The sequence below is a fragment of the Meles meles genome, chromosome 7, assembly GCF_922984935.1.
Source record: "Meles meles chromosome 7, mMelMel3.1 paternal haplotype, whole genome shotgun sequence".
Taxonomy (NCBI): Eukaryota; Metazoa; Chordata; class Mammalia; order Carnivora; family Mustelidae; genus Meles; species Meles meles.
The window spans coordinates 25,258,849-25,403,027 of record NC_060072.1 but is presented as its reverse complement, the minus strand read 5'-3'; the positions used below and the strand labels follow the sequence as shown (position 1 = coordinate 25,403,027).

Genomic DNA, 144,179 nt, shown 5'->3' with positions numbered 1-144,179 from the left:
TTTTACTAAGTCTTTGAAATCTGGTGTGTAGTTTACTACAGTGAAGTTCAAGAGTCCATAACCACAGGTGTCTGGTGGCTGCCGTGCTGGACAGCACAGCGCTTTATAATTGGTACCTCTAAGGTTGGTGGTACAAACACCTTCGCAACCATACGCAGTGGTCCTGGACACAAAATGCAGCCCATATACTTGCACACAAATAAAGTAACTATATATATGAACCAATAAAATCTAGCACAGAGGTTACAGACTGGCAGCTCAGAAGTGTTTGGTTTAGTCCTACCAGAGTCTGAATTAATTGCCAACTTTGAAATACCAGGGTATTTCATCAACAAAATCCGGCTTTTTAGAAAATCATAACATATAGCAGGCTCAGACCCACATTCCCATGTGGCAACAATGTTCTGGCCCTCAGTAAAGCCTGTCTCCTTTGCAGGACGGCACACTTTCCAGCTCACCGAAGTTCCCACTGATAGGCTCACTCTTACATTTTCTGAATTTCTGATTCTTGATCTGACAGAAATACACATTAACCTATTAACAAAGGTAATTCTACAGAGTGAGACTGAGGAGAAGGAGACTTTCACTTTGAACACTGTATATCTTCCTATTTAAAAAATATTTTTATATTAAACACAAAATGCTTTCTAATAGTAATTTTTTTTCACTTTATTTTATTTTTTTATTCGTTTATTTGTTTATTTACAGCATAACAGTGTTCATTGTTTTGGCATCACACCCAGTGCTAATAGTAATTTTTAACAATTACTGTTTAAAGCAACTGCTTGGGACGCCTGGGTGGCTCAGTCAGTTAAGCATCTGACTCTTTTTTTTTTTTTTAAAGATTTTATTTATTTATTTGACAGATAGAGATCACAAGTAGGGAGAGAGGCAGGCAGAGAGAGAGAGAGAGAGGAGGAAGCAGGCTCCCCGCCAAGCAGAGAGCCCGATGCAGGGCTCGATCCCAGGACTCTGGGATCATGACCTGAGCTGAAGGCAGAGGCTTTAACCCACTGAGCCACCCAGGCGCCCCAGCATCTGACTCTTGATCTCAGCTCAGGTTGTGATCTCAGGGTCATGAGTTCAAGCCCCACGTTGGGCTCCATGCTGGGTGTGAAGCCTATTTAAAAAAAAAATAGGGGAGGCGCCTGGGTGGCTCAGTGGGTTAAAGCCTCTGCCTTCAGCTCAGGTCATGATCCCTGGGATCGAGCCCACATCGGGCTCTCTGCTCAGCGGGGAGCCTGCTTCCTCCTCTCTCTCTGCCTGCCTCTCTGCCTACTTGTGATCTCTGTCTGTCAAATAAATAAAAAAATCTTTAAAAAAAAATAGGGTATCTGGGTGGCTTAGTTGGTTGGGCATATGACTTTGGCTCAGGTCATGATCCCAGAGTCCTGGGATCAAGTCCTATATGGGGCTCCCTGCTTGGTGGGGAGTCTGCTTCCCCCTCTGCCTGCAGCGCCCCCTGCTGGTGCTCTCTCGCTGCCTCTCTCATTCTCTCAAATACATATTTTTAAAAAAATAATAAAGAGAAAAAAAGAAAGAAAGTAAGTAACTGCGACTTAGCAAAGGTAAATACATTAAGAAGGAACTAAGTGAAGTAGGGACACCTGGGTGGCCCAGTCAGTTAAGTGTCTGTCTCTTGGTTTCAGCTCAGGTAGTGATCTCATGGGTTATGGGATGGAACCGGGGTTGAGCCCTGAGTCAAGACCCATGTGGAGCCCTGGATAGAGCCCCAAGTCAGACCCTGAGTGGAGTACCATACTCAGCACGGATTTTGGTTCTCTCCTTCTCCCTCTCCCTCTGCTCCTCCCCTCTGGTCCTGCACACACTCTCTCTCTCTCTCAAATAAATAAATAAACAAACAAATAAATAAAATCTTGAAAAAAAAGAAAGAACCAAATAAAGTAAAAAACTGAAATAAAGATTTACAGATGAATTGGTTAGTGTAGACAGTCAAACTGAATAGTTCAGTGCTCTCAGGGATGCCTTGGTGACTCGGTTAATTGTCTGCCTTGGGCTCAGGTCATGATCCTGGGGTTCTGGGATTAAGTCCCACATCAGGCTCCTTGCTCAGTGGGGAGTCTCTTCTCCCTCTGCCTGCTACGCCCCCTGTTTGTGTTCTCTCTTCTCCTCTCTGACAAACAAATAAAATCTTATATAATAATAATAATAATAATAATAACGGTGGTGATGATAATAATAAGTATTATTATTATTATTATTATTATTATTCAGTCCTCTCAATCCTCTCTTCTCCAACAGTCTATTTTAGAAGCTCAAAGTAAATTATTGGTTTGGCATAAGAAATAGACATAAGAATGATGAATTGTAAAGTAATACCCAAACGTCAACTGGATCATCAAGTTTTCCCTTTGAAGGCCACATCCATTCCCTTATGATGTTTCCCTTTTTGCTGATCACCATGCCACCATCTCGATTAAACATCATTGATATTATTCGGCTACAAAAAATACAGAAATATGACTTATTTAGAACAAGAAAAATTCATGGACTCATTGATTTGACTGAGGCAATGGAAGTTACTAGGTCATAACCTTTCAGGACTCCTTCCCATCGTATGCTTGAAGGATGGTTGCCTTGCCTCTGACTGAATATTTTCCTTGAAGGGAAGTTTGATATATATCTGTTTAACTGATCAAGATTCCCCTTTCTGAGACATACCCCCTCCTATTTTAGCACGTCCCCATCCATACAGTCATAGGAAAGGGCTCTGTCGGCCATGATTATTGTATCATGTTGGCTAGAGTCCAGAGTGGTGTGAATGAGACTAGAGTGACAGGCAGGCAGGGGCCAGATGTGCAGGGCTTTTGATGCTGTACCAAGCTTTTTATTTAAGAGCAAAAAGTCATAGAATGGGTTTCATAACAGAGCAAAGAGGGGACATGATCAAACAGATTAGTAAGGAACCAAAGTGCTAGAAATGAGTTCAGAGGTCAGAGAGACAATGGCAGCTTGGACTGGGGAAGGGATGAGAGGGATGAAAGATACATATGTGGATTCAAGAACCATACAGATTTGGAAAGATGGGATTTGGATGAGGAAGAACAGGAGGTGTCCATTTTATCTTTCCTATACTTTATATGTCTATCAGTGCAGCCTAGCATTTTATTAGCTTTTCTAGATCAGTAGCATCTCACTATGAGTTCATATCTAAATTATATTTGTATATTCTCTCTTCTCAGCACAGCACCTGGCAGAGAAGGAGCTTAAAGTCTGAACTGCCCTGATGAAATGGACTCAATTTAACAAATACATATTGGGTAATTATTGGATGCAAGATACTACTTAGGCACTGTTAGGCACTGAAGGATGCCCCAAGTGAGGTGCTCTCTCTATTCTCAGGGCATTTTCAGTCTTGTGACTTTAATAGTCACTGGGAACCTACTATGTGTCAAGCCTTAAATATCTGCTTTTAATAGGCAGGGTTTAATGGTTACAAACATCATAGAGCCAGATGGTTAATGGTGTTGAACCTGGCTCTCTCATGTCTTAACTGTGTAAACTTGGATATATTTCTTAACCTTTTTGTGGCTTGGTATCTTTGTCTTAAAATTGACTATAACAACAGCATCTACTTCACAGAGCTGTTGTAAGAACTAAATGAATTACTTAATGTGAAGCGCTTTCAACTTTGTTCTCTAAAACAAAGTTATGCACCTTGTAATGCAGGGACCTTGTAAGTTCTCCAGAAGTGTTGGCTTGTATTATTAAGTCCTCACAATTCCAGCTATAGGTACTGAGTCCCATTTTCCAGATGAGGAAACAGAGGCTGGGGAAAGCTGGTTAATAGAACACCTGCAGCCTAATGTAAAGTTCAATAGGGGAGTTCACCATCTAATAAAAGAATAAGAGTAGTTCACAGTATAAAAGGGGTGCTTTTGAGTTAATTGGGAAGCCTGCAGTCTAACAGATGGGCAAGAGGAGCAAAGTGACCAACCCAGTAAAAAAATCAGAGACAGAAGTTCCACTCCTTGGACATGTGGATTGTGTTCCTTTCCCAAACAGCTTACCTTTTCACTCACCCTGGGCAGTCCAGCTGTCAGCTATTCTCACTCCTTGGAGGAGCCTCAGGGAGGACCCGAATGGTCCACCCCTGCACAGCAGTGGGAGCTGTTTCCCAAAAGGCACTGTGGTACCCTACACACTGGATCCTGGCAATAAGAGTCCCAGGCCACACCCCCCTTTAATTCATCTTCCTGCTTTTTCGGTTTGCTGAGTCTTCTCACCAAAACATCCTTTTGGTGGGACAAAAGATGCGCAAGAGGAGGATTAGTTTAAAAGATCCTTAATAATTAAATAACAAAGTCCCTTGGAAGACAGCTTTTTTTTGTTTTTGTTTTTGTTTTTGGCCTTGTCTTTCAGAAGCTTTAGTTCTGAAGCAGGCAGCATCCTCTTCCAAGGGGAAGAGGTCTATGGGGCCCAGGATGAAATTGCACAGGGGCAGGACTCAGCCCTAAGGTTTAGTGTTTTGGGCTTCTGGGAAGCTCCCAAAATATCAACAGCAGATGGTGTTGTATTCATTTGCTTAGTTACTGTCAGCAATGAAGACAGGAAGAAGATGAGGAAGGCAACCACTCCAGAGCAGCAAGTAGGGGGAAATCACCTCCTGTTTATGAATGTAATTCTCATCTTGGATATTAAATTGTATGTAACAAATAATCAAGGGGACAATTTCCCAGTATAATTTTAAATTTAATTTATTTTAAACTTAATATTATTTAAATGACAAGGGGAATTTAAAAGTATTTCATAATTTTTGCAAACAAAGAATACCACATTTAGGGGCTCCTGGGTGGCTCAGAGTCCTGGGATCGAGCCCCGCTTCGGGCTCTCTGCTCAGCGGAGAGCCTGCTTCCCCCTCTCTCTCTGCCTGCCTCTCTGCCTACTTGTGATCTCTGTCTGTTAAATAAATAACTAAAATCTTAAAAAAAAAAAAGAATACCACATTTAGGTCCAATTTTGTTGAAGAAAAAAGGGAAATAACGACATCTACTTTAATGATGCAATATAGGACAGCAAATTAAATATTAATATTTTGAGTTCTTTCTTTTATATATAACAGCTTTATCAAAATATAAATCACATGTCATACTATTCACTATTTAAAATGTACAATTCAGTGATTTCTAGTATATTTGCAAAATTGTACAGTTATTACCACAATCAGTATTTTCACCACCCTCAAAAGAAAACCACATGCCCATTAGCAATAACTCTCCATTCTTTCCTCCCCTAGTACCCCGGCAGCCACTAATCTATTTTCTGTCTATATAGATTTGTCTATTCGGGACATTTCATACAAAAGGAATCATTCAATATGTGGTCTTTGAAACTGGTTTCTTTCACTTAACATAATGCATTCAAGGTTAGCCCATGTTGTACCTGTATCAGTACTTCATTTTGTTTTATGGCTGAATAGTACTCCATTGTATGGATAGACTACATTTATTTATCAGTTATTTGTCAACTGAGCTGTCTTTTGGGGGATGTGTTAACGGTGTTGAAATGGAGCACCTGCCTTCAGCTCAGGTCATGACCCTGGAGTCCCAGGGTCCAGTCCCGCATGGGGCTCCCTGCTGAGCGTGAGTCTGCTACTCCCTGTCTCCCCTCTCATGCTCTCTTTCTCAGTCTTTATTTAAATAAATAAATAAATAAATAAATAAAATCTTTTAAAAAAAAGAATGAAATTCAAATGGGCCTGACACATAGTAAGTGCTCAATAAATATTAGCTAGTCATGAACTAAATCCAAGTTTAGAGGAGAATCAATCAGTATCCTTGCATAAGAGTATATACAAGAATGAAAATGCTGATCCAACTTTAGAAGAACATGGATTCTAAGCTGTTCTTTCAATAGCGAGGATAATTGTGTAATATTACCCATGGTCTAGGTCAGGAACAAGCAAACGTCAAATTATAGGCCAAATTTGGCTTCGCCTGTTTTTGTAAAAATGTTATCAGAACACAGCCATGACCACATGTTTATGTGTTGGCTCTGGCTGCTTTCATGCTACAATGGCAGAGTTGAATAGTTGCCATAGAGACTGGATGGCCTGTAAAACTGTAAGATTTACTATCCAGCCCTTTATAGAAAAGCTTTGCCAGTCCCTGGTCTAGATATTCTCTCTCCTTCCCTCCACTAAATATCACATCTTTGGAAATCCTGCTGCTGCCATGCACCTTCCCACCGGATCAGACCCTTAGAGATTGTTGACCTAAATCAAGTTCTATGTGCTCCACTGGTGGTTGCCTATCCAGCATCCATTCCCTTCCCTTTCTTTCCTTCCATCTTTCCTTCCCTCTTTTTTTTTTTTTAATTGTCCTCTTGTGCCTTTAAGAGCCTTTCCTCCTTTCAAAGAAATTGCTGTTCATTTGTCTCTTCACCCTTCACTGGTCCCCATTTACAGGGGGAGATGCTGAGTATCTAAGCTCATAAGCACATGGTGTTCCCTTGAGAGCTGTTTTTAATTCTGGGATAGGCCTATGACCAAATTGATCTAAAGAGATGAAAGAAAGGACATATAGTTTATTCTAGTAAAAACAAACAAAGAAGTTTTTAACTTTTTCCTGCTAGACATATAAAAGAGCATATAACTAGTGTCACTGGTAGCCACCAGGGGAACCACCTTGGAAGAAAGGATGCCAAGGATAACTGAGTGGAGAAATGAAAAGAATGTAGATCCTTCATGACATCACTAAATCACAAATTATACTGCATCTAGAACCTCTCCTCTCCAAAATTGGAATTTTCTGTTATCTGCTATAGTAAAGCATCCTAATTCTACTTTCAGAAAGGAAAAAAAACCAAACCTCTAACTGCTACAACCTTTTTATTACAATTTCTATGGCTGGTTCTTATAGAACTCCATCTGTCTAGCCTCCCCACTACCTCTTTCCAACAGCTTGATATAAATATTTCCCAGAACCCTTTTCACTCACTATTCAATCATTCAACAAACATTTATTAAGCACTCACTATATACTAGACACATACTAAGTGTTTGGCAGCAAGGCAGTGAACAAGGTAAAAATGGTCTCTCCCATCATGGAGCTCATATTCTAGTTACCAGTAAGTTACCCAGTAAGTGAACATTTAATTTCAGATCGTGATTAGTGCTAAGAAGCAATAAAGTCATCACTAGAACAAAGGAAAAGAAAGACAGGCCTTCTTAAAATGGATGGCCATTAGAAACCTCTTTTGGAAAAATTCCTTAAAAAGTTAAAAATCTAGTAACCATATAACGCAGCAATTTCATTCTTAGGTATCTACTGAAGAGCAGTGAAAACATGTCCACACAAAAATTTGTATATGAATGTTCATGGTAGTATTATTCATCATAGCTCCCAAAATGGAAACAACACAAATATTTGCCAGCTGATGAATAGAGAAATGGAAGGTGGTATATCCATACAATGGAATATAATTTTCGCTCTAAGAAGGAATGAAGTACTGATTCATGCTACACCATGGGTGAACCTTGAAAGCCTAATGCTGAATTTAAAAAGCCAGTCACAAAAGACCACATATTGTTTGATTTCATTTATATGAAATGTCCAGAATAGACAAATCTATAGAGGCAGAAGGTAGATTAATGGTTGCCTAGGGTTAGAGGTGAGAGTATTGAACAGTGACTGGATGCTAAATGGTATAAGTTTTCTTCTCAGGGTGATGAAAATGTTCTAACATTAGATAATGGTGATGGTTGCAAAACTCTGTAAATATACTAAAAACCACTGAGTTGTACACAATAAATGGATGGGTTTTATGAAATGCAATTTTTTCTCAATAAAACTATCTAAAACAAAAAGGAAAAAGATTTCTCCTAGGAGGTGACATTTAAATTGAGACCTGAAAGATTAGAAACCCATCTTGCAAGAAGTTGGGACAAGAGCTTTCAGTTACAAGGAACAAAGACTATGAAAGCCATGAAAAGACACAGAAGTTTAGTAAACAAAGAGGGTGAGTGATAGGAGATGAGGTTGGAAAGGGGCCAGAGTGGGAAAGATCTTCTGAAATTTTCAAAGTCACCAAGTTCCATTTTGATACAAATTCTCTTTGGACAATAAAATCCACATGGAAGTCTGCATGAAATATTTAATAGTGAAACCCATTGATAAGGCAGCAAGTGGAGAGCTGTTAATTCCAATGCTAGTGCTGCAAAACACCTTATGAAGAAAAGAAGCATCAAGTTTCAAAAGGGAAAAGCGTTTAAACAACACTGAGCCTATAACTGGGAAATTCCATTAAATTACTTCCACTATTGTCATAAATATCAATTTCTAAGAGATATTCACAGACATTCTAGCGAGCACAAGAAGAATTCACACCTCCAGACAGTTCAGAATGTGGGGATCCAAAAGAATACCAAACAGGAAAAGAAATCCCAACGCAATATAAATACAGTTTTCACAGTTTCTGAACTTTGTGAGCGGTTACAGGCGGCATACTTGAAACCGGAAACAAAAGGACATGACCAGTCCAGGTTGGACCAACACAGAATGTAGGAAGGAATCAGAGGATGACACAGAATTCCAAGTGAGACTATAAGAACGTCTGGACCAAAACCAGGAGAAAGAAGATAATTAAGCCTTGCAAATTTTCATGAAAACTCTTGAGAGGAGGGATTGGTGGCTAACAGATGAATATGGTTAAGTGATCATCTTATGTATTCATGGTTCTCAAATTCTACTACACAAGATTGATCAAAATAGAATCAGCGGTGGAGAGAGGCAGAGAGAGAGAGACAAGAGAGAAGTCACAAATTAGATTCAGGTGTTGTCCTTGTGATCAATTACAACAATGGCCACAATATTTTGCAGCTTCTTCCAAGAAAATTAGAAGTCTCTTTCTTCACTTCTTGAATCTAAGTTTGGTCTCATGAGTCATTAGCAAACATGATACTAGAAAGGCTTGAAAAGTGTGTATGCACTGAGATTTGTCTTAACTCTTGATGTTTTGGAACCCAGGCACCCTGTAAAGAAGCCTGAGCTTAGCCTGCTAGATACTGGAGACACACAACCCAGTTTCGGTGTTGGTCCAACCTATTACTAGATACATCTAGCCCAAAGCCCATGCTCTTTACCACATGATTATGTTTATGATTATTAGTACTCTTTTTTTTTTTTTAAAGAGAGGGATAGAGAGGGGGGGTGTTGAGGGGCAGAGAAAGAGAGAGAGAGAATCTTAAGCAGGCTCTATGCCCAAGGCACAGCCCAATGTGGGGCTTGATCTCACTGAGCTACCGAGGCACCCCTGATTATTACTACTCTTATCAGTGTTCATATGTTGTGTTCTCAGCCCTAAACCTCTCTCTCAATGTGTTAAGGGCCGGAAAGGGGAAAAAAAGCATTGGCATCACAGTCTGAAAACTGATTCCAATGTTTCCCATGGTAGCCTGGGAAAAGGTATCTGGTTTCTCTGAGCTTCAGTTTGCCTTAGCTGGGAATTTCACCTAATCAAGAGGGTTCCTGGGAAAATTAAATAACATGAAAAAGTAATATACACTACTTCTCACATAACGTGATATACATTTAGCAGTCAATGAGGGTGAGATGTTTTAACTGAGATCTCCAGAAACAGTTTCCAGATAATCTAACTTTAACAAGCCCCAGACAACTTGAGTGAAAATACATTTGTTCTTCATGAAAGCAATTGTTACTTTTCCACTTTGTGGTGTCACAGAACAAAATGTGCAATTAAAATGCCATAATACTATGTAGGGTTTCTTAATCTTTCTTTTGAAACTATTGAGAAGCTAGGGTTGGGAGGGGGAAGATTTTTTTAAAGTATGTGCTTTCTCAGCCTTTGAAATGCTTCCAGATTCTGTCATCATCTTTTCATCTCAACATCAAAGTTGGGAAAGGCTTCCCACTCTGAGGGCAGGTATTTACATGCCACTCACCAAGGCACTTGGCTGCCCCATTAATCTGTCTCTTTCTACTTGCATCTTGAGAATTAGGTATTAGTTTTAAAAAAAAAAAATTTTTTTTTTTAGCTTTTTGCCGACCTGTACTCTTTTTGCTGGTAAACTTCTGACATATTCGACAGGTGATGTGGCTCATAACCGCCAGGTAAGGGGCTTCCCCAGGAGCACAGCCATCATATATGAAATGCTTAAGATGGCAGAAACATATAAAAAGCACATTTATGAACTTGCTTTCCAGATGACCTAACTTTCAATTTCCATCATCTTGAAATCAAGAGAAGTAAAAATACAAAGGATGGGATATATGCAATTGGGGCTCATTCAAAAAATTCAAATTCAGCAAATCTGGAGGGTGAGTTTACTGACATGGTGCCTTAGTTCACTGAAAGCTGTCTTCTGAATAGTCTATAATGTCAATCTCTTCCTAAAGCTTCAAGGGTCAGAAAATGTTGGGTTTTTTAAAGCCCACATCTTATGCTCTTCTTTTATGTGCGGAATTTATGTATTTAAGGTGACTTTGGTCCAAATTTTCTATCTGTGCTGCTGCAAATATGAATCACCACCTAAACTGAAATTAAGTACATGGAAGAGGAGCAGGCAGAGGTATGAGAGTAAGTAACATTTCAAATAAAGGTAAGTATAGAGGGACAGTAATTATGGTGAGTTGCCATAGTGTCCCCCCAAAATTCACATTCACCTTGAACCTCAGAATGTCACTTTATTTGGAAATAGGGCATCTGTAAATGTACTTAAGATTTCAAGATGATTTAGAATGGGTCCTAAATCCAATGGCTTGTGTCCTTATAAGAAGAGGAGAGGTCATAGTGAAAAGGCAATATGAAGATGGAGGGAGAGATTGGAGTGGTGTGTCTATAAGCCAAGGAGCACCAAGCATTGCCGGCAACCACCAGAAACCAGGAGAGCTGCATGGTATGGATTCAGAAGGAATCAACCCTGCCAATACCTTGACTTTTGGCCTCCTAAACTCCAGAGAATAATTTTTTGTTATTTTAAATTACCCAGTTTATGGCAATTTGTAATGGCAGCCCCAGGCAAGCAACAAGAAATTAATAACCGCTGTAGGTGGTCTTGAAGAGACCTGCAGCTTCTGCTACCTGAACTTGGTTGGCTGTGGCATTTTGACCTTGTCACCTGATTCCTTCAGCCCACCTTTGAGCTCACCCTGATCTGTGCTGACACCTAATGCCATACCTTATCCTCTTTCTCCTGAGCTTCTGAAATATGAGATGGAGAGGGATTAGAGTTGGGGAAAACTGCAGGGTATAGTGGAAAGCAGGAAGAGCTGTGGCTCAGGCACCAGGTTCAGGGATACCACTGGGATAAGAAGTTGAGATCAAGATCCTCATGGGCAATTTCCAAGGACAAAGAGAAACCCCAGGATTACAGAGTACAATATAGGTCTTCCTGGTCAGACCCCATTCTTAGGCTATGTTGTATCTCTACACTTAACCATCTCTGGCTTTACAAAGAAACATTAGCTATGGTACATTTCCTAAAGCAGTATAGAGACATAACACTTTAAAACACCAACTTTGACGATCCCTAAGATGGCATCTCTCAGTGTTGTTCTTGTCTATGCACTGTTGCACGTACAAACATTCTCAGCCTTGGTTTTCTCAAAACTCCCCACTCCACACACCCTTTGCTCCCTCTTCTTGCCACTCATCATCACTGTTTCATGAATTTTTCAGATCTTATTTATCTACCTATTTCCATATCCATCCATCCATCCATCCATCCATCCATCCATCCATCCATCTCTTTTTTTTAAAAAACACTTTGAGGGGTGCCTGTGTGGGTCAGTTGGTTAGGTGTCTGTCTTCAGCTCAGGTTGTGATTCCAGGGTTCTGAGATCAAGTCCTGTATTGGGCTTGCTGCTCCTTGGGGAGCCTGCTTATCCCTCTGCCTCTGCCTCTCCTTCTTTTCCTCATGAATAAAAAAATTAAATATTTTTTAAAAAATAAAAATAAACTTAAAAACACTTTGAGGTATGAATGACATACAAAAAGCTGAACATATTTAATATATACATAAATATATACATATTAATATATACAACTTAATGATTTGGGAGATAACTATACATCCATGAAACCATCACCACATTCTATGCCATAAACATATCCATCCACCACATGGATTCAGTTTCAATGAGCTGAAGAAATGAGAAGGCTCAATATGGGGCTCAATCCTGGGACCCTGAGATCATGACCTGAGCTAAAGGCAGATGCTCAACCAACTGAGCCACCCAAGAGCCCCTATGTCGCTTTCTAAATACAGCCTTTCAGTTTTCCTGTAACACATCTCTTGACAAACAGGAACTTTATGTTACTCTCTATTCTGAGTGTCTGACATGTGATAGATGCTCAATAAACATTTAGTAAAGGAATGAAGCAAGGAGAAATACATAAATCAATGAATGAGACATCGCTTCTCGGCCTTTTGGCTAAGATCAAGTGTAGTATCAATGAATGAGACATACGGTAGCAATGGTGTGGCTTACCAAAATGTGAGGCAGTAAAGTAACCTCACCTACTCTTCCTTGATCCCTCTCCCATCTCCTCACTCTACTCCCAGGACAACTTGTCCAGATTGTTAGCTAAGTGCTTGAAAATGCAAATGTTAGCTGGTTGGGCATATAGCTATAAAGAGTTGAACTTCTCTTTCATAAGAAAATGGAAAGATGGGCGCCTGGGTGGCTCAGTGGGTTAAGCCGCTGCTTTCGGCTCAGGTCATGATCTCAGGGTCCTGGGATCGAGTCCCGCATCAGGCTCTCTGCTCAGCAGCAAGCCTACTTCCCTCTCTCTCTCTCTCTGCCTGCCTCTCTGTCTACTTGTGATCTCTCTCTGTCACATAAATAAATAAAATCTTTAAAAAAAAATGGAGCAAATTTCCTAATCAGTTTAAACAAAAGAGCCAAAACAAACCCATGGTTACAAGACAGAGTGGAGAACAAGATTCAGAGGAGACAGGGTATGAAAGTCAGAGAAGACCGCAAGATCATAACCCCTAAGAATTTGGCAGCAATCCTGAAGAGGATGTGAGGCTTTCCAAGGGCATGGGATGGCATGCTGCCAGTGTGATCTTGTTCTTCAGAGGGCAGGAAGGCCAGCTGACACCAGGCTCACCAAACAACAGTCTTCCTGTGCTACTTCCCAGCAATTTGTACTCTTGGGGCCTTGCCTTCCTATAGGGCCACGTGCTCTTGAGAGCCACGGCGTCACCGCGTGGATGGCACAGCAGGATGCTGGGACACCTGTGGTCCTCTGACATGTTGCAACCAGCCAGTCTCTTCCTGGAGCTGCTGTGACCACATGTATGTGTTTCATTTTCCTTACCTGCTTTCCCAGTTAGACTGATCATTTAAAAGATTACTTTCCTGTTCTTCCCTCTGTTGGGATTTAGCTGTAGCTCTATTCCTTAGCTTACCCACAAGTTCTAGTTTGCCTGGCATCTCACATACCTATTAGGAAAAGAAATGCTACCACGTCCAGAAGGTGTGAAGGTTCCAAGGATAACTTGATTTGGCAAGTCACTGAATATGTTGGTGTACATTCCACCCCCAGGGAGGGAAGAATAGCTTTGGCAGACAGCTAGACGGCCAGAAGGATAGATAAAATCCAGGTTAAGGAACAGATACTGATGAGAAAAAACAACGATGGTAATATTCTTATAATTATTCTTACTTGGAATGATGTCAACTCACATACAATTTAATTTTTTTTAATTAGCTCTTTACAAATAAGCTAACAGAAGTCCAGAGAGGGAGACTCACTTTCCTGTGTTCACTGAGGATAATAATGGCAGTGCCAGGCCAGCAACTGGGTTCCCTGATTCTCACTTGCATGCTCTTCCCATATGTCCACATTACGTGGACCCTCATTTTATTTATTTATTAGTTTCAGGTATAGAATTTAGTAATTCAACACTTACATACAACACCCAGTGCTCATCACAAGTGCCCTCCTTAATCCCCATCACCTATTTAATCTCCCCAGCCTCCCAGTCACACCCACCTCCCCTCTGATAGCCATCAGCTCTTGGCACCCTCATTTTAGTCCCAAATTCTTTGAAACCAGTTTTGTGAATAATAAAAGGAAAGTCTGGTTAGACTGGTCCTATTAGTAGAAGAGTGACTGGAAACCAAAGTTGCCCATTGCTACCCAGTATGGCCCTACAGCATGCAGCAGGAGGACTGTGTCTCCCTGCCAACATCTACGGACAGATGAGGGCAGAGGAGGGCTGAGGGATAACTAAGGATATGTGAAGAAGTTCACAAAATCTAGCTGTACCAACCTCCTGAGGTCTTCTTCATTTGGGACTTGTAGGAAGTCTCTTTTCTTTCCAAGGTAGGTCCTCTTGACGCTAAATCCCCATGAGGTTCTCTTTACTAATCAGGAAAATGAAGGCGAACTCATTTTCTTAGAACCATGTGAGCCCTTAGATGCTTAACAGAAATATCAGCTACAACCTGAGGTTCTCTTAAATAGAAGTAAGAGTTGCAAATTGGAGAATTTCCCCAACCTCTTTCTTGCTTTGACCTGTCTTGTCCCCCCCACGCGGGAACATGGACCCTGGGAGAAAAAGAATGAATAAGGCGCCAGACTTCCTTTTCCAATGCGATTTTCTGATCAAACAGAAATGTCCTACCTATCAGTCCCTTCCATCATGCCTGACTTCCTCCATCCTCCTTTCCTTTTGGGATTTCAAAAGGATATTAGGTCAGAGAAGAACCATCTACCAGTGCGTAATGGAACTTCTTCATCTCTGGGTCAGCCTCTTGGACCACTGGCATCTCAGTCTTCCTCTTGAGCAGCTCCAGCCAGAAACATTGAGAAACTTGGGGGTTGTTGCTCATCTTCACCACGCATTTAGGATCATTATAGTAGAGCAAGGTAAGTTGTTTGTTGAATCCCTCTTTTTTAAGCTTTGCTTCTTCTGCTTTTCTGTTCAAAAGAAAAAAATTAAATGGGGTACCTGGGTGGTTCAGTTGGCTGAGTGTCCGACTGATTTCAGGTCAGATCAGGATCTCAGGGTCCTGAGATCCAGCCCGTGGGGGCTCTATACTCAGCAGAAAGTCTGCTTCTCTCTCTCTCTCTTTCTCTCCCCCTCTGCCCTTCCCCAGCTCATGCTCTTGCTTTCTCTCTAAAATAAATAAATGAATCTTAAAAAAAAAAAAAATTCAAGAATCTTAAAAAAATTTTCAAGAAATTCAAGCTATTTCTTGGTCTTATCAATGGCTAGAGGGTGGGTAATGGCTGTTCCAGCCTCTGATTTTACTGCTAATCTAAAGGCTTCCTTAGATCTGGACAGACAGATTTGGAAATCCTTAGCAAGTGTTCATTGAGTACCTACCGTTTTTAAACAGTTATTGAGCACCTGTTGTGTGTGAAGCACTATACTAGAGGCTGCAGCAAATGCAGGACCAGTACATAGCACTGTCCCCACAGGAGTGGCAGCCTGGGCAAGAATTGAGGGGAACACTGGTGCTACCTCATTGAAAATAGAGCTACCCTATGACTCAGCAATCGTGCTACTGGGTATTTACCCTGAAGACACAAAGTAGTGATCCAAAGGGGCACGTGCACCCGAATGTTTATAGCAGTAATGTCCACAATAGCCAAACTATGGAAAGAACCTAGATGTCCATCAATAGAAGAAGGGATAAAGAAGATGTGGTATATATATATATACAATGGAATACTATGTAGCCAGCAAAAGAAATGAAATCTTGCCATTTGCAACAACATGGATGGAACTAGAGGGTATGATGCTGAGCAAAATAAGTCAGTCAGAGAAAGACAATTATCATATGATCTCCCTGGTATGAAGAATTTGAGAGGCAATGTCAGGGGTTTGGAGGGTAGGGAAGGAAAAAATGAAACAAGATGGGATCAGGAGGGAGACAAATTATAAGAGACTCTTTTTTTAAATAATTTTTTTACTTTTTTATAAACATATAATGTATTATTAGCCCCAGGGGTACAGGTCTGTGAATCTCCAGGTTTACAAACTTCACAGCAGTCACCATAGCACATACCCTTCCCAATATCCATAACCCCACCACCCTCTCCGTACCCCCCTCCCCCCAGCAACCCCCAGTTTGTTTTGTGAGATTAACCTGAAGAGACTCTTAATCTCACAAAACAAACTGAGGGTTGCCAGGGGAGGGGTGTAGGGAGAGGGTGGTGGGGTTATGGACATTGGGGAGGGTATGTTCTATGGTGAGTGCTATGAAGTATGTAAACCTGGTGATTCACAGACCTGTACCCCTGGGGCTAATAGTACATTATATATTAACAAAAAATAAAAAAATTTTTTAAAGTACACAAAATACTAAACTCCTCTGAGTATTGGTTTTTTTTCCCCATCTGTAAAATGGGGATAACAATACCTCACAGAAATATAGGGAATCTCTGGTTAATTAATGCACACAGACCTCTAGGTACAGACCTCAGTATTTAGCATGCCTTCTAAATATACTAGGTAGGGGCGCCTGGGTGGCTCAGTGGGTTAAAGCCTCTGCCTTTCGCTCAGGTCATGATCCCAGGGTCCTGGGATCAAGCCCCGCATCGGGCTCTCTGCTTGGCGGGGAGCCTGCTTCCTCCTCTCTCTCTCTCTGCCTACCTCTCTCCCTACTTGTGATCTCTATCTGTCAAAAAAAAAATAAAATTAAAATTAAAAAAAATATATACTAGGTATCTTTGTTACAATTCAGTGAGGAACATACACATACATGTTCATTAATAATAAGGTGGTAGAGGGAAAGGGTAAGTGAATATGAAACTCCCTATATGCTACAATTTAGACAGACAAGACCCTGAAATTAAGGTAGTCCCCTTGGAACATTCATTGACCCATTCATAAATATTCACTAAGTATCTTCCATAGGCAAAATTCATACACTCCTATGAGATAGGTGCTATTCATCCCCATTCTAAAGAGAGCCCGAGTTTTGTATTTACATGGTAAAACCAGGATGCAATGCCATGCATATCAACTCCAAACACTCTACTCTCTTCACTTCAGGAGATTTTCCCCCATATTCCTAATGTTGGGTGCTACAGGAGCTGTGGGCATAGGATAAAATGAGACCCACCAGGGCTCTGTATCTGAGGGTCAGCGCATGAAGCAGACCTTCCTACTTCTCGCCCAGCTTCCTGCCCCCAACACACACACACACACACACACACACACACACAGGTATGCAAACACGTATACACTCACATGCTCATACAAACACACACAGGGAGACACACATGTGCACATACACTTGTGCACCCAAGCATGCCAAGTAGGAGCTGTTGGCAACATGGCATTAGAACAAGGCTCCAGGGTCAGGCTAGAAAAGCAGAGGTCATATACTAGAGATATTCTTGACTGTCTTGGAGCCCAACACCACCTGTTTAACATCCATACGGACTAGCTGGCTTTGCCTCTACTGCATGGTCCTGGCTAGCAGAAGTGGGCTGCAGGACTTCTGGGTTCTTTTTTTTTTTTTTTTTTTCCCTTTTTATTTATTTTTTCAGTGTAACAGTATTCATTCTTTTTGCACAACACCCAGTGCTCCATGCAAAACGTGCCCTCCCCATCACCCACCACCTGTTCCCCCAACCTCCCACCCCTGACCCTTCAAAACCCTCAGGTTGTTTTTCAGAGTCCATAGTCTCTTATGGTTCGCCTCCCCTCCCCAATGTCCATAGCCCGCTCCCCCTCTCCCAATCCCACCTCCCCCCAGCAACCCCCAGTTTGTTTTGTGAGATTAAGAGTCATTTATGGTTTGTCTCCCTCCCAATCCCATCTTGTTTCATTTATTCTTCTCCTATCCCCCTACCCCCCCATGTTGCTTCTCCATGTCCTCATATCAGGGAGATCATATGATAGTTGTCTTTCTCCGATTGACTTATTTCACTAAGCATGATACGCTCTAGTTCCATCCACGTCGTCGCAAATGGCAAGATTTCATTTCTTTTGATGGCTGCATAGTATTCCATTGTGTATATATACCACATCTTCTTGATCCATTCATCTGTTGATGGACATCTAGGTTCTTTCCATAGTCTGGCTATTGTAGACATTGCTGCTATAAACATTCGGGTACACGTGCCCCTTCGGATCACTATGTTTGTATCTTTAGGGTAAATACCCAGTAGTGCAATTGCTGGGTCATAGGGTAGTTCTATTTTCAACCAAGTTGAAATCAAAAAAGCTATTAATGAGGTGCAATCAAAAATGGAGGCTCTCACTGCTAGGATCAATGAGTCAGAAGAAAGAATTAGTGATATAGAAGACCAAATGACAGAGAATAAGGAAGCCGAGCAAAAGAGGGACAAACAGCTACTGGACCATGAGGGGAGAATTCGAGAGATAAGTGACACCATAAGACGAAACAACATTAGAATAATTGGGATTCCAGAAGAAGAAGAAACAGAGAGGGGAGCAGAGGGTCTATTGGAGAGAATCATTGGAGAGAATTTCCCTAATATGGCAAAGGGAACAAGCATTAAAATCCAGGAGATGCAGAGAACCCCCCTCAAAGTCAACAAGAATAGGTCCACACCCCGTCACCTAATAGTAAAATTTACAAGTCTTAGTGACAAAGAGAAAATCCTGAAAGCAGCCCGAGAAAAGAAATCAGTAACATACAATGGTAAAGGACTTCTGGGTTCTTAAGACAGAATGTGGGGATGGAATTGGGCACATTCATGACCAACACTGAAGAATAATCAGAAACGTCAGGACTCTAACTAGAGGAAGTGGGAGCTACCTTCTCAGAGAAGAGTTAGCAGTTTGGGCATTTTCAAATGGATATAGAGTGGAACACAAAACCAATAAATGAACCTCATAAGCAATGTAAAAAGAGTATCTAAGGCTGCCCTCAGCAAGTCCCTTCAGATTCAGAGCATATTCAAACAGGAATCCTCAATGGTCTTCATTTTAAGGTACACTTGAAAATTTCTAAAATTGGGGCACCTTGGTAGCTCAGTTGGTTAAGTGTTTGCCATGATCCCACGGTCCTGGGATGGAGCCCCACAACAGGCTCCTTGCTCAACCAGGGAGTCTGCTTCTCCCTCTTCCTCTGCTTCTTCCCCTGCTTGTGCTCTTTCTCCCTCTCTCTCAAATAAATAAAATCTTAAAAAAAAAAAAAAAGAAAGAAGGAAAGAAAAAATTTCTAAAATTGAGCTGGCATATCTCAATAAGGGTCTCAGAGTGTTTGGAAAAATTGGTTTGTGTGTGCATGTATGTATACACATGTATGCATTTATTGGTTGAGGATGGGATTTGGGGTTTGCGAAGAGCTGTGCTGAAAGGAAAATTTTTAAAGAATTAAAAATAAGTAATTGGATAGGGTGCTTGGCTGGCTCAGTCAGTAGAGCATGCAACTCTTGATCTCAAGGGTCATGAGTTCAAGCCCTATGATGGGCATAGAGTTTACTTAAAAAAAAAATAAGTAATTGGACAAAACTGGAGGTATTGCAATTCCAGATTACAAATTATATTACAAAATAACATTGACCTTTTCACAGAGCTAGAACAAATAATCTTAAAAATTGTATAGAACCACAAAAGACCCTGAACAGCCAGAAGAATGCTGAGAAAGAAAACCAAAGCTGGTAGCATCACAATGCTGGACCTCAAGCTATATTACAAAGCTGTAATCATCAAGACAGTATGGTACGGGCAAGAACAGACACATAATCAATGGAACAGAATAGAGAACTCAGAAACGGACCCTCGACTCTATGGTCAACTAATCTTCAACAAAGCTGGAAAGAATATCCAATGTAAAAAGGACAGTCTCTTCAACAAATGGTGCTGGGAAAACTGGACAGCCACATGCAGAAGAATGAAACTAGACCATTTCCTTAACCACACATAAAAATAAACTCAAAACGGATGAAAGAACGAACTGTGAAACAGGAATCCATTAAAATCCTAGAGAATGCAGCAACCTCTTTGACCACAACTGTAACAACTTCTTACTGGACATGTCTCCAAAGGCAAGAGAAGCAATAGCAAAAATGAACTTACTAGGACTACATCAAAATAAAAAGCTTCCGCACAGCAAAGAAAACAATAAACAAAACTAAAAGGCAACCTACGGAATTGGAGATGTTTGCAAATGTCTTATCAGATAAAGAGCTGGTACCTAAGATCTATAAAGAACTTATCAAAGTCAACAGCCAAAGAAAAAATAATCTAGTCAAGAAATGGACAGAAGAGGGGTGCCTGGGTGGCTCAGTGGGTTAAGCCTATGTCTTTGGCTCATGTCATGATCTCAGATCAAACCCTGCATCAGGCTCTCTGCTCAGCAGGGAGCCTGCTTTCCCCTCTTTCTGCCTGCCTCTCTGCCTACTTGTGATCTCTCTTTCTCTGTCAAATAAATAAATAAAATCTTTTAAAAAATAACTAACAGCTACAACAAAGTATTTTTTAAAAAGAGAGAAATGGACAGAAGATATGAACAGACGTTTGTCCAAAGAAGACATCTAATTGGCCAACAGACACATGAAAAAATGTTCAACATCCCTTGGCATCAGGGAAATACAAATAAAAACCACAGTGAGATACCACCTCATACCAGTCAGAATGGCTAAAATTGACAAGTTGAAATGACAGATGTGGGGAAAGGGGAATCTTTTTACACTGTTGGTAGGAATACAAGATGGTATAGCCACTCTGGAAAACAGTATAGGGGTTCCTTAAGAAGTTAAAAATAGGCTATCCTATGACCCAGCAATTGCACTACTAGGCGTTTATCCCAAAGATAAAGTGTAATGATCCGAAGGAACACGTGCACCCCCAAAGTTTATAGCAGCAATGTCCACAACAGCCAAACTGTGGAAAGAGATAAGATGCCCATCAACAGATGAATGGATAAAAAAGAAGTGGTACATATATAAAATGGAATATTACTCAGCCATCAGAATGGATGAATACTTACTATTTACATAGACGTGAATGGAACTGGAGGGTATTATGTTGAGCAAAATAAGTCAATGAGAGAAGAACAATTATCATATGGTTTCACTCATATGTAGAATATGAGAAACAGTGCAGAGGATCATAGTGGAAGGGATGGAAAACTAAATGGGAAGTAATCAGAGAGGGAGACAAACCATGAGAGAATCTTAACTATAGGAAACAAACTGAGGGCTGCTGGAGGGGAGCTGGGCGGGGGAGGAGTAATTGGGTGATAAGCAATAAAGAGGGCACGTGGTATGATGAACACAGGGTATTACATACAACTGATGAATTAGTGAACTCTACATCTGAAACTAATGATGCACTATCTGTTGGCTAATTGAATTTAAGTAAAGAAAAACAAAGCAGGGTGGGAGGTTGGGGTAACCAGGTGGTGGGTAATAGGGAGGGCACGTATTGCATGGAGCACTGGGTGTGGTGCAAAAACAATGAATACTGTTACACTGAAAAGAAATTAAAAAAAAAAAAAACAAAGCAGCACTGATTAAAACAGTATGGTACTGGCATAAAAATACTCACATAGATCAATGAAATCGAACAGAAAACCCAGAAATACACCCACAATTATATGGTCAATTAATCTTCGACACAGGAGGAGTTAATATACAAAGAGAAAAATTCTCTTCAACAAATGGTGTTGGCAAAACTGGCCAGCAACATGCAAAAGAATGAAACTGGATCACTTTCATATATCATACAACAAAATAAACCCAAAATGGATTAAAGGCTTAAATGTGATACCTGGAACCATAAAAATCCTTGAAGAGAGCATAGGCAGTAATGTCACTAACATTGGCTGTAGCAACATTTTTCTAGCTATGCCTCCTGACACAAGAGAAATAAAAGCAAAAATAAACTATTGGGACTACTTCAAAATAAAAAGCTTCTGCCCAGCAAAGGAAACAATAAATAAAACTAAAAGACAATCTATGGAATGAGAGGAGATATTTCCAAATGACATATCTGATAAAGGGTTAGTATCCAAAATATATAAGGAACTGATAAAATCAATACCCCAAAAAAACAAATAATTTAATTTAAAAATGGGCAGAAGACATGAACAGACATTTCTCCAAAGAAGTCACTGCAGATGGCAAACAGACACGGAAAAGGCTCAATATCATTCATCAGCAGCAAAATGCAAATCAAAACTACCATGAGGTATCACCTTGTACCTGTCTGAATGGCTAAAATCAAAAACACAAGAAACAGCATGTGTTGACAAGGATATGGAGGAAAAGGAACCCTCAGCTCTGTAGGTGGGAATGGGAACTACTGCAGTTACTGTGGAAAACAGTATGGAGCGTCCTCAAAAAATTAAAACTAGAATCACTCTACGATCCAGGAACTGCATGACTGAGTATTTACCCCCTCACGAAATATGAAAATACTAATTCAAAGAAATACCTGCACCCCTATGTTTATTGCAGCATTATCTACAATAGCCAAATTATGTAAGCACCCCATGTCCATTGATAGATGAATGGGTAAGGAATATGTGGTATATACACAATGGAATATTATTCATTCATAAAAAAGAATGAAATCTGTCTTGCAACAACATGGATAGAGTTAGAGAGTATAATGCTAACCAAAATAAATCAGAGGGACAAATGCCATATGATTTCATCCATATGTAGAACTTAAGAAACAAAACAAATGAAAGAAAGGGAAAAAAGAAAGATAGAGACAAACCAAAAAACAGACTATTTTTTTTAAAGATTCTATTTATTCGACAGAGATCACAAAGGCAGAGAGGCAGGCAGAGAGAGAGGAAGGGAAGCAGGCTCCCCGCTGAGCAGAGAGCCCAATACGGGGCTCGATGTGGGGCTTGATGCGGGGCTCGATGCGGGGCTTGATCCCAGGACCTTGAGATCATGACCTGAGCCGAAGGCAGAGGCTTTAACCCACTGAGCCACCCAGGTGACACCAAAAAATGGACTCTTAACTATAAAGAACAAACTGACAGTTACCAGAGGGGAGGTAGGTGGAGGGATGGGTGAAGTAGCGGATAGGAGGATTAAAGAGTATACTTAGGATGATGGGGAAAAAAATTAATTGGAAATAACAGAGATGATTAATGAAGAGGGAGAGGTATAATAGCCACACTGATGTGAGTGGGGGAGTGCTGGGGGTGGGAGTCCCTAGCAATCAGAAAGGATGACTGGCCCCTCTCAGAGAAGCAGGAGGGGGAACTTCTCAGCAAGTCCTATGGAAAAGGAACCAGACCCAGGAGGGTGGGCAAGGGCCAGATCTGCCACTCAGAAATGGAAATGCTTGATTAAAACAACTGGTTTTTCTTGCTGTTTGCTTCTTCTTTTGTTTTCCTCCTCCTTCCTTTCTTTGTCACATTCTCATTAAAAACGTATCCCACTGTCAGAAGTAGGCTAAATTTTTGAATAATGTGACAAAAAAGTAAGCACTTATAAATTGCTACTCTTCCCTACACCAGAACACACATATGCCACTCCATTTATAAGCATCAAAGCCTAACAACACACATTTATAGACCAATTGGAAACCTGAGTCTAATGATCATTCACCAAGTCCACATCTTGGCCCTTTCAGTCAATGCCTAGACATGATTCTACTTTTCTGTGACTCTCTACTAATGGACCTTTTGGATTATTCTTAAGAAAGGTTAAGTATGCCTCTAAGGTGTACATAACTATAATCATTGAGAGAGAGAGAGAGAGAGAGAGAGAGAGAAGGGATGTTCCCCTTCCTTACCTGCAAGGCAAAAAATCAAGATACAAAACCTGTAAGGCAAAAAACCCCAAGGCAAAATCTCCTACCTTATATGAATGCCACAAATATTCAAGAGTAGACGACTATAATTCAGGGAAGTTCTTCATAACTCCTTTAAAAGTGGTGAGTGCTTCCTTTTCTAACCCTTTAATAAGTCCCTAGGAATTGTATCATGATATCACAATAAAGACTAATCAGCCTCTCTGCCAACAAAAGGCTGCCATTCTCTGCCTTTTCTCAAGGAACTGGCAGTGGCAGAGGTTTTGCTCTCTTCCTGCCTGAGGACCAGAAGTTGACCTCTGGATTCTCCAGTAGGTGATAATTACCACCAAACTGATTAGTTCAGCAAAGGAGCCCTAATACTTGCATAAAAAGTTTCTTGGGAGTTTTGGGTCATTCCTAGGAAAAGTCATTGCTAGGGCTTACAAAAGAATCCTTCACTAAGTCAGAAGTTACCCAATTATCCCAGCCCTCTGGCATCTGGACCACTTTGAGAGACAGGCTGGAATAGAAAGGGAACGTCATCTCAAGTCAAAACTGCCTAAGAATTTAAGCTAAATTCAATATAGTGGGGACTTTCAATAAACATAAGAAGTGAAGGATGCTTGGACATTGGACAATATCCAATTCCATTTTACAGATGAGGAAGCCAAAGTACAGAAAAGGGAACTGATAAATGCTAAACAACTGTTACTGTTTATCAAGCATTCACTATTGTCTACAGATTGTGCTAAATTATTTAACTGAATGATTTCATGTAATGCTTTCAATAACCCTATGGGGTGCATTCTAGTAGTACCTCCATTTTTTATGAGGAAAGTAAGGCTGTGAGAAGCAGAATGAGTACCCCAAATTACACGGCTGGCAAACGGGAGCATGAGATTTGTGTGAACTCCAAAGCTTGAGTTCTACACCTTTATAGACATTGCTTCTTGTACCCCAGGTCACACAACAAGAAATGGCAGGGACAGTGTTGGGAGCAAGCCTGGGATTCCCAGTCTAATGCTTTTGCACCACCATGTCCTAACAGTAAACACGAATAAAATCATAAGACTAGACCTTCACCAGTTACAGCCCAGAGACCTGATTCAGGCCCAGTCAAAAGGTCTGGGTAAACACTGTCTGGAGGATGTGCTCTGCTCTAAGGGGTGCCGTGGGATCTGGTCTGGGATGGGAGGGTTCACTGTGTTTGTGAGACTAGACTTCCTGTGATAAGAAAAGAGCGTATGTTGGGGCGCCTGGGTGGCTCAGTGGGTTAAGCCGCTGCCTTCGGCTCAGGTCATGATCTCAGGGTCCTGGGATCGAGTCCCGCATCGGGCTCTCTGCTCAGCGGGGAGCCTGCTTCCCTCTCTCTCTCTCTCTGCCTGCCTCTCTATCTACTTGTGAGCTCTCTCTGTCAAATAAATAAATAAATAAAATATTTAAAAAAAAAAAAAAGAAAAGAGCGTATGTTTCACTGTGTACCTGCCAATGGAGTAAGAGAAGATTCTGCTCTAATTTCCCTTGGTCTGACTTGATATTAAACTTCTATAATTTTCTGTGTGGAGCAAATGTGATAGAAATTTGTCAGGGTGCAAAAGACAATAGTTCTGATTTGTCTAAAATTGCATTTCAGGGGTGCCTGGGTGACTCAGTGGGTTAAGCCTCTGCCTTCAGCTCAGGTCATGATCTCAGGGTTCTGGGATTGAACCCCCCATCAGGCTCTCTGCTCAGCAGGAAACCTGCTTCCCCCCACCCCCCGCCTGCCTCTCTGCCTACTTGTAATCTCTCTGTCAAATAAATAAATAAATAAATAATCTTTATAAAATTTCATTTCATCCAGGAAGCATTTTTCCAATCTACATGCTATCTCTCACCCTGGAACCAAGGGATGTTAAGGTTTGGCTGATTTTCTTGCAGAGATGCTTTGTAATGCACACATGTAAAATTTTACATGTGTTCTTTTTAAAGCTTGGATTCTGTATATGATAAATCCCTTGGGAATGAATTCTAGAAATTCTCATTGTTAAAAAACCACTCCCTTGACAAAGTTTATTACTATGGGTCACGTATAACAGCATCATACTCATCCCTGGTGCTGTGTGCCAGCTAAACTCACCTCCTCCATCTATTCTGCCAAGCCATCTCTTCTTGGTTCTAACCCTACTTGTTTTAAGAAACCACTTCTGACAGTACCGGTTTATTATTAAAAAAATGCTTTGTGCTTGCTTGGTGCTTTAGTCTCTGCAAAGTACGTTTATATATACTGAGTCACAAGAACCTGCTATGGTAAGCAGAAGACGTGTTATTATACCTAAATGAATAAAGGAGCAGAGGTTCGGGAAGTTCAAGTGACTTACACAAGATCCCATGCCATTGACTAATGAACCTAGATGTTCTGACTCCATTCTTTATTTCAGCTTTTGCTTTAGTCTTTATTTTTTTAGAGCAGTATTAGGTTCACAGCAAAACTGAGTGGAAAGTACAGATAGTTCTCATATACTCCCTGCAAGTTTTTTTTTCCCCATTAAAATACACCGCCTGCTCCACATCACTTGAAGTCTTTTTAAACTTGAAAAACTAATTCTAAATTTACCTGAAAGAATAAATTGGTGAGGGGCGCCTGGGTGGCTCAGTGGGTTAAGCCGCTGCCTTCGGCTTAGGTCATGATCTCAGGGTCCTGGGATCGAGTCCCGCATAGGGCTCTCTGCTCAGCGGGGAGCCTGCTTCCCTCTCTCTCTCTCTGCCTGCCTCTCTGTCTACTTGTGATCTCTCTCTGTCAAATAAATAAATAAAATCTTAAAAAAAAAAAAGAATAAATTGATGAAATTGTTTAAGCTGCTTTTGATGTAGAAAGAATCTACACAAAACAAACACTCAATAAATGTTAGCTATTATTATTAGCACTCAATAAATACTAGCTATTATTATTATTGGCATGGGAGAAATCAAGCTAGAAACTTCATACTACACACAAAAATTTCCAACTAAATGGAGAAAAAAGAAATTAAAAATAGAGTAGGTTTATCTAATTTTAGCATGAGGAAAGATTTTTCCAGTAATAAAAACAAGGGCGAGAAATCTTAAAACAAAACATTGATCATTGTACAATAATAAAAGTTAGTTTAAATAATAAGCATAGGTGGGATTTTTTTGGTTTTTTTGTTTGCTTGTTTTTTGAGGGGGAGAGAGAGAGAGAGCGCGCACAGGAGTGGGGAGAGGCAGAAGGCAAGAGACGATCTTATTTAAGCAAGCTCCACACCCAGTGAGGGCTCGATGTGGGGCTCAACTTCACAAACGTGACATCATGACCTGAGCCAAAATCAAGAGACAGACGTTCAACCAACTGAGCCAGCCAGGTGCCCTTAAGCATAGCTGTTTTACAATAATAATTGTAATATGATGTTTAAGTTTAGATACTAAATTTATCAGTATACTAAATTTATTAATTTGAATTTAAAAATTCCTGGTGATTCAACCAATAAAGAGTGATTTCTAGTGAAACTATGCTTAAAATTTTAAATAATTTTTCAATTTTTTAAAAAATTTCAAAAAAATTGAAAAATAAAAAATAAAAATTTCACTGGAGGGGCACCTGGGTAGCTCGGTTGGTTAAGAATCTGCCTTTGGCTTGGGTCATGATCCCCAGGGTCCTGGGATCAAGACCCCATATCAGGCTCCCTGCTCAGTGGAGAGCCTGCTTCTCCCTGTCCCTATGCTATTCCCCTTGCTTGTCCTCTCTCTCTCTCTCACTCCCTCTCTCTCTCTCAAACAAATTAATAAAATATTTTTAAAAATTTCACTAGAAATTATTCATTGATTAAATCACCAGGAATTTTCAGCACAAGATCTAAAATCTCAACCAAGCCTGGGCTCTGGGCCTGCTCGGCCTTTTCCAGTCCTTAAAGGGCCTTAAAGAGAGAGACGTCATTAAAGAGACAGAGTCAGATGATTGTAGACCCTTCTTTCCCAGTCCTTGCACATGCTGCTCAATTCTTGTCCAGAGCAATAAAGGCCAGGATTTTAGAAAAATCTAATAAAGAATTTCACATTACATTAGAAGATCTCTCTTAACAACTTAGATTTATCAACAGTATTAAAATTTGTTTGCTTCTGATCTAAAAATTTCTAATTTTCCAATTTACTTTTTTTGTGTATATGTAATTTTATTTTGTTTTATTTTATGTATGTTTTAAAGTTTATTATTATTATCATTTTAAATAATCTCTCTATCCAACATGGGGCTTGAACCAACGACCCCAAGATCAAGACTCACACACTCTTCTGACTGAGCCAGGCAGGTATTTCTGTGTGTATGTAATTTTAAATACTTTTTTTAAAAGATTTTATTTATTTATAAGAGACCTGAGCAAGGGACAAGGAAGAGGGAGAGAGAGAAGCAGATTCCCCACTAAGCAGGGAGCCTGACATCCCAGGACCATCCCAGGACCCCGGGATCATGACCTGAGCTGAAAGCAGACACTTAACCACTTAACTGACTGAACCACTCAGGCGTCCCTTAAATAAGTATTTTAAATACTAAGCATCTATCACATTTGAAAGGCACTCCACAGAGCATTAAGTGGTTATTTTCACACCGAAGGCCAGGTGGAAAACGAGTGAAAACAAAGCATGAGTGAAAGTGGGTGCACTTTGGAGTCAGATGGAGCTGGGTTTTACTCCTGGCTCTGCGTTTTTCTAGCTGTGTAACTTGCAACAAATTGCCACACTTCATGGCACATTAATTTCCTTACCTGTAAAATGGAGATAATTGCCTTTCTCTCATGGGGTTGTTCTGAGCAGTATAGATAAACAGAGCATCAGCTCCACTGTCTGGCCACAGAGCAAGAATTTTGTCAATGCTTGCTCTGGTTCTTATCACTTCCTAATTGTTTGATTTGTCCTCTGTTGATTAACTTACCACGTTAACTTGCCAAGATGGTTAGTTTCCCATTTAAGGTGACAAGTTTCTTAGACACAGGGACCAGTCTCCTATTTCCTTAGAAAGTGCTTTCCCTACAGCTAGTACTCCGTTCCTTGACTTTTCTCCTCTCTCTTCTGCAGTTTTCACACAGGATCCTGTACTGGTCACCTGACAAGGCTGAGTGATAAAGTTGTGTACTACAGAGTGACTTATTTCTATGAGTTATTAGGAAAAGAAGGGTTGTGTGTGCATGTGTGTATGTTTTTTTTTTTCGTATTACAGATACAAGGCAAAATGATAGAGTGACTTGCCCAGGGTCCCACAGGCTCTGCATCTCTTCTTGCCTATCTACCCATTATGTGCCTCAAAAAAGTATGATTCTAAAGACTGCAGGGGTACCTGGGTGGCTCAGTTGGTTAAGCATAGCAGGGGTACCTGGGTGCCTCAGTTGGTTAAGCATCCAACTCTTGGTTTCTGTTCAGGTTGTGAGATCCAGCCCTGAGTGGGCTCTGGGCGCATCAGGGAGTCTGCTTAGGATTCTCTCCCTCTACCCCAACCCCTGGGTGTGTGTGTGTGTGCTCTCTCTTGTTCTAGCTCTAAAATAACATATAAATCCTTAAAAAATAAAGATTGCAGAAGGCTCCTTACATTTGAATGGTGGCTTCTTGTAGTCTCTTCACAGCAGTACTGAGGACTGTCTTCCATTTCAGAATTTCCAACTTTGAGTCAGGATGTTGAAAGATCCAACCTTAAAACAACAATGCATGCATTAACTCAAAGGGATATTTAAAAATTTACCCAAACTCAGTACTCACTATATAAATCCTGCTCAGCCATCCGTCTACCTAGGCCTACTTGAAAAAGGAACCAAAATCCAGGGGTACCTGGATGGCTCAGTCGGATGAGCGACCGGCTCTTGGTTTCAGCTCAGGTCAAGATCTCAGGGTCGTGGGGTCAAGCTCCGGGGTCCAGCTCCACACAGGGAGTCTGCTTGAGAGTCTCCCGCTCCCCCCCACCCCCCACCCTTGTGCTCTTGAGTGCAGGCATTCTCTCTCTCTCAAATAAATAAAACCTTAAAAAAAAAAAAGAACTCAAATCCATTCATATTAAAGTATAAGCAATCAGCTTAAGAATTACTTCTCCTCAAGAGATTTGCACTAAAATGGCTTCAAAACTATAACCCAGAGGAATTAAATCCCTATGATGACTTCTGAAGTGTTCAAATCCCTACACACCCTGTGGACCTATAGATGGGATTCTTCAGCACCCCCCAGAATCGAGATCCCATCTCTCAAGAGAGAGAGCGTTTTATTGGTAGTCAGCACACTTGGGATGTATTCCTGAGTCTCCTTCATGGACACTGGAGGAAAAGAAGCACTTTCTTTCTAGGTATGGGGCATGTGAATTTAGGGCTGGCAGTGACTATCTCCTTCACTGTGTGAACCAAGCCTAACTGTAGAATGCAGCCAAGCAGAGATGGACAGGAAAGCGCCTCTGCAAGCGTTGAGTCCCACATCCTGCCTTGGACCTTTGCTCCTGCAGTTCTCCTTTACTCTTTTGAGCTGCCCCCAGTCTACTAGCAAAGAATTTTCCTGTTGCTTAAGTTAGTGTGACTTGGGCTCTTATCATCTACAGCTTAAAGATTCCTGACTAACATAATCACATTCAGGTTCATCATACTGGATCATGAGAATCATGCTAACTCTAGATTAGAAGGACTGAACAAACTCCATCCCAGTTTCCTTAGGGTTAAATAATGTAATTGCAGCTTCTTGATTTGGGATTCTAATCCTGCCCCTTAATGCTTAAGGCCTTGCTTCTTACTCACAGACTATTTGCTTGCCATTCAATTGCCTCCTGAGGGATTTCCTGTTATTGACTTTACCCACCTACTTGGATTCCTTGACATTTTCATGCTGAACGCTCAGGATAGCTTATGATTTATTTCGTTCCTATTTGCTGTTTCATTCCTATTTCCTATTCCTATTTCCTTACTTACTGGGCTTGTTCTTAGCATATGCATATTTCCTCAATATCTATCCCACTCCAGTTGATCCCAGTCTTAAATTTGAATGCTTAATACATCAGATTCAGAAACATATGTAGGGTATCGGGAGGTATGTGAAGGACACCTGACTCCTAAAGCACATTCTCTAAAAGCAAAAACTTTCAAAGTTCTTAGGTTATAATGAAAGTTCTTAGGTTATGATGAAAAGGTTATGAAAAGCAAATCTATGAGACCCAGGGCAGCCAGTCCCAACTCCTACTCACTCCCTGAGCCACACGAAGTTGGCTATATTATGTCTGTATTTCAAGAGATGACAAGGTTTCCTTTTCCCAATAATCTATATCCAATCCCTTTTACAATGTCATTCAGGGATAGACTGTATTCTTTCTAGATTTGTGTACCCATGATCTTCCTTGAGAAATCTCCTTTATAACACTTAAACAATTTAAAAACCAAAGAAGTTTTGGGGCATCTGGGTGGCTCAGTCCTTAAATTTCTGCCTTCAGCTCAAGTCATGATCTCAGGGTCCTGGGATCAAGTCCCGCTTTGGGCTCCCTGCTCAGTGAGGAGCCTGCTTCTCTCTCTCCCACTCCCCCTGCTTGTGTTCCCTCGTTCACTCTCTCTCTGTCAAATAAATAAATAAAATCTTTTTTAAAAAATAAAGAAAGAAAGAAAGAAAGAATGAACAGAGAAGCTTTGGTTTCTAGTCCAGGTTGGTATGTTTTTGTGATGGAAGGCCCTGGGTGAACAGGCAAGTCATTATTAACGAAGTTGGTTTCTCAGAACCAAGAAGAAAAAAATTCCCAGGGCACCAGAGTGGGGAATCATGGAGCACTGGTTTAGAGGGGATGAATTTGGAAACTTTGACTAGGAAACCATGAACTTAAAAGCCTGGCTTTGCTTGAGATTGTACTAAGAGGATGACTAGGAGAAGGTTTCCAAATTCAGGGAAATGTAAGTGATTCTCACTCTGGCTGCTCATCAGAGTTGACCCTAATTTGGATGGGTAAAGGGATCTTACCATTTTCTAAACACATCTTGGATAACAGCGAGAAGTGGATGACAACAGGTAAATTGTTATCCTGGGGTATGTGGGCATTTTGGTTTTGGTCGACAAGAGCTAGGAAAAAAGGAAGGAGAAGGAAGATGAGGGGGGAGAGGAGAAAGAGAAGAGAAAGTGAGTATTTTGCTAGATCATCATCAACACAAAAAACAGTTGTCAACATTTTAATATTCTTACCAGGGCATTGGCAAAATTTTTCATAAGAACCCATAATGACCCATGAAATATTTCCATTTGCTCTGGAAATGAAACAGCTTTTTTTAATTTTTAAATTTTTTTATGAAACAGCTTTTTAACTTGAAAATTCCTCTATATAATTTCTTGATTTACTAAAAGATTGTATTATTGCTTTTGTTCTAAGAATAACCATGACTAATATTTATTGAGTACTTACTATATGCCAGCCAGTATGCTAAGCACATTACAGGCATTATGTAATTTATTTCTCTCAACAAAGTTCCACCATTAATCTTATCATTTTACAGATGAAGATTTCAAGTAAGTCTAGAATGAGACCTAGAAAATTTTCTAGGATTTGTTCTAACAAGTTCCTAGTGATGTTGATGCACTGGTTCAGGGACCACACTTTGAGAATCACTAACACAGAGCCTTTCAATCTCTTGATTAACAGCAATACTTGTCCTTAAAAAGTAAAAATGATATTGCTAGATTATCTTGTTAAAGCAAATGTACTGGGCTCCAGGAACCATCAGGAGCCTATAATAATACCTATATACTGAAGGGTTACTCTGAGGATCATATGAAAGAATGGAGATGATGATAATAATAATAATAATAGCAACAACAACAAGAAGCACATAAGTAGTGTCTACCACTGGGTGATGAGTGGAAGTGTTGAATCACACACTATACTGTATGGCTAAAACTAACACGACACTGTCCCTTAATTGGAATTTAAATAAAAACTTTAAATAATAAGTAGGGTCTACTATACTTTGATACTTTTCCAAGTGCTTTAGTGTTAACTTATTTAATATTCAGAACCACTCTGGAAGGAGGTACAATTTGCAGTACGATGTCACAGATAACGAAACTGAGGCAAAGAAGGGTTATGAAATATGCTCAAAATTATATAAGTAGTAAGTGCAATAGCCAGGATTTTGACCCAGGAATCCTAAGAGCAAAGGCTTAGTCACTACAGTAGGTTACTTCTCTATCTCAGAGGGACCTTGTAGAGATAGCTGCCACTACTATTTATTCTCATTGTCAAAATATTTATCACTATTTTAACAGCAGAATGAGAGTTAGGGATAAAGTAGCAGAAAGGACACTATTACTGGGAGTTAAAAGACCAGGATTGGGGTCATAGCTCTATCAGAAACTCTGACTTTAGGTAAGTTACTTGATGCTTTGTCATCTTTGTTTTCTCCATAGTGAAACAGAATCCTACTAGCTACCTCACATGGATATCTGGACAACTAAGTTAGATAATGGCTAGAAGATCCCTATGATCTGTAAAGTATTATAAATGAATATGAATTTCATATTTAAAATATCATTCTTTTGCTACATTGAATTCTGTTTATATATATTCAACACAATAGGAGTGAAAGTGAGAAATCGTAAAGTCCTGAATATAAAGCTACATTCTGGGGATAAAAGTGGGATCTACAGTACTCTCCACAATGTAGTGCTAAGCTCTGCTGTGGTTCCTCATCCTTTTTATTTATTTTATTTTTATTTTTATTTTTTTTTTAAGATTTTATTTATTTATTTGACAGACAGAGATCACAAGTAGGCAGAGAGGCAGGCAGAGAGAGGAAGGAAAGCAGGCTCCCTGCTGAGCAGAGAGCCCGATGCGGGGCTCGATCCCAGGACCCTGGGATCATGACCTGAGCCAAAGGCAGTGGCTTAACCCACTGAGCCACCCAGGTGCCCCTCCTCATCCTTTTTAAATCATGTGTCTGTGCCAGTCACCCATATTTCTCTATCAAGTTTTCTGTAATCACTATCAGCAAAAATTTCAGATCCTTAAGGCTTTATTATTATTAACAGTCTCGTGTATACTACTTGCAAATGTCCGCCCCCCCAACTGCTTTTTTTTTTTTTTTTGGTATTGTGGATATGTAACACAAAATTTATCATTTAACCACTAAAATATTTTTATTGTGGTTAAATTTGCAAAACATAAAATTTACCATTTTAACCATTTTTAAGTGTATGGTTTTGTAGCGTTAGGTTCCTCAATGAAACTCTGTACCCATTTAACAACTCCCTATCCTTCCCTCCCCCCAGGCCCATAGAGACATTCTACTTTCTGTCTCTATGTATTTGATTACTTTAGGTACCTCATGTAAGTAGAGTCATACTTTATTTGTCCTTTTGTTTCTGGCTTATTTCACTTAGCATGGTGTCTTTAAGTTTCATCCACATTACTACCTGTATCAGAATGTCATTCCTTTTTAAGGCTGAATAATATTCCATTGTATGTACATACCATAATTTGTTTATCCATACACTTGTTAATGGACATTTGGGTTGTTCCCACCTTTTGGCTATTGTGAATAATTTTGCTATGAGTATTGGTATACAAACATCTGTTTGAGTGCCTGCTTCCAATTGCCTCTAGTTGAAGATAACTTCATCCAGCCATCAGATAAGTTTTAAGTTTTTCAAATACAATGTCTGACACAAAATTAAAAATAATCATATTCACAGGGAGTCAAGAGAACATGAATGAGAACAAGCAGACACAAAAGGAAAACCGAGAAATAAATTCACATAAATATGCCCATCTGATTTTTGAGAAAAATATAAACAGGATAGTGTCTTGGAAAACAGTTTGAACGTTTCATATAAAGGTAATCATGGGGGCACCCAGGTAGCTCAGTCGGTTAACTGTCTGCCTTCGGCTCAGGTCATGATCCCAGGGACCTGGAATCAAGCCCCACACTGGGCTTCCTGCTCAGTGGGGAGCCTTCTTCTCCCTCTCCCTTTGCCACTCCCCCTGAGTGTGCTCTCTGTCTGTCTGTGTCTCTCTGTGTCAAATGGATAAATAAAATCTTTAAAAAAAAAAATAAAAACAGGGGTGCCTCAGTGGCTCAGTCATTAAGCGTTTGCCTTCAGCTCAGGTCATGATCCTAAGGTCCTGGGGTCCAGCCCCAAGTCAGGTTCCCTGCTCAGCTGGGAGCCTGCTTCTCTCTCTACCATTCCCCCTGCTTATGTTCCCTCTCTTGCTATCTCTCTCTCTCTGTCAAATAAATAAATAAAATCTTTTTAAAAATAAAAATAAAATAATAAAAATAAAAGCAAACACGCAATTGCCACATAGCCCAGTAATTGAACTTTTTGCAATTTATCAAAGAAAAATCAAAACTTACATTTACACAATTCCTATACATGAGTGTTTTAGCAGCTTTCATAATAGCCCCAAACTGGAAAAAACCCAAACTACCCACATGTCCATCAAGGACTGATTAAACAAACTGGTACATTCATACCATAGAATACTGCGGAGCAATAAAAAGGAACAAACTACTGATATATATCACCTGGGTGTATCTCCAGAGCATTAAGCTGACTGAAAAAAGGCAATCACCAAAATTATACATCGTATGATTCCATTTATGTAATATTCTTGAAATGACAAAAATATAGAAATGCAAAACACATAGGTTAAAGAGGGGGTGGAGAAAGTGGGTATGGCTTCAGGACATGAATGATTCCTACCTTGACAAAAATGTTTTGAATCTTAACTGTATCAATGTCAATATCCTGGTTGTGATACTGAACTAGAGTTTTACAAGATGTTGCCATATGGAGAAAATGGATAAAGGGGATATGGGATCTCTCTTTATGTGGGTCTGTAATCATCTTAAAATAAAATGTTAATTTAATTGGGTGCCTGGGTGGCACAGTCCATTAGGCATCCGACCCTTGGTTTTGGCTCAGGTTGTGATCTCAGGGTTGTGATTTAGGGGTTGTAAGATGTAAGAGTTCTGCGTTGGGCTCTGTGCTGAGCACCAAGTCTTCTTGGGTTTCTCTCTCCCTCTCCCTTTGCCCCTCCCCAACCCTCTCTCTCTCTCAAAAACAAAACAAAACAAAACAAAAAAAAAACAAACAAAAAAAACCACAACTCTTAAAAAAAGTTAATTTAAAAAGTCATGTATGTGGCTAGCATCATATTTCTGTTAGACCCTGTACAGTAAAAGAATTTGTAGGATCCCTTGAGGCAGAGAGTTCATGTCACATGAAGTATAATAGATGCTTTCAGTGAAAGCACTATAAATTTTTATATCTTTTTCCTGACACTAATACTTACTAAAATTACTTCACTAATACTTCCTAAAATTGTTAACACAAACCAAATATCACTAATATAATGTTTTGTCAATTTCTCACTCAGTGCTATTTTTATTCTTTTTCTTTTAAACTTAGAGGATTAATTTATAAAACTAACTAATAACTTCTACTTACCAGATGAAACATCATGGTCTTTTTTTGCTTTCACAAGATGTTTTTCCTTATGATATTCCTTTCTTGAAAAGCTGCTGGTTTGGGTCACGGCATTGGGATCTCTTTGCAAGGCAGTGTTTTTCTTCAACCCTGAACTTTTGGATGCACACTGAGAAGCACCTTCAATAAGATCATGCCAACTGTAATTCATAAGATTTACAATTCCCTCAGGGTAAGTAATGTGATCCTCAGCATACTTCTGCAGTATCTCCCCAAGTTCATGCAGTATTTCAGAAGCAATGAGTTTATATTCCTCAAATAGATCCTTTTGCAGGTGTATTTTGGATAACGGGGGAGAAAACTGGGCAACAGTAGGAGTTGTTGAGATGTCAAATGAGTAGAACACATCTTGCTCCTCAGCTTCAGCTACTGTAGGTAGTCTTGCTTCCTTTAGTTCTTTAAAAATTATACTCTTTGTATGGCTGTAAAAAACATGTATGTGCCATAAAGGTATTTTATCTTCTTTAACCTGGTAGTTCAACTTCTAGAAATCCATCTTAAAATGTATATACCTTAAAAGTTGTACAACATCTGTGAATAAAATTGCTAGCTGTAACACTTTTTGAAATTAGAAAAAATTGAAAGAAATCGAATGACTCATAAGGATATAGCTAAATAAATAATGTCATACTCATACAATGAGCAGCATGAAAAATTGCTTGGAAAATTGCTCTTAATAATTTGGGAAAATGCTTATGTTATAATATATAAAGACTATACACAATTGTATATGTGGGGTGTCTTCAAATGTATAATATACATATATCATATATCTGGTAGTACAGAGACTAAGCAAATATCCTCCAAAAGTAAATTATCAGATTGTGGAAGTCATTTTTTATTGTATTTTTCAGTACTTTTCTTTCTTTCTTCCGTTCTTTCCCCTTTCTTTTTTTCTCTTTCTCTTTCTTTCTTTCGTCAGTTCCACGCCTACTTGAACTCACAACCCCAAGAGACTCACATGCAAGAGGCAGCATGCACTACCTCTGAGCCAGCGAGGCACTGTTCTAACTTTTCTTCAATGAATATGGATTATGTTTATACACAGAAGATAAAAACATACGTGTGTGTTGCTTATTCATTACTATTTTTTTTAAAGATTTTTTATTTTATTTATTTGACAGAGAGAGATCACAAGTAGACAGAGAGGCAGGCAGAGAGAGAGAGAGAGAGGGAAGCAGGCTCCCCGCTGAGCAGAGAACCCGATGCGGGACTCGATCCCAGGACCCCGAGACCACGACCCAAGCCGAAGGCAGCGGCCCAACCCACTGAGCCACCCAGGCGCCCCTATTCATTATAAGACAAGACAGAGGCCATTTCTTCCAGAAAGCCTTCCCTGAATTTCTCAGGTTAGTCTACAAACATGTGTTGTGTTCCCTTAGTCTATCTTACATATCCCATCAGATGTAACTATGTTATACTGAAACTCCAAAGTAGCAACAGAAATGGATCCACAAAGGGACTAGGTGTGTCAGATAATGAAATTTTCAGCCATGTTTATGAAACAACTGTGTATAACATGTTTAAAAGTTAAAAGTGTTCTTCCCCTTTTGGTAGTAGCATCTAGGTAATTTAAAGTAACCTCTTAGAGACAACTAGAAAAGCTGAATAAAATTAAAAAAAAAATCTTAAAGGCTACAGACATCTAACAAAAGAGTGATAGTCATCACTCAGATATTACTATCAATATCTGGAAGATGGAATACAAAGAGATAAACCCCATATTTTCCCTCCTTGTGGAAGGTCAGGGGTGGGGAAGGAAAACTTACTAGTTCTAGAGGAGGCATCTGAGAGACTTAAAGAGTGGTCAGGGCTTTTGATAGCTTTGTAGTAGCTAAGAGTTCAAAATTTGGAGACTAGGGCCCTACATGGCAGGGTTACTGGTTGAAACCCAAAAGGCTGTGTACTAGGAGTAAGGGTTATCCAGAAGTACACCTAGACCAGCTCATTATAACACAGTTTCAAATTATCTCACTTCTTGACATTGAATTAAGGCCACCTCAAAGTGTTCTAACCACGAGCCTCTGACAGAAACAAATGTAAATCTCCTCCAGTGGAAGCTAACTTCATCCTAGCCCTCAAATTATTTTTAAAAATAATTTTCAAATACAATATGTGACACAAAGGGTTTAAAAAAAACAAGATTGACAAGGAGTCAGGAGAACATGAATGAGAGCCAGCAGAAACAGCAATTAATAAAATAGAACCATAAGGAGATACAGAGTTTAAAATAACTCTGCTTACTATGACCAAGGAAATTGAGAACTTCTGCAAAAAACCGAAAACTACATGCACACACCCACATACATGCACACATATAAATAGTGCATATCTGAAAAAGAATCATATAGAAATTATAAAGCTGAAAAATATGATAACCCAAATAAAGAACTCTGTAGATGGGTTTAACAGCATATTAGACACAAAGCTGAAGGGCAAATTAGTTATAAGAAAGAGAAGTCAGAAGAAAATCTTTACAAATGAAGTATGGAAAGATAAAATTGAGCAGAACTAAGATTATAAAATACCTATTTATTTAGTCATCAAACTTTACTATTAATTTAAAAAATAAAAGGAGATGGGGTGCTTGGGTGGCTCTGCTGGTTGAGTGCTGACTCTGGATTTCAGCTCAGATCATGACCTTGGTGTCTTGTCATGGAACTGAGCCCCATATCAGGCTTTGCGCTCAGCAGGGAGCCTGCTTGGGGTTCCCTCTCTCCCTCACTCTCTGCTCCTCCCACTACTTGGGCTCTCTCTCAAATCAATATATCTTAAAAAAAAAAAAAAAGATAACATGGAGGAGGATCCTTTTGGCAAATTAAAGTGTGTATTATTTATTATTTATTATTTGACCTACATCATGAATTTACACACATACACACACACGTACATACACACACATAGATGTTGGATATATATGTACATATATATATAATTTTACATACAGGTTTTTAAAAGACAGAAATCTTATTTTAATAATCTTCATTAACGATTATAATAATCACATTGTAAATGTGTTTATCACTTTATAGTTAAAGTAGTTTCACATATACGATTTTATTCAACTCTCAAAATAACTCTATTAGATAGGTATTACATTATTTTTGTTGCATAGTATTCTATGTATACAATTGTAAAATTATGAACTATTTATTAAATACTAACTTATTGATCTAAAAATTTCAATTATAGGTGGTTGATATTGGACTAAGTAGTTCAACAACAGGGAGGTAAATCTTTTTTTTTTTTTAAGATTTTATTTATTTATTTGACAGAGAGATAGAAAGCACAAGTAGGCAGAGCAGCAGGCAGAGGAAGAGGGAAAAGCATACTTCACAACAAGTAGGGAGCCCGAAGTGGGACTCAATCCCAGGACACTGAGATCATGACTTGAGTCGAAGGCAGACACTTAAGACGGAGCCACCCAGGCACCCTGGGAGGTAAATCTTTTATCTCTCTTATTCCTGAAGAGGAATAAGGACTTTTCAACAAAACTAAATTAAAAAAAAATATTTAATATCTTAGTGAGGAGCATTCATCTGGGCCTCTTCAATTTCTTTTGTATATTCTGGACTATTAAATATAAAAAACCCCAGTACTGGGGTTGTCAAATGAATCCAGGAAAATGCCAGCCTAAGCAATATTTCTTGTGACAGTGAACAACTTTCTGAAAATCCTGTGAACTAGGTAGATCTAGGCCAGAATTCACCAGCAAATAGCCATGGAGCAGGATGGGGCAGGATTCAGAGACATATTTTCTTTGGCTTGTCTGGTGAAGTGTGCATGTCATTTTAAAACTTGGATTAGTTGCCAGTATCTGAGGACCAGAAGTACTCTGTGAAAATCCTCATTCCAAATTTCTCTTAAAAATGGAAAGAACAGGAGTTTCGGTAGGGGGAGGAATCAAGATGGCAGAGAAGTAGCAGGCTGAGACAACATCGGTGGCAGGAGATCAGCTAGATAGCTTATCAAACCATTCCGAACACCTACAAATCCAACAGGAGATTGAAGAGAAGAAGAGAAGCAATTCTAGAAACAGAAAATCGACGACTTTCTGAAAGGTAGGACCAGCAGAGAAATGAATCCAAAGCAACAGGAAGATAGATCGCGGGGGTAGGGGGCCGATTCCCGGCAAGTGGCGGAACAACGGAGCACAAAATCAGAACTTTTAAAAGTCTGCTCCACTGAGGGACATTACTCCAGACGTTAAGCCGGGGTGAAGCCCACACGTGAACAGCATGGCCTCAGGTCCCATGGGGTCATAGAAGGATCGGGGCTGAGTGTCGCAGAGCTCACAGGTATTAGGTTAAAGCCTCTGCCTTTGGCTCAGGTCATGATCCCAGGGTCCTGGGACTGAGCCCCAAATCGGGGTTGTCTGCTCAGCAGCGAGGCTGTTTCCGCCTCTTTCTCTACCTACTTGTGATCTCTATCTGTCAAATAAATAAATTAAAAAAAATATGCTGTCTCATAAACATGTCTCAAAAATATGAACCCATTTTAGACCCAAAGACACCTACAGATTTAAAGTGAGGGGCTGGAAGACCATTTACCATGCTAATGGACATCAAAAGATGTGGTGGGGTGGCAATCCTTATATCAGATCAATTAGATTTTAAGCCAAAGACTATAATAAGAGATGAGGAAGGACACTATATCATACTCAAAGGGTGTATCCAACAAGAAGATCTAACAATTTTAAATATCTATGCCCCTAACATGGGAACAGCCAACTATATAAACCAATTAATAACAAAATCAAAGAAACACATTGACCATAATTCAATAATAGTAGGGGACTTTAACACTCCCCTCACTGAAATGGACAGATCATCCAAGCAAAAGATCAACAAGGAAATAAAGGCCTTAAATGACACACTGGACCAGATGGATATCACAGATATATTCAGAACATTCCATCCCAAACAACAGAATACACATTCTTCTCTAGTGCACATGGAACATTCTCCAGAATAGATCACATCCTGGGTCCTAAATCAGGTCTCAATCAGTATCAAAAGATTGGGATCGTTCCCTGCATATTTTCAGACCACAATGCTCTGAAGCTAGAACTCAATCCCAAGAGGAAATTTGGAAAGAACCCAAATACATGGAGACTAAAGAGCATCCTTCTAAAGAATGAATGGGTCAACCAGGAAATTAAAGAAGAATTGTAAAAATTCATGGAAACAAATGATAATGAAAACATAACAGTTCAAAATCTGTGGGACACAGCAAAGACAGTCCTGAGAGGAAAATATATAGCGATACAAGCCTTTCTCAAGAAACAAGAAAGGTCTCAAATATACAACCTAACTCTACACCTAAAGGAGCTGGAGAAAGAACAACAAAGAAAGCCTAAACCCAGCAGGAGAAGTCTAAATCTAAGTCCACTAAGCCACCCAGGCGCCCCCGAAGGCAGATGCTTAACTGACTGAGCCACCCAGGCACCCTTCATTTGGTTTTCTAAATACCACTTTTTCTATGTTCTCCTCCCTCACTGGATATTACTTCTCTAACTCTTGCTGGTTTCTTGTCAACTTTGCCCTCTCACACCTCTCTTCTTCTCTCTACCTATATTTCCCATGTAATCTTACCCAACTGAAAGGCTTTAAAAATCATATAGACCTTGACAACTTGCAAATGTATATATCCAGCTCTGACCTCCAGACTTGGGTACCCAACTTCCTACATAACACATCTAATAGGCATCTCAAGCTCAACTTAGCCAACATGTTTAAAAATGAACTCCTGGTTTTTCCCACCAAACCTGTTCTTCCCTTAGTTTTTACTTACTTCAATAAATAGCAGTTGAATTCTTCCAACTACTCAGGCCAGGAGTTATCTTTGGAAATCTTTATACTCTCTTCCTCTCATTCCATAACAAACCCAGTCATCTCTACCTTAACCTATATCCAGAATGCAACCTCATTGTCCTTCTTTCACAGCTATCTAGATAGCCCCTAGATAGTTGATATAATAAAATCCAGGAGTATAATCAAGCACATTTTCTGGACACTGTTACACAGAATGCACAGAGAAGAAGACACAGTCCTTCCTTTTTTGGGACCTTAAAACCTATAATCTGATTACTATCTTTATTCCTTCATTCAACAAAAACTGATTTCACTACACTATCGGAGGCATGAATAAAAGTTGAGTTCTGCTTTGAAATGTTCTCTAAACCAGTTACTCAAAGATTTCTAAGACAGCTACCTGAGTTATTACAATTTAAAAGTGTTTTATTCCATCAAGTCAATGTGGTAAAACATGTCAATACTCAATGGAATTTCACCTAAATAAAGTTTTTTTAAAATGGTAAACAATGGACACTGGGGAGGGTATGTGCTATGGTGAGCGCTGTAAATTGTATAAAACTGATGAATCACAGACCTACACCCCTGAAACAAATAATACACTATAAGTTAATAATAAATAAACAACTAAATAAATAAAATGGTAAACAGCACTACAGAGCCATTTGCATTTTTCTTCTAAAGAATAATACCATTCACATCATTTGAAAAATAATACTAGTTTCCTAACTAAGTATTTAATGTAAAATAAAATGGAATTTTTTTAAAAATAAAAAGGTATTTTAACTGGCATAAGAATTCTAAATGTAGGGGTACCGGGGTGGCTCAGTAGGTGGAGTGTCTGCCTTTGGCTCAGGTCATGATCTCAGGGCCCTGGAATTGAGTCCTGTATGCTGCTCCCTGCTCAGCGGGGAGCCTGCTTCTCCCTCTCCCTCTGCCTCTCCCTCCCTGCTCCTGCTCACACTCTCTCTCAAATAAATTAATAAAATCTTAAAAAAAAAAATTCTAAGGGCTCCTGGGTGGCTCAGTGGGTTAAGCCACTGCCTTCAGCTTAGGTCATGATCTCAGGGTCCTGGGAGAGCCCCACATCGGGCTCTCTGCTCAGCGAGGAGCCTGCTTCCCCCCTCTCTCTGCCTACTTGTGATCTCCCTCTTTGTCAAATAAATAAATAAAATCTTTAAAAAAAATTCTAAATGTAGATCTTAAATCTTTGATCTCCAGGCATTGTTTATATTTTCATTGATATTTAAAAGACAGAAGACCCATTTTTGAAAACTTTAAATATATATTATAATAATAACTCATTAAATTTCTATATCTCTTTCTGGCTTTCAAAGTTGCTTTCATAAGCATAATTTTACCAAACTCTAATACTAACCCTATGAGTCAACTATTGTGCTATCTTCATTTTAAGGTATTTTCCTTGAAACATCCTGTAAATATGGATTCATGATTGTCAGATTGGCCTACTGCTCAAATAAAATGATAAAAGCTCTACTTATTACAATAATAATATTAATAGGGTGCCTGGATGGCTCAGTGGGTTAAGCCACTGCCTTCAGCTCAGGTCATGATCTCAGGGGCTGGGATCAAGTCCCGCATCAGGCTCTCTGCTCTGCAGGGAGCCTGCTTCCTCTTCCTCCTCTCTCTCTCTCTGCCTGCCTTACTGCCTGCTTGTGATCTCTGTCTGTCAAATAAATAAAATCTTAAAATAATAATAATAATAAACAATATTAATACAATATTATATTACTAATGTAATCATATGTGATTATATTGTTATATATTATATATAATATTACTAATATATTAATATTAATGAGAAAGCCGGGAAGCCAATAAAGCCCTAGATAAACAGACCTACCTATTGCCCATATGACAACCTAAACTCCTTTACTGAGTGCCAATTATAAGCCAAGCACTGTGAATGCAAAATAACCAAGTTACGTTGAATTGCTTTTCAAGCAGAAAGAGTTGGAAATGAAGAAATGATAGACTTCTGAAAAGAGCAGCAACTTGCAGCGGTCTTGAGAAGTTATAGCAGGCTCGAAACAAACAAACAAATTAGTGTACATCAGGGTTTCTCAACTGACATTTTGGACTAGATAATTCTCTGTTGTGGTGGCTGTCCTGTGCATTGTAGGATGTTTAGCAGCATCCCTGGTCTCCACCCACTAGATAACAACAGCACCACGCCCCTAGACAGGACAACCTCAAGTACCTTCAGATATGGCCAATGTCCCTTACCGGGCAAAATCACCACTGCTCGAGAACTTACTGGTATAACTGACAACTTTAAACGCTATACAATCTTGAGACATATGTTCTTTTTTTTTTTTTTTTTTAATTTATCAGATGGGGATCACAAGTAGGCAGAGAGGCAGGTGGGGGGGGGCAGAAGTAGGCTCCCTGCCGAGCAGAGAGCCCGATGCGGGGCTCGATCCCAGGACCCTGGGACCATGACCTTCCCCACCTCACCAACCCCCCTCCCTTAGCTCTGGGAAGCTCTTTCCCTCTCTCCCTCTCTCTCTCCAATAAAAATAGATAAATAATTTTTTTCCCTTATAGACCTGACACTCTCATGAGGAGATGGGGGCAAATGACATAGGAATGACATTTAGAATGTTAAAAAGTGGTAACTGCAAGAGGGCAGTTAGGAAGAGGGATAGAGAATGCCAAGGTGGGGAAAGATAGAAATTTGAAATAGGAATATCAGGAAAATCTCAAAAAAGTGATATTTAAGCAAAGACTTAAAAGGAACAGAAAGGGGGTGCTTGGGTGGCTCAGTGGGTTAAAGCCTCTGCCTTCAGCTCAGGTCATGATCCCAGGATTCTGGGATCAAGCCCTGCATCGGGCTCTCTGCTTGGCAGGAAGCCTGCTTCCTCCTCTCTCTCTCTCTGCCTGCCTCTCTGCCTACTTGTGATCTCTATCTGTCAAATAAATAAATAAATAATCTTAAAAAAAAAAAAAAAAAAAAAGGAACAGAAAGTAAACAATGCAGAAAGCAAAGGGGCTGGGTTTGTTGTAGAATAACCAAAAACGCCAAACCAGGGTGGCTGGTCAGCTATGACAAATTATGCTTCAATTAACCACTGATCTGGCTAGAATAAAGTTTTCTGATTGGCTTCATGGTCAGCTTTGAAACGGAAAATATGCTGATATAGTTTCTTGAGGATTGGGGAACAGGGTAGGGAAGCACTGGTCCTGAGCGCCTTATAACTTTCTGAAAATGTAAAGTAATTCCAGATATTTTACCTATCAGTAGCTCCTGAGGTGTGTCTCAAATAGAGGAAATGGTCTTCACACTCTCTCTTTTTCCATTTTTTTCTTTTTGGTTTCATCTAAAATGAAAGCAAATTTTCTGATTAAAACACAGAAAAATATTGGCCCAGAGTGAATTATTTTTAGAAAAGTAAATTATAGGGGGCATCTGGGTGGCTCAGTCTGTTAAATGTCTGCCTTCAGCTCAGGTCACGATTTCTGGGTCCTGGGATCCAGCCCCACATCAGGCTTCCGGCTCAGCAGGGAGTCTGCTTCTCTCTCTCTCTCCTTCTGCCCCTCCGTTTGGCTCATTCTCTCTCTCTCTTTCTCTCAAATAAATAAATAAAATATAAAAAGAGAGAGAGGGAGATATGGTGCCTGGGTGGCTCAGTTGTTAATCATCTGCCTTCTGCTCAGGTCATGATCCCCAGATCCTGGGATCGAGCCCTGTGTCAGGCTCCCTGCTTGGTGGGAAGCCTGCTTCTCCCTCTCCCACTCTCCCTGCTTATGTTCCCTCTCTAACTGTCTCTCTCTCTCTCAATCCCTGTTAATTTAATAAATAAAAAAAATCTTTTTTTTTTAAAAAGAGAGAGAGACGTCAATTATAATTTGCTGAGACTGAGATGTATTGTTACCTGATCAAAGAAATAGGTGGGCTCAATGTCCAAAGATTTAACTTCAGTCACGTCTCCCATTCTGCTATGAGACCTAAGAAGGAGAAATTAGAACTCTGACAAGTTATCATGTTTGTGGGTGATATTTCAAAGTACTTCATAGTTTTAAAGTTTAGATATTTTATTTTCAATGAAATATTTCAATGAAATATTTAAAAATTTTGGGATGGGGGAATGCAACTCTTCCTTTATCTACAGCTTCACCTCATGGGCTATCAGCTCAACATAGTTGCAATCAGAAGGGTCACATGCTATGGGCAAATAAGCAGTAGCATGTCACTGCCAAGTTTCTCAACCTTGGCACCACTGACATTTTGAACCTGATGATTCTTTGTGGTAAGAAGCTACCTTATGTCTTGTAGGATGTTTAGCAGCATCTCTGGTCTCTACCTACCAGACGCCAGTAGCACACCTTTTTACCCAGTGCTGACAAAAAAATGTGTCTCCTGACATTGCCAAATATCTCTTGGAAATCAAAACTGCCCCTGGTTGAGAATGACTATGCCAATGCAATGACCAAGAAAAAAGGTTTGATGTGGAAGGAACTAGTGAAGATAAGTAACACTGCTGATGACAGGGCCATTAACAGCGATGCCACTCAAAATGTGGTCCCTGGACAAGGGGCCTCAGCATCACCTGGGACCTTATTATAAATGCAAATCCACACTCAAACTTAATGTATACTGTGTCAGAATCCCTAGGGGTGGCATCCAAGAGTCTGTGGTTGAACAAGCCCTCCAGGTGATTCCGAAAAATGCCCAAGTTTGGGAAGCAGGTGACCCATTTTACCAAGCGGGCTGTGAAAACCACAGCCAGTCATGACTGGAGGAGAAAGTCTGGGGCTAGCTAACCCAAAGTTAACAGGTCTACTGGATTTTCAATGGTAAGATGGATGAGCACACAGTGGAGGACCCGGTAGCAGCCACAACATTAATGGACTGGGAAATGTGAGGGATTGGGGATTGTTAGCTATTACTATTATTATTAAAGAAAATGTCCAGAGGCCCAGGTTGGACTAGCCCTTCCTTAAAGAGAAGTTGTAGAATCCCTTTAAAATTAAGATTGGAGGGAAAAAAAAACTCTTATCTAGCTAAACATCTGCATCTCACTGTCCTGCCAGAGTAGCTGAAGATTCTGCTTTGAGTAAATTCAGTATCTCAAAAATCCTTGGTTAAAATGTAAAAATATAGGCATTTACATTGTAACACGTTACATACATTCATGAAAAACCTCATGTTCTGCAATATTGTGCACTAAAAATAATAGGGTTTATGGGAAAAATAAGATAGGGCACACCACTTAAAATCTATGATACTTTGGAACCAGAGCAAAAAACAAAACAAAACAAAACAAAAAAACACATGCCAATAATTGGCACCTCAGGAGAAACTTAAACAGCCCAGGCAGGCACTTACAGCTAGATGCTGCTTTGGATATTAAAACAGCAACAACAACACATACACACACACACACACAAAAGGAGGGGTGCCTGGGTGGCTCAACGGGTTATGCATCTGCCTTCAGCTCAGGTCATGATCCCAGGCTCAGCGGGGAGTCCACTTCTCCCTCTCCCTCTGCCTCTTCCCCTGCTTGTGCATTCTCTGCCTCTCTTTCTCTCTTAAATGAACAAAACGAAACAAAAAAAAAACCAAAACCAAAAAACCCCCTAAGAGTAGAAATGCAAACTTACAGGTACTGAAATAATGTGGATGAAGTAGAGCTCCTTGCCAGTGGGGTTGCATTAAAGTGGGCACAGAAAGAAGTGAAACTTCAATATTGTTAAGGTGGGAATACTCTGGAGATCATCTACAGATTCAGTGTAATCTCTTTCAAAGTTCCAAAGGTCCTTTTCACAGAACTGACATGCTAACATTTCTAATATTCATATGGCAATTCAAGAATCTAGAATAGCCAAAATAATCTTGAGAAAAGAACAAAGTTGGAGGACTCACACCTCCCAGTTTCAAAACTTACAAAAGCTACGGTAATCAAAAGAGGTACTGGCATGAATATAGATATATAGATCAATGAATTAGAGTTGAGTCTAGAAATGAAACCTCATATTTATGGTTAATTAAGTTTTGGCAAGGGTGCCACACAATTCAATGAAAGAAAAAATAGTCTTTTCAATACATGGTAACGAGGCAACTGGGTATCTACATGTAAAAGAATAAAATCAGACCCCTACTACACAGTGTATACAAAAAATCAATTCAAAATGGGTCACGGAATGGAAAAAACATTTGCAAATCATATATGTAATAAGGGTCTAGTATTCAGAATACATAAAGAACTCTTAAACTCAACAATAAAAAGAGAAAAGATGACTGACTCAATTTAAAAATGGCCAAAGATTTGGATAGACATTTCTCCAAAGAACATATGCAAATGGCCAATAACACATAAAAAGATGTTCAACATCATTAGTAATTAGCTAACTGCCAAAACCAAAATGAGATACCACTTTATACCTATTAGGATGACTATAATTTTTTTAAAAGATTTTATTTAGTTATTTGATAGACAGAGATCACAAGTAGGCAGAGAGGCAGGCAGAGAGGAGGAAGCAGGCTCCCTGCTGAGCAGAGAACCCGATGCGATGTGGGGCTCAATCCCAGGACGCTGGGATCATGACCTGAGCCAAAGGCAGAGGCTTTAACCCACTGAGCCACCCAGGCGTCCCTAGGATGACTATAATTTTTAAAAAGACAATAGTAAGTGATGGCAAGGATATGGAGAAATTAGAAAGCTCATACACTGCCGGTAGGACTGTACAATGGTACAGTTGCCTTTGAAAGCAGTCACTGAAATGTTAAACATAGAATTATCCCATAAGACTCAGACTCAGCAGCTGCATTCCTAGATACAGATCCAAGAGAAATGAAAATATATTATGTCCACATCAAAACTTACAATGTTCAGAGTAGCATTATTCACAATAGCCAAAAAATAGAAATAACCCAAATGTCTATCAATTGATGCATTAAAAATATTCTATAATTAGACAGTGGTAATGATTATACAGTTGTCATATATTAAAAACCTCAGAACTATACCCTTAAAATGCTTAATTTTCTTTAAAAAGGAGTGCCCAAAAGCCTCAACCAGTTCCAGCTTCTACCCCTAACAACCTAGAGATGTCAAATTCCAAAGATTATGTCAAATTCCAAAGATCACGTCCTCACAAATATCTAAGTGCCTTAAAAAGTACCAACCTTCTGTCCCACCAGCTTCTGCAATTTTCAGACCCAAAGAATATTAGAGATCTGTTGGTTCTGACTCCAAATTAACCTTATACAAGAGTTCCATTCAGAACTTCAAGACCAGCTGATTCCATTCATGTCTTTTATCTTAGTCATCCTCAGTCACTGGAAACATTAAACTTGCAATTTCTGGATTAAGAGAGCCAACTGAGCACCAAGTCCTCTACATTCTGGAATTTGTATAAGTTAAGATTTCTTTATTTTTAATTACCAGAAATTTAACAACACAGAAATATAATATCTTACATATTTGAAGGTAGAGTAACTCGTCTAGGGCTTTCCAATACAGTAGCTGAATAACATCACAAAGGGTTCAGCACCATCCCATCTTTCTGTTGCGTGTTCTTCAGATTTCATCCCCCAGGATCATTTTCAGATTTGAAAAAACCTAAAAGAAGAAAAGGGACTGTTTTTTCTTTTTTTTTTTTTTTTAAACTTAGGAAATCTTTCCCAGAAGTTTTCAAAGGCTTTTTAAAAATTATTTATTTAGTTACTATATAATTATATTAAAATTTTTTTGAGTATAGCTGACACACAGTGTTACATTAGTTCTAGGTGTACAACATAGTGATTCAACTTCTCTACACATTATGCCTTGCTCACCACAAGTGTAGTTACCATCTGTCACCATACAATGCTATTACAATATCACTGACTATATTCCCCATGCCGTAACTTTTATTTAAAAAAATTTTTTAAAGATCTAATCTTTATATAATCTTTACACCCAATGTGGAGCTTGAATTTACAATCCCGAGAACAAGAGTCACACGCTCCAGCAACCAAGCCAGCTAGGTGCCCCTGTACCGTTTATTTCCATGACTTACTCATTCCATAACTAGAAACTTGTATCCCCTACTCCTCTTCATCTACTTTGGCCATTCCTTCCCCCTGCCTTCCCTCAGCAACCTTCAGTTTGTTCTCTTTGTTTATTCATTTGTTTTATTATTTGTTTTTTAAAGTCTACATGAGTGAAATCATATGGTATTTCTTTTTCTCAGTCTGAATTATTTCATCTAGCATTATATCTTCTAGGTCCATCCATGTTATTGCAAATGGCAAGATTTCATGCTTTTTATGGCTGCATATTATTCTACCTGTGTGCATGTGTGTGTGTGTTCATATGCATATGTATTAATGGACACTTAGATTGTTTCTGTATCTTGGTTATTTTAAATAATACTGTAATAAACATAATGGTGTATATATCTTTTTAAATTAGTATTTTCATTTTCTTTGGGTAAATACCTAGTAGTAGAATTATTGGATCATATGGTATTTCTATTTTTAATTTTTTGAGGAACCTCTATACTGTTTCCCACAATGGTTGTATCAGTTTACATTCCTGATGACAGTGCATAAGAGTTCTTTTTTCTCTACATCCTCATCAACACTTATTATTTCTTGTGTTTTTTTATTTTAGTCATTCTGATAGGTGTGATACTTCATTGTGGTTTTGATTTGCATTTGCCTGATGATTAGTGATGTTAAGCATCTTTTTATGTGTCTGTCGGTCATCTGTATGTCTTCTTTGGAAAAATGTCTATTCAGGTCCTCTGCCTATTTCTTAATCACATTGTTTTTTGGGTGTTGAGTTGTATAAGTTTTTTATATATTTTGGACTTTAACCCCTGATTAAATACATTTTTTACAAGTATCTTCTACCACTCAATGATTTTTCTTCATGTCTCATTGACCAAAATCGCAACACATCTTTCCTAAACAAATCACTGGGAATTATTGAAATTGTTGTGTATTAGCTCAGCCCAACCAGGATGTACCCTTGAAGATATATTCATCTGGTGAGGCACATGGTTAGGCAGAGAAGAGTGGACAAGTGAACTAAGGCAGGATTATGTTAGCAAGGGAAAAACTAAAATGAATTCTGGGTAGGCTTCTAACAGTGTCCCTTACAGGCATCTAATGTCTACTGGCTTTCCATCCATTCACATTAAAGCAAAACTTCCTAATGGACAAAGCCTTCCCCACAAACACAGACAGCAGAGTTCTTCCACTGCATCATTGTAAAATATGAACAGGCAAGCAACACCATCAGTCATTTAAGGAAAATGTGCAATGTGGAAGTGAAAGATCATAATAAATTATTCTACTTTCAATCATGATATAGTAACTGACAATAGACACAAGACCTTCCACCATAAACAATTATCAAACTGGGCAAAATAAGTAACTGTTTTTAGATATTCATCCATAGGAAATATATAACTGTTATCCCTAACCAAAGACAAACAAATGACAAAGCTTCATGCTTATAGTGGCTTTTTGCCAGAGGGGCACTTTCCACGGGGAAAGGCCAAATAAACTATGGTATCTGCACCAAGGAGATGGAGGTATCAGATATCAGTGAGAAGGCAGCTGCACTGAGAAGTCTGCACAGGAAAAGACTCCACAAAAAAAAAAAAAAAAAAAAAAAGAACTATTAGGAAGAGAACAACCATGGAGAAGCTATGGGCTGAGAAATGATCAGAGGTTCAACAGGGATGGGAGATACCGGTGTTTCATCCAACCACACTGGAAAGATCTAATTACCCCAGAAATTTAGTAGACACCCCAGAAAGGCCAGGTTTTATGAATAGGGTTAATCTAGCAATACAGTAGCACTATTCAAGAGAACTATAATGAAAGAAATGTTATTTAAAAATTTCTAGTAACCTCTTGGAAAAAAAAAGTAAAAATAAACAGACAAAATTAATGTTAATAAAATATTTTATTTTACCCAAAATATCTAAAAAGTTACCATTTCAACATGTAACAAAGGAGATTATTTTTTCCAACATAGAAGGCTTTTAAAAAATTTTATTTTTTAAGTAATCTCTACACCCAATGTGGGGCTGAAACTCAGAACCCAAGATCAAGAGTTACACTCTCTACCAATTGAGCCAGCCAGGAACCCCATCAACTTGAAGATTATTGAGTTCACAGTCTCTTTTTCATACTGTCTTTGAAATTCAGTGTTCTTTTTTTTTTTTTTTAAGATTTTATTTATTTATTTGACAGAGAGATCACAAGTAGGCAGAGAGAGAGAGAGAGAGAGAGAGAGAGACAGAGAGAGAAGACGACTCCCCGCTGAGCAGAGAGCCTGATGCAGGCTCCATCCTAAGACCCTAAGATCATGACCTAGGCCAAAGGCAGAGGCTTAACTCATTGAGCCACCGAAATTCAGTGTTCATTTTACACTTAAAACACACTTCAATTTGGACTAGTCGCATTTCAATTATTTAACAGCCATACATGGTTAGTGGATTTCATATTAAAGAGTCACTCAGAAGAATTGGAAAATATGACTTTTAGACAGGAGAATAAGTTGTAAACACAGAAATGAGAGAGATGATGAAAATAGGGGATGAGAACCTGAAAGCAGCTATTATGTATTTAAATATTAATAGGAAAACATAAATGTAATAACAAATAGAAAATCTTAACAAAGAAATGGACACTATGAAAAAGAGCAAAATGGAAATTCTAGAACTGAAAAATATAGTATCTGAAATGAAAATTAACTGGATAGTTTTAACAGGAATTAGACATCATAAAATAAATGATAAGTGACCTTGAAAGCAAAGCAATGGAAACCATCCAAACTGAAGCAAAAGGAAAAAAATAAAAATAAAAAACAAAGCAAAGTCAATCAAACCTCAGTAACTGTAAGACAACAATATCAAGTTGTCTGATGCGATGTCTGGTGAGGTCCAGCTTCCTGGTTCATAGGTGCCTGAATCCTCATATGTGGAAAAGGCAAGGGATCTTTTAGGAGCGTCTTTTGTAAAAATACGTAAGGGCTCTCTTCTCATGACCTAAGCACCACCGGGAAGCTCCACCTTCAAATACCATCAGATTGGGGTTAGTTTTCAACATATGAATTTTGGGCAGATACATTCAATCTATGGCATCATATAAACAAAAAAATCTGCGGGGTCCTCCATAATTTTTCAAGTGTGAAAATTTCCTGAGACCAGAAGTTTCAGAACCCGTCTAATCCTTCTCCATATTACAACCTCACTCACAATATATTCTGAGTTCAACTCAGCCTACCTCAACCTTTAACATCAAAATAACCCTCAACTTTTTTTTTTTTTAAGGTAGGGTCCATGCAGGGCATGAACTCATGCCCCTGAGATCAAGAGCTGAGCTGAGATCAAGAGTTGGGTGCTTAACCAACTAAGCCACCTAGGGACCCCAACCCTCATTATCTAATAAGCAGCGGGGAAACAGGAGAGATGGGAAGAGGGAGCCTATGAATGGTACTGTTATTTGTCTCAAGTGTTTCACGCTGTTCTTATCTTTCTTTTATGAACTCTTAATATTGATTCCTATGTGTCCCTGACTAATAAACACTCGAAGCTTCCATGTGGGTAATGATACTCCTGACATGTTGGCCATAGGAATATTGCTTGCAACCATAAATGTCTTCCCCAAAGTCCACAGCCTTAATATACGGATACTACATAGAGAGTATGGGGAAGGTAAAAAAGTCCTATTATTGAGTATCTAACTATCCTCCAGTTACAAAAATATAATGTGTTGAAAAATAAAAGGTAACTTAGGATATTGTTGGACAGAAATAAAGTAGGGAAAGGATTATAGAAAAGCATGTGGCAAAAGAGCCACTTTTGGGGTGCCTTGGCAGTTCAGTCTATTAAGCATCTGACTCTGGATTTTAGCTCAGGTCATGATCTCAGGGTTGTGAGATCGAGCCCCACACTGGGCTCTGCACTGGACATGGAGCCTGTTTAAGATTCTCTCTCTCCCTTTCCTTCTGCCCCCGGCCCCCTGCCTATCTTCAAAAAAAAAAAAAAAAAAAAAAGCCCCATTTAATTTCAAGAAAGGCTCTCTCCAGGTGAACCAAAGCGGGGAACACTGCAAGAGTCATTGATAAAATTGGTTTGGGATAAAAGATCTTTTGCCTCTCGAGCTGGTATTCAGGATAGTTCACTCCAGCCTCTTGTGAGGATCCCTTCTTGGTGCTTTCCAATAGAATTGCTCTCACTAAAGTTATCAGTAGCCTCCTGATGGCCTAAATCAATGGCCTATCAGCAGCTGATAGAATTGACCAAAACTTTGTTCTGTAAAACTTTCTTCTCTCCTTATTTCCATGTGACTATTCTCTAAAGCATTTTCTCCTTCTTGTCCTATTATTCCTCTGTTTTCTTAACAAAATTCCCACTCTCATCATAAGCAAACCAAATCCCTGAACGTTAGTGTCCTTCTGGATCGTGTTGTTTTGGGCCCTTTTCTTTTCTCCCTGAACTACAGCATTCACAGCCTTCTACCATACCCAAGTCCTAATAACTCACATGTCTGTATCTTTGGACCCATATTTCTAACTGTCTACTAGATATCTTTGCCTGGATGCCCTGCAGACATCTCAAACTTAAAATGTCCAAACTTTATCTTCCCCTCAAACTCCTACAAAACTTAATCCTCCTCCTTTAGTCCCTATCTCAGGGAGTGGTACCACTATCCACCCAGGAACCCAAGCCAGAAACCTGGGTGTCATCCTCAACTCCTACTTCTCCACATTTAATGGACCACTAAGTTTTAATTCTATGTTAAAAATGTTTCTGCCATCCAACCTCTCCTCTCTATCCCTCCAACATAGAAGTTCTGATCATTACTGGTATCAATACTAACATCTTAGCAAGTCTCCCCTACTGTGAGGCTCTGTCATTTCCAATTCTTTTTAGACTAGAGGCCAGCGGACTTAAAGATTTCACTGTTCAGAAAGGTTTAAAAAAGTGCTCGCTTCAGCAGCACATATACTAAAATTGGATACAGAGAAGATTAGCATGGCCCCTGCGCAGAAAGGTTTAAAAAATGGTTTTGATAATTGACAAAGTTTGGCTTTTTAAAAAAAATTTTGTCAGGTCACAAAACCCAACATCATCTATTCTATACCTTCATAATAATTTTAAACAACTACTGGACTTCAAAAAATAGAAAGTACCACACTTTGATAGAAAACAGTTCTTTAAATATTTTGACTTTTAAAATAAAAGTGTACTGGATAAGAACCACTGCTCTAGAATTTAAACTGCCGTCACAGTAATCTATAGCTAGCGTGAAAATCTCTGTATTATATAAACATTTAAATTTATCCATATAATCTACATGCATATCCTTTTACTGGCTTTTAATGGCTACATAGTATTCATTGTGTTGAGATATTACTGGCATGTCTATTAGCCTTCCATTTTAAGCATTTTTAAAAATAATAAACTTTAAACATCCCTGTCACATATCATCTCCAGGCCTTATATAATAAAAACCATCCTCTTTAGGGTAACATAAGACGTTCTTTATAATCATCTATACATTTTTAAAAAAAGATTTATTTATTTGAGAAAGAAAGAGCACACAGTGGGGAGGAGCAGAGGGAGAGGGACAAGGAGACTCCCTACTGAGTGGGGAGTCCAACCCGGGGCTCAATACTAGGACCACAGCATCAGACCTGAGCAAAAGGCAGATGCTTAACTGACTAGGCCACTCAGGCACCCCATATAGCATTTTCTAAACCATAAAGATATGAAAAAAATATCCTTACTCTTAACGTTCAGCAATCAAGGGCACCAGGGTGGCTCAGGGGGTTAAGCCTCTGCCTTTGGCTCAAGTCATGATCACAGGGTCCTGGGATATCCCAGGGTCCAGGGGTAGAGCCCCGCATCGGGGCTCTCTGCTTAGCAGGGAGCCTGCTTCCCCCTCCCTCTCTGCCTGCCTCTCTGCCTACTTGTGATCTCTCTCTGTCAAATAAATAAATAAAATCTTAAAAAAAAATTAAGCAATCAAGTTTTCCCAATTTTTTCTTAACACATTTCTTGCTAACTGATTGCCGAAGGTCAATAATACATAAGTGTACCTTAGGATATTTAGGCCATGAAATGATCCACACGAAAGTAAAATTTTCAAGAGCATGGCTTACTAATAGTAATGTTAACGAACACTTACCACTGTTGTGTAAGATAGTGTGCTATCATAGGTGCTTTCTCTCCATATTGAAATTTAACTTCCAGGGGTGCCTGGGTGGCTCAGTGGGTTAAAGCCTCTGCCTTCAGCTCAGGTCATGATCCCAGAATCCTGGGATCAAGCCCCGCATCGGGCTCTCTGCTTGCCAGGGAGTCTGCTTCCTCCTCTCTCTCTGTCTGCCTCTCTGCCTGCTTGTGATCTCTGTCTGTCAAATAAATAAAATCTTTAAAAAAAAAAAAAAAAGAAATTTAACTTCCATATCCTTTGTGGTACTATTTTTATACCCATTTTAGAAATAAGGAAATAGAAATAATAGAAAGAACTAACAGTAATGTTAGTTAATACAAAGAAGGAAACAGAAATTGGGAGAAATCACGTGACTTGTTCAAAGTCATACCACTAGCAAGTACTTCAAAATAAAAAAATAAGGCTGGGGCTAAAAATGTTCATTTTTAGGATCCAGATTTTCTCAGCAAAAAATTAAATTTTTGGACAATATAATAACTGTCATATTATATCAGGGCACCTGATGGATTAGTCAGTAGAGCATGTGACTCTTGATCTTGGGATTGTGAGTTCAAGCTCCACATTGGGTATAGAGATTACTTAAAAATAAAATATTTTTTTTTTAAGATTTTATTTATTTATATGACAGAGAGAGATCACAAGTGGACAGAGAGGCAGGCAGAGAGAGAGAGAGAGGGAAGCAGGCCCCTGCTGAGCAGAGAGCCCGATGCGGGACTCCATCCCAGGACTCTGAGATCATGACCTGAGCCGAAGGCAGCGGCTTAATCCACTGAGCCACCCAGGCGCCCTAAAAATAAAATATTTTAAAAATGTTTTATTGGGGCGCCTGGGTGGCTCAGTGGATTAAGCCGCTGCCTTCGGCTCAGGTCATGATCTCAGGGTCCTGGGATCGAGCCCCGCATCAGGCTCTCTGCTCCACAGGGAGCCTGCTTCCTCCTCTCTCTCTGCCTGCCTCTCTGCCTGCTTGTGATCTCTCTCTCCGTCAAATAAATAAATAAAATCTTTAAAAAAAAATGTTTTATTATAATTCATTGACTTTATAATTGGAAAAATACTTCCCTAAGGAAAATAATGTTTTCGTCTGCTAATCTAGCTAACCATCTGAGAAAAAAATTACTTCATGTAGTTTCCTGGAAAAAATATAGGCTATGCTGGTATTTACTTTTTTTTTTTACTTAGACTCTTAGTTCCCTTAGATTCTTTGGTTTTCAACATTTTTCATTCCTTTGCCCTATTGAATTTCCTCTTGTAGAGGAAACCAAATGAGGAAAATAAGAAGTGTCATTTTAAGTACTTATGTTACCTCAAACACTGGAGTGTCCTGGAAAATAATCATCCAGTAAATATCCACTACCATACTGTTAAGATATGCACTGTTTTTATACTAAAAGTTTTATTTTCTTGCATCTTTTTCAAGAAAGGGGAAGTAGAGTACAATCTCTTTGCAACAAAGAAACTGTTTTATCATTTCATTCTAGCATTTTTCTTTTACTGAAAAAATATTATTTTGACATTGATAATTCTGTAGATCAACCTACACCTCCAGCATCCCTTTGTGAAAATTCATTTATCAATGCTACCGTTCTGTTTCTGTTTTCCAGGACCCTGTGTCTCCCGGACAGGGTCTGAGATAGTAGCCATAGTCCAAGTGTTCCCAGAATTTAGAGAGGAACTGGGAGTTTTACAACAAGCTTTGAAGGCATTTTTGATGTGGGATATTTTACTGTTAAGGATGTTCAAAAGCTTCTGGCAGTAACTTTGAGCCTGGAAAGGGTGAGAGCTTTGATTTCTCCTGAGCTTGAGGAGCCACATTCTTGCCCCTAGTCTGAAGATCTTTCCGACTCTTAAAATCTCTCAGCTTTGTGATGGACTAGCTCAGAATAGGAAATAATTAATATATGACTTAAGGAAAGTATTACCATCTTATGTTATTCATATTTATTTACATGTCTGTCTCACTGAATCTGAAGTTTCTTGAAGGTACAGAGTTGTGCCATTCATTTTTTAATCATCAAGAAAAATTACTTCGAGTCTACAATCAATCAATATTTACTGATTTGAAATTTCAATTGGGAAGGCAGAATACCGAATTATTAAACTTTTGGTGCCTGATGACCTGGGATTAGATTCTGCTACTCACTTGCTGTATGATCTGATGCAAGTTCACAAAACTCTCTAAATTCCTCAACTCAAAAATGGATAAAATGAAATAAAGGACTTGGAGCTTTTAAAGTTCTATTTATATAATGAATATTTCCTGAGCTCAGACTAAGCTCTAGGGTGCTGGTAATAGAGTACAAAATACGCAGGGCTCCTGTTCTTACGGAGCTCAGGTAGTTGGGGAGACAGGCATAATACAATTTATCGAACAGATTACATTACAGATTGCCATGAAAAAAGGTTAAAACTTCAAGAAGGGGTTGTAAAAGGAGATTTAGATTGCTGAGTAAGGAGTCTCAGAGCGAGTGCCATTTAAGCGGATATTTGAAGGATGAGGAGATTCTTTATTTCCTCACCTCCTTCTTGCTCCTCAGCTCTCGAGTCCGGCTTCCACCTTTCTACCTAAGTAGTTCTTGCTAAAGTTACTATATACAACGGACCTTTTTCAGTCCTCTTACTTGACCTCCCAGCAGCACTCTGCAGTTAATCACTCCCTCCGTCTTCAGACGCGGTCTTCCCTTGCCTTTTCTAATAATAAACCCGTCCTGCCTGCCTCTTCAGTCTCTCCTGCAGATTTATCTCCTTAAGTGCCTGGACAGCCTCGCCGTGAACCGTAATTGTGAAAAACAACGCAATCCTTTTGAGTCATAAAAAAGGTGTACAAGCAAATACATTTTTGCGGGGCTTCTCTTCGCTTCCGGTACGCTTCATATTACCACGAATATAAAACTTTAACGTTCCAGCAGAGAAGCCCTTCCCTCTTGCGCGCTGGACCCGGCCACAAGGCAAGAACAGGCATTCAACTTGACCCAACGCCGACACATTTGCCGGGGAAACACCCAAGGCGCGGGACAAAAAAGGGCTTTCGGTCCAGCTCTGGCAGCGTTACAGAAACTACACCTGAGCCATTCTTCAAAGTGTAGTCCGGCGCTCTTTCGCGCGCGATCAGCGCAGATGAGTCCTCCGACATCCCAGCATTCCCTGCTCCCCAACCATCGAGAGCAGCTTCCGGCGTCGCTGGTGTGGGTGGGTGAAGAAGGAGCGGGCCTTCGCCGCTCTGTCTCACTCTCTCGCGCGCTCTCTCGGGCAATATGGCGGGCGTGGAGGAGGCAGCGTCCTCCGGGAGCCACCTGAATGGCGACTTGGATCCAGACGACAGAGAAGAAGGAGCTGCCTCTACAGCTGAGGAAGCAGCCAAGAAAAAAAGACGGAAGAAGAAGAAGAGTAAAGGGGCTGCCACAGGTAAAGGGAGTTTTATGTGTTCCCAATCGCCGCCGGGGATGGTCGAACGGCTCGGCCCAGGCCCGGCGGGGGTGACAGAAACTGGGGACTCGAACACTGCCCTGGACTAATTCCCAGGACAGCGCGTGTGTCAAAACCAGGTTACAGATTTCTAGTGGGGGGAAAAGGCAACTTCTCTTTCTGTGGAACTAGGGAGCTGTTGGAGTGGGGTGAATAGGGTGCCTCAGCTGGTCGTGAGGTAGTTCTGGGGTTGCTGGGCCAGAGCCCTTAGACGTGCCAGAACTCAGCTCCCACACATAGTGCAGCGGACTCGAAGCTGCGCACAGGGCTCAGTCCTGTCACCCTTCTGGCGTTTTGCCCTCCTCAGAAATCTAGTTCTGACCCCACACTGTCGCCTCTTTGCTGAAGGTATCTGGAACATACTTTCAAGGATGGGGGTGGAGTGGGCAAGTCTCAGTGCCCTGGCCGCACCTCCCCCCACCTCCCGGGTTTACAGAGGGATTTTTGTTGCCGGCTGCGCTTTTGAGGTGTGTGTATATGTGTGTATGCCCACGCGGTCATGTCACCGAGTAGTAACTGCAGAATATGTGGTAGTGTTGCGAATTTTCACCTGCCTAAACCATAGCATCGTCAAGCTGGGCTTTTAGGCCTGAATTGTGATGCCATTTGCAGGTAGTTCGGATAGAATATTCTGTAGATTGGAATGGAACGTCTCTAAATCCACTGGTAAGGCAAGGAAAACACCTGAAAGTTTACACTTGGATTACATTATGCGTTAGGAACTTAAATGTTTTCTTTTAAGAAGTCAGTGTTTTTTGTTGTATGTGGCCCTTCGTTTTAGGAAAACAGTGTTTGTACCTGTTTTTAAAATCAGCCACACGAAAATTGAGAGACAAATGGAGAGGACATAAGTGATGAAGGTGAAGATGAGAGAGGTTGGGAAGGGTTAATATGTATCTTTCTGAAATTTTTATTAAATGGAAGTTGAAAAGGGAAAGTTGTGGGTGCTGGGACCCTTCTAGAGAAAATTTAATCCCAGGACATAGTCTGGTGGCTGTTCCTGGCTTTCACATGAAATCTGAACTCTTCAGTTTTTCCATTCAGATGCCCCTAATATTTAGCAGTTTTATCTCTCCACATGAATCCGCTACAGTAGCCAGAATATCACTTCAGTGTGTGCTAACTCATAATACTATTTTGTTCTACACACATCTATTGCTACTACAAGCTAGATTATATTCACTTGGGTGAAGGGGGAGGCTGGTCTTGTGCTTAGCTATACAAGAATTTTGTTTTTTAGTAATGGAATTATTTCGATTTATTTTGATTTTACCTAGCCTAGCTTGATGACTTATTTCTCATGAAAACTTGAAGTTCCCAGTGTTCCGCAGAAATCCTCCTCTAAGACCTTCAGCATTTATTACCTATTTCAAGTACCTGTTTTTTAATAAAGTGTTTTTTGTAGTAGTCTAATTGTTAAATACTTTTAACAATTGGATAGGGACCAACTCACATTTTTGTTTATCCTTTAGTTGCTAGCACAGAGAAAGTGTAATAGATATTTTGTTGAATGGACAAAGCTACTTAGATGTGGGGGTTTTGTCATTAAGTGAATTCTGTAATGTTCACAATAATGTTTCTGTGTTTGTTTCCCAAATACTTACCAGGCAGGAAAGGACTTGTGTGTTCTCCAGGATCCTTAGAACATATTCTGATTGGAAACTATCTTTTTTAGATTTGATTTATGTTATATTTGATCAGCAGGGCAACAGGAACCTGATAAAGAATCAGGAGCCTCAGTCGATGAGGTAGCAAGACAACTGGAAAGACAAGCATTGGAAGAGAAAGATGATGACGATGAAGGTAAATGGTAAATTTGATATTTGTGGTTGGAAAAGCAAGAAGATACGACATTCTTTAAGCAAAATATATTTGTCCATATGGTTTATGGTTCTCTGATGTTTTAATTAATTAACATTAAAGCCTCAATGTCACAGATAAAAAGGGAAAGGTATTAATAATTCTTAAAAAGTTGGGTAAGTTGAATGAGTTCTCCAATTACACAGATCTCAACTTTTTAAAAATGTACTTGGCAAAATGCCAAGTAGGGGGCATTAAGATTATATTGAAGGACTGCTGGGGGACACGGGTGGCTCAGTCAGTTAAGTGTCTGCCTTTGGCGAGGATCGTGATCCTAGGGTCCTGTGATCTAGCCCCACGTCCATCTACTCCCTGCTCAGCGGGGAGCCTACTTCTCCTGCTCCCTGTGCCACTCCCCCTACTTGTGCTCTCTCACTTTCACTCTCTCAAATAAAGAAAGAAACAAAATCTTTAAAAAAAAGAAGAGGTGGGGCGCCTGGGTGGCTCAGTGGGTTAAAGCCTCTGCCTTCGGCTCAGGTCATGATCTCAAGGTCCTGGGATTGAGCCCCACATCGGGCTCTCTGCTCAGCAGGGAGCCTGCTTCCCCCCTCTCTCTGCCTGCCTCTCTGCCTACTTGTGACCTCTGTCTGTCAAATAAATAAATAAAATCTTTTAAAAAATAAAATAAGTAAATAAATAAATAAAAGAAGAGGAAATTGAAGGACTGTTTAACATTTATTGAACAACTAATATGTACAGGGCGCTGTCCTCGGATACTTTCACCTGTGTTCTCATTTTCCTTTTCAAAACCTAGCAAAGTAGGTACTCTTCTCAGCAAGTGATAGTTATTATGTCATTTGCCCAGTGTGACACAACTGCTATGTGTAGAGTGAGTCAAGGTTTTGAACCTAGAACATGATTTCAAGTCTGTTCCTTTCACTCTGTATGAAAGCCCCCTCACTTTATTCTCAAGGAGTATATTGGAGTCCTTCTGAACTGTATTATAAATTCCCTGACCCCTAGCCACTTATAGTATGTTGGTCCTCTAAGATTTCTTAAAGATAGTAATTCTTGAAATTCTAGAAATTGATACTATCAGTAAGACAGTGGAGGTAATATTTGTTAATTATTCTACAGCCTCTTTAGGTAGAAGGGGAGATGGAGCTTTCCCATTCTCAATTATCTACTGTTGTGACCTACTGCTCTTCCTTAAGCATTGTCATCTTGGGCTTGCGTCTTCCAAACCTTAGCCGAAAATACCTGCTGTACTTTGTCATGTTAGGATAATGCAGAGTAGTTATTTCTCCTTCAGAAACATAAGCTCTCTGCATTCAAGGAGCTTAGAGTCAAAATTTGGTGGAAAAGGTGTCAAGGTTCAAGAGAATAGTTAGCTTTTCCTTAAGCAGACCCCTTGTCCATTTTACCTTGGTTTGTGTTTCAATTTATGAACATATTTTGAGCTCTTAGCAAGAAAGGGGCTTGTAATTTCAAGGTTATAAAATAGATTGCTGTAGACCTACTGTGTAGAGTATCACAGTGTTAATCTTGAAGAGCGTCCTTGTTCCATTGCTTTTCTACAGTCTCTTGACATTGAAGGAGAAACTTTTGTCAGATTGGAAATCGTCATTTTAACGTCGTTTTGAAGATGATTTTAGAATTACTGGTTTTCTCCAGTACTAATTCGCTTCAAATATCAGTATCAATCAGTACTACTAATCTGTTGCGAGAGTTCTTTAAGATGGAAAGTTAGTATTTCAGAATCTTTGTTTTAAAACAAAACAAAGAGGGGCTAGGTGGAATTGCAGGCTGAATGCTGAAGGAAGGCTCTTTGGAAGGAATGGGACTTGTATAATGCCAAACAGAAGAGATCACTTTGGGGCAGGACAATGCTGAGAATGGATTCAAAGTGTATTGAATAGTGCATACTGGCCATATGAGATGATTTGTTGAGGGAGCCTTGGAGCATTTTTAAAAGAAAGTTATAGGGGTGCCTGGCTGGCTCAGTTGGTAGAGCATGTGACTCTTGGTCTCAGGGTCAGGAGTTCATGCCCTACATTGGGCATAAAGTTTACTTAAAAAATAATGTTTAAAAAAGAGAAAGAAGAATGTTGTAAAAAATAGTTTAGTCCTCATATATATGCAGTGTTGTTAGAAAAAAGGAAACATCCAGGAAAGGCTTGGAGATCATTTTGGAGGGCATTTAACAGCCCAGGCATGTGGTAATGATTATATTGGTGGGAAGGCAGCTGGGTGACTCGGTTAAGCTTCCAGCTCTTGATTTCAGCTCAGATCATGATCTCAGCATCCTGAGATTGAGCCCCATTTCAGGCTTTGCCTCTCCCTCCCCCAACTCTTGTGCATGCCTGCACTCGCGCTCTCGCTCGCTCTCTCTCTCTCTCTGAAGTAAATAAATATCTTTAAATGGGCGGGCATAAATGAAAATGGAAGGGAAGAGTTCAGTGGCATAGTGGTTGTGGAAGCAGAATTCAGAGGACTTTTAAAAGACTTTGAATCAGGGGCACCGGGTGACTCAGTGGGTTAAAGCCGCTGCCTTCGGCTCAGGTCGTGATCCCAGGGTCCTGGGATCAAGTCTTTGTTGGGCTCTCTGCCCAGCAGGGAGCCTGCTTCCCCCCCTCCCCTTTCTGCTTGCCTCTCTGCCTACTTGTGATCTCTGTCTGTCAAATAAAAAAATCTTAAAAAAAAAAAAAAGACTTTAAATCAGGGGAGAAGGAAGAGGGGCAGGGACTCTATAGAGGTTTGAATTGGTGACAGAATATTGGTGCCGTTCACTGAAATTGTGAAGTAGGGAGAGTGGGTTAAGAGAGTGGGGGTGGGGGGTGTAGGCTAAAAAGAAAGTATTGAGTTAATTTTAGATGTGTTTAATTTGAAACTGGAGTATTGGTATGAAAAGTTAATCCTGTGGGCATTTGGCAATGTGCTAGAAGTAATTCAGTGAAGTTTTAAGTCAGATTTATTAAGGTACATATATTGCCCAAGACCATATCCACTATTTTCAAAAAATAAACTTTATGTTTTAGAACAGTTTTGCTTAGGTTCTCAGCAATATTAAGCAAAAGGTGCAGAGATTTCCCATATACTCCCTACCACCACACATGCAAAGCCTCTCCCATTTTCAACATCCCCCACTGGAGTGGTGCATTTGTGACAATGGATGAACCTACATTGACACATCATCATTACGCCAAGTCCATCGTTTATATAGGTTTACTCATGATACTGTATATTCTGTATATCACCCTTTATAAGTCTATAGTTTGATAAGTTTTTACAAACATGCATTTGTGTAACCACAACCAAGATACAGACCCATTTTCATTTAACATTTCCATCTCCACAAAAAAGTTCCCTTTCACCCTTCTGTAGTCCATTCTCTTGCTCCACCCCCGGTCCCTCACAACTATTGCTACATTTTCTGTTATGTAGTTTTTTCTACAATGTCCTATAAATGGAATTATTATAGCGTGCGGCTTTTTTTTGGCTTGTTTGCCTTTGCGTGATACTTTTGAGAGTCATCCAGTTGCATATGCATCAGTAATAATTCATTACATTTTATTGCAAGTAGTATTCTAGATTTGTTTATTCACTTACTAGTTGATGGATATTCAGGTTGTCTCTGGTTTTTGTGTTATGAATAAAGACAACATTTGCATACAAGTCTTTGTGTGGACATAGGTTTTCATTTCTCCTGGGTGGGTACCTAGGAGTAGGATTGCTGGTCATTTGGAAGTCTATGTTTAATCTTACTAGAAACTATCAAACTGTTGTTCAAAGTAGCTTTATCATTTTGCTTTCCTGTCCACACTGGTTGAGAATTCCCAGTCCTTTATATCTCTTAAGCACTTGGTATTGTTAATTTTTTTTTTTAAGATTTTATTTATTTATTTGACAGAGATCACAAGTAGGCAGAGAGGCTGGCAGGGCGGGGGGTGCAGGGGGAGCAGGCTCCCCGCTGAGCAGAGAGCCCGAAGGGCTTGATCCCAGGACCCTGAGATCATGACTTGAGCTGAAGGCAGAGGCTTTAACTCACTGAGCCACCCAGGCACCCCAGTATTGTTAATTTTTAAATTATCTTTTCTAACAGGTGTGTGGTGGTATGTCATTGTGGTTTTAATTTGCATTTCCCTAATGACTGATGATGTTGAACCTCTTCTCATGTTTTTGCCTTCCGTATTTCTTTAGTGAAATATTTGTTCATATCTTTTGTCCATTTTTCAGTTATTTGTTGTCATATTGAATTGTAGTGTTTCTTTATTCTTGATAAAAGTTCTTTATCTGATATGTTTTATCAATATTTTCTTTCATGCTGGTATTGTTTGCAGCAGAAAATATTTTAATTTTGATGAAGTTGCATTCATTTTATTTCTTCATGGGCCATGTTTTTTGTGTGTTATCCAAAAAGTTAAATAATTGCTCTCTGTAGGGTTATGAAGATATTTTTCTTGTATTCTCTTCAAGCAATTTTATATGTCCATTTAGAGTTAATTTTTGTACATAGTGCAAGGTAAGAATTGAGATTCTTTTTTTCTTGCTTATAGATTTCCAATTTTTATTCAACAGATATTAACTAAATTGGGTATAGGGCTAATACAGAAATAAATATGAACAGCTTCTGCCTGTTAAGAATATCCTGGGATGCTGTGAAAGAAAGACTTATAAAAACATGAATTGTGGCATGGTATAATGCATGGGAGGTTAAGCATATATAGTTCGTATTTGGATCCAGGCTTTACTACTATCTTGGCACAAGAGTTCAATAAAGAGTGGCTGTTATCCTATACTGAATGCAGACCTTGAACACTGGATAAAGTAACTAGCCTCAGAAGGATGACTGAGTATTGAAGGAAGAGCTTCATCTTACCTCATTTTAAAGATGAAAAGACTATGTAGAGAGAGGCTAAATAATTTTGCCCATAGTCACACAGCTGGCAGGATTTAGTAAGCATTTAAATTGATTAGGGGCACCTGGGTCGCTAAGTGTCTGCCTTTGGTTCAGATTATGAACTCAGAGTCCTGGGATTGAGCCCTGCATCGGGCTCCCTACTCAGTGAGGAGTCCGTTTCGCCCTCTGCCTGCCGCTCCCCCTGCTTGTGTTCTCTCTCTGTCTCTCTGTCAAATAAACAAAATCTTTAAAAAAAAAAAAAAGAAAGAAAGAAAAAAACTAGTTATACTTTTTTTTTAAGTTTTTTTTTTTTTAAGATTTTATTTATTTATTTGATAGAGATCACAAGTAGGCAGAGAGAGAGGAGGAAGCAGGCTCCCTGCTGAGCAGAGAGCCTGATGCGGGGCTCGATCCCAGGACCCTGAGATCATGACCTGAGCTGAAGGCAGAGGCTTAACCCACTGAGCCACTCAGGTGCCCCCTGATTTTATTTACTTATTTGAGAGAGGGCGCTTGCACTCATGTGCACAAGGGTGGGATGGGGGGGCAGAGGGAGAGGAAAAGGAGACTCCCTGCTGAGCAGGGAGCCTGATGTGGGGCTCAGTCCCAGGGCCCTGAGTTCATAACCTGAACCAAAGGCAAATACTTAACTAGCTGAGTCACCCAGGGACCCCTAAAACTGGTTATATATCCTGAAGCATTTGTTTTAGGTTGAGTCTAGTGTATGTAGCAGTATTCTAGGCATTGAATATTCTTCCAGAATAAAGACTATCTCGATTGCTTTTCTGTCCTTATTACCTGGCACTTAAGAATTCAGTAAACATTTATTGAATGAAGGTTATTTTATTTTATTTTATTTATTTATTTTTAAGATTTTATTTATTTATTTGACAGACAGAGATCACAAGTAGGCAGAGAGGGGGGGAAAGCAGTCTTCCTGCTGAACAGAGAGCCCGATGTGGGGCTTGATCCCAGGACCCTGAGGTCACGACCTGAGCCAAAGGCAGAGGCTTAACCCACTAAGCTACCCAGGTGCCCCAAATGAATGAAGGTTATTTTAAAATTGTAGTGTAGAATATGTGAATTAGGTTATATGACGCATGAGGAAATTGAAAGTTGTGTTTTGGGCTTTTGAATCTAGAAACCAATAATGAGTAAGTCAGCCATATTTGTGTTTCTGCTGTGTTCCTATGTTTCCTGTACCCAGTTCCATAAGACTGACCATAAATTGCAACTGTGGGTTATCTGGCTGGCTCAGTTGATAGAGCATGCAACTCTTATATCAGGATTGTGAGTTCAACTCCACATTGGATGTAGAGATTACTTAAAAATAAAAAAAAAAAGATCTTAAAAAAAAAAAAAAGGGTGCCTGGGTAGCACAGTGGGTTGAGTTACTAGCTGTTGATTTTGGCTCAGGTCAAAATCTTAGGGTCGGAAGATGGAGCTCTGCATTGGGCTCTGTGCTGAATGTGGAACCTGCTTGGGATTCTCTCCCTCTCTCTCAAAATAATAATAATAATAATAATAAAAGAAATTGCAATTTCATAAGTAAGAAATTGTCAAATATTGGCAGTTTCCTATCAGTCCATTAAAGCCCTATCTCATGTTACCTCCGCTTTGCTAAATTGCTGTTTCCTATTTATCATTTAGGTGAAAAAAACCAGGATAAAATAAACTAAAAGAACATTTGTTGAGTAGAGTATTTATCACATGCTTAGTTAGCTCTGCATCTTAATTTAGGAAATGGTATGTAATCTTTTAAGGAGCTCACAGACAAGTAGGGGTCATAATAAGCCCCTGATCATTTTTCAAAAAGAAAAAAGGTTGCAGTTTTGTGTGATAATTATAATAGAATATAGTGGTGAGAAGATTTCTTTTATGGCTCCTGTTTATCTGGGAGTAAAAAGGGAGGAGCTCTTTGAGCAGAAAATGTAAGCAGTCATTTGACATTGTTTTATAGGTATGGATTTCATGATTTAAAATTGCTGATGCTAGCCATGAGTTACTGGCACGATATGAAACATTTAAAAGGCTATATGGTGAATATACTATTAAAAACTGTCAACTTCTAATTGTCTGCCACAGCTTCCTATTCATCCTTATTTCATAGCAGTATGATTTGTGGATAGGTTGGTGTGCTTCATGATGAAATTTATTGAGCAGTGTTTTTAAAAATTCAGACACTTCAGTGTTTTGATACCTTTATTTAAAATGTTTTAAGTCACTATTAATCATGGCCATAATACCATTCTTGATCTTTTCTCCAAGTTTAGGAGTATGGTATGGACTTCATAAAAGATAGTTATAAAAACTGCCGGGGGGTGGGGGTGCCTGGGTGGCTCAGTGGGTTAAAGTCTCTGCCTTTGGCTCAGGTCATGGTCCCAGGGTCCTGGGATCGAGCCCCTCATCCGGCTCTCTGCTCAGCAGGGAGCCTGCTTCCCTCTCTTTCTGCCTGCCTCTCTGACTACTTGTGATCTCAGTCAAATAAATAAAAAAATCTTAAAAAAAAAAACAACTGATAGGGGCACCTGGGTGGCTCAGTCAGTTAAGCATCTGACTTCGGTTCAGGTCATGGTCTCAGGGTCCTGGAATGGATCCCCATGTCTGGCTCCATGCTCAGTGAGGAGTCTGCTTGTCCTTCACCCTCTGGGGGTGAATCCTTAAAAAAAACCCTGACAGGCAGATACTGGCTGTTTTGGATGCTCTTTTTTCAACTTTGGCTTGAATTCATGATCCTGAGATCAAGAGTTGGACACTTAACCGATTGAGTCACCCAGGTGCCCCTTGCAAGCAATTTTTTGAAATAGTTCTTAATAATCCCCATTTTGGGGCATCAGGTTCTTTTTGAGAATCTGAGAACTATGAGCCTAGGAAAAGTATATATGCCCTCTGATTTTTTCATATAATTTGATCCAGATGGAGAACTCTTTTTCTCTAATAGTAACTATGCAGGAAAAGGTATTTTAAAATATGACACCCCAAATACTCCTCCCTGGATTAGTATCAGGTGACATATTCTTGCTCTGGTTCTGCCATTTACTAATTGGGATTGTCTTGGACGTGTCCCTTAAACATTCCTTGTTTTACCTCATAAAATTGATCTGAGAATCACAGGAGGTCATGAAATACAAGTGTTGAACCACAAAGTGTATGTAAGCAAACTAGTATTATTTTAGGTAAAGTCACACAGTCATTATTATTGGTATTAAACTAACACTAGGTCTTCTTCCTAGCTTTTGAAAAAGACTGTTAATGCACTTTTTATTCTTAAGAGTATCTTATTCAAAGTTCTTTAATTAGAGTAAGTCAAGTAAAGTTTCCTTAGTGCTTTTGGTTACACAAGTCAAATTCTTTTTTTTTTTTTTTAAATATTTTATTTATTTATTTGACAGAGAGAGAGAGATGACAAGTAGGCAGAGAGGCAGGCAGAGAGAGAGGGAGAAACAGGCTCCCCACTGAGCAGAGACCCCGATGTGGGGCTCGATCCCAGGACCCTGAGATCATAACCTGAGCCGAAGGCAGAGGCTTAAACCACTGAGCCACCCAGGCGCCCCCACAAGTCAAATTCTTATACATTAGCAGTATTGAAAAGTCTTCTCTAAGAATATTGGGTCAGTTTTATTATATCTTGTTTAAGATACTTTGTGTGTGCGTACTTGTCTGCTTGTGCTTGCTTTGTTCCTCTGCTTATGAGGTTTAAATAAATATGTACTGAAATGCTTTTTTCCTAGATGGAGATGGGGATGGAGATGGAGCAGCTGGAAAGAAGAAGAAAAAGAAGAAGAAGAAGAGAGGACGTTAGTGTCTTAAGTTGATCTTACCTGACAAATAAAAAGTGTCTATTAACCAGCAGGTTTGAATAGGTTTGAAGTTGCATAAGATCCCATTGTGTGTCAAGGAAATAAATCTAGGCTTATTTTAGAGGTAGAATTTAGTGAACCTCAGAACTGTTTTTTCATTTAACAATCTGTTGGCATTTTCTTTATCTTATTCCCTTATTGAGCTAAGGGATGTTAATAATAAGTTGATTGCATTTTACTGCAATTTAGGAATGAATTTATAATTTAAAACTTGAATAATACAAGTAACAATTCTGTCAGGGATGAATAAAGTCATACTACTGTGCATAATAGGATAAACATAGTTTGCAGTTCACCTGCCAGCTTTGAAATTATGAGATTCTTGATAAATATTTAATGAAGAGTACCATTATTTAAAATTTGTGCATATCGTTGAATTTTATTAATAACATTGTACTGTTTTGTATTCACTTAAAATATGATCCTGCTTGTGTTTTATTTCTATAAATGACAAACCAAACCTCTTCAGGGACTTGATATTCTTTTAGAGAGACCAAGGGGAGATTGTGTAGTCTTGGGGAATAAAGGTTGGGTTGAGAATCAGAACAAGTTCTAATCTTGGGTGCCTTTTGGGGTATAGGGACCACTGAGTATCTGGTTATACCTTCCTTTAAATCTTTCAGGCTAAAATTTTATGAATCAGAATATTGGAGACTTGACTCATTTTTATATCTATGTTAAGAGAAATACTTAAATGTTTTTTAAGAAAGCTTTTGGCTCTACCAGGAATTTTCCAGATGTGTCACCAGATGAGGATGGGATAGCCTTCTTTTTATTCAGGCATCTATTTTCAGATCCTTTTAGTCATAGGATGTCAGTCCTGTCCCTAGCATAGTCTGTACTTGATGAGCACGTGTTACCCGTGTTTTAGGAATCTTCCAGGGATTGTAATATCATATTCCTTCCATTCAAAAATTGTTAAAAGTGTGCTCGTGAGACATGGTATTACCTGAGAATGGCTTGAGAGAGAACTATTTCTCCCAATACTCTTATATTACTCCCTAATGAAGGTAAATAAGGGGCTATTTTGTATTTGCTCTTGGTAAAATTCTTCCACTGACAGATGTTTTAGTATGAAGCCATCATTTTTTATTGTGCTTCCTCTGAGGATGTTGAATTTACTTTTCATTTTATTTATGAGTACTCTCAAGAGACAGTCTTTTGTCTGGTCTTGGTATCAAGAATAATTGTGCTTTTCCTGAGTACTTACTGTGCTTTATCTCATAAACATGATCCATGCAAATAACCAAGCCTTTTTTTTTTTTTTTTTTTTAATTAAGTATTGGCTCCTAGAGGGCTTAGAATCAAATCTGTGGTTTTGTATTGGTAGTATTTCAGGTACTATTCTGTGTTCTTTCCATGTTTTGATTTTTGTTCTCTAATTTACTGTCTCTTATTTGTGTATTTTATATATTCTTGTAAGCTGTCATAAATCACTTGTGGAATAAGCCAAATAATGTAATTATGGACTGTTCACTGCCCTCATTTTCCTCATCTCTAAAGTGAGAGAATTATAAGTGATAGTTAATGATAACTGCACTACATATTGTTATGCATAGTTTTAGATAATACCTTGGACATAGTATGTTATAGTTTTCAAAGGTTATCCAGCATTTCATCTGGTTCTTATTTTGTAGATGAGGAAACTGAGGCTTGGCACATCTAGCCATTTGTCCAAGTCACAGTTAATAAGTGGTTGAGGCTAGACTTCAGCTCTCATATTTTGATTACAAATTTTTTTCTCTAATCTTTTTTGAGTTTTTTATTCTTTGTTAATAATTTATGGACATATGAGAGGCATCTTTATCAGAATTGTAGCTGAGATAAAGCTGAGGGCAATGCAATGGTACTTTGTTGATAAAACTCAAGATTTCAAAAGATCAGGAAAACTGAGAAATAGGCAGGTATTAACAACCTGAAATTTAATAGACATATATAAAGTTAGTACAGGGTGATAAGGTCTAAGGATTTTGAGTGCTAGTATAATGTGAGCCAAAAAGCAGGGAGTCGTAACTGTTTAATAGGTGTAGGATTTTTAGAATCAGTAGTATAGCCTTATATTAATTATACCTTATTTGGGCCATTAATTTAAGTCAATTCTAATACCAACTTAAAAGGACATTGACAGTTTCAGGGTTGGCAAATAGAGGTGAAAGTGTTAAGAACCATATCCCTTAAAGTGGTTTCTCATCATACAGAGGAAGGAATCAGTAGAAATTAAAAATAAAATTTTTTCAACTGTGAAGAATAAAGCTAGAACTAACAGATGAAAGTAACAGGGAGAGAGAAGTGTAGGAAGAGCTTTCTAATAGAGTTCTTTCAAAATGAATGGATTTTCACTTCAGAGATAGACTGCATTGTTGGGAGCACACTGCCATATGTCAGGAGTATTATGGGATTCCTGGATTTAAGTGTAAAGCAAAATTAGGTGATCTCTAAGATCTTTTTTATTTTAAATTCCAATGTTTCCTCTTAGGAGGAACCTTAAAGTGTTTCCCAAGTTTATGCGCCCATAGAACGCTTTTAAACGTTATGTAAAGTCAAAAACATTTTGTTCTCATGAGGTACTGAGTGTTTGAATTAAAAGAAGGAACCAAAACATGGTTCCATGGGTAAATGATGTGGCTCAATAAATGGTAATACTTTTATTTATATAGTTCTTTTTCCCCCATTGCAGAACAAAGAGAGCAAAATGGTGTTAAACTTTAAGATACACAAAATCCATAAGGCCAGTTAAAATCAAAAGGATACCACATATTTCACCTCAGTAGTTGAAGTGCTACAGAAATGCATCAAGTGTCCAGTATCACTGCATAAATTAATAGACTTCCTGGCATTTTTTGGGAACAGCATTCATTACTAAAAGGCAGTTCTTTATATAGTAGGAATTCTATAACTGGTTCAGTGTATTTAAAAAATTTTTTAAAAGACAAATCTCCAGATATTTTTAAAAATCATCTTGGAACACTGGTATCTTTTAGAATACAGTTTGGGAAATAATGTCCTTAAAATGTATGCTAAGGACTATAACTTTTTATAAGTATCTGGAAATTTGTATATGGCTACCTAAATTCTTTTAGCACTGGGTATGTATACTCTTAACTTTTATACCTAATATACCCTTGAAATAAGTTCTTCACTTATTAGTACGCAATAGTGTTATATTTTTACCTCATTGTTGTAGGGTTTCTTTCATACTTTCTTGTTTCCTCTTTGATTTTTATTTGTGAAAACCAGCCTCTATATGCTATTCTATTTCTGGTATAGTAAATGAAGACAAAAATACTAGAAACGTATTTTCTGCCAAGACATATACTGTTTAAATACATAATGGAATTCTAAGGAGTTGAATATTTCTATTCCCAAGCAACAGTAAATTGGAGAGGAGGTGGCCAGTATGGTGAAATATCTTCTGTTTTTAACTATAAGGCTATGATAGCAAGAAGGTTCCTTAAAATTAGGACATACTGCAGCCATTAGGAACTAAGAAAAAATGTAATGATAACTGCTTAATTTTATTTTTAACTACAGAAGTTAATGTTTTATTTGTATCTCACAGCAAAAGTTCAAACAGACCCTCCCTCAGTTCCAATATGTGACCTGTATCCTAACGGTGTATTTCCCAAAGGACAAGAATGCGAGTACCCACCCACACAAGATGGGTAAGAATCATAAGATAACTTCCAGTTTGACTTTTGAAAGTTGTAGTTTAGCAATAAAGCAGATTTGATTTTTTTCTCAGAACTTTGCTCCACTACCTTAATAAAAGCTTGTGAATTGTTATAGAAAATACAGTAGAAGCCGTCTTATCCAAAATGATTGGGACCAGTAGTAGTTCAGTTAATCAAAAAAGTATGTTAAAGTGGGGATCACAAAACTAAAAAATCTTTATTGATAAAAGTTAACTTAAACATTTGTTTTTCATCAATCTCAGTATTAGAACATGGATTTGTATTGTACTCCACTTTTTTCTTCCCATAAGCTATATCCATAATACATTGTCTATAAATGTAATCCATTTTGAGCTTCCATGAGGAATACAAGCTAAGTAATCTGAGGGCTGATATTGGGTCTTTACATTTTTTTCCTCAAGCCATTTGCAGCTACACTTAATTTGACAGAAGTATTTTTTGATGACTTTCCTTTATTGAGACTTTTCTGAGTAGTCAATTTAGTTTCATTGGAAAAATTCTTTTTATGTACTATGTAACTAAATTACATAATTATAGTAACAAGTACAGATGACTTACACTGGTTTGCAGATGCATCACCTGATTGTTGAAAGTGTTCTGAAAGGACACATTTCACATGGTCAGCAGACACTCATAGTGGCATTACGCTGACTGGTTAAGAACATGGAAGCTGGGATTCAAATGAATCCCAGCTCTAACACTTATTAGCTTTGTGACTTGGGCAAGTAATTTATCATGTCTTTGCTTTCATTTCTTCATCTATAAAATGAGCACTTCATAGGGTTGCGAGGAATAATAATACATGTAAAGCACTTAGAAGAGTAATAGACACATAGTAAGCATGAAGTGTTAGCCCCTGCTGTTATTATTCAGAACAGGAACCTGTCAGCCCCTCATATTCAACATACAATGAGCATTGATTAGTATATTTTTACAGAGAGAATCAAGAACATCAGTTAATCCAGTGGTTGCAATAGTTGGTTAAGAAAGCTTCTACTGTAGCCTTGTTTCATTGACCTGTAAAGACATCATTGTTTTTCTTTAAATTTTAGGAAAGAACATCATGATGTTACATTTTAATCCCCCTCCTTCATTCCTAGTACTTTCAGTGAATAAGTATAAAGTTCTGAAATTTTGTGTCATGAGCATTGTTTCTTTGAATTTGAATTCTCAGTCACTATTCCTATCTTAAAGTATCTATTTTTGAAATGTCATAGACATATAACTTCACATTAATTAACTTAAATTTTCATAGTACACATAATCACATTTATTTTTAACGACAGTCTTTTTATTTTATTTATTTATTTTTGCTTGTTCCCTCTTCCTTCCCTTCTTTCCAGACTCATGTAACCACCTAGCAGGTAGCCCTCCATATTTTAATACACTTATATATGTGTACATCTATGTCTAAATTTATGTAAAGGGACTCTTTTGGTCTTGTTTTCCAAAATGGAATCATAGGCGCACTTTCCTCACCTTTTCTCCTTCAGGACTATCTCTTAGAAAGCCCTCCAACTCAGTCAGAATAGCAGTTATTCCTTTGAATGGCTTCATAATATTCCATAGTGAAATACTTTCTTCCACCATTATCTAATTGATCAGCCTTCATTCTGTCTCTATTTTTTGCAATACTACAAACCATTCTGTAATAAATATTTCTAAGAATATACGTGTGTGTGTGTGTGTGTGTGTGTGTGTGTGTACGTGTGTGTATTATCTCCTTATGTTATGGCAGTTTTATTATAGAATAGTTTTCCAGGAGTGGAATTGCTGTATCAAAGAATATATTAATACTTTAGTTTATGATTCCCAGACTAATAATCTTGAGCATTTTTTTATTGTTGGCTTTGTTCTTTTGCTGTTGTAAAAGTTTTAAAATTTTGTATACAGTGTATGTTTATATTTTATATTCCTGGGTTTGTAGCAGTCTCTTAGATTTTTTTTTCAAACTCTTACTCTCTGTTTCATTACATCTTCAGTTAGTCTAGAATTTTTTGGGTAGGATTGGGAGAGCCAATTTTATTTTCTTTCAAATAGATAGCCAGTTGTGCTAGCTAGAATAGTTTATTAAATAATTTATTCTACTGAGTTGAATGACTACCTTTGCCATATACTGTATTCTCATATAATGGAACTATATTTTCATAATCAACCAATTTCTATTATTCTACTGATCTATTTGTGTATTCTTATGCTAGTACTATTTGGATCTGATTATCAACAACTTTATAATATATATTGATAATTTGATAAGGCAAGTCTTTCTCTGCCCCACACAACAAATACAATTCCTTTTTATATTTAGCTATTCTGTCATATAGTCTTACACACACACACAGAAAATGCTTTCTTAGAATTCGAGTCAGAATTGCATTTATGTATTTGTTTAGAAAATTGACAATCGTGTCACATTGTCTTACCCATTGTCCTAGTATGTTTTTCTACTTATTCTGATTTATTTTCAGGTAGATCGTTCCTTTTTTGTTAAATTTATTCTTAAATGTTTTATGGTTTTGTTACTGATGTGAACAAGATTTTTAATATTTTTAACCATGTGAATGTGGTGGCACACTTGAAGTACTGTTTAATACAGGAAAAATTGAGATTTGATAAACCTTAGAAATTACCCTTCCCTCCTTACCATCATTTTCTGTTGCAAATTAAATACAGAGATAGAATAACTTCTGTTTTCGAAACAGTAGACAAGGGGCGCCTGGGTGGCTCAGTGGGTTAAGCCGCTGCCTTCGGCTCAGGTCATGATCTCAGGGTCTTGGGATTGAGTCCCGCATCGGGCTCTCTGCTCAGCGGGGAGCCTGCTTCCCTCTCTCTCTCTGCCTGCCTCTCTATCTACTTGTGATCTCTCTCTGTCAAATAAATAAATAAAATCTTTAAAAAAAAAAAAACAGATGAAGATATTAATTATATGTTGTAATTTTTTTTGAGTAATACTTGAATATTGAAAAGCAATATTGTACGCTGTGGAAAAATAAAAAATTACTGTGATTATGTTTGCTCTTCAGTAAGTTTTGATATTTTTTGATATTCACATAATCAGTCTTGATTATTTGCAAATAGAATCAGTATTCCTATAGACTTGGTAAAGTATTAAATAGAGTTTTCTATCTGCCTTCAGTTGTTTTTTAAGTTTACATTTACATTGCGGTTAGTTAGCATACAGTTTCATGTGTACAACATAATACAAGTACAATCCTTTATCCCCATCACCTGTTTGACCCGTCTTTCATACCTCCTCCCTTCTGGTAACCATCCATTTGTTCTCTGTAGTTAAGAGTCTGTTTCTTGGTTTGCCTTTCTTCCCTTCCTTTTTTTTTTCATAAACTTACTAAAATTGCATAAATTATCACAAAGAACTCGCCTGTGTAACTACCACCCAGGTTGAGTACAATATTTCATTTAACTTTTTATTTTGAAATAATTCCATATTAAGAGAATTGTACAAAGAACCCCTGCATACCTTTCATTCAGCTTCTCTTTAACATTTGCCGCCTATGCTCTCTCTCCTGATGGAATATGACAGTTACACATGTACTGTATAATATACGAGTGAGATTACATTATCTCCTTGCAAGATAGAAGGTAAATGTGGAAAATAATATATTGATGAATCTGTATACATACTACTTTTTCTGAATTATTTGAGGGTGGTTTGTGTATTTTTTAATAAGATATTTATTTGAGAGAGAGAGCACAGGCAGGGGTAGGAGCAAAGAAAGAGGAAAAGGGAAAAGCAGATTCCCTGCTGAGCACAGGGCCAGCCTGCCTAGATCACTACCTGAGCCAAAGTCAGAAGCTTAACCCACTGAGCCACCCAGGCGTCCCAGTAGTTTGTGTATTTTTGGATGGAATACTAGACAAGTAGATAATTCAGGGTTATCATATCTGGAGGCAGATGATGTCAGATTTTATCACCATGATAAGGTATTATCCAGTTTCTCTAGTGTGTCATTACTATTTTTTCCTCTTGTAATTAGTAATTTTTCCTTTTAAAAAAAATTGACATTCTCTGTGTATTTCCTGTGTCATTAAATTTTTTAAGCCAATTTTGAATGATTATAATGGTATTCTGTTTTGTACCTAGCACATTTTTATTAGTGATTTCCCTATTTTTAAATATTTCCCTAGTTTTGAACTTTCAGATTTTTACCATTAGAAAAAATTCTGTGATGAACATCCGAGTATATTAATCAGATCTGATTTTTTCTCTTATTTGGGTCTCTAGAAGTAGAATGAAGAATTATTTTGAAATTTTTGATATCTGTTTCTAAATTTAGTAGGCATTTGTTCTATAAGCAGTATGTATTCATTATAGAAGAGGGAGGAAATACAGATAAGCAAAAGCAAAAAGAAAAAAATGAAAATCTAAATTCTGCCAATGAATTTTAAAACCACTGTTGACATGCTTTTTCTTCCGATATAACCTCTCTATATAGATGTGTGTTATAAATACCCAGAAATGTTTTTCAAGATAGAACTATACTACAAGCAGCTTTATAACCCATTTTTAAATTTGTTTTCATGTTAGTAAAGAAATCAACAGTATTTTTATATGTCTCTGTATATGTATGTGTTTTCTACTGATTTTTCTTTTTTTGCTAGACCATTTAAAAAATAAATTTTGGGGGGGTTTTTTGTTTTTGTTTTTAAGATTTTATTTATTTGACACACAGAGAGAGATCACAAGTAGGCAGAGAGAGGCAGGCGGGGGTGGGGGAAGCAGACTCCTAGCTGAGCAGAGAGCCTGATGCGAGACTCTATCCTAGGACCCTGAGCTCATGACCCGAGCGGAAAGCACAGGCTTAACCCTCTGAGCCACCCAAGCACTTCCCCCCCCCCAACTTTTTTTTTAAAGTTAGATCTCCAAGCCAAGCATGGATTTTGAACTCATGACCCTGAGATCTAGAGTTGCATGTTCTACCAACAGAGCCAGCCAGGTACCGCAAGTCTCTTTTGAGTCTTCACTTCTAAAAACTTCAAGTAACTAGGGTGCCTGGGTAGCTCAGTTGTTAGGTGTCCGACTCTTGATCTCAGCTCAGGTTTTTTTCTTTCTTTTTTTTTTTTTAGATTATTTAATCATTTCAGAGAGAGTGGGTGGGGACATATGGAAAGGGAGAAGGAAAGAAGCAGACTAAGCAGACTCCCCCTCTGAGAACTGAGCCTGTTGAGGATGGATCTCACAACACTGAGATATGACCTGAGCCGAAATCAAGAGTTAGAAGCTTATCCAACTGAGTTGCTCAGGTGCTCCTCAGCTCAAGTCTTCATCTCAGGGTGGTGAGTTTGAGCCCCAAGTTGAGCTGCATACTGGGTGTGGAGCCTACTTAAGAAAACAAACTTCAAGCATCTCCCAAGAATTAGATATTCTTCAAATTATCACACGTACATAAATTAACAGTAATTTTCCAGTATCATGTAAGTACCTAGTTCATATTTAGAATTTTTTCCTATTATCCCTGAGACATGTCTTTAGCTATTTTTGCCCTCTAAACCATGATCTAGTCAAGGTTCATATGGTGCATTATAGTTAGAATCTCTACCTTCTTCTCTATTGCACTGGTTTTTTGCAGAGACCAGGTAGTTCAGAAAGTCTCATATTTTGGGATTTCTTTTATTGTTTCCTTGTGGTGTCATTAAACTTTTTTCTCTATGCCTTTATTTTCTGTAAACCGGAATTAGTTGTAAAGGGTTAGATTAGAGTTAGATTAAGCACTTTGGCAGAAATGTAGAAATGGTACTATATTCTTCATATTGTATCATAGTCTGTTGCATCAGGTATAAGGTCAGGTTTTTCTCTTACTAGTTTTACTGTATTGATCACTTGGTTAATGTGGTAATAGCCAGCTGTTTCTTTTTTGTAGTTTTCAAATAATCTGTGGGGGTAGTTTGGTACCATTGGAATATCCTTTTCTTCAACAACTTTTTAATTATTTCAGTATCCATGCTTTATCAGTTATTTCCTTGGGGACTGCAAAATGGTGCATTTCTAATTCTGTTGTTCTTTCTACATTTATTAGCTGACCTGTAAGGAGAATTTTTCTTATCCACTGGGTATCAATTAACTTTATCAGTTAACTGTAGTTTCTTATAGGCAGAGTTAAAATATGCTTTATTTTTCCCTCTTAAGTACCAGTTTTCAGAGAAAAGAATTGGTGTCATGTGTGTGTGTGTTCTTATTTCTGGGTTAAAAACATGTATTTTTATTTATTTATGTTTTTTAAAGACATGCATTTTTAGATGGCTTTTTATAAATGTGGCATTTAGTGATTTAAAAATACAAATATAACTAGTTTTTAAGTTATCTATGCAATGAGTTCAGAAATGTTTTGACTGAAATTAATTGGATTTCCTTGTGTCTTTTGGTTTGACTTATGTATTTTATGCTTTTATTCTAATAAAAATGATGAAATACTGAAAAGACTCAGAAGTATGAAAGAGGTGTGAATTTATATACTCTGTAAACACTTCTGTAAAGATTCTTTCAAGCAGTTATTCTGATAGTTTTGTTGCACAGACATATTTTAAGCATTTCTAACCCACCTCTGTCAGTTGGATGACTTAATTGCCCTTTCAGAGATTTATTATGAGCTCTGAAGGTTTTTTTTTTTTTTTTTTGCTAAATAGACTGATGATCAAAATATTATATTTAGGAAAGGGGAGAGGCTCCTTCATCATATTTCCTTAGAAATAGTACGAGCTTGGAATTATGATTTTAGATGCTTGAATATTACTCTAATGACTTTCAATTTGAACTCAAGACTTAGAAAAATAATTTCTTTAATCCATTTTTTGGTTGGTAACTCTTTACCAATAATGCAGAACATTCCATAACCTTTCAAAGAATTCACTGCTTCTAAGAATCAGCTATACAACTTCAGAAGTATAAGATTATGTGAGACTTGTTGATTTCAGTATTGGGGATCTTTATTGTATTATGTTCTGATTCTAAAATGTAGTCAAATAGCATTTGGATTTTAATTATACTTAACATTTTAACCTATAGGAAGTGAATTTGAGGAATTGAAAAGAAATGCGAATTGATAGTAACCAATTTCTTTTTCATGGCTGATACCCATCAGTTTCCTGTGAAAATAGTCTATCATCTTACCATTCTAGAGAAAACGTTTGAGGATATTTTTATTTTTCACAAAATGTTTGGCTTTGGGGGCATGGCTGTCCATATAGGTTTGGCTGTAGTATATGTGCTGGAGTTATGGCCCACATAAGAGATGTGATATGAAGAATTGTGATATGTTTAGTTTAAACATTGATCTGAAACTTTATCCAGTACTCTTAAGCCTGAAAATGATGTTTTCTTAGAATATTTGGGTTCTTGGTTCCCAGGAAAGATTTTTAAGTTCATGGGAGAGAATGGACTGGAGTTACATCTGGAGGTCAGGAGATATAGTTTGTCCCATCATGGAGTGAGCAACTATATTGCAGCTGAAAAAGATTGAGCCACATGTCGAGAGCATACTTTTTAAAGGATCTCATCCTGTTACCTTCTAGTCCAAGGATGTTCGTTTGAATACTTTTTTTTTTTTTAGGCAGGGTTTTTTTTTTTTTTTTTTAACATTTTGTTTATTTATTTGACAGAGATCACAAGTAGGTGGGGGGGGGAGCAGGCTCCCCGCTGAGCAGAGAGCCCGATGCGGGATTCGATCCCAGGACTCTGGGATCATGAACTGAGCCGAAGGCAAAGGCTCAACCCACTGAGCCACCCAGGCGCCCCCGTTTGAATACTTTTATTAGGAATTGCTTCTTGAGTCTTCACTATTCTGATAAAAGTAGTTTATATACATTTAAATATTTGTGGAGTTTAAAACTGACCTTAACAGATGGGGTTGCAATATTTCAGTTTTCTGATGACATAAGTATACAAATTCAAAAATACATTTCTAGGGGGGTATGGAGAGGGTGGTTGGGTTATGGACATTGGGGAGGGTATGTGAAAGGGTGAGTGCTGTGAAGTTTGTAAGCCTGACGAGTCACAGACCTGTACCCCTGGGGCAAATAACATATTATATGTTAATAAAAATAATTAAAAATATATATTTCTAAACAAAAGAAACTAAAGATGTCTCTGTGATGCCTAAGTATCCTTAAATAGACAAAGGACAGCCCCTTTGAGTCTTTGTAGCAAATTAGAGGTGCTAGATGTTGGCACACAGGTAGCTGCTGCAGTAGAAAGTAATCATAACGAACTTGACAGTGACACAGAAAAACAGCATTTGGGGGCATTAACTTAGGGACTTGGTGTAGAACAGTTGTATAAACTTCTTTAAAGGCCCATATAGGAAATATTTCAGGCCTTGGGTGTTAACTCATTTCTGCCTTTGTAGCATACAAGTAGCTAAAGACAGCATATAAATAAATGGGCATAACTGTATTGCAGTACAATTTTATTGACAAAACAGGTGCCAGGCTGAATTTGCCTGTAGACCATACTTTGAGACAAACAGTAATTCCTTGAAGGCATCACTTTTATAAGTGAATATAATTTATATATCAGTGATCACTGAGTTTGTGAGCTGTATATTCAATATTGCTTAATGTGTGAAAATTACAACTTTTTAAAAGATTTTCATTTGAAAACAGTTATTGCTTTTGAAATATGCTGCTTAAAGGGAGTCAGTGGATCTCCTTATTCCCAGATATGGATAAAAAAATCTTTGTTACTTTATAAAAAGAAATAAGTAAAAAATTTAAAAAAATGTTTGTTACTCCTGACAGCTTTTTTTTTTTTTAAGACTTTATTTATTTGACAGAGACACAGTGAGAGAGGAAACACAAGCAGGGGGAGTGGGAGAGGGAGAAGCGGACTCCCTGCTTGAGCAGGGAGCCCTGTGCAGGGTTGATCCCAGGACCCTGAGATCATGACTTGAGCCAAAGGCAGACGCTTAACAACTGAGCCACCCAGGCACCCCATACTCCTGGCAGTTTTAAAATATGAGCCATATCCTTCAAGGAAAATCACTTCATATATATATATGTAGATATAGATATATATATACACACATACATACATATGTACATACATACAGTTAGAAAAATCCTACAAAAACACACAATATTTTATGTTTTGAGGGAGGCGTATAAAGATTACCAGGTCAAGTTTTTGCATTAGAACTTACCCTGTGTATGAAGTTAAATGCTAATTTTGGTGTGGTCTTTTGAAGTCTCTTAGACTATAACCTTGAGTGGAAGGATGACTATTTTCTCCCATTCCTTGGTTTCTAGGACTCTCTTCTGACTTAAGATTTTGTCTTTTTTGTGTGGCAGAGTTTTAGTCTCTATGAGTGAAATCTCACTTGAGGTTTTTTGTTGTTGTTTTTTTGGCTGGATTGCAAATGTGTGACTACTTGTATTTCAGAAATTTTGCTGACATTTAATAAGAGAAACTGAATGTGTAGCATTTTATCTAAAATGTCTTATATTAGTATATTTTTCTCTCCGCTTTTATGTTTATCTGCTGTTTCTTAATGACTAATACTATGCTGTACACACTATAAAGGCGAACAGCTGCTTGGAGAACTACGAGTGAAGAAAAGAAAGCATTAGATCAAGCTAGTGAAGAGATTTGGAATGATTTTCGAGAAGCTGCAGAAGCACATCGACAAGTTAGAAAATATGTTATGAGCTGGATCAAGCCGGGGATGACAATGATAGAAATCTGGTAAAAGAAATATGTTTTTGTAAGAACATGGTGGTTTTGTTTTGTTTTTTTCTTTAGTGCTAACTCCAATCATAATGTTTGGCTTTCATTATTACTTTGCTAAAACCTGAAGTGAAGCTTCTAGAAATATCTCTGAGTTCTTGTACTGTAGATGTAATGAGGAAATTGTAAGAGGACATTTATACCTCAACCACTCTATTTTGTACTCATGTACACTTACATATGCAAATGCACACATTATCATGATTCTTATGTTCTGTTTGAAAATCTGTTATTTTGCTATCTAACAATTAATATTAAAATTATTGGTCATAAAACATAGCTATAATGCAATGAAGAAACCAATAAAAGTAGTTATTTCTCTAGTTTTCCCTGAGAAATAATTAGTTGTAAAAGGCAACAGTTCTCTAATTCAGACAATTTTTTAGGTGTGCAACATTGAGCAAATAAAACATAGTCAACATTTAAATTAGTCTAAGTCAATCTCATTTCCTAGAAAACTAAGTAAAAAGTGGATCTTGTGGTTCTGTTTCTTCAGACTTCTCTAATGGAAAGAAATTCTTTTTATCTTTTAGAGATGAGCTACTATTTTCATAGCATCAGAGAACTACTTATTCATATCTAGGAAGTGCTCAGATCACTCCCAGAAAGTAATTTAAGAGTGTTTAGTAAACTCTCTGGACCTGATGACCTGTAGGGTATATAAGGATAAAAATGTAAAAGTAAACAATTTTTTTTTTAATAGTGAAAAGTTGGAAGACTGTTCACGAAAGCTAATTAAAGAGAATGGATTAAATGCAGGCCTGGCATTTCCTACCGGATGCTCTCTGAATAACTGTGCTGCCCATTATACTCCAAATGCTGGTGACACAACAGTATTACAGTATGATGACATCTGTAAGATAGACTTTGGAACACATATAAGTGGTAAGTTCTTGGAAACAAGCCTCCCCTAGCCAAAAAAATCTAGTCTTCTGTCTGTTGGATGCGCTATAGGTTTTGAACTCTCCAGTTTTCTTCTTTATGCCTTCTCAGTAGAGCTGTGTTGAGACAGATTTTGAGATTTTTTAAGCATCCTGCTAAATGTAATATAATGAAAACTGTTGGGTAGTTGAGGTTTATTATTTTTTGTGTGAAAGTGTCAAAGTGTGAAGAATTTAATCATGCATTTCTTCATGTTGTTGTTTCAGACATTTATCCGTATAACAACAACAAACATTTACTTAGATCCTTTAAGTTTCAACCTTTATATACTTGTTGGCTTTTCTAAATTCTCTCTCAAACCTCCTCAGGTTAGTATCTTTTTATCTCACTTTAAGTGAGAAAATAAAACTCAGATAAAGTACTTAACCTGAGGTTTTGCTAAATTGGAGAAACTGAACTGATGATTGACCAGTGTCTGTGGACCTATACATTTTCTCTGCCAACATTGCTATTCTTTAGTTCCCCAGGTTTTTCTCTTTGATTTGTTCCTGTTTATAATTTTGCTTATCCACCTGGGTTAGTACTGAATTGGTACTATCTTGAAGTAATATATACTAACACTGGAAATAGTCTTTTCATTCTGAAACCTTTATGTAACTAATGTATGTTTTTTTCCACGTGGATTGTGAATACTGTCTGGGTACTTGGACTGTTGACTTCATCTGAACCCATCATTTTATTTTCCTTTTAACTAGCAAGTTTAATAGAGTAGATGCTATGAAGTAGACAAATTGACTAGTGGATAAGTCAACTTAAAGAAGAATTTTCTCTTTCAGGTAGGATTATTGACTGTGCTTTTACTGTTACTTTTAATCCCAAATATGATACATTATTAAAAGCTGTAAAAGATGCCACTAACACTGGAATAAAGGTATGTGAACTAGAAGCACAATTTCATTCAATGTATTTTGAACCTCTTCTAGCCTGTTTAAGGTCTTTTGATTATGTGAGACCAGTCTGCTGCCCTTAGGGTTTTAAAGTGGGTAATTCTAGTACACTGTACCAAAGACTTACATAATTTACATGTTATAATGTGCAAAGCAGTTTAATTGTCCTTTATTTTAAAATACTAATAAATTGCTATAAAAATTTGCATTTTGAGTAAAAATGTATACATCATTTTGTTTTTAGTGTGCTGGAATTGATGTCCGTCTGTGTGATGTTGGTGAGGCCATCCAAGAAGTTATGGAATCCTATGAGGTTGAAATAGATGGGAAGACATATCAAGGTATGTTTTTAAAAACCGTATCTTATTTTGAAATGCATGTGACCTCTTACAGAATTAATTTTGCAGAATCGTGTTGAGTGCTTTCTTTGGGTCAGCTACTTTATCTCTATCTCCTGGGAATACAAAGAGGGAAAATGGGGGAGGGGGGAGTGAATGATCTCCTTATATTAGGAAAACTGTGGTCACTAGGTGGGAACTATTGCCAAGCTACTGTGGTAGGTGATGGGACACCGAGGGATTTATCCCAGATTGGCCAAAATGCAGACTTGGTTTTCTGTGACTAGTCAGATTGAGGCTCAGAGACGAGCCAGAGACTCTTTCTATTGATGCCACCACACCTGCCCCCCCCCCCCACTTTTTTTGCTTTGAATTCAGAATTTAGAGTCCAGTTAATTTCTTGTGTGTCTTTCCTTTAATCTTCATTCCCTTTGCCTCTTCGTCTTTCTTAGCTACTGCCTTAGGTACATAGAGTCACCTATGCTTTCTGCTGCTTTCCCATTATTCCAGCCTTTCTCCAGTCTCAGGGTCTGACCACTATCCCCCTTCCTAATCTCTGCTCACTGTTTTCTGTAACTGCTATTCTAATAACTTTCTCACAGAATATTTCCTACATTTCCTTTAACTAAATCCTGTCTCTTCTTTATATTCCTCTTTGCAGAGACACTCATGCTTCCTTGTCCTCAGTAAATTCACATCATTTAGCATTTTTTGCATAACCTTGCTGATAGTGATAGAGTATTATGTTTCTACTAACTACAGAAGGGGTTCTTCCTCTGGAACTTGATGTTATCTGTCCTTGTTGCTCTCTCTCAGATCCTGTGAACACCAGTACAAATCAAAATACTCTTAAGGCTGCTCACACTTGGATGGGAGGTATTATGGGATAATGAAGAAAACATACTGTAAGGTCAGACAGGTCTATCTGACTTAGATAAACTTAGTCAGACAGGTCTAAGTTTTAGATAAACTTAGTCAAACTGTAGGGGTCAGACAGGTCTATCTGAACTTAGATAAATCCTGTAAACAGAACCCAAGTTTCTTTGACTGTAATAGGATTAAGGATATCATGTTTTCTTTCTTTCTTTTTTTTTTTTAAGAAATGTAAATTTTACAATGCCTGTAATTTACTAGTATGAAACAAATTTGTGATTTCCTTCCCCCAGATTTGGGATTGGGTCACAACAAATAATGCTTATTCAAGTCCCTCTCAAATCATCTTTCCTTCTGTTGTTTTCTAATTCTACAATTTTGGTTGGCTTGTGTTCTGCCTTTCAGGATGTATTAAGTGACAGTTTGACTTAATATTTAGTTACCACATAACATTGCCAACCTGAAATACTGAATCAGTATCCTCCTTCTTACACTTTCCATTAACCCAGTGCAACATTTTAGGCTCTGTTGTTTCAGCACCCCTTTTTTGATACCAGTTATTGTGTTGATCAAGGTTTTTATTTATTTTTTTTTAAAGATTTTATTTATTTATTTGACAGAGAAATCACAAGTAGGCAGAGAGGCAGGCAGAGAGAGAGGAGTAAGCAGGCTCCCTGCAGGGCAGAGAGCCCGATGCGGGGCTTGATCCCAGGACCCTGAGATCATGACCTGAGCCGAAGGCAGTGGCTTAATCCACTGAGCCACCCAGGCGCCCCTGATCAATGTTTTTAGTGGAGGGTGGCATAATTAATTTTTACTAATTTGAGTAGAAAGTATATAGACAAATCATGATGTTGGGAAGATAAAAAAATGGACAGTAGGCTGTATTCCCAGCAGCAGTTTCCAAAAACCACATAACAGAATGAGCCATCAAGGGAGTGGTTTTATTTACCTTGGTAGAATTGGAAAGTTACCTTTCTAGTTATTGGTCCCAGAATTAGCCTGCTGCTGTCACAACCTGTATAATATACAAATGACTACTCCTATGCCCTGCTCCTTCTGTGTAACTTGGTTTTTATGTGAGGTTGGTATAGCTAAGAAATCTTAAGTAAATGTATTTTTGATTGGCCTATGGGGTAAGTTTTCCAGGTCTTGGAGAAATAGTGATGCTTACTGAATTTTAAAGTAAATTTAGCTTATCATTTGTAAAAGAAGGTGAATTTTTTTAAGAGCTAATTGAGAGCTTTTTCTGTGCATCCCCTAAATATAATTGTCATTTTTTCATTGTCATTGAATTGAAAAAAACCTTGCTACTTACTTCTGCCCTGAAAGAAAGGTAGCTTGTACTGAGAATTCTAGCACTGGTAAAGCTAGATTTTTTTTTAAACCCTTTTTTATTGTGGAATTACTTCATTTGTGAAGAGATACATGCAACATAAAAATTCAGTTAAGGAATTGTGAAAACTACAATCCGTTGTGGAATAGAATATTCCCAGCACTTCAAAAGCCCTTCAGTTCTGTGTACCCTTTTGACTTATAGCAGCCTTCCTCTAGCAAACCACTGCCTGGAGTGCTAAAGTATTTGCATTTGCTTTTCTTAATGTCTTTATCACCTAATTATATATCCCTAAATAATAGTATTATGCTTAATTTTGATATGTATAATAAATAAAACAGTATGCCTACAACTGTGCCTTCCTCTGTTCTTTTTTTCTTTAGGTTTTATTTCAGTTGTTCACTGTATCCCAACTTTATGTTTTTATTATTGTATAGTGTTCCATTGTGTGAATATACCACAATTCATTCTATCATTGGTCTCAGGACCTTGGAATTATTTAAATTTTCCTTACTAACACATGAGCTGTGCTATAATAATAAAATTTCATTTTATAATTCTGTTATTTTGACACAAAATTCTCATTTTCACATTACCTTTTGGTCCATAACTGTATTTCTTGTTTGTAATCACAATGTACATGGCATTTTATAACTTTTATTAATACCACATCCTTAGATGGACCCCCGTTGTGTCATCACATAATTTGTTCTTTTCCCAGTATCTCCCTTCCTCCCTTCTAGTTTTTAATTGATAACACTGTAAACATCTTTTCATATTCCACTAGTTTTCCAGTTTGTATGTAACGGTGCCAATGTGGGTTTGTTTAGTAGAGCCATGTCTTATTTTTAAGTCAATACTTGAAGTCTGTGCCAGAAAGCTGAGAGATCTGTTTGTGCTCCTAAATGCCCTGAATAACTGTCTTTTCCTGTTATGCCAGTGAAACCAATCCGTAACCTAAATGGACATTCAATTGGGCCATATAGAATACACGCTGGGAAAACAGTGCCCATTGTGAAAGGAGGAGAGGCAACAAGAATGGAGGTATGTGTGCCATTAATAGTGTTTTTTATGAAGCATTTTTATTTTTTCCAAACTAAAGTTAGTAGTAGTTGAGTATGTAGTATGTTGAGCAAAATTAACTTGCTGTCTGAACTCCAATAGGAATTGGTCTATGTGAATGTGCAGAGTGTGTCTGATCAGACCACGGCTCAGTTAGATGTGGAAGTTGGCTAGCCAAAGGATTGTTTTTTCACCACTTGTTAGGCATCTCTTAGGTGCCGGTTCCTTTAATAGTCACTAAGGATGCAATTGTGAACAAAATAAAATTCCTGCCCATGTAAAGGCTACATTCTTTTTTCTTAAGTAGGCTCCATGCCCAGTGTGGAACCCAGTCCGGGGCTTGAATTCATAGCCCTGAGACCAAGACCTGGGCCGAGATCAAGAGTCAGATACTTCACCAGCTGAGCCACCTGGGTGCCCCATAAAGGCTACATTCTAATAGGAGGACACAGAAAGACCAAAGAGTGCTAAGGAGATAAAGCAGGAAGGGTGGATAATGACTGCCAGGGGTTATTTCATGTTGTTTCTTACATGAAGTAAATAATACCTCAGGCTGAAGTTAACAGATGGCAATTTAATTAGTTCTGGATTTTTCTTCTCTCTCCTGACTCTTACATATTCTTTAGGAAGGAGAAGTGTATGCCATTGAAACCTTTGGAAGCACAGGAAAAGGCGTTGTTCATGACGATATGGAATGTTCACACTACATGAAAAACTTCGATGTTGGACATGTGCCAATCAGGTGAGAGACTATTGTTTTTAATATAAGTTTCTTTTCCCAGTTAGCAGCATTTTTAAAAATTTGACAACTATCCACAGTGGTACGTTCATAAGTGTACAGTTCTACAGCCTATCAGTAAGTTTTGTGAATTTTTATAATACAGCAAAGAAACTGGCCTTTGAAAAATCGTAACCGCAATAAAAATGATATAAGCAGGTATTCTCTTAAGATCCAGTTTCTGATGGTAATTTGAAAGGTCATAATTTTGCTAGCATTTCTAGGTTGTTTTTTTTGTTTGTTTAAAGATTATTTATTTGACAGAGAGATCACAAGTAGGCAGAGAGGCAGGCAGAGAGAGAGGGGGAAGCAGGCTCCCCACTGAGCAGAGAGCCTGATGCGGGGCTCGATCCCAGGACCCTGAGACCATGACCTGAGCCAAAGGCAGAGGCTTAACCCACTGAGCCACCCAGGTACCCCTAGCATTTCTAGGTTTTTGTTCTTAATATTTCCTTATTGGTAAACTTTCTATTTTTACCTTCTTTTTCCCCCCTTAACCTTTTTGGAGAAGATGATTGAAGGATAGATTTATACTTCCTTTATGTGCAGGTCTTTTCAGCTTAATGCACAGAAAAGGAAATTCCCATCATAGTTCTGTTGACGAGTCTCTATGGGGAAATTAACACACGTGCACATAGACACATAAATATAAGACAGCCTTCAGCTGGTCTCCATTCAGGTGCCATGTATAATTAGGTATGGGCTGTTACACATTCTGACTTTTGAATGTTGAAAGACGCAACAAAAAGTTTTTTGAATTACTGAGTAAAGCCACATCTACTGTGTAAGTTTTCCTTAATGGGGAAACTTTTTTTTTCCCTTAATGGGTAACTTTTTAGCTACCTTTAATTCTGGATTTTCTCTTCTTAGGCTTCCAAGAACAAAACACTTGTTGAATGTCATCAATGAAAACTTTGGCACCCTTGCCTTCTGCCGCAGATGGCTGGATCGCTTGGGAGAAAGTAAATACTTGATGGCTTTGAAGAATCTGTGTGACTTGGGCATTGTAGATCCATATCCACCTTTATGTGACATTAAAGGATCATACACAGCGCAGTTTGAACATACCATACTGTTGCGTCCAACATGTAAAGAAGTTGTCAGCAGAGGAGATGACTATTAAACTTAGTCCAAAGCCGCCTCAACATCTTTTATTTTCTAAGCTTTGTTGGAATACATTATACCAGAAGTAATTTGCAACATGTTGTCTGTTTAACAGTGGACCTATGTAATGCTTTTATCCATGTTTTAAAAGGAAGGAATTTGATCAAAGGCAAACCATCCAATGTAATTAGCCAAGGAAAAAGCTTTCAAGACTTTCAAATGTTAACTGTTTTTCCCATCTAGGAAATGCTATAAAGCTCAAATTAGTTAGGAATGACTTATACATTTTTTGTTTGAACACCTAAGAGATGCTTTTCAGATATTTATATTGCCATATTCTTAATTGAATGCTTTGAATGACTACATCCAATTCTGCACCTATACCCTCTGGTATTGCTTTTTAACCTTCCTGGAATCCATTTTCTAAAAAATAAAGACATTTTCAGATCTGAGAGCTATATTTCAATGTCTGTGATTATAATTCTGCACAGGAATTAGCTAAACATAAATAGCTAAATATGTAGGGAAATGTAGAGCCTTTTATCTTGATTGTAGACCTCTACACTGAAACTTTTCTTCTGATATAGTGGCTATAACATTCTGTACATGCATAAAGTGGGAGAATCTTCAGAAATTAACATAGAGCTTTAGGAATAGTTTGATTTTATTTTCTTTTTAGAACCATATTAATCTTTGTCTTTTTTTTTTTCCTGACATTGGAAAGATCTATTAATTGAAACATGCTAGTAGGAACATTATACCAACTTGAAACCTTGATTTAGTAAAATCTCAACATAGAGATCCTCTGTCCAGTGGTAGTACTTACCAGGAAACGTATTCAGCTTACTCAGTAAACAGAAAGGGCATTTAAAACTACAAATACTAAGACAGGGAAACTTCCTGTACTTGGATTGTGCTCTAGTTAGAAAAGTTTAATTGCATCATTAGGCTTTTTCATTAGTGAGCCAAATTACTTTAACACCTTGCCCTCTGGACTCGCTTGAATTCAAAACTATGGTGGCATTTCAGGGAGTGAGGTTATAGTAACATGGCAGCTAAGTGCATAAGTTGAATGTAAGACGCTGAATACTTGCTTGAACTGAATCCCACTACAGATTCTTGAACAAATTGCTTGACTTCTTTGTAACTGATTTTTGGGGAATGTTCCAACATAATTTTAAAATTGTTTATGTACCAAGGTAAAGCCTTAATTTGTATATGCTTTAGCACAGTAAGATTCACTGCCTTTGGGATGCTGTTTAGTTTGTATTTTGTTTAATGTTTTTCTCATAGGAAGAAAAACCAGACTTCTGTACTTAGATCTATTATACATTAAAAAGCTGCTCTTTCAGCATTAGAGCTATAAATGAATGTTATCTTATGGGATAAACAATCTAGTTTTTAGCTATATGAGCCATATTTATTATGGTGCTAATGTTCAAGAGCTACTTTTGGATTATTTCCTCCATTTTCTGTGATGTGCCTAGTGGCAGAGCTCACCAATTCATGCTTGGGCATGTTACAGGTCTTGGGGCCTCCAGCTAGTTCTTTTGGGGTTGAATCCACACCTTGATGTGTTTTGGTGGGAGACAGAAAGTACCTTGTTTCTAAGCTCAAAGAGTCTACGGCCATACCACCGTGAACGCGCCCGATCTCGTCTGATCTCGGAATCTAAGCTCAAAGAGTTTTACAGTTGACCTTATGAGTGAAGAATTTTGGAGCTTTGTAAGACCTCTTTAGCAGTAGTGATCTCAAACCAGTTATGAGCTCCAAGCTCCCCCTCCCTGGTGTAACTGTTGGGAGCAGTAGTATCACTGCAAGCCCCTGGAATAGCTGGAAGGAATATGATCTTGTAAATAGGAAAGCTGTCACTTAAAAAAAAATTGTATTGTTTACCTACTAGCCATGTATCTCTTGAAATCATTTTGTCATGTTTACAATGATGTACCTTACTGGTAACAAATTAGTTTGATGTTTAACAAATAGTGCCTTTAGTAAATTATTTTACAACCAAAACATGTTGTTTTTTGTTAGATCAATTTAGCTGAATGTAAAGTCTACACTGAGATATAGAACAAGAAATCTAAGTTTCTGTTCATTGGCTAGGTTTTAGTTTTGTTGTAAATTTAAGAGACTTACTTTTTTTATATCAGTTTTACGTTTGTACCAAAATAGAGCATAAAGTAGAGTTCCTATGTACCCCCTTGGCCACACACACACACACACACACACACACACTCCCTCCCTCCCTCCCTCCCTCCCTCCACACACACACACACACACACACTCCCTCCCTCCCTCCCTCCCTCCCCTCAAAGGTTTTGGTTTTGAGGGATTAAAGTAAAAGGCTAAGTCAGTTTCTCTCATATATTTTTACAATGGAATTAAGTACTGAAACAAGCAACTATACTATTAGAAACAGCAAAGCTTCCAGAGTGGTTTTTAAAATAATCTCCCTAAAATTAGGTGCAAAAGTGTATAGCAATTAACCCAAATATAAAGTAATCCTTGAAATTAAAAGAGGCTAGACTCTAGTTAATCTTGACCACATAAATCTTTAATGAGGTATAATTACGTTAACAGTTGAGGTAACGACTTGCATAGGTATTTAAATGAACGATTTTAAACTTTAGCCATTTAATACTGAAGCTGTATTTTTGGCATAAACGATTTGTCTGTTCAGAGATAAATTCTCATTGCACTTCATGATCAGCCCCAATGACTTGTTCTCTGAAATTTAAGTAAAATTTGCCAATAGAGGTCCTTTTCAAGCTTATACTTAATAGATGATCAGTAGCTGAGAACAGCATTCCACAGGATATTATCTTTCATTAAGATTTCAACCTATAGGGAAACCCCCTTAAAAAGGAAAAAATGGTCTTCCAGTGGTTAACCCTGAGCTAAGATGTTAAATAGCTGATCTATAGAGGTTAGTGAATAGTTGGATTTTGAAGAAATCTGGTAAGTTTATTAAGGAAGAGCAGAATATTTCATACTGTATTTTTTAATAAGATGCAAGTTTAGATAATTTTTAATTAAGGGCCCAGTGTTTGAGTATCTGAGGCTCCTAATCTTCTCATAATTGGAGCAACAGTTATCCAAGCCTTTAGCTATTTAGAAATATAAGATGCTGAACATGTTGCTCAGTTGCCAATTTTTTTTCTCTTCAAGAAGACACTTTTTTTCCTTTAAAAATCTCAAGATATGATATGGTACAAAGAGATCTAATGTTAAACATATAAAATGAACTTATTCAAGTTAAACTGTATTTGTATATCATAATACACTGCTGAATTCAGATTTTTGATAAGACTGTTTATTTAGAATCTGGACAAACCTGTTTGCTGCCAAACAAATCATCATGTAAGTCCCACCCATCATTGTTTTCATGTCCACAGTATTGACGTAATTTAAATATACTATTTATAAAGCTGTCATTTTCACTTTGGACTATGCCAAATAAAGGACAATTATTAAAACTTAATAAATTTTTGGAAAAATGGAAGTTCCGTTAACCAAAGTAATGTCTATTCTGAGCCCTGTAACACACAAAGCCTCAGGAATATAAATATAAATTAGTGTGATTGATGAGTATTTAGGTGATACCTTTATATTTCATAGTAGTAGTTTAACTCCCTTCAAAGGGCAAAGATAACTTCAGCATACAAATGGTCTGAAAGAAATTTTTTTTTGGTATGACGATTAGTAAAGTATCTAATTTTCCATCTAATAAGAATTCATATAGAAAATGCCTACAAAAGATAAATGTATAAAATGATGCCACCTGAATTTCAGTAAAAGATTGCACAAATTCATGATCTGAGCCAATTAAGACATAAAAATAAAAAAGAGGTAATACTAGTCTGAAGTAAACACTAAAAGTTTAAAACTCCCAAGTACTTGAAAAAAGTTTAGTTACCTGCTTGCTGTCACTGATACACATATTTATGCTAATCTTGTTTCTGTAAAAGGAGTTTTGGTGTAGATACAAAATGTATAAACAGTGCACTGATTCCTAAGTAAAAAAACAATGAAACTCAAAATTGTAAGCCCTTTTAAAAAGTATATATAAAATCGCAAGAAGAAAGCCCCACTGTCTTTGGATCAGCTAAGGATTTCATTAGAAGAGGTATCAGCTTCTTCACTGGGATGTTGGCTACCAGACAGGAGTTCTGGAGGCAAGAGTTTAGAATGTCCATTCTCAGTAACTCGCTGGGTATAAAACAAGATATAAGCTTGGGCCTTGCATACTTCATCCATAGTGCACATGCTTAGCTTGGAATCATTGCAGTGTACCCAGAACCCTAGAGTGAAGCACAGAAATATACCTTAATGTTTGTAAAATAACTTTAGAAGTTTCTAATATAAATTAAAATGGATTTAAAGGCATTATAGTCTCAATGTGAGTTGCGTTTCTTTGAAGGGAAAATAATTAGCCAATTCATTTCTATTAATGAGAAATAGCACTTGGCAGTATGTTATTCTGGAATCATCTACCTTTATTCTAGAAGTAATCTGAAGTTAAAAAGTCTTATTAGGTCACTTGACACTATCTTTAATTCTAGGTATAATCCGGCCAGTTAATGCTTTTGCTGCTAATCATACCGTAAAGCAAACTGTGTTGAACTCACTCTTGGTAGTTTATTGTTAAATTAATTGCATTCGTGGATTATGTGGGCATTCTCTCCTTTTTTCTGGGTGAGGGGGAATGGTATGAATGGGGAGGCTCAGTCCTCGTTCAGTAGTAGTTGAAGGAAGGGGAAATAAAAAGTGAAACCTAAGTCAATTTTGCCACCTATAAAAACTGTCCTTCAGGGTCCATGGAGGCAGTAAGTGAAAGTGAGTTTTAAAACCTGAACTTGGGGTGCCTAGGTGGCCCAGGTGGTGAAGTGTCTGCCTCTGGCTCATGTCATGATGCCAGGGTGTGGGGCTCCAGCCCCGTGTCAGGCTCCCTGCTCAATGGGGAGTCTGTTTCTCCCTCTCCCTCTGCCCCTCCCCCCATCCTTTTGCCCCCTCCCTCTGTCTCTCTCTCCCTCAAAAAAAATCTTTAAAAAATAAAAAAGAAAACCTGAACTCAGAGTTTGTTTTAAATATCTGTGATCCCCAGTTCATTAATGTTCTGTTCTCTAACAAAATTAACAAGATGGAACCAGTAGACAGAGGACTTGTTCCTAGAAATAAGCTTACAATATAGCAAAATCACTTTTAACTAATGTGACCATCCTTATTATCCTATTGCTACAGCCTCTGAAAGTCAAAACTACTACAATCCTGCAGAAAATATTCCATTTTTCTGCACAAATCCTTGATTTCTTTTTGTTTTTTAAGAACTGCAGAAGTATTCTTTTGAAAAAAAAAAAAGGGCCAGGGGCGCCTGGGTGGCTCATTGGGTTAAAGCCTCTGCCTTCAGCTCAGGTCATGATCCCAGGGTCCTGGGATCAAGCCCTGCATGGAGTCCTGCATTGGAGCTCTCTGCTCAGCAGGGAGCCTGTTTCTCTTCCTCTCTTTCTGCCCGCCTGTCTGCCTACTTGTGATCTCTCTGTCAAATAAATCAATAAAATCTAAAAAAAAAAAAAAAGTATTGTTTTAAGATTTTATTTATTTATTTGACAGAGAGAGATCACAAGTAGGCAGAGAGGCAAGCAGAGAGAGTGAGAGGGAAGCAGGCTCCCCGCCGAGCAGAGAGCCCGATGCGGGACTCGATCCCAGGACCCTGAGATCATGACCTGAGCCGAAGGCAGTGGCCTAAACCACTGAGCCACCCAGGCGCCCCAAAAGTATTGTTTTAAAAAAAAGGTCAAGTGGCTTCACTTAAGATGATTAGTGGCCAATTTAGAAATTGTAAAGCCTGAATACCAGTTTCCAAGTCTGACCCAAAATAAAATACTTTCCCCATCTATATACCTCCTTCAGAATTATAGCAGTAGGCAGTGTAGTGTCCTGAGCCAAATCCTTTCCCATGGTGCATTACTACAGCAGATAAATCATAGATAAAACATTCTGGTCTGAGGGATTTCAGGGATTCCCTGCAGCAATAAGGCTCCATGTTTAAGATTTCTTCAAAGCCAACATGAACACCAATTTTCTCTCGGTTATTACGTCCTGACCACCTGTGAACAAACCAGGGTAAAATTAAAAAAAGTCAAGGGAATATAACCATGTACTAGGTTCAGACAGTCATAATAAAAGTCCTCAATATAGAATACAAGGTGTCATATATAAAATAATGTAAATATAAAATCCTTTCAATTCTGAAGTTGGCTATAAATGGAAAAATTTAGGTTCATTTAACAGGTCTGGTCAGGTTTTAAAATATTTGTCTTCTGCAGTTAATTGATAGTGGAAGTCAATTAACTTTCAGCAAAGGAAATTATGGCCTAGTAGCAGTTTCCCCCTTCTAACAGATTAATTCAGGGTACCAAAGGGTTTTAAATTCTCTCTTGCCTTGTCACACCGTGTGGAAGATACTCCAGAATCTAGAATTTGTTCTTGGGAGACATAACCTGGACCTTTCTTGGCCAGGTGTATGGAAAAAACAGGACCAAAAAAAGGCACCTCTAATTCTTTGGAATACTTTAGAGCTCTTCAGAGAAAAAAAATAGGAACTGTAACCCTTCCCTGTAAGTCAGCACAACACTCATTAGGGATAGAACTCAAATAATGCCTCTGTACTGTCATTTTCTCAGTCTGTTGGTCATGCTTCCTCTTATTGAACCAAAGCACAGCAAGCAATGTTTTTATCATGCACACAGTATGAGCTGGTGCTACAGGGGAAAATAATGTGTTGTTCAGGAAACTGTAATTCAGCTTGGTTTACAGTGGTACAGAGACAAAAGACAGACACAGATGAAAATATGGTGGCATTAAAGTACTAAAACATGAAGTTACAACAAATAATAGTAAGCAGAGAAGGAGAAAGGAAGATAGGTTTTGTGAAGCAGAAATATGTGAAAATGCTATTAGCACAATATAAAATTGTATGGAACTAAAGATGAGACTTGCAAATTAAATTATCTGTTGGGAGTCAGAGTCATATCCCAAAACTTCTCCCATGAAATGTATAAGAAATCCTATATTCAATGCACCTGTAAGTAGTCAACATGGAAGACCAAGCATATAAAAATGGGACTTGCTTAACACAAGTTCCTATAATTCCTATCATTCAAAAGATTCTTTTAGTTTATCATATCATTCAAACCTTACATTATTTAATGCTAAATAATCACTGATAATCCATCTAAATAGACAATACTCATTCCTATTGATTAAACTGGGTACCCAGTTTTTTTCTGCTGATGGAAATACAGTAAAATGTTAACACTATACCCCAAGTTCATAGTAGTTTGCCTCAAAGAGAAAGGAGAGCATTGAACTGGGAGGCACACATGGGGAGTGTCTAAGGTACCAGAAATATTCCATTTCTTATGCTTTTTCAGAGGCTCCTCTATACCCCTCCTCTATCCCACTTTCCCTTTTATATTTTATATATCCTATATATTTTATACATTGGCAAATACAATAGTGCTTTTGAACAGACGAAGAAAAAGGAGAAAGATAAATGTGGTAAAGGCAGCATAAACAAAATCTCTGAATCAGAAATAAACACGGCATGAAGGGTCAAAAATGTTTTGGGCAAAAGACAGAGATAGAGTAAAATAGGTTTAACTCAAAGGAGAGCTTGAAATACCAGATTAAAGCTGCAATTAGGAAGAACAGGAAGTTCTTCAACAGTATTGTAGCCAATTCAGCACAAATTTAAATAACCAAAATTTAAGTCCTTTCAGTTCTGTCTTTACAGAATCTCGTTTATGCTCTTACTTCTCCATGCTCCCTGGCCCTTCTTACCTGGTCATGGACTATAATATTAACCTCCTAACTAATCTTCTTGTTTTAATTCCACTTGATTTTATGCACAGTGGCAGGTCTCACCTGATTTCACTAAACCTTTTTTGTATACCCTTCCCTGTTCGTCCTCCATACTTCATGTTACTCCCTTAGGCTAAAGTGCTCCTCCTTCTGCATATGCCCCATTAATTCACTTAATAAATATTTTGGGGCAACTACTATGCACAGAACTTGGTTCTGGGACTTGAGACACAGGCATAGACAAGGTCCCTGTCATTACTGAGCTCTTGTTCCACTGCGAGAGGGAGAGGAGTAAGTAAATAAACTACAAATTGCAGATAGTGGGTTTTGCCATTTATGCAAAAATGGGGTAATGTGATAATGACGGTTGGGTGGTGCTACTTTTAAATAGGATGGTTGGGGAAGTGTGCTCTTAAAAATGGACATACGAGGGGCGCCTGGGTGGCTCAGTGGGTTGGAGCCTCTGCCTTCGGCTCAGGTCATGATCCCAGGGTCCTGGGATCGGGCCCCACATCGGGCTCTCTGCTCCGCGGGGAGCCTGCTTCCTCCTCTCTCTGCCTGCCTCTCTGCCTAGTTGTGATTTCTCTCTGTCAAATAAATAAAATATTAAAAAAAAAAAAAAAAGAATGGACATACGAACTGAGACTTGAATGACACAAAGACCCCTATGCCATCAGACTTTGGGAACATTTAGACATCAGCTAACTCCCTCTTCCAAATCCCTGATAAATCAATTTGTATATAACTTGTGTTACTTAGCGTTTTTACTTTTTAATTTTTAAAAAATTTTAATGAGGCTCCATGCACAACATGGGGCTTGAACTCTCAACCCTGAGATTATGAGTCGTATACTCTACTGACTGAGCCAGCCAGGTGCCCCCACAGTATTTCTATTTCACTACTATTTCTGTGCATGTCTGACTTTAATCTTGAGGAAAGAATCCTACTTTATATTCCACAAGGAATACAGAACAACATCTTGCATTTAACAGCACTCACACGTTACTTGTTGACTATACCTTTAACAGTTTCCATAAGTAACTGAAATAACTGGGAAGTGGGTTGAGAGGAAAGAGGTACTTTTACTTTGGACTTTTACTTTACCTTCTGCAAAGTTTGGATTGTTTTAAAATATTTTATTTATTTATTTGGCAGGGGTAGAGATCACAAGCAGGCAGGGAGGCAGGCAGAGAGACAGAGGAAGCAGGCTCCCTGCTAAGCAGAGAGCCTGATGTGGGGCTTGATCTCAGGGGACTCGATCCCAGGACCCTGAGATCATGACCTGAGCCGAAGGCAGAGGCTTTAACCCACTGAGCCACCAGGCGCCCCAAGTTTGGATTGTTTTATAAAACATTTATTATTTTAATTATTTAAAAAAAAGAAAAACTTTAAGGGACGCATGGGTGGCTCAGTTAAGTGCCTGCCTTGGGCTCAGGTTATGATTCTAGAGTTCTGGGGTCAAGCCCTGCATCAGGCTCCCTTCTCAGCAGGGGAGCCTGCTTCTCCCTCTCCCCTGGCTCATGTGTGCTCTCTCTCTTGCTCACTCAGTCTCTCAAAAAAATAAAAAAAATCTTAACACCACACACACACACACTTTAAACAAGCCAAAAACCAATACGTATGAAAAACAGTCTCGAAAGTTTTCAAGTTATCACACATAAAGTAACTTAAGAACAAGCTCTAAGGTTAACATGGTTATTGCAAGGTATGAAACCATATGCTTTGTTTAACCAACAATTTTGCAAAGTAATTTGTCTGACTAAATGTATTTCTGAACTCTAGAGTCTTTTTTGTTTTTGTTTTTGTTAACTGCTCTGAATTGAATGGCTATACCTTAGATATTTTCCAAGAATGAGACAATTGGGTCAAATACTCTTAAGTTATGAATTTAAAACTTTTATACCTAAAATATGTTGAATATTAAACTGTAAGCAGAAGCTTACAGTAATAATATTACAGACCAAAATGTGAAAGGTCTACTCATTGGCAATGCATTCTACAAGGGAAGCTAACCAGACGCTTAGTTACTAAAAATGGTGTCTCTTGATTAAGGCTAGAGATAATGACAACATTTATTTTATCTTTAAAAAAACACAAAAGTAGATAGACGTGAAGTCCTCTACTAGCCAAGTACATACTATTAACATCTGATTCATCACATGTGTTAAATTTTGAAGTACTATAAGCACAAGGAATGATTAACTTCGAAGTGTGTATTTGGAGGGGTGACTGACTGGCTGGCTCAGTTAGTAGAGCATGAGACTTGATCTTGGGGCTGTAAGTTCAAGCCCCACACTGAGTATAGAGATTACTTAAAAACAAAAAAATATTTAAAGCAAACAAACCAACATACAAAAGAAGTGTGTAGTTGGAATACTACTACTACTAACCTGAATCGTTTGAGATGTAGTCTGAGAACTTGAGGTAGGTGGCAAATCATAAGCTGTTTTTGTGCTTCTGTGAGTACAACTGATTTTGAAGAAAACCTTCTACGCTTTGCTGTGATATCAAAGACAGAATGAGAACCAAATTTAAAGATACAAGGAAATATTGAGTAAACTTTAAGCACTTTAGACATGTATTATTAAACATTTTCTCTGTTACAGGTATGGTATTGTGGTACAGATAAAGACATGGCCTCACAAAAAACAGAGGCACACAATTTAAGAGCTAGTCAGGCAGACAGACATGTAAACAATTAAGCATCTGATTTAATATACTCCTACAAATAAGGCAAAAGAATGATCTAGTGCTATAATATTTAAAAATGGATTTGGCTATGCCAATTAATAGGATAAGTTAAAACTGTCCCTAAACATACCTTAATATACTCTTCTCAAATTCTTAATTTAAAAAAGCATATAGTTCATCTACTGAGGCTAACTGGAATGCCGGGGTGGGGTCATTACTAGTTCAGAACATCCTTCCCCACTTTCTGACAAAGCAGTCCTCTTCCAGCTCTGAGCCTGAGGCCTCCCTCAGTGTCTTGCTTTTGCTATTTTGGTACCAGATCTTAAACAAGCAGGATTCTTGGAAAAACTTAGGATTCTCTTTGTTGTCTCTTCTGCTTCTCTGGAGGTCCACCCATCAATTGTGCCTGCAGCTTCTGGCTGCGCCACTATCCACTACAGTTTGCTCCGGATACCCAGGAGCTGTCTTTCAACTGATAAAACAGCTCTGACTCAAGCCACAGCAGCAGCTGCTTCTCACGCAGGTGGTGGAACCAGCCCACAAGGCTGTCCTGTAAGCTGTCTGCATTTGCCACAGGTGGCCTGTCCTCTAGGTCTCTATCCCTGAGATCCATCTCTATCTCCCTGAATACACAGCCCACGTATAGCTAGATAAGTGATACCAGGGCACCAGGGTGGCTCAGATGGTTAAGTGTCTGCCTTCGGCTCAGATCACGATCCTGTGGTCCTGGGATTGAGTCCCACATCAGGCTCCCTACTCAGTGGGGAGCCTGCTTCTCCCTCTGCCTCTCTCTCAGTCTCTCATGAATAAATAAATAAAAATTTTTTAAAAAGTGATATCAACTCCCTGAGAAAATGTTAATATAAGTTATTCTAAAAAAACCATCAACTGATGTGACATTTCTTCAATGCTGGACTATCCAATACATCTTTTATATTATCTTAGAAGTTTAGTATCTAAAACTGTTAAGATCATCTTTTTCGAACATGGAAATTAGAGAGAATACCTAAAAATGTATAGCATAAACACTAAGATACCACATAAACATTGATAGAGAAGATAAGGACACAAGAAAAAGATACAGTAGCTCTGTGATGTTTTATACACAATTTCCCTGAAGAATGACGCTTCCCTTTAACTGAAAGGATTATTTCATCCCCCAATGCTGGGGGGGCGCTCTCTCTAGTAGGGAGAATTTCTCATAATAGATCTTAATTGTTGGTTTCTTCCATTACATATGTAAGCACCTTGAAAGTGTTTTACTTCTATCCATAGCAATTAGAACAATGACTAATATAGAAAAGATAATCAGTAGATGGTTTTTGACTAAATCTTTGTTTGTATGAAGCCTATCTCTATAGCAGTAGTCCAGCTATGTATTTCCTATTGTATAGGTATGCATACGCACTTACATATATTATCTATACATCAATGTTCTGATACGTAGCAAAAAGACTCATGAAGCATTTTGCTTAGTACTAAATAATGAGTTTTCCTTTTACTAGTTCTCATCGCTATTTTATTCTACCTCACATACTAAGTTCAAATTTCTTATTTTATGAATCTTTTCCCTCCATATTTGACTATGGGATAAAAAAAAAATTAACGTCACCAATAACGCAAAACACATAGTTCACAAATGCCAGTTATAAAGTAGAAATATCTATCCCAATTTCTTTTGCTGAACTAACAAAGTTTATTTCCAGAACTGCTACTTCAGGAATTTCTTTCAGCTTCCTCTCATTTGTGTTATCCTTGTTAATCTTAGAAAGGGAAAGAGAGAATATACAGTCTCTACTTACAGTTACAGTGGTCACATACGTAGATTTTTCCTTCTAAAGCTTCAGTTTCTGTGAATTTGGCCAGCATTTCAGTAACCAGACATGGCTGGGAAGCAGTATCTTTTCCATTGCATTGGTATCTTTCTGGAAATTCCAGTGATAAGTCCCAGAAAGGTTCTATGGTATTTGATTTGTTGTCACATGCAAGACATGTAACCTGCAAATAAAAATATTAGTTTCTCAGATTACAAACCCATCAAAACATTTATTCCCTTCACTATAGACATCACTGCTGTAAATTAGCTTTTCTTCTGAAAATGCACTGTCAGAATTCTGAGTAATCTGCTTCATATTATTATCAGGGATTTTTTTTCATTATTGTAATTTCTCCTTTCAATAACTGTCATTAAACCACTATGTCCTGGTGGGGTTTATTTTATTTATTTATTTTTTAAAAAGATTTATTTGTCAATGAGAGAGAGGAGATAACAAGCAGGGGGAGCAGGAGGCAAAGGGAAAGGGAGAAGCAGGCGCCCCGCTGAGCAGGGAGGCCAATGTAGGGCTTAATCCCAGGATCCTGAGATCATGACCTGAGCGGAAGGCAGAGGCTTTAACCCACTGAGCCATCCACATGCCCCTTTCCTTACTTATCTTTCATAAATTTTCTCTCCCCAAATCCCTGTAACTTTTTAACAGGGGTACTAGTAAAATACTGTTTATATATTTTTATATCTAGCCCTACCAACTGATTAACTTCAAAAGACAATACATTTAATGTAAATGATGCCATACTCTCACAGGCATCCTTGCACTATTCAAAATATGAAGTTGTAACTTTCTGGAAAGAAATCTGTAGCCAAGGATCAAAAGTCCTACCCTTTGACAAAGTAATTCTAGGACTCTGTTTTAGTGAAATCATTAGAAGAAAATGTATTATGACATTATGATAACAGAAAAATTGGAAATAGTTTACAAGTCAACAATACAGGAATGGGTAAACAAATTATGGTATATAATTTCCATGAATTATATGTTGACATGTTGTGAAAAAAAAATGATATCTTAATGACTATGAAAAATCTTTACCTTAATAATGAAAAAATGAAAAAAGCAGATAAACTTGGGGTGCCTGGGTGGCTTACTCGGTTAAGTGACTGCCTTCGGCTCAGGTCATGATCCTGGAGTCACGGGATGAGTCTCACAAGGGGCTCCCTGCTTGGCAGGGAGTCTGCTTCTCCTTCTGACCCTCCCCCTTCCCATGCTCTCTCTCTTTCTGATCCTCTCCCTCTCAAATAAATAAAATCTTTGGGGTGAAAAAAAAGCAAGTAAATTCATCATGACTGCACAAGTAGGAGAAAATATAAAATGTACAGAAGAGGGGCGCCTGGGTGGCTCAGGCAGTTAGCATCTGCCTTTGGCTCAGGTCATGATCCCAGGGTCCTGGGATAGAGCCCTCTCTTGGGCCCCTGCTCAGTGGGGGATCTGCTTTTCCCTCTCCCTCTGCCACTTCCCCTGCTTATGTTCTTTCTCTCTCTCTCTCTTAAATAAATAAACAAAAAATTTTTTAAAAATGTGCAGAAGAAAGGGTTGCGTGAGTGGCTTAATCAGTTAAAGTGCCACTTTTTTTTTTTTAGATTATTTATTTATTTATATGATAGAGATCACAAGTAGGCAGAGGCAGGCAGAGAGAGAGGGGGGAAAGAAGGCTCCCCGCTGAGCAGAGAGCCCAGTGCAGGGCTTGATCCCAGAACCCAGAGATCATGACCCAAGCCAAAGGCAGAGGCTTAACCCACTGAGCCACCCAGGTGCCCCAAATAAAATCTTTTTTAAAAAAATTAAGGGGTGCCTCGGTGGCTCAGTCAGTTGAGTGTCTGACTCTTGGTTTTGGCTCAGGTCATGATCTCGGGCTCCTGGGATAGAGGCCTGCATCAGGTTCAGTGCTCAGCACTGAACTGAGTTGAAGGCAGAGGCTTAACCCACTGAGCCACCCAGGTGCCCCATAAAGTGCCTGACTCTTGATCAGATCTTGATCGCAGGGTCAATGAGTTCAAGCCCCGTGTTGGGCTCCACATGTAGCCTACTTAAAAAACAAAAACAAAACTTTAAATAAAAATAAAAATAGAAATTTTTAATGTACAGAAGAAAAAAAAAAACAAGAAGAAAGTATACCAAAATATTAATAGTTTTGTGTGTGGATTGTGGGGTTATGGGATAAGGGGATGATTTTTCTTTTGCTGCATAGATTTACCATATCATTCAGGTTTTTATGACTATATATTACTTCTGTTTATAATAGTGCATTTTAACTTTTTTTTTAAAGTAAGCTCTGGGCCCAACATAGGGCTTGAACTACCACCTCAAGGATCAAGAGCTGCATGCTCTACCGACTGAGCCAGCCAGGCTCTCCTACTAAATGGTGCTTTTTAAGCTTTTAGATAAAATGGTGGAAAAATAAAATTGCATGCAACACAAGAAACAAGTCTTACTTGATAAATGGCACAATGTAGAACTTTGCATTTCTGAAACATTAAGTGGAATAAACATAAAAGATAAACCCTAATAATTGCATATGAAATACTTAAGGTGCCTGGCTGGCTCAGTCAGTAGAGCATGCAACTCTTGATTTCACGGTTGTGAGTTTGAGCCCCACGTGGGGCATAGAGCTTTAAAAATTTTTTTTAAATATATATATTTAAGCTACATTCCAGAAAAGTACACTATAAAGACAAAAGATTGTATCATCACTGTGAAAGTAGAACAGAGGAGCAGAGGCAGGTGTACAAGGGGAAAGAAACGACCCCTGCCTAAAACAAAAGATTTTTAAGCTCTGTGCGATGGAAAAGTAGAGAGCCTTATGTCTAGTAACAGTTTACCAATAAGTCCACTTATTATAGAGAGCTATTAATTAGATGGAAGATTCTGGTTTCGTGATTCCTTTTCACAAGGGAAACTTTTATAGCTGTAACTAAAATAAAGAGAAAACCATTTAGGATTATTCTCAATGAAATCATGTCTATTTACTTTAAAACTTCCCTACCTATTTGTTAAAGCTTTCCGGCTTTTTCCCCTTTGGTTTTATAGAAAGTCCTCCAGGGCTACATCTTTATTCCTGAAATTACTAAAATCCATTCTCAGGGCAGCAGCATCTTCAAATCTATTCCCTGTGGGGTTAAACCCTCTCTTCTCAATCCCTCAGAAAATGAATTTAATATTATCAACCTAAGAAGCTGTTTCCTGATTCCCTCTCCCCACAAAAAAATCATTGATACCATAGGTGAAAAACTTCCAGTGAATCATGAAGGAAACATGTAAATCAGTGAACACTGTAAATGAGTGAGCTGACTTCTGTAAAAGCAATCTATTTTGATGTGAAAATAGGACTAGCTCTAACACACTAGAAATACAGAGAAAATGCATTTTTAGGCTTCATTTTATGAATTCCCAAGACAAAAATAAGATTAAAAAAAAAACAAACCATACCTGACTAAGAAGTTGTCCATGAAAAATATTATTCACAACATTCAGAACCTGTTTGATAAGTTTCCTTTGAGAAGTAGGGATAAGAGCTGGTAACCTAGTACCAGTTGTCTCTAGTTCATGTTGTATTTTATCCAAAAGTTCACAAAGAAATTCCTGAGCATCCTGTTGGGCATAACCACGAAAAGCTGGAATTAGTCTCCACACGGAGTGCAGCATGGCAAATGGTGAGACCAAGGCCCACTTTCCAGACCACATGACTTGGAACAAAGTATGCAGTTCATGACAGAGAGAAATGTACTGTGAACTTGGCTCCCTTGGCTGAATAAGTTCCATCTTTCTACTCTTTGATGCTCCACCACTTAGTCCTAATGATAAGCTTGGATGTCTGGAGGGAGCACTGCCTGTATCTTTTTCTTGGCATTCATTCATTTGATGTACTGTATCTGTGATTGGTGGGTGCTTATAAGGTGATCTTGTCTTATCACTAGCTGTCACAGCCAGCCATCGGTTCAGATCAAGTTTTAAAAAACATTGCCGAAAAATAAGTAAATGACTCAACACTTGAAGAACAGAATTCATATAGCAAGTATTTCCCAAATTTCTCAATCCTGTTACACCAGGGGTTACTATTGGTCTTCGTTTACCTGAGGAGTCATTGGCTTTTTTTAATCTTACATCTTCTGAGGTAGATACTACTTTGTCTTTTGCTGGTGATGCTGGGGTTTGTGGTGGAACTTGAACAGAAACGATTTCTACTGTGGTAGACTGAGCTAGACCTTGCAAACGTAAACTCTTTCTAGGATGTATAGTTTCCAATTCTGCTTTAACTTGAAACTCTAATTCTTGTCGTCTTTTCTTTACTTCTCTTTTTGCTATTTTTTCCTGAAATTGTTCCTCTTGCCGTTTTCTTCCAATGGGTGATTGCTCAAACCAAGTTCGAAAGATTTTACTCATTAATATCCTTCTCCTGTGCCAAAGAGCAGTATACATTTGATCTTCGTTTTGAAGCAGAGATTGGGTGCCATCCTGTAAGTAGTAATTATCATCACTCGTACCCATAGACCGCAAAACCCTTCCACTACGAGTGGTGCACTGATAATTTTGACTTTTGATTGCACTTAACATACTTCGTAGTAACTTCACATCTCCAGTTGCATTATCATTAAGAACATAATCATCACAAAGGTAACAAAAAACATACATCTCATTCACCTCCAGCGTGACAGGATGACTGCTTTCTTGAAAGTGCTTGAGTGCATGTTCTTCAATGTATCTTCCACAGGCAACATGAGAACAGCTAAGGCAAGCCCAAATCGACTCAGTTGTATTGCAGTCCACACAGTGCCACTTCTGAGGGTTGAGGATGGAATGGTCTTGAGCAAGCCGCAACTGCCCAATATGTTTGCACTTATCCATTGTTAACATTTATTTAGTCTAGCTGAGAAACACATAATCCAAACAAGTCTCTGTTCACGATACCCGAAGCATCTGAAAACTAAGCAGAATAATACCATTTTTAAAATAAAAGAGTCAATATTTTTATAAGGTGTTTTACCAAGAATTATTTTATCTATTTTTTAAGATTTGATTTGTTCATTATTCATCTGAGAGAGAGAAAAGGGGGCGCCTGGGTGGTTCAGTCCATTAAGCGTTTGCCTTAGGCTCTGGTCATGATCCTAGGGTCCTGGGATTGAGTCCCTCATAATAGGGCTCTCTGCTTGGCAAGAAGTCTGCTTCTTCCTTTGCCCCCTCATATGCCCCACTCATGTGTGCACAGGCACTCTCTCTCTTTCACAAAAATAAAATAAAATCTTTTGAGACAGAGGGAGAGGGCGGTGGGGTTATGGACACTGGGGAGGGTATGTGCTATGATGAGTGCTGTGAAGTGTGTAAACCTGGATATTCACAGACCTGTACCCTTGGGGCTAATAATACCTTATATGTTTATTAAAAATTAAAAAATTATTAAAATTATTAAAAATATAAAAATAAAAAAGAGACAGAGAGAACACAAGCACAGGGGAGAAGCAGACTCCCCACTGAGGAGGGGGGCCTGATCCCAGGACCTGGAGATCATGACCAGAGCCAAAGGCAGCAGCTTAATCATCTGAGTCACCCAGGTGTCCTTCAAGAATAATTTTATAAGTTTGCTTCATCTCCTCCCAATTTCTGGGCTGCCTGTCATAATACCATAGACAGTTCCCACCATTCCCTTGCTCTAGAGGTCTCTTAATCTCTCATCTGCCTTGCTCTGAAAGAACACACACTTCACTTTACTTTAAAAAAATTTAAAACTGGAGTGTCTGGGGGGCTTAGTTGTTAGGTGTCTGCCTTTGGCTTGGGTAGTGGTCCCAGGGTCCTGGGATTGAGTTCTTGTGTTGGACTCCCTGCTGGGCAGGAAACCTGCTTCTCCCTTTCCCACTCCCCACTTGTGCCCCACCCCGTCAAATAAATAAATAAATAAATAATCTTTTTAAAAAATCCTCAAAATTTTTAAAAAATTTTCTGCCACCATCTACTGGTAAAGAATGGGTAATGACCCCTTTTCAATGAACTAGAATAAGATTTATCCTTTTACCCAACAGTCAAGGGCTGTTTACAAAACTACATTCTGTTTCTTAAAAATTGGGGCTGGCAAGACTCAAATATATCTCACAAATATCTACATTCTGAGAGCCCTATCCACATAGTTATTAAAGCATAACCATAGTTAAAAGCATGAGATCTGAAACAAAAACTTAGAGGTAAGAATTCTACCTCTGCTACATACTGTTTAGATGTCTGATTTGAGCAAATATTTTAACATCTCTAAAATTCTTCTGTAAAACAGGGAAAAATTATACCAACTTCAATGAAGAACTGAAATAATATAAAATATTTGTCTAACACACAGTAAATACCCAATAAATGTAGCTATAATGGTAGCTATAGTGAACATCTATTTATTTAAATAAATCACAGTATTCTACTTAATTACCATTTTAAATTTAGCTTTCCACCAGTAAATCAATAATGACCTTTAATTCATGGCTCTATAACATACTTTGAATTTGACAGACTTGATAGTTTACTGAGGGAGGCAGAGAGATAGGAGAGTGCTTTTGTGTTTGAATAGCATCTCAGGAATGTGCAAGGATAAACAAGCAAAAGAAAAAAGAAAAAAGGAAGAATATGAACTGGATGGCAATATAATAAACTTTTATATTCTGGTGGGCCTACACACTATCTGAAGTTAGAAGTGTATTCTAAAAATAAAAACAAAACCCCACCCCAATAAAATAAAACAAAATGAACAAAAGCTTTATGGCTTTGGCCCAGAAACATTGTTTCTTTATCATAATAGAGTCACAAATACTTTTTGCTACAACTATCTAAAAATAGGGGCACCTGGCTGGCTCAGTGGATGGAGCAGGCAACTGATCTCTGGGCTGTGAATTTGAGGCCCATGCTGGGTTAAGAGATCACTTCAAATAAAATCTTTAAAAACAGATCAATAAAAATAAAAATAGTAATCTAGTTAAAAAGTAGGGACCACAAAATACTTTTATTGGGGTGCCTGGGTGCCTTAATTGGTTAAGCATCTGTCTTCAGCTCAGGTGATGATCCCTGGGTTCATCATCTCAGGATCCCTGAGATTAAGCCAGTGTCAGGCTGCCTGCTCAGCAGGGTGTCTGCTTCTCCTCCCTCTGCCCCTCCCTGTACTCATGCTCCTGCATATGTGCTCTCTCTCAAATAAATAAATAAAATATTTTTAAAAAATTTTCTTCATTGATTTAACACAAATTGAACACAAGTTTCAGGTCACAAGTGGGGACCTAGTTACAAAACACTTGGAACATCTTATGGAGCATGATTGATGCTCTAAATTTTTTAGGGCAACAAGACAATATGAATTTCAGTGGTACTTGCAGGTGCCACCTCCTGGGCCCTAAGAAAGCTGTAAAGGTAAAGCTGATATTTGGTTCCTTCCCACCTCTTTTTTGGTACAATCTCCTGGCAGACAGCGTCTCTCCCTCCACTTTTTAACTTTTTCAGATGTAGGCTGTATCTGAATATGGACGTAAGGCTGACCAGTCTTTTTTTTTTTTTTAAGATTTTATTTATTCATCTGACAGACAGAGATCACAAGTAGGCAGAGAGGCTGGCAGAGAGAGGGGAGGAAGAAGGATCCCCGCTAAGCAGAGAGCACGATGTGGGGCTCGATCCCAGGAACCTGGGATCATGACCTGAGCCGAAGGCAGAGGCCTTAACCCACTGAGCCACCCAGGTGCCCCAGGGCTGACCAGTCTTAACCCTCACATGTACACATATTTCAAGCACACACTTTAAATTTACTTCTCTTCCTCCAAAATTTCCTGTTGTCCAAAACCTGTTCAAATACAGTATTTTATTAGAACTGCTGGCATTCAATAATAGTTGCTAAGGGCAAAATTAAGACATCAGTGAATGATATGCTCCATTATACTAAATCCTTGCAGGTACTGAAGCTAAATATCTCATTCTTGACTGCTCTTTCTCTCTCGCCACATCAGTCCTTCAGGAAAATTGGTTGGCTTTATCTTCAAAATATAAACTGACTACGTATTACCTCCGCTGCTCTCACTCTGATCCAAGCTCCATTAAGTCTCACCCAGATGACTGCAATAAGGCTTCTTAAATGGTCCCCCTGCTTTGATTCTTGCTGCCACCAAAACTTCACACAGCAACAGCACACACTGCCTTTAAACCCAGACCACCAGGGCTCAGACCTGAGACTTTAGAGGGTCCCCTTATGTGGAGTCAGTGGAGTCAAGGGGATATGGTCACCTGGAGCCTGCAAACATCTCCAACTCCCCTTTTGGACCCATTCACCAGTACCTGGGACCTTGGAAATTCCTGCCCCAATCATCACCAAGCCTGCTTCCAGGGCCTACAGGCAATTAAAAAAGCCACTGATGAATTCTGTAGAGAAGAATGACATGATCAGATACATAGGTTACAGATGGATCTGAAATGGCAGATCTAGAGAAAGGATGACTATAAGATATTATTCCTCCAGGTATTATAAGGAAATTCTAGATGTAGCAGTGTTAAAGCAAGGATGGGAGCGGAGGTAGATTAGTGTTAAAGCAAACATTGGCTGGAAGAACTGGTTCAATATGGAGATTAAGAGAAAAATCTAGGGCCCTCTTCTACTTTTATTTATTCATTTTTAAAGATTTTATTTATTTGAGAGTAAGAACGAGAGAGCAGAGAGCTCAACTTGGGGCTCAATGGGGCTCGATCCCAGGACCCTGAGATCATGTCCTGAGCCAAGGTCAGACACTTAACCCACTGAACCACCAAGGTGTCCTATCTACTTTTATTTTTAAAAGATTGTAAAAAATAAAATAAAAGGATCATATAAAGAATACAGAGATAATTTAGTTAAACATTCATTTCTGGCAAGTCAGACAGTAATTATTAGTTCAGCTTCTTGAGAGGAAGGAAATGCCATTTACTTGCACTCAAGGGAAATTATTTCATTCTAAAAATTTTTTTTTAAAGATTTATGTATTTGAGAGAGAAAGAGTGCAGGGGGGGAGGGGGAGTCTGTGTACAAGCAGGGGGAGGGGCAGAGGGAGAGGGAGAAGCAGAGTCCCCACTGAGCAGGGATTCCCAGCGCTGGGCTTGATCCCAGGACTCCAAGATCATGATGAGGCACTTGACTAAGCCACCCAGGTGCCTCTCATTCTAAAATTTTAGAGGTGGTGTGAGTTAACACATTGCACAACATTCAGAAAAGACGCAAATTTAAAAATACCTAGAAAGAATACACATAGTTTATCCATAGTTTCAAGTACCTAAAAATTATGAGCATGTTATTTGTGTAAGTTTTATGCAGGATATACATATGAGTGTATATTTAGCTATGTATGTGCTCAATATAGCCTTTTTACTCCTTTCTCTATATTCTGCAAATAGTTTCCAGTTATTACTAAAAAATCTATTTAGATGATTGTAAGGTCTTCACCACCCTTCAACAGGAAGTGGCCTATAATTAAACAGCATGTTTCCATTCAGTGAAAAATCATGAAAAGTGTGAAACGCGATGAGACGCCGTCTCTCAGGGAGGCTATATAGCAGTGGAGAGGTATCACAGCAAAATGGTTAGAAAGCACACTCCGGAATCCAAAAGCCTGAGTTTAACACTTGGTTGTATTTACTATGTGACCTAGACTAATCACTTATGCTCCACTCAACTCAGTTTTCTTATTTAAAAAAAAACAAACCAATGGTAAGAAAACTAATACAGTTGTGGAGGGAATTAGAGAAATTTATAAAGCACCTGGAATGAGTCCTGACACTCACGTGGCTCTCAGGACATGTTAGCTGACAATGCTACTGCTACAACTACTACTAATTTCCTTCAGTTTTATCACTTCTAGCCAGGGATTCAGTCTTCCCAGCCATATATGTACTAAGCCCAACTAGGATGCTAGCTGATAATTAAGATGTTGGCTGAGAACTAAGGTCTGACCTCTCCCAGGGTATTTGCATTTTAAAAGATCTCTCAAAGATAAAATCTTTTTTTTTTTTAAAAACCCAAAGAAGTGAAACCAGGGTTGCCCACTTAGCTCAGTTGGTAGAGCATAAGACTCTTGATCTCAGGGTTGTGAGTTTGAGTGGCATGTTGGGTGTAGAGATTACTTAAAAATAAATTTTTAAAAAAATTTTTTTAAAGCAAAAACAAAAACAAAAAAAAAACTCCACAAAGATGTGAAACCAGAATGGTGGAATGACAGATCAGGGGATTAATATTTTAGACCAGGGGGCCCACTTACCCTTCTACTTACGAAAGAAACCAGGAGAGGGCAGACAACCAAGAGAAGGGCAGGGAAGTAAACAAGCGCGAGCAAACCAGGTTGTTGCCACCTGAGATTTCCAGTTTGCTCTGCTGCCTAGACCTAAAGCTCAAAGACACTTACTAAGGTATCCCCAAAGGGGCCTCATCACACAAAGATCTAAAAGCTTGGAGGAAAAGAAAAGGGGGATGGGTGTATTTTCTTGACACTTCTATTTTCCTCCACTGGGTTAAGAGCGCTTCTTTTCATTTGCTAATTCACTGCAGAGAAGCTATGTATTGCCTGTTTAGCTTGCAGGTAATTTTTAGCAGTATATTCACTTTAGAGAGAGATAACAATATTTCTGCATCCTCCGTGTAGAGTCTGATAAAATATTACCTGTGCCTATATATAATAGCAACACACAGTCATGATGGTTTGAATGAAATCTATATATAATGATTAAAATGATCTATACTACCATTTTCTCAGACATTTAAAAAATGTTTCACACTTAAAATTCCAAGTAATATCGGGGCACCTGGGTGGCTCAGTGGGTTAAAGCCTCTGCCTTTGGCTCAGGTCATGATCCCAGGGTCCTGGGATCCAGCGAGCCCCACATCAGGCTCTCTGCTCAGCAGAGCCTGCTTCTCCCTCTCTCTCTGCCAGCCTCTCTGCCTACTTGTGATCTCTCTCTGTCAAGTAAATAAAATAAAAAATCTTAAAAAAAATTCCAAGTAATACCTATAAAATGCTTTTTATAAAACCAAGTATGGGGGGCGCCTGGGTGGCTCAGATGGTTAAGCGTCTGCCTTCAGCTCAGGTCATGATCTCAGGGTCCTGGGATGGAGCCCCGCATCATCTGGAAGCCTGTTTCTCCCTCTCCCTGCCACTCCTATGTGTTCTCTCTCTCGCTGTGTCTCTCCTCTGTCAAATAAATAAATAAATAAAATCTTAAAAAAAAAAGTATTTTACTTATTGAAAGCTGATTATTTTACATAGGTTTAACATATAATTGAAGCAATTATAGAATAGAAAACTAAAATGACTAGAAGAGAAATAAAACATTTGATCTTATTATATACAGTATTTTTAGTTAAAAATTTATATCGCAAAAAAAAATCAAATCTCATGGGTAAAATATTTAACTTGTTACAGTTCAACAGCACAAAATTGCTTATACTTACCACCTAGTGAAGACTATCTCAAATTAATTTTCACTTACTCAAATTATGGCCCTTTGCAACATAACCATCCAGTAATACCTTTCTGACGTCTATTTCAATAGCTCCTCCTACTGGCACAGTTTCAATGATCAGATCTAGATAGCTGACCACCAAACCTTTCTGAACCACTCTTAGGCACACTGCAAACTCAGTTTACCTATACATCTTGTCTTCAGAGAATTAGTTCCTTTTCCAATATCCTCTTATTAAAGATGGTATAGTATCGTTCAAGTACCCAGGCTAGGTTTTTTTTTTTTTTCACTCATCCCTCTCATTTTTTCCATTAAAAACACTCAATTTATCCCCCTATATATGTATATATAAGATCATCACTCCCCAAGTCTTCTCATTTGCAGTTATCATTCTTATTATGCACTTTATCATTCCTGAGGTACAGCAGTAACCTCCAAACTTGAGGTACAGCAGTCACCTTCCAGTCATCCAGATTCTTACTCTCCTCTATGATATTATCCTGGTGAATCAATCTTCAAGCTTGCTTTGAGCTTTTAACTCTTAAAATCCTGCTTCCCACGCACAGTCCCCCTGCCCCCGACCCCTCCCCAGTGCTTGTGCTCTCTCAAATAAATATTAAAAAAAAAAAAAAAAAAAAAGGAAGTCTAGGGATGTCCTGGAGGCTTAGTGGGTTTAGCATCTGCCTTGCTTAGGTTGTGATTGTAGGGTCCTGGGATCCAGTCCCGCATCAGGCTCCTTGCTTGGCAGGGAGCCTGCTTCTCCCTCTGGCTGCCACTCCCTGTGCTTGTGCCCATGCTCTCTGACAAATAAATGAAATCTTAAAAAAATATATATACTTGAAAGAGAAAGAAAGAAAAAGAATAGGAAATTGTGGGGGGCTCAGTCGGCTGAGCCTCTGCCTTCTGCTCAGGTAGTGATCTCAGGGTCTTAGGATCAAGCCCTGCTTCCGGCTCTCTGTTCGGTGGGGAGCCTGCTTCCTCCTCTCTCTCTTTGGTCTCCTGTTGGATTTGTAGGTGTTTGCAATGGATTGAAAAGCTATCTAGCTGATCTTCTGCTACCTGATGTAGTCTCAGCCTGCTACTTCTCCGCCATCTTGACTCCTCCCCCCTCCTCCTCTCTCTCTGCCTGTCTACTTGTGATCACTCTGTCAAATAAATAAATAAAATCTTAAAAAAAAAAAAAAAGAATAGGAAATTATGGATCACTAAAACTGCTCCCCACCCTCAACCAAGTGGCCATTTTTCCCTCAGGGACAGTCAAGGCAGTTTCCGGATATTTTATAATATCCTACTTTCCCCATCCTTAACCACAGCCTACCACATGTCTTGTCCCATTTTGTGTGCTTTCAGGTACCCCAAAAAGATTTTATACAAAAATAAACTGAGACATACTTTCCGACCCCTGATTAAAATTGTTTTAGGCACCTAATTGGCTTAGTTGGTACAGAATGCAACTTTTTTTTTTTTTAACATTTTATTTATTTGTCAAAGAGAGTGCACAAGCACAAGCAAGGGGGAAACAAGCAGAAGGAGAAGCAGGCTCCCCACTGAGCAAGGAGTCCAATCGCAGACTTGATCCCAGGACCTTAGGATCACCGCCCGAGCTGAAGGCAGACGCTTAACCAACTCAGCCACCCAGGCGTCCCCAGCATGCAACTCTTAATAGAGCATTCAGCTTTTTTTTGGCAGGGGGAGTACAGGGAGGAGCAGAGGGGGATGGAGAGTTTGGGGAGACAAACACACAGGGCTTGATCTCACAACTCTGAGATCATTACTTGAGCTGAAATCAGGAGTCAGGAGGCTTAACCCACATTTACATCGAGCATTTACCTCGATCATGGTATCATGAATTTGAGCTCCATGCTAGGAGTAGAGATTACTTAAAAATAAAATATTTTTAAAAATAAAAAATAAAAAAATAAACAGGGGCACCTCGCTGGCTCAGTTAGTAGAGTGTGCAACCCTTGACCTTGGGTTGTGAGTTCAAGCCCCATGATGTGTGTAGAGATTAGTTAAAAAAAAAAAATCAAGTCTTTTTTTTTTTTTAAAGTAGGCTCCAAACCCAGCGTGAAGCCCAACACAGGGCTTGAACTCGTGACTTCTGAGATCAAGACTTGAGCTGATATCAAGAGTCACAGGCTTAACTGACTGAGCCAGCCAGACACCCTCGAAGAAAAATCTTAAAAAAAAAAAAAATAATAAAATAAACAAATAAGAAAGTTAAAAACAATTATTTAAGTTTTAGTAGGGTATGTAGTGACCCTTTAAATAAATATTTGTGCTCCAAATACAAATATTAGTAAGAACTACAAAAATTACTGAAAAATTAGAAGGGGAGCTAATTTTTTCTTCAAAAATTAATATTCAGGGGCACCTGGGTGGCTCAGTAGGTTGAACATTTGCCTTCAGCTCAGTGATGATCTCAGGGACCTAGGATAGAGCCCCATGTCTGGCTCCCTGCTCAGCGGAGGAGTCTGCTTCTTCTTCTCCCTTTGCCCCTCCTCCCCACCACTCCCTGCTTGTGCTCTCTAATAAATAAATAAAATGTTTTTTAAAAATTAACATTCCAGGGGCACCTGGGTGGCTCAGTGGGTTAAGGCCTCTGCCTTCGGCTCGGGTCATGGTCTCAGGGTCCTGGGATCCAGCCCGCATCGGACTCTGTGCTTGGTGGGGAGCCTGCTTCCCTCTCTCTCTCTGCTTGCCGCGCTGCCTACTTGTGATCTCTGTCAAATAAATAAATGAAAAATTTTTTTTTTTTTTTTTTTTTTTTTTAAAGATTTTATTTATTTGACAGATAGAGATTACAAGTAGGCAGAGAGGCAGGCAGAGAGAGAGAGAGGAGGAAGCAGGCTCCCAGCCAAGCAGAGAGCCCGATGCGGGGCTCGATCCCAGGACCCTGGGATCATGACCTGAGCTGAAGGCAGAGGCTTTAACCCGCTGAGCCACCCAGGCGCCCCATAAATGAAAATTTTTAAAAAATTAACATTCCACTATTAAATTTGTTATCCTCAACAAAATGATCTTTTCAGCTGACCACTCCCTTTCCATTTTATCTTAAGACACTTAGAAAACATGGAAAGCTACAATATTGTTAGCAAGCTTTGGTAATTCCTACAGGAGGTCAGTTACTAAAGATCAGTCACATAAAAGTCACCTCAATGCTCTAGTCATTGCAATTAGTAGCACAATTTTCAGATTCTTTGCTTTAAAAAATACGTTTTTGTTAAAGATTTTATTTATTTGTCAGAGAAAGAGAACACAAGCAGGCAGAGAGGCAGGCAGAGAGAAGTGGGGAGGCAGGCTCCCCGCTGAGCAGAGAGCCCGATGTGGGGCTCCATCCCAGGACCCTGAGATCATGACCTGAGCCGAAGGCAGAGGCTTTAACCTACTGAGCCACCCAGGCACCCCTAAAAACTGTGTTTTTATGAAAGACAGAAAGTTACTGGAAAAATAAACATACGAAAAATAGCCAAACTAATTACTATTTTAAAAAATAACAGAATAAGGGATCTGGCCATTATACATACCTAAAAATTATTTTAAAATCTGGATAGATGCTAAATATTACACTTTATTAAGAAGTTTCTCCCTTTTCATAGCTCATACTTAGTCAAATAATCATGACATTTACATGTTATCTAGTTCCTAGTGTGTCTCATAGCAGTTTTACACATTTTTTAAAAAATTGTTTAAAAGTCTTGAAAGACCACAAGATCGATCTAAACTCCTCAAAATGGCCTATACGAGCCTTCAAATTATTGCACAGTATATACTTTTCTACTCTCATCTATGACCAGCCACTTCCCACACATCTTTTGTTAAAATGTTTTTATATACAGATGACCACTTTGTGAATAATTTTTAATTTTTAAAATTTTTCATAACTGGGATATTTACTACTTTTTCAGGAAATAGGTGTGTACATTTTATATACATTCTATTTCAGTTAAAAAAAAAACATATGTACCACTGGGCATAAAGAATAAATATTTAGGGATGCATGGGTGGCACAGTGAGTCGAGCGAAGGACTCAGTTTCAGCTCAGATCATCTCTGGGTAATAGAATCCAGCTCCACCTTGGGCTCTGTGGTCAGCGTGGGGTCTGCTTAAGGCTCTCTCCCTGTGTCCCTGTCTGTGTGTGCATGCCCTTGTTGTCTCTCTAAAATAAATCTTAAAAGGGGCACCTGGGTTGTTCAGTTGTTAAGCTTCTGCCTTCAGCTCAGGTCATGATCCCAGGGTCCTGGGATGGAGCCCCACATTGGGCTCCCTACTCAGCGGGAAGCCTGCTTCTCCTTACCCCACTCCCCCTGCTTGTGTTCCCTCTCTTGCTTTCTCTTTGTCAAATAAATCTTTAAAAATAAATTTTAAAAAATCTTTTAAAAAAAGAGGATTTAAATTTATCTCATTAGAGAACCTCCTAAAAGGACAGATATTAAAGAGTTGGCATATGTTGAATTTTAACAAAGATAATTTTTACAATAAAACTTTTTTTTTAAGATTTATTTATTTATTTATTTGATGTGGAAGGGACAGAGAGGGAGAGAGAAACCCAAGCAGACTCCATGCTGAGCAGGAGCCCCATAAGGGCTGATTTCACCCAGAAATCACAACCAGAGCCAAAATCAAAAGTCAGCTGCTTCCAACTGAGCCACCAAGGTGTGCCACAAAACTCAATTTTCTTTCAACAGTACCAAATAACCTAAACAGATCCTCTAAAAGCTATTAAAAGTAGGAAGATTTCTTATTTTCCATAATAAAAGATAGAAGGAAATGGCAATTTCAATAGGAAGTAGGTCTTATGAATTACTAGCCACCTCAGTCTTTGCATGTATTTGGATGAGAATAATAACCTTATCCATGGTAATTAGGGCAAACCCTACCCAGTCCTTATGAGCAGTTTCCAAATTTCCATTTATTTCATTAGTACCCTGTACTCTGAAGAGATGTTTGCAAAATGCTAAGGGTCAAGCATAGTGCCTGGTACAAAGCGCTTCAAAATTTTGAAGTTAGAAATTATTGAACGGGAAAAAAAAAGAAAGAAAGAAATTATTAAACGAACACAATGAACTCCCTTTTCCCTCTTAGGTATGCTATTATGCCTATTATGTGCTTTGGCACCTCTTGTCAATCATGATGTATTTCCTTTCCTTTATCCCTAGAAAGGCCTGGTTATTCTTTCTTCCTCTAGAGACCTAGAATCTATAATTACTTTGATCTCACTTGAAACTCCTCATTAAACAAAAAAAGGTACCCTTTTACCCTGAACCTTCTTCATGTCTCTAACACTGCCTCCCCAGAAGCACAGAAACTGAATCTAGTTGATGACGTTCTAAGAAAAAGCTCGTGGAAAGCAAGTTCTGCCACCAAGTTATCTGATTTCCTCCCACATCACTATTTTTAAGTATTTCAATCATGGGCAATTTTGTTCCAAAATATTTATCATTAGTGTCATGCCTCCATACTTCTACATCAATCTGGTGCTAATTTCATAACAGTGGGGGAAACGTTCACAAAACATTTGAGCATTGTAATATGGGTCTAGAAAACAGAATTCAAATACTTTGTGTAAAATGCCTAGACTATCATTCTAGCATATTCATGACTTGGCCTAACATGTATAAATTATGGGAAAAATAAATTTTTCCCATGTTATGTAGAACTCCACTAAAAGTGAATTCTTAATAATAAAGTTTTATGGTATCTGAAGGTGCTGTGAAAAACCACTATACTTTAATAATCTTAATCACTGCCAGAAAGCCAGTATTATAAAATCCTCCTATATTTTGGTTACTTGTCACCTATTTAGGTTGGGCCTAAGGGCAGAACAATTTCCCACATTTCCTGCCTTGATTAGACTCTTAAACCTGTGTCCTAGTCTTTCTAATTTCCCTCAACCAGACAATTCCAAAAGAATCCAGCAACCCTCTTTGTACTGCCTAACATTACAGGAAGGAGAAAAACTTCCAAGCATCCTTTTTCGGCCACCAAGAAGCCAAGGTGTTGCCTTTCTCTGTATCTCTGTACCATTCAAAAACACGAACATTTACAGGGGGTTTTCCTCTACGTTAAGCAAATAGTCAGGTACTGGGGATACAAACAAAATACAATCAGACTCAGCCCTCAACCCAGTGAGCAGAAAATCCTCTTATATACCACCAATGCTATAATACTCAGTAAGATTCAAATATGTAGAGGAAAAGTTTGGTAGCGGGTACGTATGATAACCTATTCCTTTCTGTAGTAGAAAACGAAAAATCTGTGAAAAAGGGGGGTAGAGACAATTAAGTAGAAACAATATATGTCAAATATTTAATCCAAATCTTCAACAGATTTTCCATTTTAAGAATTACAAAAAGCGTATCATTGTATAGCATGCTCAACACAGATTCACTTAGCACTTAAATGTTTGTAAGCTGAAAGATCTTGGACAATTAATATTTTGAAAGAAAAACAAAATAAATGTTCAATCAGAACAGCTAAAAAAAAAAAGGTTAGCTTTCTACAATGTACGCATTGAACTCTTTGTTCAATATTAGAATATCTCTAAATTTCAATACGGATAATCTACAATGAAAAACCCTAGACTGAAAAATCTGCCATCCATTGCAAAATTAATAGCTAGTACCCAAAAAGTTAGAGAAATCAGAACAGGAAGGAGAGGAACTAAACAAGTCAAAATGTTAAAAATCCCTTTAAGTTCTGGGGGTGGGGTGGGGGAAATTAAACAAAAATAAAAATCTCTTTCAAGTCCCAAGATGCTAAATTAAGGATAAAAAGATTAAGGTTCTGAGAATACGAAGTTTTCCTCTCTTTCAAGACAACTAAATATGGAATCTGAGATTATGAAATATTCTACAAACATGTGCTTAACTCCTGTTTGGCTTTCTGAATTTGATCAGAGTGAATAGCCAATTCTTTTTCCTTGTTTACACTGAATACTGGTTTTAAGGACAACTCAAAATGGAATTCCAGTCCCAATGTTACCAACCCCCCTACTTTTTCCCCACAGGCAGCTACTTCACAGATAATAAGGAATTCAAGTGCAGGGCCTGAAGGTCCTATTTCCATGCTAATTTCACAATCCCGTTACTTGCAAGATATGACCATTAGAGTTTAAGAGTGGGGGAACTCGGGAGGGTTTAAAGACAAAGCGACTCTCCTAAGACTTGCTAAATTGTTTACTTCCAAAATTAAAACTGCAAGAAATTACCCAGTTACCAGAAGAATTTACAACAGGTCAAACTGGGTTTACCACGTTTCACTTTTTTTTTTTTTTTAATTGGATATGGGGGCAGGAGGAGGGTGTCCTACCAGCTCTTAAACTTGAGCATTTCATTCTTCGAATGTTGACACATTTCTTATGCTTCAAAATGGGTTTAGCCTATTAGCATTCCTTCCCCGAAGGCCAGCGGGGATGGTTTAGGAAGCTGGTATTCAAAAATCCCAAGTGTCTCTAAGTGGCAGCAGGTGCTGTTAACGCAGGGACTCAATCCATGGAGGGAAGGCAAACCTTTCCTCGCAAACGGAGGGCCAGAAACTGCCCTTCCAATGCCTCCCAGGGGGCTTGGAGCATCACTTGGCGACAATCAGAACAGGGGTAGGATTCGGTTTTATCTCCACAGAACCAGCTCTGCAGAGCGCCCCAGCGCGCATCTGATTCGCGATCACAGCTCCTCAACGCTCCCGAACGCCGGGCAGTACACATCTTCCCCTCCGCATCCCTGAAAGTCTTGCTATTTCATCCCTTCTCCCAACTCGTCCCCCTCCAGCCCAGCGCGGGGTGGCTACGCGATGACCGGGGCCACGGGAACGCGGCTCCTCGCAGCATCTCTGGGCACGCTTGAGGTGGTCGGGCGCCGGGACCCCGGCCAGGGCATCGCACAACCCATCGTAACTTCCCAGAGGCGCCAATTCTAAATTCGCTGGACCCGCCGCCGCTGCCACCGGCTCCTCCTGGCGCCCCTGGGCTCGCTCCCCTCAGTCCGTCCGCAGCCGCCTCCGTCCCTCCCTTAGGGATTCCCCCTACGTCCTCCACCGCGGGGAAACGCCGCCAGGTGCCTCCCAGCCCCGGGGGCTCCAGCTGAACCTCTGGTCCCGCAGAGACCCCGTCCGAGCAACCGCCGCAGCCGCGCGCCGGTCACGCACACTCACCAGCCGGAGCCCGAGCGGCCATCTTTGCGCTCACCCCAGGACCCCCGCCCCCGGGTTCGGTGGGGGCCGCGGCGGCCGCGACGGTGGTCGGGTTGTGCGGCTACGTCACTAGTGAAGACGCCCCGCCCCGCTCCCCCCGCCCCCCCCCACCCCGGGCTTTCGGAGTGTTGGGGGTGCAGCTCCACTCGGCGGCTGTCTACCCGCTGCGGGAGCAGGCCTGAAGGGCAGGAGGTACCCGGGCTTCCCGTCCGCGTCAGGGGATGCTTTTCCTGGCCTGCGTGTGGCTCTGCGTAGACGGTAGCCGCTTCTTCCCAAGGCAGGCTTCGCACCTGTCCTCACCGTCGCGGCCTGGGACGGTACAGCCGCTGTTTAGCACTTTTCTGTAAAATGCAGAATATTCCACGGACTTTGGTAGTCTGCCACAGCATTTCTGGGACTCACACAGCGTCAAATTGTTTGGAAGAGGCGCGCGCCAATTCCGTTACTTTCAAAATCAGTGCAAAAAGTTTCCTTTCCGAGGAGCAGCCTAGGTGTGAGCTCCAGGTTATCTTCCCTTGAATTCGGTTTCCCCAGTCAGCAGTTGGACAAGTAAGGTTCCAGAATGGGACACTTACTGAGAAATAAACTTAAGGGACAGGAAGAGACACCTCTGTTCAAAACGACGTAACCTGAAGTTTACAATTTACCAGAAATTGCCAATTTAAGATAATGAACTAGATACTGAAATAGATACTGAAAAAGAAATGAAGAGAAAAAGAGAAGAAATGAGAGAAAAATCTGGAGAAGAGGAAAGTCAAACCTACAGGTACATGAGGATTACTAATATTTATTGAGCTTTTGTTATTATTTTTTGAGCTTTGACTCTGTGCTCAGCTCTGAGACATTTCTACCTCCACTACCCCGTGCAGAATATTGAAAATGAAAAAAGCACCGTCTAAGGAGAGGCAGAAGCAGCAAGACAAACATACAAAGTTAATAACACATCAGTGGAGGACATTATCTTGCAATATATAAGGCAAGCTATAAAATCGTTCATATCTTCTAGTCAACAACTACTTTGGGAAGTATCTTTCGATGGTATGACCCAGAGAATAAAAATGAGCACACAAAGGTATTCATAGTGTATTATCTAAACAACAGTTTGAAGGGAAATGGCTAATTACCATCTGGCATATTAAACAGGGGAAATCTTACGTAGATAACAAAGTAGCAATGGTCTAATCAATTCACATTTGAAAAATATAAAATAATGTGCATGAAGATAACTGCATAAAATGTAGTTACGCACATAAAGATTATTCATAAGGAATGAATTGTCATAATTTAATATTCCTTTCATTTTTTCCTCATACTTAAGTGCATAATAGTTCTTTATAATTCAGTTCTGTTCCCTGTGCCTTCCTCCCATTCAGAACACAACCACTGTCTTGTAAGCTTTCTTACCGCCTTAATTTCTAAAATGCACTAAACGCATTACATGAGAGTATCTCTTAAGAGGAAGTATTTCATCTAAGTATTTCTAGCATATAGTATAGTTTTTCCTGCATTTCCTAGAAGGCAAAATATAAGTTCAAAACCCTCATTCTTCTTTTTTAATGTAATAAAACCCCTCTGGAAGGTCTTTGGCAAATATTAAGAGTCTGCCACTGTCGATCTAGTAATTTTACTTTTAGGAATACACAAAATTTTTACCTGAGACTCAGGCAACTTAGAAGACTGTTCATCTCAGTGTTTAGAGTAGTGAAAACCAGAAACAATCTAACTGTTCAGCACTATGGGAAAGATTAAGTATATCTGATATATTCACAGGACAGAATATTATATAGTCATCAAAAATTTTATTTTCAGGGGTGCCTGGCAGGCTAGTTGGTAGAGCATGCAACTCTTAATCTTGGAGTCGTGAGTTCAAGCCCCACATTCAACAGAGAGATACTTTAAAAAAAATCTTAGTTAAAAAATTGTTAAATGAAGGTTATATAGGTCAAGACAACTATATCTGCCGTTCCTATTCTTCTGAGAGTCCTTTTTTATAAATTATGTTGTTGGAGTATATGGCCCCTTCTCCCTCTTTTCAAGAGTTTTTAGAGTGGGACAAATACCAGACCCAAAACCAATCAATCTGTAGGAAGCTCTTCCAAAGCTCTCCCTGGGACTCTGACAGTGGAGCATGAGGCTCTTGATCTTGGGGTTGTGAGTTCAAACCCCATGCTAGCTATAGAGATTACTTAAAAACAAAATCTTTAAAAATAGCTAGCTAAATAAATAAAAGCACTTGTCAATCTGTACAAGGTGAAAGGGGTTGAGGTTAACTGAATAATGATTTAAAGACATGTTGAGAAGGCAAACTAGACACCATGCAGCAAAAATATATATACTATTCACCTTGTACAACACTTGTAATACATCAACATTTTAATGATGGTGGCAAGACTACAAGTGAATTTTTTGAAGATATTATTTTTTTTTAAAGATTTATTTATTTGACAGAAATCACAAGAGAGGCAGGCAGAGAGAGAGGAAGGGAAGCAAGCTCTCCGCTGAGCAGAGAGCCCGATGCGGGACTCGATCCCAGGACCCCGAGATCATGACCTGAGCCGAAGGCAGCGGCTTAACCCACTGAGCCACCCAGGCGCCCCTGAAGATATTATTTTTAAGTGATCTCTCCACCCAATGAGGGGCTTGAACTTAGAATCCCAAGGTCAAGAACTGCATGTTCCACTGACTGAGCCAGCCAGATGCCCCTCAAGTGATTTTTATTTTCTAAATTTTCTGCAATGATCATAATTTAAAAAAAAAAAGTTTTAAAGAGTTAAATAGAATAAAGATCGTCATTAGTAAAAAATTGTAATCAGAAAATAAGTTGCATGTGGCCAAAGTGGTAGCAGTAGTTCAAAGAATTTCCTGAGACCAGATTTCAAAGAAAAGGTGGTACTTAAATTGGGTCTTTTAAGGACTAAGATGATTTGACTAAAGGAAGAGAAGGGGAAATGGGATCACAACAAAACAAGGGCAGGCTGAATAAGGCATAGGAGGAGATACTGAGTAGATAGTTGTTCTCAATAAAAGGTCTTGAATCCAAAGGTGTAAGCTAGGGAGAGGTGCTGGATGGAAAGGATGAGCTGGGGATAAGATATCATCTGGAGATTATTGTCAATTTTGTTAATAATTAAAGATAAGTAAAGAGATAGATTGTAGCTTAGCCCATGTGTATTGATTGTACTTAACTTTTCATTCAACTTTGAAAATTTCTTCCACTACCATTTTATTCTGGGTCTTAACCTAGGCCTAAATTATGGCATGTCTAGCTTGTTTCCTGACACCCCTCCGGAACCTCTCTGGGGATAATCGAGAGGGTTTTTCTCATGTAATTTTCCTATTTGTTTTACACCCATCTCATGAAATCTATGCTTTTTACTGTAACAACATCAACAAAAGTCTTCTTCACATGTTCTCAAAAGTCTTCCCCAAACTTACCCGTTATAACCTCAAAATCAGTCTTTCCCCTTATTGGCCTTTGACTGCTAGGTCAGTCTCTTTACGGTCTCACATGCTTCCGGCACTTCCCAACTTTAACTCAGGGCAGATGTTTATCTCCTAAGTAGAAGGCCCTCCAACTTTCACTCCTGCAAACCATTACAATCAGCTTCTTTCCGAGCCAGCCTAAGCTCTCACCTCCTGGAAATTGCTTTCCTAGTAACTAGGCTTTCAGATCCCCATCCCCCACCCCCCAATACATTATTATGCAGTCACAGCTTTTGTTCTGAGTTCCGCGCATTGTAACCTCTTTGGGGACAAGGAATGTGCACTTGCTCTGCTTGGGTGTCCCTCTACAGCTCTTTGTATGGTGCTGACCAAAAATTCTCTTAAAAATGCTTAATGAAGGGACGCCTGGGTGGCTCAGTGGGTTAAAGCCTCTGCCTTTAGCTCAGGTCATGATCTCAGGGTTCTGGGATCCAGCCCCGCATCGGGCTCTCTGCTCCGCAGGGAGCCTGCTTCCTCCTCTCTCTCTGCCTAGTTGTGATTTCTCTCTGTCAAATAAATAAAATATTGAAAAAAAAATCTTTAAAAAAATGCTTAATGAATTGATGGAATTAGATGCTCCCTCGCATAATATGGGACTGTGGAAATGATGTGGAAGGGTTTCCCTTGTTTCCACAGTCCCCACACTGGGAGAAATGTCAATTTGCCCTTTTTCTAAGGTAAGTAGACAGTTTCCTAACAAGATAAAAAAAATTTTTTTTAAGATTTTATTTATTTGACAGACAGAGATCACAAGTAGGCAAAGAGGCAGACAGAGAGAGAGAGGAGGAAGCAGGCCCCCGCTGAGCAGAGAGCCAGATGTGGGGCTTGATCCCAGGACCCTGGGATCATGACCTGAGCTGAAGGCAGAGGCTTTAACCCACTGAGCCACCCAGATGCCCCACAAGATAAAATTTTAATGATTCCGATACCTCAATTCTGAGGCCATGTCCAACTTGTGAAGTGGATAGAACATAAACATGTTGTTTCTTAGATCCTGAGAGTGTGAATGAATTAAAGGAAGACAAAACCCTGCAAATTTTGTTTAACCTTACAGCTGCTTTTCAGTCTTTGTGCTCATTTTTAGAATTTTCTATTCCAGTCTTTCATGCAAATGAGAAATATCTTAGGAATCCTAATTGTCAAAGAATTTAGGAGCTTGTTAACTTTGAGGAAGCTACAAGAATTTTCAGTTAGACTAAATATTCCTATCAATAGTTTTAAAGTTATGAAAGGTTCACTTGACAAATATTTTTCAGACACCTATGTGCCTGGCACCATGCTAGGCACTGAAATGTCCATGACCTTCATTTCATTTCATGGTAGAAAGAGATAAAGGGTTTAGTGGAGGAAATAGGTAAAGAAAATACTACAGGACTTAGACCTAAAGTTTGATTAAGGTGTAGCAACACCCTGCAGTTGATTTTTTAAAAATCAGAGTGAACCACAGAACCTTAAATTTGAGGAAAATATACAAGAAAAAAGTTGAGAGAGTAATATTGAAATAGAATGGCAGATGACAAGATATGGTCTTAGTAAATGAATATAGATAGAAGAAAGTGAGCAGAAAGAAATGGCTTTAGAATTAGCCTTTTTAATTCTCTCTTTTTTAAGGAGACTCCATTCCCGGTGTGAGGCTTAAACTCACTACCTTGAGATGGAGAATCCCAAGCTCTACTGATTGAGCCAATCAGACACCGTTTTTAATTCTAAGAAAGAAAGAATGAGGGTGCTGACAGGTAGGGGGAGGCAAATGCAAGTTAAGAAGTAGAAGATACCAAAGCTGATTTAATTTTAAAGGACTGTTAAGTGTTCACTTGGTGCCTCTGAGGGTAACTTGTACCTTGGAAGTGAATTTACAACATAATCCTACTGGAAACTGAAACTGAGCCCAGAGTTTTGGCATTAGCAGTAGCAAAATTGTGAAGCTAGATATTTTGTGTCTCTTTTTTTTTTTTCCCGCCTTAAAGATTTTTAGTTATTTATTTGTCAGGGAGAGAGAGAGCACAAAAGTAGGGGGAGAGGCAGGCAGGGAGAGAAGCAGGCTCCATGCTGAACAAGGAGACTGATACCCTACTCAGTCCCATGACCCCAGGATCATGACCGGGAGTTCAAGGCAGATGCTTAACTGACTGAGTCATGCAGAAACCCTGGACTGTGTGACTCTTGATCTCAGAGTTGTGAGCTTGAGCCTTACATTGGGTATAGAGATTACTTAAAAAGTCGTTTAATTAATAAATAAATAATAAAATAATAAAATAAAAATAAAATGAGATTTTAAGCATTGTGGGATAAGTGGGATAGATATTTTCTTAAGCCTTGAAACCTTTCTAAGGATAACCTAAGGATGCGTGTGTGTATAATGATATAACATGTTTATCTAGTTATTATCACAATGTATGACAGTTTATCTAGTTCTTTAAATGTGTTGCATGTTTTACTTCTATCTCCTCTGTAAAGTTAGGAAAATAGTGTCTGTCCTGTTTTTCTTAACAAGGATGTTTTAAAGATCAAATGAACTTTTGCATGTGTAAACTCTTCTGAAAGTGTAAAGAGAAAAAAGTATATGTATTTATCATTATTATTTCTCTCAGGATTATTGCTATCTTGTAAAGTTCTTTGAGGTCAGGACCTGAGTTTTGTTCATATTTATAATCCTTTAAATTGAGCTTCATTTCTGTACTAAAGGAATAGTTCACTGGAGGATAAACACTGTAGACGTTAAAATTAGTTACAGTACTGTGAGAAACATGTTGAACAAAGTTTTAGACTCCCTTTCTCATAGAAAGCAGAGAAAGGATCTGGAAAAATATAGAGAGAAAGGACAGTTGTTAGAGTTGAAATTTTTACTTATAAAGCTTTAGTAAACCATGCAAGAAGATATTAAGAATACCTTTTTCTGGGGCGCCTGGGTGGCTCAGTGGGTTAAAGCCTTCGGCTCGGGTCATGATCCCAGGGTCCTGGGATCGAGCCCCGCATCGGGCTCTCTGCTCAGCAAGGAGCCTGTTTCCTCCTCTCTCTCTCTGCCTGCCTCTCTGCCTACTTGTAATTTCTGTCTGTCAAATAAATAAATAAAAAAATCTTAAAAAAAAAAAAAGAATACCTTTTTCTTTTTTTAAAAGATTATTTATTTATTTATTTGACACAGAGAGAGAGAGACAGCCAGAGTGGAACAAAGGCTGGGGGAGTGGGAGAGGGAGAGGGAGAGGGAGAAGCAGGCTTCCCAGTGAACAGGGAGTCTGATGTGGGGCTGGATCCCGGGACCCTGGGATCATGACCTGAGCTGAAGGCAGACGCTCAACGAATGCAGCACGCAGGCACCCCCTAAAAGTACCTTTCATGAAGGAAAGTACTCTTTCTTCTTCTCCTTCTTCTTTCTCTTCTTCTTCTTTTTAGTTAATTAAGTTATCTCTATATCCGGTGTGGGACTCGGATTCATGGCTCTGAGATCAAGAGTGGCTTCTTTTTTCCAACTGAACCAGTGATCTTTTATGAGGAAAGATTATTGAGGTATTTAAATTTTATTTTATACTTTGTACATGTTTTTTAAGCCCATTTCTTTTAAAAAAGGGGGGGGCACCTGGGTGGCTCAGTTTGTTAGTGCCTTTGGCTCAGGTCATGATTCCGGGGTCCTGGGATCAAGCATCTCATCAGGTTTCCTGCTCAGTGGAGAGTCTGCTTCTCCCTTTCTCTGTCCTTCCCCTGACTCATGCGCTCGCTTTCTTTCTCTCAAATAAATAAAAAATATATATAAAAAAAGAAAAGTATAGGTGGTTAACCATAATTGTTTGTATAATTATTTACATCTTCCCAAGCCATTTGGAAATTGAAATACTTCAGTGTTGCAAAAAGCCAGAAAGCTGAATATAAAGCAGCAATCAATGCAGCAAAGTACTACATCAATTAAAGGAAACTTCATACTATAGTTTCAAGATATATGCATGCAATAAAAAAAAAAAAAAGCCAACAATTCTGGGGCACCTGGCTGTCTCAGAAGGTAGAGCATATGATTCTTGATCTTGTGATTGTAAATTTAAGTCCCACCTTGGGTATAGGGATTACTTAAAAAATAAAATCTTAGGGCGCCTGGGTGGCTCAGTGGTTTAAGCCGCTGCCTTCGGCTCAGGTCATGATCTCAGGGTCCTGGGATCGAGTCCCGCATCGGGCTCTCTGCTCGGCAGGGAGCCTGCTTCCCTCTCACTCTCTCTGCCTGCCTCTCTGCCTACTTGTATCTCTCTCTGTCAAATAAATAAATAAAATCTTTAAAAAAGAATAAAAATAAAATCTTAAAAAAAAAAAAAGAGCTAACAGTTCTTCATGTGCAGGAGCTAGGATGATCACCTTGCTTTTCTCTGCCATCTTAAGTGACTTCCTTTCAGGCCAGAGGGCCCACTTGATGACATCATTGGTTCAGCCATCATTGTATGTAGGCTTCTCCTTGTTCAGCTAACCAGAGGTTAATGAAATTCTAGAAAACCACATTTCCAGAGGAGATTCTTCAAGGGAAAAGAAGTTGTATGTAAGGCAGATAGTCTTCATCTATTTCATTTTATCTCTGGTCCTAAAACTAGTGTTTATAGAACTAAGCACAACATATGCTTTATACAGGTTTCTTAATTTCTAAATGAGATATATGGCTCCTGATCTTTAGAAAAATAATGAAGAATCAATCAGTAGAAAACAAACGCTGACATAAAAGAGGTCTTCTTAGCAATAATGAGGTTTTCTTTCATCTCTTTGCATGAATGTCTCAGAATGGATCACAGAAGGAAACTTGTATAACTTTACTACTTAACACTTATGAAATTGTTTCTTCTTTTCATGAAAATGAATGATAGTATTAAAGAATGACTTAAACATTTAACTTTTTTGCTTGTGCTTATAACATTTTACTGAATTAAGACGACACTGGTTTAATATTGTCATTAATCACAAAATTAAGTTGGGCAAAAGAATTATAATTTGACTAGTCTCATTGTGAATAATTTTCTCCCTTTTTGCTTACTACTGATGTACCTGTAATGAAGATTAGGGTTATTCCTACAAAAAAGTCCTATAAAGTATGTGTTTGATGTGTTGGTATGATGGGATGCCAGGGAAAACCAAACTTCCGTGGCTCCATTATGAGGGTCAGAAGTACCCATTTTATTAACGTAATTTAACAAGGTTAAAATGCAAATCTGGAAGGAGATAATTTGTTCAGCTTCTATCAGATTTTTTTCCAAGCAAGATCCACATCAAACATGGGGCCTGAAACCACAACCCCAAGATCAAGAATTGCATGCTCCCTGACTGAGCTAGCTAGGCACTCCAAGCTCTGATCAGTTTTACTATATTAATGCAAATCAGTGAATTAGATAAATGAATAGTGCTCTGAAGATAATGGGAAATAGCTTTTTAAACTTGGGGAGTGGCAGGGGGAAAGAGAAACATTCATAGACATTATGTTGCCTCAGAGGTCTGATGGAGAGTGGAACAGCATCAGGGTACTCACTGGGTCTTTGGGGGAAATACAGGGACTCTGAATGAACGAAAAACATTTTATCTTAAGATGAGTGCTAGTTAGGAAGCCCAACACTTTTTAAATATCTCTCAAAATGTTAAGAATTATTTCTTCATAGTCAGCTCTGGGCTTAAGAATAAAAAGAACCTTTTTTGCAAGTCATTTAACCTTCATGCATCTCAATTACTTTCTCTGAAAATTACAAAACTGACTCAGCAGAATTCACATTGTTGTTTTGAGGATTATGTGAATGCTATTGTAAACTGAGAAGTACTACATGAATTCAGAGTAAAACTTAAGTACAAAAGGTGGAGGGGTGCGTAGGTGTCTCAGTCAGTTAAGCGGCTGTTTTCATCTCAGGTCGTGATTCCAGAATCCTGGGATGGAGCCCCATGTCAGTCTCCCTGCTCAGCTTCTCCCTCTGTCTTTCCCCCTGCTCATTCTCTCTCTCAAATAAATAAATATCTTTAAAATAACAAAAGGAATAAAGTATACCTTTTTTTAAAAAGTGGACAATCTTTCTATATAATTTACAAATTCTTTTACTGACACCAGTAAAAATCAGAATTGCGTTATTCCTTTTAGATGCTACTGTATGTAGCATAGAGATGTGACAAAATTTTTAAATGATAATAGTTCCCAGTAAATGTTAGCTGCTGTTATTATTGTTGAATCATATCTTACTATGTAAGGTACTTGGTTGCTAAGCTTTTCTGCTTCTTCCATTTCTTTGTTCTCTTCCTTTTTACTGGCTCCTAAACCTCTGCTTTTAAACATGCAGTTTTCCACATCCTGAAAGAAGTTGCCTGACTTATGGCTTCTTGTCTCAACCACTTTATTTCTCTTCTCCCTTATAACATCAAAAAGTTTGGATCAGTAGATCTCAGTGGCATAGAAATAGTTGCCATGAAACCATGTTTCATCACAATCACTAAAAATTCATTTTCCTTCAGTCTCCTATTTAGACATATGTCTTGCCTCCCCCTGCCCACTTTACGTACAGTTTCTTTCTTTCTTTCTTTTTTTTTTTTACTTACCATTTCTTAATTCATCATTAGTATTCTCTGTACCATTATAACCTCAATGATTTTATGTATTGTCAACCACTAATAGAACATTTTATGAGTTAGGGGCGCCGGGTGGCTCAGTGGGTTGGGCCCCTGCCTTCAGCTCAGGTTGTGATCTCAGGGTCCTTTGAACTCAGTTTTCACCAAAATGAGAGAAGTTGGATACATAGCAAGTTGTGACAGGCTATTTTTTTTCCTTCTTTTCAGGTGAACTGACTCCTGTAGGAATGGAAATGCAAGTTTGGAGTCACTTCATCTAGGCAGTGTTCTAACCACATACTCTAAATTGTATAGTTACCAGAATTTGATGGATGACAACATAGATTTTAAACTAAGCTATGTAGTATAATTTGTTCAACTTTTGACTGAGTGGATTTTATTGAAGCCTTTGTAGTGATACGGTAGGATTTAGATGCATTAGTTCATATATATTTTGTTTTCTCAAGTAAATGCATAACAGTATAAACTAGCTAAAAAGATTTCCTTAATTGTTTTTGTTGGCATGTCAGTGTTGACAATTGGGACTTGGGTGTTTTAGATTTCATCTGAAATTAGTGGTTCAGATATAACAATAAATGGTTTTCATGGTTGTCATCTTTAATTAATGTAATATTAAACCTCTTGAGTATATTACACCACTACTTTTGTTATTCAACTGACAGATTTGAAAAATAATAAAGACAAAGTATCTGTCTTACAAATACATTAAATGTATGTATAGTCTTTGATTTTGTCAGTTAAGATACCCTTGCCTTTTTCAGAGGCATTTGCCTTTCTTCTTTTAGCAAGTTTTGTCACTAAATCTACCAACATACTTTCAATAACTTGATTAACAAATCTGATGGAGGGAGGAGAGGATTATGAGTTATCTCAAAGATATATTAAGGACCTCATTTCTAGGGGCATGTGGGTAGCTCAGTTGGTTAAACATCTGCCTTTGGCCCAGGTCATGATCCCAGGGTCCTGGGATAGAACCCTGCATCAGGCTCCCTGCTCAATGGGAAGCCTGCTTCTCCCTCTCCCACTCCTCCTGCTTGTGTTCCCTCTCTTGCTGCCTCGCTCTCTGTCAAATAAAATCTTAAAAAAAAAAAAGGACCTCATTTCTCTCTCTCTCTCTCTCTCTCTCTCTCTATATATATATATATATATAGACTGAGAAAAGGAGGAGTTATACATTAATTATAAAGTCTTTCACTGCAGAACAATTTATACCTTAAAAGATTTTCACATACATTATCTTTATTCATCCTTATCAATACATAGCTTAGGAACTTAAGGTATTAAGTGACTTGTTTAAAGCCACACAGAATTCATCAGACCTGGGATTAGAAAACAGTTCTTCTTGGCTGCCTGGGTAGCTTAGTCAGTTAAGTATCTGTCTTTGGCTCATGATCCAGAGTCCTGGGATCAAGTCCCACGTTGGGCTCCCTGTTCAGTAGGGAGTCTGCTTCTCCCTCTCTGCCCTTCACCCTGCTTGTGCTCTCTCTCTCTCAAATAAATAAATAAAATATTTTTTAAAAAGAGCAAAACCAAGTTTTCTTATGACCAACCATTGTTCTGCCTTTCTAAGCTAATTTGGCATATATTTCAAGGTGTCCAAATTGATTGAGATTTTGTTCTATCATAAGTTATAGAAGTGCTTCCACTATAATTTATTCACTCATAGGTAAACTCATTGCTTCGAAGAATGGAAAGAAAAACAGGTAAGAAAAGACAGTCTCAAAGAAGAAACAGAAATGCATGTGCTTTCTAAACTACTTTTTGTAAGAATGGGTGGGGGGATCAGCTGGTTCATAATTAAGTCTTTACTCATCTTCCTTATCTGAGCTGTAACTTTATTTTTTAAAAAATTTTATTTATTTATTTGACAGAAATCACAAGTAGGTAGAGAGGCAGGCAGAGAGAGAGAGGAGGAAGCAGGCTCCCTGCTGAGCAGAGAGCCTGATGTGGGGCTCAATCCCAGGACCCCGGGATCATGACCTGAGCCAAAGGCAGAGGCTTTAACCCACTGAGCCACCCAGGCACCCCTGAGCTGTAACTTTATTTACTCCATCTGCATTTTATGTGAAATGCATTGATGGTCACGAATCTGTTTCTTCTGTCACACTCAGTGATATAGGAAGTGTCCTAATAAGCACTAGCATCCAAATAATAAGTGGGACAGCGTGGGGTGAAATGACTGGTCCAAAATCATACAGGGATACTTAGCTTCCTGGATCCCAAAGCAGAGCTGTTCCCTCTGAGACTTGGTGATTCAGTAACCTCATGTTATTAGAAATTTCTCCCTTAAGGGAAACAAAAATTTGTTTTCTTGTAACATTTACCCTCTGGGCCTAATTCTGCCTCCCAGGACCTCAGGGCTTGTACTGCTTTCTCCAAACTCCTGCACCCTCCCCAGCCCACCTCAGTCTCTTATGTCTTGTGTGGCTTAATTTCAGAAGTTATTTTGTTTCCTGGGGAAATATCCCCAACCAAGAGTTTTCAGTATTTAAGATCTTTTTATCTTTTTTAATTGCCCACTTTTGCCTACTTGCAAAAGTTTTAACATACCTTTAATACATCTTGTCCTTCTTACTACCACCCCCTGTCTCCAATCTCTTTTTTTAATTTTTACTCCTTATTTTAGATAATAGAACCATCATTTAGCCAATCATTTATTTTAAGTACCTTAGGATCATTTTTTACTCTCTACCCTAGCATTATCCATCACACTGAATCAGGGCCCAATCTTGCCAGTTCTATGATTAAAGTGTCTCTGAGACCCATTTCTTTTTCCATTGCTACTGCCCCAGCTCTCATTCTCATCATCCCTTGTTAGAATCATTATAATTAGCCGCTGTGCTGGTTTCCCTGCTGCTTTTCTCTCTGTGCCACCCTACTACATGGTCACAAGTTGACAATTTGATGAGAAAAATGAGATATGCATATAATAAAAAATTAGAGAATAGCACAAGATAGAATTTATAATCCAATGCTTAAAGTTGTGCATGGGCCACTTAGTTTCATGTAAAGTCACTTAAAGGTGGTTATCACCCTGAAAATTTCTGGAGAAATCTGTCTGGAAATGTGTAAGGGACAGGTGAGATATTGATATGCAGAGGGGAGTTAAAAAAATGCCCCACTTTTAAATGAATGAGTTAACTAATTTGTTAATTAATAATGACAACAATAAAATAACTACCTATGGACATTGGGGAAGGTATGTGCTATGGTGAGAGCTGTGAAGTGTGTAACCAGGCGATTCACAGATCTGTACCCTTTGGGCTAATAATACATTATATATTAATTAAAAATTGTTTTTGAAAATAAAACTTTCAAAAGTTTGAAAAAAAAATAAAATGACTGCCATCTAATTGAACACCTGTATTATGTTAGTTTGCAGGATGGACATTATTGCCTGTCTTCCTGGCCTTTGTGATCTGGGCTGCCGATAAGGTAACTGAGCTCTGAACTTTTGAAATAGTTTGCCTAATATCACAGTAAATTTCAGAACTGGGACTTAAACTCATGTGTGTTTGGTTTTTAAAGCTCAGGGTTGTTTCACTGTTTCACTAAAACTCATTCATTTATCTCTGGCAGTGTAGAAATTAGTACAGACAAATGGTGTTAAAGCAGATTGCAAGCCCATATACCTGATTTTTGAGGTTATTGCTTTGGCACCATGGGCTATGTTCATTATCTTCATCATTTATAATCAAGGGATAGATTAGAGATAAGACATCACTACTGCCTTCCAGGAGTTTAGTGTGATCGGGAAGATGGGCAATACAATGTGATCAAAGTTCTAATAATGAGAAAGATCAGGGATGTGGTTAAGGCTAAAAAAACCTGTTACTTTATAGCCCTGCTTCTGACAGTAACTAGTTGTTTCTTTTTTAAAGTAAGTTCCATGGGAGCACCTGGGTGGCTCAGTGGGTTAAGCCTCTGCTTTCGGCTCCCGTCATGATCTCAGGGTCCTGGGACCAAGCCCCGCATCGGGCTCTCTGCTCAGCAGGGAGCCTGCTTCCCCCCTCTCTCTGTCTGCCTCTCTGCCTACTTGTGATCTCTGTCAAATAAATAAATAAAATCTTAAAAAATAAATCAGAATTTAAAAAATAAAGAAAAAAAATAAAGTCCTTTCCATGCCCAATATGGGGCTCAAAGTCATGACCCCAACATCAAGAATCATATACTTTACCAACTGAGCCAGCCAGGTGCCCCGATGGTAACTTGTTTAGACAAGTTGTTAAACTAAAGAAGTTTGTTTTTTCTCTTCTGTAAAATGAAGAGGTATGACTAAATAAGGGAATTTCTTTTTTTTTTTTTAAAGATTTATTTATTTATTTATTTGACAGAGAGAGATCACAAGTAAGCAGAGAGGCAGGCAGAGAGAGAGGAGGAAGCAGGCTCCCTGCTGAGCAGAGAACCCGACGTGGGGCTCGATACCAGGACCCCGAGATCATGACCTGAGCCGAAGGCAGAGGCTTAACCCACTGAGCCACCCAGGTGCCCCTAAATAAGGGAATTTCTTATTGAAAATTCATTGCCTTTTAAAAAAGTATTTATTTATTTATTTTGTTTATTTTAGTAATCTCTATACCCAATGTGAGGTTCAAGCTCATTACCCTGAGATCAAGAGTCACATGCTCTTTGGTCTGAGCCAGCCAGGTACTCCCTCATTATTATTTTTATTCCTAACCTTTAGTTCTATTTTTGCTTTTCCATTTCATTCATTCACTGACTTATTTATCATTCCTTCATTCCACTGAGATTTATTGAGTATTTTCTATGTTCCAAGTGCTTTGTGGTACACTGGGAACACAGACATAAGATATGGTAACCCCTTCCCTTATAGACTGTCATTATTACTTGGAGGTAAATTTAATGTAGTGTCACAATAGAGGCATTTACAAAGTGCTGTGGGAGTAGAATGGACAGAGTGTAGGGTGGGATATTGATGAAGATGGTGAGGGGGAAGACTTGACAAGGAATTGACATTAACAAAGACTCCTGAAGACTGAGAAGAAATTTGCTAAAACAAGTACACATGGGGGAATGACTGGGTGACTCAGTGGTTTAAGAGTCCAACTCTTGATTTCGACTCAGGTCATGATCTCAGGGCTGTGAGATCAAACTCTGTGTCAACCTCCTCACTCGGTGGGGAGTCTGCTTGAGATTCTCTCTCTCCCTCTTTCACCCATGTGCTGTGCTCTCTCAAATAAATAAATCTTTAAAAAGGAGAAAATGTTCTAAACTTGCTGTCTTTAATCCTTCTCCTCCCATTATATTTTAAAAATTTTTTGATTAATTTTTAAAAAGACTTTGTTTATTTATTTGACAGAGACAGAGACCGCACAAATAGGGGAAGCAGCAGGCAGAGGGAAAGGGAGAAGCAGGCTCCCCAATGAGCAGGGAGCCCAATGCAGGGCTTGATCCCACGGCCCTGGGATCATGACCTGAGCCAAAGGCAGCCACTTAATGATTAAACCACTCAGGTACCCCTTAATTAATTTTTTAAAAAGATTTATTTATTTTAGAGAGAAAGAGAATGTCCAAGTGGCAGGAGGGGCAGAGGGAGAGAGAGAACCCACAACCAGACTCCCTTGCTGAGGGCAGAGCCCTACCCGAGTTTGATCCCAGGACTCTCATCATGACCTGAGCCAAAACTAGTTCGCCCCTTAACTGACTGAGCCACCCAGGCACTTTGTAGTCCCATAATCTTTAAAAGTTAATCCAGTTAGGCTTTCATCTCTATCATTCCAAAGAAGTAGCTCTTGTAGATCTACCTAGTAATACCAACTTCTGAATTGTGATAAATAGAGGTCAATTCTTAGTTTTCATTATTAGGGACATTAATGCAATTGGTCACTTTCTCTTCCTAGAAATATTTACTTTCTTTTGTGTCCCAGGAATACCACACTTTCCTAGTTTTCTTCCTCCCTCATTGGTTGTTCAAGCTTTTTTGCCGAATCTTTCTCTTTTCCCCACTTTTTATTATCTTATTTATTTATTTATATTCTTTTTAAAGATTCTACTTATTTATTTGACAGAAAGAGAGAGACAGTGAGGGAATACAAGCTGGGGGAGTGGTAGAGGGGGAAGCAGGCTTCCCGCTGAGCCCAATGCGGGGCTCGATCCTAGGACCCTGGGATCATGACCTGAACTGAAGGCAGAGGCTTAATCAACTGAGCCACCCAGGTGCCCCTATTTATTTACTATTAAGTAAACTCTGTCCCTGATGTGGGGCTTGAACTCACTGTTATAAGCCACGTATAGGAGCCATTATGATAAGGAAAGAGATTAAAAGGCATCTTTTCCTGGAACATTTTGGAAAATTGAACTTTTATTTTCTTTCTAGCCCTCAGAAGGAAATATACAGGTTGTACTGTTCTATCCAGATTATGAGGTTTGGACTAGAAAATGTTTCACCAAATGATGATTTCACCAAATATAGGGATAATTGTCATATGCAAAACTGTCATCTAAGAAGAACCTGTCTATCATTCTGTCAGCTGAAGAGCAGCAATACTTGATGGCATACTGGGCTGTCTTGGACTTCCTCTGGTTTGGTTATTGGAGGTATTTTATTACCAGCCTGTTTCTGTGAAGCTGTGCTTGCACTGGATATGATCCGCTGCCTCTGGGATTGATTTACCCAATTTGGCTGCTTGGACAGGCATCTTCTCTATTTCTTCCCACTTGTTGTTCCTTCTGCTAGAAACTATACTCTTTCAGAGAGGACTACCTTCCCAAATGAAGCTGTATTTTATAAGTCTTTGTCTTTCTGAAAGTCTAATCTAACATGAATCTAAAAGATGATATTAGAGTATGATGAAATATTATTGTGTCAAAACTCTGAAAGTAGGTGTGACTAGGAAAGATTTTCAGGGTATGAATTAGAATAAAATTTCAGTGATTTTGCAATCAAAACAGACCTTGATTAAAATTCTTATTTCTTCCCCAGCATAGTAGGTAATCTCACAGAGTTGTTTTAAGGATTGAATGAGTTAATATATGTAAAATAGACATGGCCAGTTACTTAGGCACATGATAAATGGTAAGTATTTGCTGATGGTGGTAACAGTACATTATTATGGTGACATATTTTATTGCTGCAGATAGCAATAGCTATAGTAAGAATGAACTACACAGTTAAAAGTACTAGGTTAGAGGGGTGCCTGACTGGATCAGTCAGTAGAGTATGCAACTCTTAATCTCAGGATCGTAAGTTTGAGCCCCACATTGGGTATAGAGATTCCTTAAAAACAAAATCTTAAAAAAAATGTACTAGGGGAGCCTAGGTGACTCAGTCAGTTAAACATCTGCCTTCAGCTTGGGTTATGATCCCAGAGTCCTGGGATCAAGCTCTGTGTGGGGGTCCCTGCTGAGCAGGGTGTCTGCTTCTCCATGTCCCTCTCTGTTGCTCCCCCTGCTAGTGCTCTCTCACTTGCACACTCTCTCTCAAATAAATAACTACACTAAATAAATAAATAAATATTTTTTAAAAAGTACTAGATTGGGTGATAGCAGTTGATGATTTCTTTCTTTCTTTCTTTTTGTAAAGATTTTATTTATTTGACAAAGAGAGAGAATACAAGCAGGGGGAGTGGGAGAAGCCGGCCTCCCACCCAGCAAGGAGCCCTACTCAGGATTCTATCCCAGGGCCCTGGGGTCATGACCTGAGCTGAAGGTAGATGCCTAATGACTGAACCACCCAGGCACCCCCAGTTGATGATTTCTCACTCTGATAACCACTGTACTTTTTTATAGAGTAGGGAACAATCAATTTCTGGACTATTCAGTTTAAAGTTATGTTGGTCATACATATTTACTGATTTGTTTTAAATTTTTAGAAGTTTATTAATTTTTTTTAGTAATCTCTACACCGAACATGGGGTATGAACTCACAACCCCGAGACCAAGAATTGTATACTCTTCTGACTAATGCAGCCAGATGCCTCTGTTTGCCATACATCTAATATGAGGACAAATGAGGGCACCTGGGTAGCTCAGTGGGTTAAGCCTCTGCCTTTGGCTCAGGTCATGATCTCAGGATCCTGGGATCTAGTCCCACATTGGGTTCTCTGCTCAGCAGGGAGCCAGCTTCCCCCTCTCTCTGCCTGCCTCTCTGCCTATTTGTGATCTTTGTCAAATAAATCGATAAAATCTTTAAAAAAAACAATAACAACTGTATTTTTCTTTTCTTCATTATCTTTTTTCTCCAGTAATTTACTACCTACCTAGTAAGGACATATCCCTGTGATCACTGGCTTCTTTTTTTTTTTTTTAAGATTTTATTTAATTATTTGAGAGAAAGAGATACCATAAATGGGGGTAGGAGCAGAGGGAGAAGAAGATTCCCTGCTGAGCAGAGAGTTTCATGTGGGATCATGACCTGAATCAAAGGCACTCTAAAAGTGTCTAAAGACACTCTACAGTGAGTCACCCAGGTGCCCCATAGCTTTTGCTTTAAAAAATATATAGATTTATTTTCTTAAAGTTTACTTATTTTTAGTAATCTCTACACCTAACCTGGGGCTTGAACCAGAGATCAAGGGTTGCACGCTCCACCTACTGAGGTAGGCGCTCCTGCAGCTTTTGCTTTTCAGGGTACTGTGTCCTGGAGCTAGGTTTCTAGCTCTCATGACTGTTTTTAGGAATAATTGCAAAGAAGCAGGAAATGTGGATGACCATTTTTTCTTCAGTTAGTGCAACCAGTGTAGGAAAGATGCTTATTGGAAAGTAGATCAAGAGTGTAGTTTTTTTTCTTTTTTTTTTTTGTTTAGGTCAATTTAGTTTTGTTTGTTTTTGGTTTTGGTTTCTAAGTGAGCTCCAAACCCAGTGTGGGGCTTGAACACACTGCCCAGAGCTCAAGAGTCACCTGCTCTACCTACTGAAATATCCAGGTGCTCCATGAAGGTAGTTTTGATATAGAATACGCTTCTGTAATTCTGTAGCAAAGAGTTTTTAGGTTTGGAAGAGACCTGATAAAGTCCAGGCCAGTGGTTGATCTGGACATGCTTGGGTCCCATCTTCATTTCCCTCCCATCATCTTCCCCTGTCTTATGATCCTAGTCACAAGGAACTCACAGTTTCCAGAGGCAGCCCTTCTGTTTTAGGACTGCTATTGGTAACTTTTCCTGATGTCAAGTAGAAACTAGGCTTCTGGTAGCTTCTTATTTGTCCTGCAAATGATTGAAAGAGCAATTTTCAAAGGTCTGAAACAAGTTTAGTCTATTTTTATTGTGTGTGATGACGGAAGTGAACCCTCAATGTGCTCTATCTCATTACAGATTTATGAAATTACCGTTCTTTATGCAATACTTTTGTTTTTCAAAGCGCGTTCTGTATAGTACATTGTATTTTGTCTTACGCTGTCATCTGAGAGGAGGCTGGGATAATCACACACACACACACACACACATGCCTAATCCTTAATAGATAGATATGATTTCCATTTTACAGATAAGGAAACTGAAGTTAGATAACTTCAAAATCAACCAACTAGAAAACTACATTGACATTTAGATCTCAGAGGCTCCAAGAGATTAATGCCTGGCCTTTTGAATCCTTGAACTTTTCACTGTAATATGCTGTCTGATCAAATGGAGTATCTTGTGGTAGCAAGAAGGTCAGAGACCTGAAAAGGTCACAGAACTTGTTTTGGAGCTGGAGTCAGCCTTATAGTCTCTTGGTTTTGTTTCTACTTGCTTGTGTAGTATAGTGGGTGTTATTGGCTTGAAAGTATAAATTGGCTCTATTTTTTTTTCCCAATGTGCCTGCAGACAGAGGTGCCTGTTTGATCCTTGGATTTAAAAAGAACCGTTGGGGGGGAGGGGGGAAGAACCTCTTGATGTTTTTAGGACTGTATGAATGGCAGCCTGCTCCAAAATTGGACTGTGCCTTTATTGTGAGATGATTCCACTCTAAGATTTCCAGTTTGATTGCTTTTAAGACATAGTATAGAACCCAGTTCTTTCCATAAGCCTGGCCAGTTCTGATGGAACCCAGTTCTGAGACAAGAAAATATAGTCATTTCCCCAGAGGATTAGGGAGTGAAGGTACAGGGATACCTAGCACCATCCTCAAATGGGCAGGCAGGCTTTTTGCTAGATATTTTAACAATAAAGTCAAAGTTAATTGATGAATGTGATCAGAAATAATAGTCAAAATGAAAGGCTTTTGTTTTCCAAAGCACTCCAAACTCCGCAGAGATGGTTTAAATATACATCAAAGCCCAAATCTTCTACCCTAACAGGCCAGAGATCAATCACAGTTCTCCGAATTCTCTTTTTTCTCAGGCTCACCTGTCCACACGTCAGAACTTTATGAATTCTCAGACTCTACACCGATGGCAGACTCCAGCTCCACTCATCCAAAGCTTTCCATTTTGGTCAGTTTAAGTTCCTAAAGAGGCAGCTGCCAACAGAAGGCTAGGTATTATGAGCTCACGAAGGGCTGTGGGGGAGGGGTGAGCCTGGCCTGTGGGGACTCCCCTATCTAGGAGCTGGTCACTCCACTTCAAACAAATCTGCATCACACTGGGGTTTCCACCCCTTTTTCTATATCAATGGTCCCCATTTGTCCCTAGTGCCTGGGGTTTCAGGTCCTGGTGAGCCATTCTCATGTTATCTTCTTTTGTTTTTAGGCTGAATTCTGCCTTAACAACAATTATCATTTATTCTGTACCTTTTAGTTTGGTGGTGAATGCTGAGGTTTTGCTAGCCTTTCAGTTGCTATCATTCAGGCCCTTTCTAAAGAACAGGGGCTGAAACATCAATTTCTTGATCTGTCTCTGGCTGGCTGAGAAAAATCTTAGTATTGGAGAGAGTTTCGGAGTCCAAATTTCTCTTTGAATTTTCTTAGGTGACAGGAAAGGGGGTGGGGGAAGCAGCTCTTCCTGTGTTTCTGAGTCTCTCATCTCTTAATCCTCTTTTGAAGATCTGTCTTCAAAAAACACACTTTTCAGAGTTTCACAGACCTTCTGATACCCATGAAGTCACCGTCTCCAAATTAGGAACCCTGCCTACTCTAGTGTCCTTCTGGAGTCACAGGGGTTCTGGTCCAGTGTGAAGGAATAAGTGGAGAATGTGGCAAGGGACTGATCTCTCAATTTTTCATCATTTCCATTAAGCACTTTTAGCCTTATGTGTTTGAAATTCTGGGAGCACTTTGTACTATGACATATTAATTCCTAAGTT

At 38.7% G+C, this 144,179-nt stretch overlaps 2 protein-coding genes, 1 long non-coding RNA gene and 1 other non-coding gene across 6 annotated transcripts; 2 read left to right on the top strand and 2 right to left on the bottom strand.

Annotated features, from left to right (window-relative positions):
* Positions 1–45,865: 45,865 nt before the first annotated feature.
* On the bottom strand, positions 45,866–59,252 carry LOC123947130. The gene is made up of 3 exons (XR_006819707.1): positions 58,687–59,252; positions 49,409–49,550; positions 45,866–45,933 (listed from the first exon to the last, which is right to left on the bottom strand). It is a non-coding gene; the product is annotated as an uncharacterized LOC123947130 (long non-coding RNA).
* Positions 54,919–55,023, top strand: LOC123947791. Its single transcript, XR_006819828.1, has one exon. It is a non-coding gene; the product is annotated as a U6 spliceosomal RNA (small nuclear RNA).
* Positions 59,253–59,358: 106 nt separating the features above from the next.
* METAP2 (methionyl aminopeptidase 2) lies at positions 59,359–91,392 on the top strand. 2 transcript variants are annotated; one of them, XM_046012425.1, is made up of 11 exons: positions 59,359–59,572; positions 61,337–61,435; positions 70,064–70,129; positions 73,752–73,854; positions 83,417–83,578; positions 84,324–84,505; positions 85,339–85,433; positions 85,694–85,790; positions 88,937–89,040; positions 89,685–89,800; positions 90,707–91,392. In XM_046012425.1, exons 1-11 carry the CDS (start codon positions 59,422–59,424, stop codon positions 90,957–90,959), a joined length of 1,428 nt encoding a protein of 475 aa, XP_045868381.1. In that variant the 5' UTR covers positions 59,359–59,421; the 3' UTR covers positions 90,960–91,392. The 2 variants fall into 2 exon arrangements, with proteins under 2 accessions (XP_045868381.1, XP_045868380.1); XM_046012424.1 differs by having other exon boundaries at positions 61,334–61,435.
* A 1,859-nt stretch (positions 91,393–93,251) lies between these two features.
* USP44 (ubiquitin specific peptidase 44) lies at positions 93,252–108,183 on the bottom strand. 2 transcript variants are annotated; one of them, XM_046012423.1, is made up of 6 exons: positions 107,535–108,174; positions 106,759–107,492; positions 103,300–103,495; positions 101,197–101,305; positions 96,845–97,050; positions 93,252–95,244 (listed from the first exon to the last, which is right to left on the bottom strand). In XM_046012423.1, exons 1-6 carry the CDS (start codon positions 108,172–108,174, stop codon positions 95,045–95,047), a joined length of 2,085 nt encoding a protein of 694 aa, XP_045868379.1. In that variant the 3' UTR covers positions 93,252–95,044. The 2 variants fall into 2 exon arrangements, with proteins under 2 accessions (XP_045868379.1, XP_045868378.1); XM_046012422.1 differs by having other exon boundaries at positions 106,759–108,183.
* Between the last annotated feature and the right edge of the window lie 35,996 nt (positions 108,184–144,179).

Coding starts and splice junctions, on each gene's coding strand:
- METAP2 (XM_046012424.1), top strand. CDS start 59,422: ATGGCGGGCGTGGAGGAGGCAGCGTCCTCCGGGAGCCACCTGAATGGC. Junction 61,436..70,063: donor GAAAGATGATGACGATGAAG/GTAAATGGTAAA, acceptor CTTTTTTCCTAG/ATGGAGATGGGGATGGAGAT. Junction 70,130..73,751: donor GAAGAAGAAGAAGAGAGGAC/GTTAGTGTCTTA, acceptor TGTATCTCACAG/CAAAAGTTCAAACAGACCCT.
- USP44 (XM_046012422.1), bottom strand. CDS start 108,183: ATGTTAACAATGGATAAGTGCAAACATATTGGGCAGTTGCGGCTTGCT. Junction 103,496..106,758: donor ATGGACAACTTCTTAGTCAG/GTATGGTTTGTT, acceptor TTTTATTTGCAG/GTTACATGTCTTGCATGTGA. Junction 101,306..103,299: donor CGTATGTGACCACTGTAACT/GTAAGTAGAGAC, acceptor TTGATATCACAG/CAAAGCGTAGAAGGTTTTCT.